This window comes from Rattus norvegicus, chromosome 3 (genome assembly GCF_036323735.1).
Source record: "Rattus norvegicus strain BN/NHsdMcwi chromosome 3, GRCr8, whole genome shotgun sequence".
In the NCBI taxonomy this organism is placed as follows: domain Eukaryota; kingdom Metazoa; phylum Chordata; class Mammalia; order Rodentia; family Muridae; genus Rattus; species Rattus norvegicus.
The window spans coordinates 146,540,215-146,684,393 of record NC_086021.1 but is presented as its reverse complement, the minus strand read 5'-3'; the positions used below and the strand labels follow the sequence as shown (position 1 = coordinate 146,684,393).

The following is a 144,179-nucleotide window of genomic DNA, read 5'->3' as shown; positions in this document are numbered from 1 at the left end:
AGCCTCAGGACCACAGGTAAGACCAATTTTTCTGCTCCAAGTGACCTGCCTGGTGAACTCAGGACACAGGCCCACAAGAACAGCTGAAGCCTGTAGACAAGAAAAACTACACGCCCGAGAGCAGAACACTCTGTTCCCATAACTGGCTGAAAGAAAACAGGAAAACAGGTCTACTGCACTCTTGACACACAGGCTTATAGGACAGTCTAGCAACTGATGGCGAGAGGCAAGCACAGGAACCCAAGCAACAAAAACCAAGACTACATGGCATCATTGGAGCACAATTCTCCCACCAAAGCAAACACTGAATATCCAAACACACCAGAAAAGCAAGATCTAGATTTAAAATCATATTTGATTCTGATGCTGGAGGACTTCAAGAAAGACATGAAGAACTCCCTTAGAGAAAAACAGGAAAACATAAATAAACCAGTAGAAGCCTATAGAAAGGAATCACAAAAATCCCTGAAAGAATTCCAGGAAAACACAATCAAACAGGTGAAGGAATTAAAAATGGAAGTAGAAGCAATCAAGAAAGAACACAGGGAAATAACCCTGGATATAGAAAACCAAAGGAAGAGACAAGGAGCCATAGATATAAGCATCACCAAGAGAATACAAGAGATAGAAGAGAGAATTTCAGAAGCAGAAGATTCCAAAGAAATCATCGATACAAAGGTCAAAGATAATGTAAAACGGAAAAAGCTACTGGTCCAAAACATACAGGAAATCCAGGACTCAATGAGAAGATCAAACCTAAGGATAATAGGTATAGAAGAGAGTGAAGACTCCCAGCTCAAAGGACCAGTAAATATCTTCAAAAAAATCATAGAAGAAAACTTCCCTAACCTAAAGAAAGAGATGCCCATAAGCATACAAGAAGCCTAGAGAACTCCAAATAGATTGGACCAGAAAAGAAACTCCTCCCATCACATAATAGTCAAAACACCAAATGGATAAAATAAAGAAAGAATATTAAAAGCAGTAAGGGAAAAAGGTCAAGTAACATATAAAGGCAGACCTATCAGAATCACACCAGACTTCTCACCAGAGACTATAAAAGCCAGAAGATCCTGGACTGATGTCATACAGACCCTAAGAGAACACAAATGCCAGCCAAGGTTACTGTATCCTGCAAAACTCTCAATTAACATAAAAGGAAGAAACCAAAATATTCCATGACAAAACCAAATTTACAGAATATCTTTCTACAAATCCAGTGCTACAAAGGATAATAAATGGTAAAGCCAAACGTAAGGAGGAAAGCTACAACCTAGAAAAAGCAAGAAACTAATCGTCTTGGCAACAAAACAAAGAGAAGAAAAGCACACAAACATAACCTCACATCCAAATATGAATGTAACAGGAAGCAATAATCACTACTATTCCTTAATATCTCTCAACATCAATGGTCTCAACTCTCCAATAAAAAGACATAGATTAACAAACTGCATACGCAATGAGGACCCTGCATTCTGCTGCCTACAGGAAACACACCTCAGAGACAAAGACAGACACTGCCCCAGAGTGAAAGGCTGGAAAACAACTTTCCAAGCATATGGTTGGAAGAAGCAAGCTGGAGTAGCCATTCTAATATCAAATAAAATCAATTTTAAACTAAAAGTCATCAAAAAAGACAAGGAAGGACACTTCATATTCATCAAAGGAAAAATCCACCAAGATGAACTCTCAATCCTAAATATCTATGCCACAAATACAAGGGCACCTACATACATAAAAGAAACCTTACTAAAGCTCAAAGCACACATTGCACCGCACACAATAATAGTAGGAGATTTCAACACCCCACTCTCATCAATGGACAGATCATGGAAACAGAAATTAAACAGAGACGTAGACAGACTAAGAGAAGTCATGAACCAAGTGGACTTAACAGATATTTATAGAACATTCTATCCTAAAGCAAAAGGATATACATTCTTCTCAGCTCCTCATGGTACTTTCTCCAAAATTGACTATATAATTGGTCAAAAAACAGGCCTCAACAGATACAGAAAGATAGAAATAATCCCATGCGTGGTATCAGACCACCACGGCCTAAAACTGGTCTTCAATAACAATAAGGGAAGAATGCCCACATATACGTGGAAGTTGAACAATGCTCTATTCAACAATAGCCTGGTCAAGGAAGAAATAAAGAAGGAAATTAAAGACTTCTTAGAATTTAATGAAAATGAAGGTACAACATACCCAAACTTATGGGACACAATGAAAGCTGTGCTAAGAGGAAAACTCATAGCTCTGAGTGCCTGCCGAAAGAAAGAGGAGAGAGCATATGTCACCAGCTTGATAGCACACCTGAAAGCTCTAGAAAAAAAAGAAGCAAATACACCTAGGAGGAGTAGAAGGTAGGAAAGAATCAAACTCAGAGTTGAAATCAAAGAAGTAAAAACAAAAAGGACCATAGAAAGAATCAACAGAACCAAAAGTTGGTTCTTTGAGAAAATCAACAAGGTAGATAAACCCTTAGCCAGACTAACAAAAGGACACAGAGAGTGTGTTCAAATTAACAAAATCAGAAATGAAAAGGGAGACATAACTACAGAATCTGAGGAAATTCAAAAAAATCATCAGATCCTGCTAAAAAAGCCTATATTCAACAAAACCAGTCACTAACATTAAACTAAATGGAGAGAAACTTGAAGCAATCCCACTAAAATCAGGGACTAGACAAGGCTGCCCACTCTCTACCTACTTATTCAATATAGTTATTAAAGTTCTAGCCAGAGCAATCAGACAACAAGAGGAGATCAAGGGGATACAGATTGGAAAAAAAAGAAGTCAAAATATCACTATTTGCAGATGATATGATAGTATATTTAAGTGATCCCAAAAGTTCCACCAGAGAACTACTAAAGCTGATAAAGAACTTCAGCAAAGTGACTGTTGAGTTCACTATCCCTGAACTCAAACAGTATTACAGAGCAATAGTGATAAAAACTGCATGGTATTGGTACAGAGACAGACAGATAGACCAATGGAATAGAATTGAAGACCGAGAAATGAACCCACACACTTATGGTCACTTGATTTTTGACAAAGGAGCCAAAACCATCCAATGGAAAAAAGATAGCATTTTCAGCAAATGGTGCTGGTTCAACTGGAGGTCAATATAGAAGAATGCAGATAGATCTATGCTTATCACCCTGTACAAAGCTTAAGTCCAAGTGGATCAAGGACCTCCACATCAAACCAGATATACACTCAAACTATTAGAAGAAAAAGTGGGGAAACATCTCGAACACATGGGCACTGGAGAAAATTTCCTGAACAAAACACCAATGGCTTATGCTCTAAGATCAAGAATCGACAAATGGGATCTCATAAAACTACAAAGCTCCTGTAAGGCAAAGGACACTGTGGTTGGGACAAAATGGCAACCAACACATTTGGAAAAGATTTTTACCAATCCTACAACAGATAGAGGGCTTATATCCAAAATATACAAAGAACTTAAGAAGTTAGACTGCAGGGAGACAAATAACCCTATTAAAAATGGGGTTCAGAACTAAACAAAGAATTCACAGCTGAGGAATGCCGAATGGCTGAGAAACACCTAAAGAAATGTTCAACATCTTTAGTCATAAGGGAAAGGCAAATCAAAACAACCCTGAGATTTCACCTCACACCAGTGAGAATGGCTAAGATCAAAAACTGATGTGACAGCAAATGCTGGTGAGGATGTGGAGAAAGAGAAACACTCTTCCATTGTTGGTGGGATTGCAGACTGGTACAACCATTCTGGAAATCAGTCTGGAGGTTCCTCAGAAAATTGGACATTGAGCTACCTGAGGACCTAGCTATACCTCTCTTGGGCATGTACCCAAAAGATGCCCCAACATATAAAAAAGACACGTGCTCCACTATGTTCATAGCAGCCTTATCTATAATAGCCAGAAGCTGGAAAGAACCCAGATGCCCTTCAACAGAGGAATGGATACAGAAAATGTGGTACATCTACACAATGGAATATTACTCAGCTATCAAAAACAATGACTTTATGAAATTCATAGGCAAATGGATGGAACTGGAAAATATCATCCTGAGTGATGTAACCCAATCACAGAAAAAAACACATGGTATGTACTCATTGATAAGTGGCTATTAGCCCAAATGCTTGAATTACCCTAGATACACAGAACACATGAAACTCAAGACGGATAATCAAAATGTGAATGCTTCACTCCTTTAAAAGGGGAACAAGAATACCCTTGGCAGGGAATAGGGAGGCAAAGATTAAAACAGAGGCGAAGGAACACCCATTCAGAGCCTGCCCCACAAGTGGCCCATACATATAGAGCCACCCAATTCGACAAGATGGATGAAGCAAAGAAGTGCAGGCCAACAGGAACCGGATGTAGATCTCTCCTGAGAGAAACAACCAGAATACAGCAAATACATCGGTAAATGCCAGCAGCAAACCACTGAACTGAGAACGGGACCCCCGTTGATCGAATCAGAGTAAGGACTGGAAGAGTTTGAAGCGGCTCGAGACCCCATATGAACAACAATGCCAACCATCCAGAGCTTCCAGGGACTAAGCCACTACCCAAAGACTATACATGGACTGTCCCTGGGCTCTAACCTCATAGATAGCAATGAATAACCTAGTAAGAGCACCAGTGGAAGGAGAAGCCCTTGATCCTGCTAAGACTGAACCCCCAGTGAACGTGTTTGTTGGGGGGAGGGCGGTAATGGGGGGAGGATGGGCAGGGGAACACCCATATAGAAGGTGAGGGGGAGGTGTTAGGGGGATGTTGGCCCGGAAACTGGGAAAAGGACTAACATTTGAAATGTAAATAAGAAATACTCAAGTTAATTAAAAAGAAAGAAAGAAACCTACAGAACTCCAAATAGATTGGACAAGAAAAGAAATTCTTCTTGTCACATAATAGTCAAAACAACAAATGCACAAAATAAAGAAAGAATATTGAAAGCAGTAAGGGAAAATGACCTAGAAACATATAAAGGCAGACCTATCAGAATTATACCAGATTTCTCACCAGAGATTACGAAAGTCAGAAGGTCCTGGGGAGATATCATACAGACCCTAAGAGAATACAAATGTCAGCCCGAGCTACTATATCCAGCAAAACTCTGAATTAACATAGATGTAGATACAAGATATTCAATGAAAAAAAACAAATTTACACAATATCTTCCCACAAATCCAGCCCTACTAAGGATAATAGATGGAAAACTCCAAAACAAGGAGGGAAACTACACCCTAGAAAAAGCAAGAAAGTAATCTCCTTGCAACAAACCCAATAGAAGAGAGCTACACAAACATAATTCAACCTCTAAGAACAAAAATAACAGGAAACAACAATCACTATTTCTTAATATCTCTTAATGTCAATGGACTTAATATCCCAATAAAAAGACATAACAGACTGGATATGTAAAGAGGACCAAGCATTTTGCTACATACAGGAAACACACCTCCGTGACAAAGACTGACACACTGCCTCAGAGTAAAAGGTTGGAAAACAATTTTTCAAGCAAATGGCCCCAAGAAACAAGCTGGAGTAGACATTCTAACATCGAATAAAACCAACATTTAACCAGAAGATATTAAAAACAATAAGGGAGGACACTTCATATTCATCAAAGAAAAAATCCACCAAGATGAACCATAATCCTGAATATCTATGTTCCAAATGCCAGTGTACTCACATTCATAAAAAAAAAGCCTTACTAAAGCTCAAAGCAGACATTGTACTTCACACAATAATAGTGGGAAATTTCAATACCCCACTCTCATCATTGGACAGATCATGGAAACAGAAACTAGACAGAGACATAGAGAAACTAACAGAAGTTATTAACCAAATGTATTTAACAGATATTTATAAAACTTTTCATCCTCAAGCAAAAGATTATACTTCTTCTTAGGACCTCATGGTACCTTTTTCAAAATTGACCATATAAGTGGTCACAAAACAGGCCTCAACAGATACAAGAAGATTGAAATAATCCCATGCATCCTATCAGATCACCACAGAATAACTATATTCTTCAATAACAACAAAACCAATGTAAAGCCCACATACATATGGAACAATGGTCTATTCAATGAAAACTTGGTCAAGGAAGAAATAAAGAAATTAAAGACTTTTTAGAAGTTAATGACAATGAAGGCACAACATACCCAAACTTATGGGACACAATGAAAGTTGTGCTAAGAGGAAAATTCATATCTCTGAGTGCCTCCAAAAAGTAACAGGAGAAAGCATACATCAGTAGCTTGTCAGCACACCTAAAAGCTCTAGAACAAAAAGAAGCAAGTATACCCAAGAGGAGTAGAAAGCAGGAAATAATCAAACTCAGGGCTGAAATCAACCAAGTAGAAACGAAAAGAACTACATAATCAATAAAACCAGGAGCTGGTTCTTTGAAAAAAATAAACAAGATACATAAACTCTTAGCCAGACTAACCAGAGGGTACAGAGAGTGTATCAAAATTAACAAAATCAGAAATGAAAGGGAGACATAACAACAGAATCTGAGGAAATTAAAAAAAAATCATCAAATCCTACTACAAAAACCTGTATTCAATAAAACTGGAAAATTGGATGAAATGGATAATAGAAGCAGTCATTAAATTTCTCACAACAAAAAAAAGAAAGAAAAAGAAAAAAAGAAAACCCAGGACCAGATGGGTTTAGTGCAGAATTCTACCAGACCTTCATAGAAAACCTAATGCCAATACTGTCCAAACGATTCCACAAAATACGAAAAGAAGGAACACTACCCAATTCCTTCTCTGAAGCCATAATTAGGCTTATACCTAAACCACTTAAATACTGAAGAAAGAAAAAGAACTTCAAACCAATTTCTCTTCGGAATATCGAAACAAAATACTGAACAAAGTTCTCACAAACTAAATTCAAGAACACATCAAAATGAACATCCATCGTGATCAAGTAGGCTTCATCTCAGGGATGCAGGGATGGTTCAATATACAGAAATCTATCAATGTAATCCACTAGGAAAATAAACTCAAGGAAAAAACTACATGATCATTTCATTAGACACTGAGAAAGCATTTGACAGCATTCAACACCTCTTCATGATAAAAGTCTTGGAAAGATCAAGAATCCAAATTCCGTACCTAAACATTTTAAAAGCAATACACAGCAAACCAGTAGTTAACATTAAACTAAATGGAGAGGAACTTGAAGCAATCCCACCAAAATCAAGCACTAGACAAGGCTGCCCACTCTCTCCCTACTTATTCAATATAGTTCTCAAAGTCCTAGCCAGAGCAGTAAGAGAGTGAAAGGAGACAAAGGGATACAGATTGGAAAGGAAGAAGTCAAAAATATCACTATTTGCAGATGATACGATAGTATACATAAGTGACACCAAAAGTTCCACCAAAGAGCTACTAAACCTCATAAACAACTTCAGCAAAATGGCTGGGTATAAAATTAACTCAAACAAATCAGTAGCCTTCCTCTACACAAAGGATAAACAGATTGAGAAAGAAATTAGGGAAATGACAACCTTCACAATAGTCACAAATAACAAAATACCTTGGTGTGACTCTAACTGAGCAAGTGAAAGATCTGTATGAGAAGAATTTCAAGTCTTTGAAGAAAGAAATTGAAGAATATCTCAGAAGATGGAAAGATCTCCCATGCTCATAGATTGGCCGGACTAATATAGTAAAAATGACTATTTGCCAAAACCAACCTACAGATTCAATGCAATCCTCATCAAAATTCCAAATAAATTCTTCATAGTAAGATAGATAGAGCAATTTGCAAATTCACCTGGAATAACAAAAAACCCAGCATAGCAAAAATTATCCTCAACAATCACAGAACTTCAGGGGGAAAATCACCATCCCTTTCCTCAAGCTGTATTACAGAGCAATAGTGATAAAAACTGTAGCGTATTGGTACAGAGACAGGCAGGGAGATCAATGGAATAGAACTGAAGACCCAGAAATGAAGCCACACCTACAATCATATGATCTTTGACAAAGGAGCTAAATCATCCAGTGGAGAAAAGATAACATTTTTAACAAATGGTGCCAGTTCAACTGGAGGTCAGCATGTAGAAGAATGGAAATTGACCCATTCTTTAAAATGTTTAAGTCCAAGTGGATCAAGGACCTGCACATATAACCAGATACACTCAAACTAATAGAAGAAAAAGTGGGGAAGAGTCTTGAGCACATGGGCACTGGAAAAATTTTCCTAAATAGAATACCAATGGCTTATTCTCTAGGATGAAGAATTAACAAATGGGACCTCATAAAACTGCAAAGTTCTGTAACGCAAAGGACACTGCCATTAGGACAAAATGGCAACCAACAGATCTGGAGAAGTTCTTTACCAATTCTATATCTGAAAGATGGCTGGCTAATATTCAATATATACAAAGAACTTAAGAAGTTAGACTCCAGAGAATCAAATAACCCTATTAAAAATGGGGTACAGAGCTAAACAAAGAATTTTTAGTTTAGGAATATCGAATGACTTAGAAGTACCTAAAGAAATGTTCAGCATCCTTAGTCATCAGGGAAATGTAAATCAAAACAACCATGAGACTCACACAAGTCAGAATGGCTAAGATCAGAAACTCAGATGACCATAGATTCTGGTGAGGATATGGAGAAAGAGGAACACTCCTCCATTGTTGGTGGGATTACAAGCTGGTACAACCAATCTGAAAATCTATCTGGAGATTTTTCAGAAAATTGGGTATAGTACTACCTGAGGACCCAAATATACCACTCCTGGGCACCCAAATGATGCTCCAACCTATAACAAGGACACATGCTCCACTATGTTCATAGCAACCTGATTTATAATAGCCAGTACCTATAAAGAATCCAGATTTTTCTCAACATAGGAATGGATACAGAAAATATGGTATATCTATTCAATGGCATACTGTTCAGCTATCAAAAAGAATGACTTCATGAAATACATAGGGAAATGGAAGGAACTAGGAAATATCATCCTGAGTGAGGTAATCTCAATCACAAAAAGATATGCATCGTATATACTCACTAATAAGTGGACATTAGCCCAAAAGCTTAAATTACCCAAGATACAAGCCACAGACCACTTGAATCTCAAGAAGGATGATCAAAGTGCAGATGCTTCAGTCCTTCTTAAAAGAGGTAATAAAAATGTTCATTGGAGGAGATCTGGAGACCAAGTTTGGATCAGAGGTTGTAGGAATGACCATTCAGAGTCTGCCCTATTTGGGGATCCAGCCCATATATATACATACATACACACACACACACACACACACATATATATATATATATATATACACACAACCCCCAAACCTAAGCAATATTGATGAAGCCAAGAAGGGCATGCTGACAAGAGCCTGATATAGCTGTCTCATGAGATGCTCAGCCAGAGTATGACAAATACAGAGGCAGATGCAAACAGCAAACCATTGAACTGAGAACTTGGCCCCCTTTGGAGGAGTTAGATAAAAGTTTGAAGGAGCTGAAGGGCCTTATAACCCTATAAGAGCAACAAAACCAACCAACCAGAATTCCCAGGGACTAAACCACTACCCAAAGAGTACACATGGACAGACTCAAGGCTGTAACTGCATATGTAGCAGAGGATTGCTTTGTTTGGCACCAATTGGAGGAAAAGCCTTTGGTCCTGCCAAGCCTGTACCCCCTCCCATTGTAGGGGAATGTCAGGGCTATGATTTGGGAACGTTAGGGAGGAGGAACACCTTCATAGAAGAAGAGGGAGGGGATTTTATAGGGGGCTTATGGACAGGAAATCTGGAAAGGGAATAACCTATGAAATATAAATTTAAAAACCCAATAAAGAAAGAAGAAAAAAAAAGAAAAGCTCCAGAGAGAATTTGGCTTTGATTGTATTTTGATTAACAATCTGTCAATGCTGATTAATTATTTGCAAGAAATGTATAACACCAATTACAGGAGTGAGCAAGAAAAGGTGGGTGACAGATATGAAAATTTCAAATATTTTCTTAAATCTCTAACTGTTCCAGCAATATTCACTGTAAACATTCCAATCTTTTATTTATTTTTGTGATGATCGTAGACTGAAGACAAACATATATAGGTATGAATTCAAAGAAGGCTCTTTTCTGAGACAGCTGATCAATCTTCTGACTTAAAAATACTTTGCATATTTCTATAAACTTTTGGCCATTAGGTGAGACAGGATGGCACAAACTATGTATAGCAATATGTCTTTTTACTTGTCTTTTATCTAGAAGAAAATGTGAAGGGTTGGTAACAACATACCTTTGTAATTCCTCACTATGTGGTCCTCCCTTTCAAGGTAGAGATGAACTTCAACTCACCTTGGAACACTGCTATCTGGCTCACTTAGAGAGCCTGTCTATTAATGCTGACATTTTCCTTTGAAACTCCATTTTCATGCTTCAGGCAATAGGCTACTGAAAAAAAAAAGTCAAAAAAGGCAGCTTGAAATTTATGACCTTATTGTACTTATGAAATTACAAAAAGGAGCCAGCCTTGTCTGAGCTAGCCACAGACGAGTGTAGCTATAACTAAAATTTACAGGTTGCATAAAAAGAATCACATCAGCCGAGTGCTGTAAATTCTGGCTGTCCAGTCACCCTAGAAAATTCCTAATGGTTCATCATGCCCTGAAGTTTAAATGGTTGTTCTTAAGAAGCAAAGGTAAGTGACAGGTTAGATACATAAGGCAACAGTGATACCATTTCATTTCTTGAATTAAAAATGGATGGATGGGAGGAATAACCCACTTAGGAGAATTGAGTCGATGTCTGTGGGGAACGTTATTCTAGCTTCTAGCTCAAGCTAATCTAAGTGCAAGGCCATAAGAATGCTGAGATGGTAAAGCCCAGCTGCACCGTCAGAGACATGGCTTTTACAGGTGACCACAATCTGATCACAGGTAGCAACATCCTGCAGTGAACCTACCAAGGGATAGAATCCCTGTGCTGAGTGATCCAAATGAATGTCTTGAAAGGGTTTATTTTTAAACCAAGAAAATTGAAGGCTACAGAAGAGCTGTAAATGGTTCTATTTTTAAACTTAATATTATTATGGCTATAGTGTGAAACAAGACTGTTACAGTTACCTGGGTGAGAGATAGATAAAATCCAAGTAGGATAGACATCACAAAGATGGGAAAGAAAGATTGTCATTCTATTATTTAGTCCCCAATGAGAGAGAAGAGTGAAAAATCTGTCAGTTCACTGGCTGCGGTAAGATGATAACGTTTGTAAGGGCTATTGCTGGTTGTTCACTTGACTAGATTTGGAATGAACTACAATCCAGAATTGGAGGGCTCACCTGTGATCCAGATCTTGAGGCTGAAAGGCACAACTTTCTGACCTATATCTTAGCATGGCGATCTTGAGGCACAGTGTCCAAGAAAAGCTTAAACCCAGAAAAGGTAGTATATGCCTTTGATCCTAGTTGACTGAGACAAGGAGATCTCTGAGTTCAAGATCAACTTGGAACAAAGCAAGTCCCAGTTCCAGACATGATGGTACACACCTTTAATCTGGGTCACACCTTCTGCTGGAGACCTACATACGGAAATGGGAAGAAGGATGATTCACTCTTCTTTCCTGCTTGCTTTTACTTGCCAGCACATCTGTTGTAATCTACTTCTACAGAAGACCATCTGAAACAAGTAGTCTCATGGGACTTGAGCAACTACTAGATTCCTTGACTTCCCATTCACAGCTGACCATTGCTCAGTTATTTGGACTACAGACTATAAGTCATCATAATAAACTCCCTCAATATAGAAAGACATTCCATAAATTCTGTGACTCTAGAGAACTCTGACTAGAACAATGTTGATGCCTTCACTTGGTCAGAGATGAAAGAGAAGCAGGATCCTAAGTTAAGATGCCTAGAAATGGGCTCCCTGACATGGAGTCCATATAGGACGAATGTATTGAAGTGCACTCAGGAAAATAATGAAGGAGCTACTGTGTTCAGAGAAGGTTGGACTCAGTTGTGGTTGAAAGTGAGGTCCCTGCTAGCATGAGTACAGAAGGGCTAGAAGGAGCATATAAGAATGATCTGAAGTTGGGACAAAGATGTAGAATCTCTCTGTCCCCTCATGAGTCTATAGCACTGTGTTAAGGATGCTGCCTGAAGAAAGGCAAGCCTCCAAATAAGCTAGTTCACTGTAGTCCGGGACAGTTCCCAGTGAGTTACACCTCTGCATATGTCCCTAGCAGTGTGGCATCTAGCTTGGCCAGGAGAGTGAAACTGAAAGGATACTAAAGCATCTACTACAGAGTTATTTTTTGGGTATCATTAAGAGTTACAGGATTCATTCCTTTGTGTCAGTAGAAAAGATTCTTAACTCATGAATATTTGCAACATGAAACTACCTATGTCATTTCTAAACCCACTCCAGTTGAAATAGATGTCTAACTCCTATTAGTGCTAGTTGTCCTCTTGAGGGTATGAGCACAACCGACACAAGTCTCCATGACATCCAAGTATAGAAAAGTGTGAGCAAGAAATTGTTCCTGCAGGTACTGCTGGCACTTGGAGAAGAGATGTTTAGCAAAAAACCAAAGTCGTTGATGTAGTCACTATTCATAAGCCATGAACATACATTTTCTGGTAGACTTTAGAAAGTAAAGATGAGAATAAGGTCTAGGGATCACACAAACCACCATTAGTCACAACTGACTATTTCATTTAAACTTGATTTGTCAGTCTATTGCTAATGTTATTGTTTTATAGGTTTATATTTTATTTTTCAGTAGTACAGATATTTTTTTCAAATGATAAAAAAGGATCAACGTTGAAAAGAAGATTTAAGACTAAAATAGGGATAGCAAGAAAATGATCATTATTCAATGAAGAATGGTTGAAATATCTGCAGGTGCCTAATCTCAACATGTTCTGTGTAATTAATGGCGACACCTTAGTTATCTGCAAACTCCCAGATCACCCAGTTACTAACGACCATCTAAGGGTAAAATAAAACCACATAAAACTTTGACATTGGCCTTGCCACCATATTAGGCAACAGAAAACTTTTTTTCCTCAGGATAGAAACAGTGAACACAGTTTATGCTGATACAAGAACCGTTGGGAGAAGAATAAGCAAGAAAAGGAAGATCACCAGTTCAGCCAGGTTCAAACTGCATAGAAGGATGTGAGGAGAACCGTTGGAGCCCAAGAGCATCAGAGAGAAAATACAAGGCTAGAAAGGAAGGGGAGAGAGACATTGCTCATTTAAGACTATGACTAAAACAGACTTAGATCCAATAGGGAGGGCATATTAAAGCAAAGCATTTATCATGGATGAATAAATAATGAATTAGGTAAGCATGTGTGTGTGTGTGTGTGTGTGTGTGAGTGTGTGTGTGTGTGTGTGTGTGTGTGTGTGTATACTTAAATGAGTGGGTGCTGGCTTGCTTTCTGAAAACACAGTGTAAGATTTGACAGTAGCTACTTTATTTAGGAAGTGATACATGAAGCAATAAACAGGACAAGAAAACTGAAAACCAGAAGAAACCAAGAATTTTGTGCATATTAGCAAGATTTAATTAAGCAAAGAATTCTCAAAGGCTCAGGGAATATCTTTCAGAGAGTATCCACCAGGACCTTCAACATTGCAAACTGGTAGACACATGTTCTCTGAAAGCATCCATCTCTACCACTCTGACTTGACACTACTGAGTTCGGAGTTGGTCCTGGAAGGAAGACAAGAAGATATTCTCATTTCCATACTAAAAAGTTGCTATTACCTATTTAGGGAGTGTTAAACAGAGTTCTAAAGGTCCAACCTTCCCTTACGTACCTATTGCAGAGATGATTAATGGTTGAAAGCAGAGGGTTGATTGAGTCAACAGGCCTTGGGAACAGGATACAGTTAAAGGTCCAGGGTCTCCACATTTGTCTTCAGAGTCCTGCCATGAGGACCTATGGACTGGATGTAGAGGTAGCTGCACCCACCTAGAAACCATATCTATCATAGTTATACCTGAAATGAGAGAGGAAATAAGATATCTAATAGGAAATACTAAAGGAGTGCCACAGATGTAAGGTCTAGAGTCTTAGGGCTTTTGATTTTGAGATCATGACTTCCCATTTCCCAGACCAGAGTGCTACTGCAAAGTAGCACTTAGCTGGTCACAGGGTGAGAACTGAGCAGTCTAGAGGCTCTGTTCCCCCTGTTATCTTCATGCAAATAGAAGCTTCTTTGTAAATACTTTCCTGGCAATTCTGTTCTTCCTAATTAACTGGCCAAGCTCAACCTTTGTAAGCAGCAGCACAAAAGGTAAACTCCGGCTTGTTTCCTGCCAAAATCATCACAAATCCCGAATTAGTCGGATGTGAATTAATGAGCTTTTAGCGGGGCTTGGGTTTTGTCAGACATATTGATCCTGGAGTGCAACAGCCCATTAAAGGCTATAATTAAGATGCAGTTTCTGTTTGAAGATGAAGTGCCTGGGCAGGGACAAATTGTGAGATGCTCCTGCCTGTGAGGCTGACAGGCAATCAGAGGATGAACTTGTATGCAGAGTTTCTCTTGTTTTCCTCCTGACAGGAAATGACAGCCAAAATTCAAATGAAACAAATGGTGGTTACACAATTATTTGGACCCTAAAAGCAAGAAGAGCTTTGCATCACAAATTACTGGTAGAAACTGAGTTTTCTTATCAAACCAAAAAAAAAAAAAAAAAGAGGCATTCTGTATTAAACACGTGCTCTTTCCACTTGCATGCATTCTCCAGATACTGAGAATTTAAAGGGGTTGCTTAAAACAGACCCCCTCTACTTAAAGAATGCCTTTGTTAAAGCGCACAAGTGCACACACACACACACACACACACACACACACACATGCAAAACCCCAAAGCATTAACAAGTGTATAACATAGGCTATGCAGTGACTTTTAGTGTGATGGACTGCACAAACTTTTTAGGAGAGGGCTGTGCAGGATGCATTGTCTGTAGCAAACTGCCAGGGGGAAAAGGAAAACAGAATAGACACCATAGGACATTGATTTGGATGATTCAAGAAGAGCTTTTCTTGCCTCTGCCAGGTGAATTCAATTGTGATTTTTTGAGGGACATAAATGGTTCTGAGGACCTAATGAGTTGAACCTGAAAGGAAGCCAGACTCCAAACCACACCACGACAGCCTGACCCAAGAATCTAATACAAGTAAAAATTGGGAACTTGAATTTGAATATTAAAAGAAAATTTAAAAACTCATATCTGTATTAAGGAGAAAGAAATGAAGCAGTTCTAGAAAGTGTCAGGTTAGACTACATTCCTTTTTTTTTCTCTTTTACTGTGTTGAGACCCAATGAAAGCCCTTAGAGATGTTGTCCCTTTCTCTTGAGATATTCTAATTGGGATCCTTAGGATAACAGTCTTTATTGACCAAGTCTTATATGGCATCTGAATGTAAGTGATCTCTGATTCACAAGATCAGTATGGTTCATGAGATTACTTTAAAGCAAGTCAAGAAAAGACAACATTTAAGAACTTCACTTAGCAGAACTGGATGTTGATAATTCAGTTTGCTGGTAGTTGAAATTACTTTGAAGAGTAACAAGGTCATTCATTCTAAACTTAGATTCAATATTTATAATGCTGGAATATTAAGAAAAGATCATATTTAATATGGATAGTGTTTCTGTAAGATTTTAGGTGGCTTTTAAGGATCACAGCCAATTGTACTTGAAAAATCTGTGATTACATGATTTGTTTCCTTCTGCACTAACCTTTCTGCCCTTGTGAACCTTTACTTCTCAAACTTGATGGCCTTTGTCCTCCACCCAAATAGTCTCACTTTCCTCTTTTTTATCCTGTGTATTTTATTTTTCAATCTCTATATCTCCCTCCTTTCCTCCTCTTCTTCTTTAATTTCTCCTTCTTCTGGCCCTTATTCTACTTTGCATGTATGTGTGTGCGCACAACCACACTTTATATGAGGAAAAATTGTATCTAGCTCATTTTGCTTAACATAATGATCACTCTCTATTTTCATCCATCCTCCTGTAAATGTTCCTGTATTTCATCCATACTCCTGTAAGTGTCCTGTAAATCATTTTCTTTATTGCTGAATGAAATTCAATGTGCCGCATTTTATTTACTTATTCAGCAGTAGACGGCATCTAGGTTCGTTCCCACCTGAGACGTTGTGAACATTTATTGACAATCACAAATGAAGTATCTTTATTGTATATTGACTTAGAATCCTTCAGATATATACCCTATAATAGTATTGCTGGGTTATGGTATGGTTCAATTTTAGTTTTTTTTTCTACTTTTCTTAAGGAAGTTCCATTTTGATTTCCATAGTAGCTCCAAAAGTTTTCATTCCTGCCAACACTGAACAAGAGCTTCCTCTTTCCTCAACTCTTAATCAGTATTTGCTATGATTTTTTTCTTGACATTCTCTCTTCTGATTGAGGTCAGGTGATATTTAGCAATTTCAATTGGCATTTCATTGATAACTATGAATGTTATTTTAGTATTTTTTTTCAAGTATTCATTGACCATTTTTATTTGCTACTTCGAGGAGTGTCTACTTAGTTCATTAACTTATTGATTCAAGGGCTTGGATTTCAGTGTTTAGTTTTTGCAGTTCTTTACATATATTGAATATCATTTTCTTCCCTGATATGTAGTTGCCAAGGAACCTATCCCATTTGACAGGTTCTTCTTCACACTGGTGATTTTTTTCCTTCAAAGTCAAAAGACTTTTAAGGTTCTGAAATCCAATTACAAAATTCTCGCCATTTTTTTTCTCTTGTGCTACTGAAGTCCTTTTCAGAAAATGCTTGCCTACATCCACATCTTAGTACAGTTGGTGCCTTTCTCTTCACAGTTGGTAATATGTTCTCTGTTAAGAGGTTCCAAATGTTAGGCCTTACATTAAGGCTTTTCATTCATTTTACTATAGTTTTCTGCCAGATGAGGGATATGGATCATGTTTTATTTTTTTCACACATGGAAATTCAGCTTTCTGGAACCATTTTTGAGAAGATGCCTTTTCCTTGTGCACGTTTTAAGTGCATTCTTCAAAATGGGCAGACTCCTTTTCCTGAAATTTTATTCTATTCCATTTGTGTATGTGTTTTTATGATGGAATAATAATGAAAGACTAGATAGTATGATACTTCCAACATTTCTCTTTCTGTTTAGGGTTTCTTTTTATTACTATGGGTCCAGGCTTCTATAGGAACTTTTAAGTGGTTTTTCTAGTTTTAAAAAGGATGTCATTGAGATTTTGATGGGGCTGATTAAATCTATGCATTTCTTTTGTCAACATAACTACTTTCAGAATAGTAATTATAACATATAAACATGGGAATCTTTCTGTCCTTCTGTGTGTTATTCAATATATTTTTTTCAGTATTCTAAACTTTTTGTTTTAGAGGCTTTTTATTCTCTTGGTTAGGTATATTTCTAAGAATTTTTTTTCCTTCAAAGCTATTTTGAATGGCATTGTTTCTTTCTGCTTTTTTTCTGGGCAAAGTCATTATTGGTACATATAGTATTGCTATTGTTTTTTGTACATTTATTTTGTTTCTTGATATTTTGAGAAAAGTTTCAGGTTTCTCTGTTTTCTTTTAGGTTATCTAGAATCCCTTATATAGGACAATGCCTTCTGGAAACAGAGCTGCTTCAGTTTCTCCCTTTTCTGTGTTAGAAATTTTATTTCTTTCTCTTATCCTATTATTTCAGATAAATCTTCAAATACTCTATTAAGTATTTAGAGTAAATATCCGTCTCTAGGAAGGATATTTCTCTTGATTTCATAGCTGATGACTTTTGATTTCTCTGATTTAGTAAAGTACTGGCTGTAAGTTTGCCATGTATAGCCTTTATTATTATCATATGTGCTTCTTGTATTTTGTGCTTCTTGTGTTTCATATTTTTCAGTAAATTTTAACAAAAAGTATTGCTGAAATTGGTCAAATGCCCTTCTTTTTTTGATTGGATATTTTATTTATTTACATTGCAAATGTTATCCCTTTTCCTGATTATCCTCTGGACACCGGCTGTCTAATCCCCCTCCCCCTGTTTCTATGAGGGCTCTCCCCTACCCACCCTCCTATTCCTGCCTCCCCACCCTGCCATTACACTACACTGTAGCATCTAGCCTTCACAGGACCGAGAAACTCTTTCCCTGTCCATGTGTGACAAGGCCATTCTCTGCAATATATGCAGCTGGAGCCATGAGTCACTCCATGTGAACTCTTCGGTTGGTGATTTAGTCCCTGAAAGATCTGGGGGCTCTGGTTGGCAGATACTGTTCTTCTTATGGGGTTGCAAACCCTTTCATCTCTTTGAGTTCTTTCTCTAATTCCTTCATTGGGGAACCCATGCTCAGTCTAATGACGGCTACAAGCATCCACATCTGTCTTTGTCAAGCACTGGCAGTCCCTCTCAGGAAACAGTTCTATCAGGCTTCTGTCAGAAAGCACTGCTTGGCATCAACAATAGTGACTGGATTGGTGTGTGTATATGGAATAGAACTCCCACTGGGGGATGGCAGTCTCTGGATGGTCTTTCCTTCAGTATCTGCTCCACACTTCGTCTCTGTATTGCCTCCTATGAGTATTTTGTTCCCCCTTCCAATAAGGACTGAAGCATCAAAACGTTGGATTTTCTTCTTCTTGAGCTTCATGGGGTCTGTGAATAGTATCTTGAGTATTCCTGACTTTGGGGCTGATACCCACTTTCAGTGAGTGTATACCATATGTGACCTTTATGACTAGGTTACCTCACTCAGGATAATATCTTCTAGTTCCATCCATTTGCCTAAGAATTTAACAAAGTCATTGTTTTTAATAGATGATTAGTATTCTATTGTGTAAATGTACCACATTTTCTTTATGCATTCCTCTGTTTAAGAACATCTTGGTTCTTTTCAGCTTCTGGCTATTACAAATAAGGCTGCTATGAACACAGTAGAACATGTATCCTGTTATATGTTGGAGCATCTTTTCGGTATATGCTTACAATTGGTATAGATCCTCAGGTCCTCAGGTAGTACTATGTCCAATTCTCTGGGGAACTGCCAGATTGATTTCCAGAGTGGTTGTACCAGTTTTCAATCCCACCAACAATGGAGGAGTGTTCCTCTCTCTCCACATAATTGTCAACATTTGCTGTCATCTGAGTTTTTGAACTTAGCCATTCTGACTGGTATGAGGTGGAATCTCAGGGTTGTTTTGATTTGCATTTTGCTGATGACTAAGGATGCTGAACATTTCTTTAGGTACTTCTCAGTCACTCGATATTCTTCAGCTGAGAGTCCTTTGTTTAGCTCTGTACCCCATTTTTAATAGGGTTATTTGGCTCTCTGGAGTCTAACTTCTTGGGTTCTTTGTATAATTTGGATATTAGCCCTCTATCAGAGGTAGGATTGGTAAAGATCTTTTCCCCATCTGTTGGTTGCTGTTTTGTCCAAATGACAGTGTCCTTTACCTTATAGAAGCTTTTCAAGTTTATAAGGTCCCATTTGTCAATTCTTGATCTTAGAGCATAAGCCATTGTTGTTTTGTTCAGGAAATTTTCCTCAGTGCCCATGTGATCGAGACTCTTCTATACTTTTTCTTCTATTATTTTGAGTGTATCTGGTTTGATGTGGAGGTCCTTGATCCACTTGAACTTAATCTTAGTACAGAGCAATAAGAATGGAACAATTTGCATTTTTCTACATGCTGGCCTCCAGCTGAACCAGCACCATTTGTTGAAAATGCTATCTTCTCCTTCACTGGGTGGTTTCATCTCCTCTGTCAAAGATCAAGTGACCATAGGTGAGTGGGTTCTTTTCTGGGTCTTTAATTTTATTCCATTGATTTATGTGCCTGTCTCTGTACCAATACCATTCAGTTTTTATCACTATTGCTCTGCAATACTGCTTGAAGTCAGGGATGGTGATTCCCCCAGAAGTTCTTTTATTGTTGAATGTAGTTTTCGCTATCCTGGACTTTTTGTTATTCCAAATGAATTTTCAAATTGCTTTCTAGCTCTATTAAGAATTGAGTAGGAATTTTGATGAGGACTGCATTGAATATGTAGATTGCTTTTGGCAAAATGGCCATTTTTAATATATAAATCCTGCCAATCCATGAACATGGGAGGTCTTTCCATCTTCTGAGATCTTCAATTTCTTTCTTCAAAGACTGGAAGTTCTTCTCATATGGATCTTTCATTTGCTTGGTTAGAGTCACACAGAGGTATTCTATGTTATTTGTCACTATTGTGAAGGGTGTCATTTCCATAATTTCTTTTTCAGCCTGTTTATCCTTTGAGTAGAGGAAGGTTACTGATTTCTTTGAATTAATTTTTTACCTAACCACTTTGCTGAAGTTGTTTATCAGGCTTAGTAATTCTCTGGTGAAACTTTTGGGGTCACCTAAATAAGCTATCATATCATCTGCAAATACTGATATTTTGACTTCTTCCTTTCCAATTTGTATCCCTTTATCTCCTTTTATTGTGTGATTGCTGTGGCTACAACTTTGAGTGCTATATTGAACAGGTAGAGAGAGAGTGGGCAGCCTTGTCTAGTCCCTGATTTTAGTGGGATTGCCTCAAGTTTTTCTACATTTAGTTTAATGTTAGCTACTGGTTTGCTGTATGTTGCTTTTCCTATGATTAATTATGGAACTAGAATTCCTGATCTTTCCAGGATTTTTATCATGAAGGGGTGTTGAATGTTGTCAAATGCTTTCTCAGCATCTAATGAAATGATCATGTGGTTTTGTTCTTTCAGTTTGTTTATATAATGGATCACGTTGATGGTTTTCCGTATATTAAACCATCCCTGCATGCCTGGGATGAAGCCTACTTGATCATGATGTTTTTGATGTGTTCTTAGATTCAGTTTGGGAGAATTTTATTGAGTATTTTTACAGTGATATTCAAAAGGGAAATTGGTCTGAAATATTCTTTTTTGTTGGCTCTTTGTGTAGTTCAAGTATAAGCCTAATTGTAGCTTCATAGAAAGAATTGGGTAGTGCTCCCTGTGTTTCTATTATGTAAAATAGTTTGGATAGTATTGGTATGAGGTCTTCTATGAAGGTCTGATAGAATTCTGCACTAAACTTATCTGGTCCTGGGCTCTTTTTGGTTTGGAGACTTTTAATACTGCTTCTATTTCTTGAGGAGTTATGGGGTTGTTTAGATGGTTTAATCTGTTCCTGATTTAACTTTGGTACCAGGTATTTGTCTAGAAAGTTATTCATTTCCTCCAGATTTTCCAGTTTTGTTGAATGTAAGCTTTTGTAGTAGGATCTGATAATTTTTTTAATTTCCTCAGATTCTGTTTTATGTCTCCCTTTTCATTTCTGATTTTGTTAATTTGGACATACTCTCTGTGCCCTCTGGTTTATTTGGCTAAAAAGTTATCTAGTTAATTTTCTCAAAGAAACAGCTCCTGGTTTTGTTCATTCTTTGTTCATTCTTTTTGTTTCTATTTGGTTGATTTCAGCCCTGAGTTTGATTATGTCCTGTTTCTACTCCTCCTTGGTGTATTTGCTTCTTTCTGTTTTAGAGCTTTAAGGTGTGCTGTCAAGCTGCTGATGTATGCTCTCTCCTGTTTCTTTTTTGCAGGCACTCAGAGCTATGAGTTTTTATATTAGCATTGTTTTCTTTGTGTACCATAAGTTTGGGTATGCTCTGCCTTCATTTTCATTAAATTCTAAAAAGTCTTTAATTTCTTTATTTTTTTCCTTGAACAAATTATCATTGAGTAGATTGTTGTTCAATTTCCATGTATATGTGTGCTTTATGTTGTTTCTGTTGTCATTGAAGACCAGCATTAGTCCATGGTGGTGTGATAAGATGCATGGGATTATTTCTATCTTCCTGTATCTGTTGAAGCCAGTTTTGTGACAGATTATATTGTTAATATTGGAGATGGTACCATGAAGTGATTAGAAGAAAGTATATCCTTTTGTTTTAAGATGAAATGTTCTTTGAATATCTTTTAAGCCATTTGGTTCATAACTTCGTTTTGTTTCTTTATGTCTCTGTTTAATTTCTGTTTCCATGATCTGTCCATTGATGAGAATGGGGTGTTGAAATCTCCCACTATTATTGTGTGAGGTGCAATGTATGATTTGAGCTTTAATAAGGTTTCTTTTATGTATGTAGGTGCCCATGCATTTGGAGCATAGATATTCAGGATTGAGAGTTCATCTTGGTGGGTTTTTTCTTTGATGAATATGAAGTGTCCTTCCTTATCTTTTTTGATGACTTTTGGTTGAAAGTCAAATTTATTTGGTATTAGAATGGCTACTCCAGCTGGTTTCTTTGGACCAATTGCTTGGAAAGTTGTTTTCCAGCCTTTTACTCTGAGGTAGTGAGTGTCTTTGTCTCTGAGGTGTGATTCCTGAGGCAGCAGAATGCTGGGTCCTCTTTCCTAATCCAGTCTGTCAGTCTCTGTCTTTTTATTGGGGAATTGAGTCCATTGATGTTGAGAGATATTAAGGAAGAGTGATTGCTGCTTCTTGCTATTTTCATATTTGGAGATGGGATTATGTTTGTGTGCTTCTCTTCTTTTGGTTTTGTTGCAAGGAAACTACTTTCTTGCTTTTTCTAAGGTGTAGTTTCCCTCAATGTGTTGGGCCTTGCCATTTATTGTCCTTTGTAGGGCTGGGTTTGTAGAAAGATATTGTGTAAATTTGGTTTTGTCATGACATATCTTGGTTTCTCCCTATATATTAATTGATAGTTCTGCTGGATATAGTAGCCTGGGCTGGCATTTGTGTTCTCTTAGGGTCTGTATGACATCTGTCCAGAATTTTCTGGTTTTCATTGTCTCTGGTGAGAAGTCTGATGTAATTCTGATAGGTCTGACCTTTTTCACTTACCGTTTTTAATATTCTTTCTTTGTTTTGTGTATTTGGTGTTTTGACTATTATGTGACAGGAAAAATTTCTTTTCTGGTCCAATCTATTTGGAGTTCTATATGGGTCCTGCATGTTTATGAGCATCTCTTTCTTTAGGTTAGGGAAGTTTTCTTCTATAATTTTGTTGAAGATATTTACTGGTCTTTTAATTTGGGAGTCTTCACTCTCTTCTATACTTATTGTCCTTCAGTTTGATCTTCTCATTGTGTGCTATTTTTCCTGGATGTTTTGGGCTAGGACCTTTTTGTATTTTACATTATCTTTAACTGTTGTGTTGATGTTTTCTATGGTATCTTCTGCCCTGAGATTTTCTCTTCTATCTTTGGTGATGCTTGCATCTATGACTCCTGATTTCTTTCCTAGGTTTTCTATTTCTAGGGGTGTCTCCCTTTGTGCTTTCTTTATTGTTTCTATTTCCATTTTTAAATTCTAGATGGTTTTTTTTTCAATTCCTTCATCTGTTTTGTTGTTTTCCTGTAATTCTTTAAGGGATTTTTGTGTTTCCTCTTTAAGGTCTTCTACTTATTTTCTTGTGTTTTCTGTATTTCTTTAAGGGAGTTATTTATGTCCTTCTTAAAGTCCTCCATCAGCATCATAAAACATGATTTTATATCTAAATCTTGCTTTTCCGATGTGTATGGATATCCAGTATTTGCTATGGTGGGAGAACTGGGCTCTGATGATGCCAAGTAGTCTTGGTTTCTGTTGCTTAGGTTCCTGTGCTTGCCTCTCACCATCAGGTTATCTCTGGTGTTAGCTTGCCTTCCTGTCTCTTACAGTGACTTATCCCTTCTGTAGGCCTGTGTGTCAGCACGCCTGTAGACCTGTTTTCTTTCAGCTGGATCTGGGAACATAGAGCTCTGCTCTCAGGTGTGTAGGCACTCCTAGCGACTGGCATTCAGCTCTTTGCACAGGAAAAACCTGAAGGGTCCTGCCCCTGACTACTCCTTGGTCTCTGTACCCATGAGGGCACAGATGGAAACAGTCAATTTCCTCTTGGGTCAGGAATGTGGGCAAAGAGTAGTCTTCTCTGAGTTCTCAGGAGTATCTGCACTTCTGGGTGTTCAGCTCAGGATTTGGTGCAGGGGGCTGTTGGATCATTTCAGTTCAGTTCCTGGCACAGTCAGAAACTGGAAGTTCCCTGTCCCAGAGGACTTCTGCCTTTTTGTGTCCTAAGTCTACCCGGCAGGTCACTTGAAGCAGAAAAGTTGGTCTTACCTTTGCTCTCAGGTGTGTAGGCACTCTTGGCAACTGACTTTCAGCTCCTTTTCCAGGCAGAAACCCGAAGGGTCCTGCCTCTGACTGCTCCTATGTCCCTGAACCCAGAGGTACAGATGGCACCAGGTGATTTCCTCTTGGGTTGGGAATGTGGGCAGAGATTAGTCTCCTCTGAGTTCTCAGGAGTGTCCGCACTTCTGAAGGTCCAGCTCCCTCCCCCATTGGATTTGGACTACTATGTGACAAATGTAATTTCTTTTCTGGTCCAAATATTTTGTTGTGTAGGCTTCTTGTATGTTCATGGGCATCCCTTTCTTTAGGTTAGGGAAGTTTTCTTCTATAATTTTGTTGAAGACATTTACTGGCCCTTGAAGTTAGAAATCTTCTCTCTCTTCTATACATATAATCCTTAGGTTTGGTCGTCTCATTGTGTCCTAGATGGAAACCTGAAAGATCCTGCTCCAGTGTACTCAGTGGTTCCTGAGCCCTGTGGTCTCCTGGCAAGTCCTTCTTTGGCCAGTTATTGGAGGAAAAGTGTTGTTCTCATCGGTAAACTTAGTAGGGACAGTACTCCTGGGAGACCAGCTCTCTGAGGATGGGATTTGGGTAAGTGTAGCTGTGCTACAGGTTTAACTCTGGGTCTCAAATGGAGACCAGAGGCCATATGCTTTTTCTTAATCTATTCAGACAATAATGGGATTTCTATTCTTGCATTTATATTCTGTCTTAAATTTATTTACTTACCTACAATTAAATATTTTTATCTTTGGGATGTAACTATCTTAGTCATATTAAATTTTCTTTGTTTCATTTTTTCTTTTTTGATTGGATATTTTATTTATTTATATTTCAAACTTATCCCCTTTCCTGTACTTCCCTCCAGATACCTGCTATCCCATCCCCACTCTCCCTGCTTCTATGAGGGTACTCCCCTACCTACCCACCCACTCCCCCCAACCTGGCACTCCCCTACACTGAGGCATCAAGCCTTCACACAACCAAGGGCCTCTCCTCCTATTGATGCCAGATAAGGCCATTCTGTGCATATGCTGCTGGAGCCATGGTCCTTTCCTGTGTCCTGTTTAGTTGGTGGTTTAGTCCTTGGGAGCTCTGGGTTGTCTGTTGGTTGATATTGTTGTTCTTTCTATGGAGTTGCCAACTCTTTCACCTCCTTAAATCCTTTCCCTAACTCCTCTATTGGGGTCCCGGTGCTCAGTCCAAATCATTGGTTGCAGGCATCCACATCTGTATTTGTCAGGTTCTAGTTGAACTTCTCTGGAGACATATCAAGAGAGCTATATTGGGCTACTGTCAGCAAGCACTTCTTGGCCTCAGCTATAGTGCCTGGATTTGGTGTTTGTAAATGTGATGGATCCTCAGGTAGGGAAACTTCTAAATAGCCTTTCCTTCAGTCTCTGCTCCACACTATATCCCAGCATTTCCTTTAGACAGGAGCAATTCTGGGTCAAAAATTTGAAGATGAGTTTATGGCCTCATTCCTCAATTGGGGGCCTTGTCTAACCTCTGGATATGGTCTCTACAGGTTCTCCCTCCCCTTTGTTGGGCATTTCAGCTAATCTCATCCCCTTTGGGTCCTGGGAGCCTCTTGCTTTCCTATTATCTGTGATTTTCTGGTGGCTACCCCAGTTCTACATCCCCCATTGCTACACATCTTTTTCCCCCTTTCCCCCACACTGCTATGCACCTTTATTCAGTTTCTTGATCCTCTGTCATTCGTGTCTCTTCCCATATCTGATCCTTCCCCTCTTTTCTCTCCTCTCCCACATCTTCCTCCCAAGTTCCTCCCACCCTCTACCTCCCATATTGTGTTACCCCTTCTAAGAAGGAATGAAGTCCCCACACTTTGGTCTTCCTTCTTTTTGAACTTCATGTGATCTGTGGATTGTATAATGGGTTTTCTGAGCTTTTTGTCTAATATCCATTTAGTAGTGAGTATATACCATGTGTGTTTTTTGTGACTGGGTTACCTCACTCAGGGTGATATTTTCTAGTTCCATTTATTTGCCTAAGACTATCATGAAGTCATTGTTTTAATAGCTGAGTAGAACTCCACTGTGTAAATGTACCACATTTTCTGTATCAATTTCTCTATTGAAGGACATCTGGGTTCTTTCCAGCTTCTGGCTACTATAAATAAGGCTGCTATGAACACAGTAGAACCTGTTATATTTTGGAGCATCTTTTGGGTATATCCCGGGTGGTATAGCTGGGCCCCCAGGTAATACAATGTCTAATTTTCTGAGGAACTGCCAGACTGATTTCCAAAGTGGTTGTATCAGCTTACAATCCCACCAAGAATGGAGGAGTGTTCCTCTTTCTCCACCTCCTGGCCAACATCTGCTGTCACCTGAGTTTTTGATCTTAGCCTTTCTGACTGGTGTGCGATAGAATCTTGGGGTCGTTTCAATTTTCATTTCCCTGATGACTAAGGATGTTGTCTAATTCTTTAAAATTTTACAAAAGTTTTATTTTGAAATTTTTATATAACGTGTATTGTTTATACATAGTTCTTCTGCATTCCTTCAATTCCTCCCTTATCCCTCAAATACATGACCATTTATTCTTTACTTTTTTAACTTGTATTTTATTTTATTAATTATTTTATTTATTTACACTCCAAATGTTACCCTCACTTCCTGGTCCCCATCCACAAGTTCTTCACCCCAACTTCTCCCCCTTTGCTTCTGAGAGGGTGATTCTTCATCCACCCATCCATTCTCACCTTACCTTGATAGCAACACCTAGGGCATCAAGTTTCTACAGGATTAAGCTCATCCTTTTCCCTTGAGGTCAAATAAGACAGTTCTCTTTTACATATGCATGAGGGTCCACAGATCAGCCCCTGTATGCTTGTTTGGTTGGCGGATAAGCCTCTGGGAGCTCTTAGGGATCTGGGTTAGTTGATACTGTTGTTCTTCCTATGGGATTGCAATCCCCTGCAGCTATATCAGTTCTTTCCCTTATTCTCCCATAGGAGTTCCCAACCTCAGTCCAGAGTTTGGCTATAATGTCTCAGCTGCTGGTAGTAAGCACAACATTGCATTAGTAATAGTGTCGGGGTTTGGTGCCTGCCCATGGGATGGATCCCAAGTTGCGCTGGTCTCTGGATGGCCTTTCCTTCAGTCTCTCTACTCCATTTTATCCCTTCATGTATTTAAGACAGGAACAATTCTTGGTCAAGAATTTTGAAGATGGGTATGTGGTCCCATGTCTTAAATGGGCCCATATCTATCTACTGAAGGTGGTCTCAATTCTTCACAGACATGGAAAAAGCAATTCACAAATTCATATGGAATAACAAAAAACCTAGGATAGCCAAAACAATCCTCAACAATAAAAGGATATCTGGAGGAATCACCATCCCTGACTTCAAGCTGTACTAAAGAGCAATAGTGATTAAAAAAAAGCATGATATTGGTACAAAGAGAGACAAGTTGATCAATGGGATAGAATTGAAGTCACAGTAATAACCCATACACCTATGGATAGTTTGTCTTTGACAAAGAAGTCAAAACCATGCAGTGGAAAAAAGAAAGCATCTTCAACAAATGGCACTATCTAGCTGGTGGTCTGCTTGTACAAGAATGCAAATTGATCCATATTTATCACCTTGTAAAAAAGCTCAAGTCCAAGTAGATCAAGGACCTCCACATAAAACCAGATACACTGGGTCTAATAGAAGAGAAAGTAGGAAGCAGCCTCAACCAGACTGGCACAGAGGAAAATTTCCTAAACCGATTACCAAAGGCTCAGACTGTAAGGTCAACAAATGGGACCTCATGAAACTAAAAAAGCTTCTGTGAGACAAAGGACATTGTCAATAAGTCAAAACAAGAAACTACAAATTTCAAAAAGATCTTCATTAACCCTACATCCAATAGAGGGCTAATATACAAAATATACAAAGATTTCAAAAGGTTAAATCCTCACTATTGCTGCATATTACATTTTATTATTGGTATCCAGACATTCCTGTGGTGGGAACATTTTCAAGTTTGTATTCAACATCCAACTCAATTGAGCCATTTTTATTGCACAAAATTCTTTAATCTTAGGTTAGAAAACTTCTCTTCCTTATTGTCTACTTATCCCTCAATCATTAATACATTTCCTAATCAACTGTACATCAAAAACTTATTTTTCTGATTTCCTGTTCTTGATTCCTATACAATATCCTCCCAGAAGTATATTCAAACCTCTGGGAGGATATTGCAATCATGTTTCCCATGTTTCAATTTCTGAGAGCTTCATTTCTTGATATCACTTGTAATTTCCAGATTGTTAAATAAAAATTCTTGCCCAACATGACATGTGACCACTCTTTCATCCACAATAATCAATATATATTACATAATGTACATGTATGAATAGATTTTTTTTATCCTGGCTTCCACTTCTCAGCTCCTCTCCTAGCTCTTCCTTTCCTTCATATGCTATATAAAATGGTGCCTCAGATTTCAAGCCCTCGTCCTTTTTACTCTTCTGTTTTCAATTCTTCGTTGATTCACAAGACTTCATCTTCTGAAAACATATGTCCTATATAGTTTTTAATCTTAATGTCCTCTTAATTTAGATGTCAATGTCTACATTTCTAATCAGCATGTTCCCCTTGATGTCTAGCAGAAACTTCAAATATAACATTTTAAAATGTTTTTTTTTATCTTTCTTTCCAAGCCTACTAAATGTTTTACTGCTTCCCAGCATTATTCTGTTTGTTCAAGAAAAAGCTCTTGTAGTCAACTAGACCCTTCCATTTGCTTTGAAGCTCACAACAATTCATCAAGTCACAAGTAACATACTGCAACAAGTAGACTCTGATTCCTTCCTGTCCTATCTGCTCTCACCTGCTCATATCATCCTTGCATCTAGTTTGGGTTCGTAGGTGTTAGCAGAGTCACCCAGACATTATCGATCCTACCAATTCAGTTAACATGTAAGGCCTCCCACACAACACCTCTAATGTGACCCATCTGAAGGCTTTTCACCTTGTTCATATCAAATATGGAAAAGCTAGTATTGTTATTGTTATATCAAAAGTTCATATGTATCTTATCACAAAGTTGTTTAATAGGACTTTCGACGGAGCACTTAGAAATGAATATTCAAAGGAATAGAACAGTTCATGTATTTTTATGTTGGATTTGAGGGATAGTAGGCAGTCAGAGAGAAACTGGTCTAGAGGGTCTAAAGGTAACAAATGTGGGAAAGAAGATTTCAGCAATGTTTTTTTGTTCATATCCTTTTTGTCACTGTGTGTCTTCAGAAATAACAATGTTCCTTTCCTAGGGACATGGAGAAGTCTCCTCTTAGTGTAATGTCTTATGATCTCCTTATGGAGAAAAGGTGGGTGTGAGGGAGTAAGACATACTTATTTCTTCTATGCTTAAGATTTATCAATTTTTATTGTTACTTTAAATATCACAAATGTTCCTACTTGTGATGTTTTGAATTATAATGCACCCCTATGAGCTCATGTATTTGAAAACTTGGTCACCTATTGGTAAAAATGTTTGAGAAGATTTATGATGTCTTTCACTGTGGGTGGACTTTGTTATTTTATAGTCAATGCCATTCGCAGTTAGCTCCCTTTGCCTCCTTATAACACTCAAAATATGTGATCTTAACCAATGATCCAATGCTATGCCTGCCATCCTCCCCAAGTCATGGACTCTAATTCTCTGAAGCTGTAAACCCTAAATAAAATTTATTTTTAAACTTGCCTTGGCCATGACATCTTTTCACAGATGTATTGTTACTCCATAGCATAGCTCTGGTTTTTCAGCCTTCACCCATAATGTTTTAGAAAGTCACCCTCTGGGTAAGGGTTTGTGTATACATCCTGGGTACTTGCTTTATTAACTATTTACAATGTCTTCAACACAAGTGAATAATAGTAACTCTGAGGTAATTATAAAAACCAAATCTCTACATAGCAAAAGAAGCAATGATGATGGTAAAAGAATAAACTACACCATAAATAAATAAACAAACAAGCAAACAAATAAGTAAATAAATAATGAAAACCATTTATCTTTAAGATGCTAAGTACAAAACATGACATTATGTAACTCACAGCAATACAAATAAATAACATGAACACAGAGGACAAACAACCTGATTTAGCAGTAAAAGAAGCATGCATCTCTTTGGCAAAAAAGATACACAAATGACCACCCGGCATATAAAAAGTGTTAGAATTACCAATTATCAAGGCAAGACAAATGCAAATGAGGAGAGTCCATACTACATGTAGGTTATTTCATTATAACAGATATTTCACATAGGACCCAGTGAATAAATGTACTTGAGATGGTTGGATGCCAGGCCATAGTGTGATAGGCATGGCCTGGGCCTTATACAAATTATAAGATGTTGATCTGGGTGTGGGAAGAGGGTGTTTAGATTACCACAGTAACATTTCAAAAGGGTCAGCATTGGTTTTAGACTATATTTTCTGTCTCCAAAAGTTTATATGTATCTTAAGGATTCTGAAGTTCTAGTTTAAATACTTTTCTCTTGTGTCATAAAGCATTTGCTTCAACAAGTAGATTTGGGAAACTAAAATAGAATTTATCTGATTTTTTTCCTGACAATTATGCAACTAATGATTCTGTCTGCTCATTAAAGCTTCAATGTTGCTTTTCTTTAGTAATTGGATGCTATTGTCAAATTTTTGACACAAGTAGAAGTCTTAATAATTATTCTGAATTTATGAGTCTATATGGAACATGAATTTTAGTAGGTTTTTAAGTATTTATAATGTTGAATATAAATGAAACACATTTACATAAATAATTTTAAACAGAATAGTAATTATTACGTACTAATTCAAAGTAACACAATTATTCACAGACTTTTACCAAAGTTTAAAGCTTAGCTTACTGATAGAAAACCAACATCATGCTGAGATACTTAGTACTAAATTCATTATGTAGTGAATACTTAGAAAAGTAAATATAAAGGTTCAGAGAGTGAAGAACAATGAATCACACCAGAATGTTCAAGTTCGAGTAATTTTCTAAAATAAATAGACATAGCTAGATGAGGAAAATGGGTTTTGTCTTACATCAAATATATAAAGACATAGAAAAAGATATCACCTCAGTATTGATTGGTGTGTGTAAAATAAGGGTCTTTTTTTAAAGGAAATGAAGCATGTGTTCTTACATGCTTTTGATCACAAAAGTATAGTATAACTTGAACTTACATGGAAGACAGAAGCATTGGTATTTTATTGATTTCCCAGAAAGAACATAGCTGAGGAAAGCATGCTTATTTAGCATCTCCAAATGATTCCACATGGTAACTTCATGGTTCTAGGGTATGGATGAGAATGGGGAACATAATGTTTAAATGTTAACTAAAAACTAAGACATTTCCCCCAGAGACTGTGTTTTCCTCCCAGAGATCTTAGGGACCCTTATGGCAATGTATTTTAAAATGACTTTTGAAGTTTCAGAATATGCTGTCTTCATCACTGACGCCCTCTGTCTTCATCATTGACCTTCTCTGAACTCTAAGTAGACTTAGGAGGCTCCTGATTTAGCTTCCCACCTTCTCCCTCCTGACCTCATTCTAAATGGTGACAATGCCACCATTTTAATCGGTCTTTTACTTTGTATCTGGTAGACTGTCTTCCTCTGCAATCGTGGAAACAGAATATAATTCATTTTTATAATAGCGAAACATAAGTTCCTATAACATGCACGTACATGTCCTCAGTTGACCTCAGCACAATCATATGTAATGCTGCCTGTCATTTCTCAACCTTCCCATTTACTACTCCTCAGAATTCACTGTTGCACTGTTGTCAACATTTCCTTGCAGCCACTAAAGTTTATTATTTAAAGAACATAAGAAGTTAGCCTGTCCCATCATTCAAAATACTCCATGGCAGAAGAGGAATAGCTGTTGCAAAACAAATTGACTACCATGAAGGACTTAGAGAATCAGGAGCACCCAGATATATCACTTTGCAGGATGTTGGCCATGGAGCTGGGTAGGTTTGTTTTATCATTTGCCATAGGCCAGTGGCCCAGCTTACTCTAAGTGGTAGGTCCTGGGTACTGGATGCTTTCTTGTTGATATTGAGGGACCTGCTGAGAATACAGAACAGTTAACCATTTCTACTGAAAGATTTTATATATATATATGTATATATATAAACATATATATGTATATATATAAGATTTTATATATATTATATATAAATATATATATATATATATATATATATATAGTGTGTGTGTGTGTGTGTGTGTGTGTGTGTAGTTTGTCCCAGGCTTACATAGGCAGCAAAATAGATACAGAATATAATTCTCATATTTTCTTAGCAAGAACTGGAATATCCTTTGTAAAGACCAGGCAATAGCAATTCTCAGAATGGTGAAGTAATTTGCAAAAAAAAAAAAAAATAAAGGCACTATAATAAAGAGAAGAAACAAATTTGAACCATCACTTTTGATATCAAGTCTAAGGCTTTTTCTGCTAAAACAAATTTGCATAAGAAAATATAAACATCCTAACAGGAAACATGTATTATTTTTAAAGACAGAATATTCCCACCTATTGCCTGTGACAGACTGTGCTCAACAGCTATTATTTACTTTCTTTCTTAATATGGTGGACATTCGTTGAACACCCAAAAGCATATTTTTAAAGATGAATTCTTTATGAAGAAGCAATAGTTCCCGTGCTACTAGAAGCTTTATAATGCAATGTTTTCCATGATAACAAGGGTAGTTCACGTTTTCCTTCATCAAAATATCCTCCATGGTTAAAGGGATGTTTCTCATATATTACTTTGCTAAGTTTTTAAATAAATGAAGAGCTAGAATAAATCATGATTTCTCAGGCCAATAAGGCAAACAGTGGGCAAACCCACCTGCTTCCAATCAGAAGAACTAAATTCACCTCCCAGAATCTACAAGAGAGAGAAAGAAAAACTATAAACCATCTTCTGATTTCCACAGGAACACACAACTCACACACGCACACACACACACACACACACACACACACACACACACACACACACGCACACACACACTGGAGGGATAAATGCATGTAACAAATAAAATGAAATGAATCAGGTTTTGTTGGTAACTTGATGGTAAGAGGGCATGATAAGAAAGACCTCCTATTATCCGCATTGTCGGTGGTACAGAAAGCCATCTATGCAGAGACGATGAAGGAAAATATTACTACATATTCCGATGCAGGAAACAACAAAGAGAAGGAGTAATGGGAAGTTCAGGATTAACATTAGATTTGTCAAGCTGAGATCTATAAGTAGCAGAATAAGAGGAAAGCCAGAGTATGGGAAAAGAGGATAAGATTCAACTTCTTAGCAGAAATCTCAAAGAGCAGAAAATCAATTAAAGAAACCGGTGGCAGCAGTCATGGGCATGAGTTCTTGCGGCCCTGAGATCAAAGCAAAATCAAGCAAGCACTATGTTTGCTTTTGGGAGTTACACTTTAGGAAAGACACTCAATGCAGATTGGATGAAGTCAAGAATGTATAGGGTTTTTGCACTATAACTATATTTGATATAACCAAACTAAAAGTCCATGAAAGCATGCCCCAGACAGCAAAACATGGTTCAGTAAGTGCTCCCTCCCCTGGTCATGTACTTCTTTGAGAATAGAACCTTGGGTCACTTTACCACCTCATGTTTTCAAAGAAGACAGAGGGCAGTGAATATTATAAAAGATTAAAATAATTATGAAAGAACATGAAATGAAAGGCCAGAGACTCCTCTCTACAAGTTCATACCTCTAATAGAATTTCATTGTTATCTGCTTCCAGTCTGCTTTTATAAATATAGAATGGGAAAATGACTAAAACCCCACACTTGGTATATTCCTCAGATAAAGATATGGCACTTTGAAACAAAATGTTATGCAAGAGAAAAATCATAAAGTATTATTATATCTTTAATGCTATAGAAGAAATGTTTAAAAATTCAGCCTGTGTCTTCCAGGGCCATCAGTCACACTAAGGACAACTGAGAGGTTATCTTTAATATTTTTACACCATAGTCTAAAAAGGTATAGATTGTCATGCAAGACACGGGCAACCTAGCTGGAGATGAATATGGCCCAGACTATATTAAAATCCTTCACTGCAGTTCTACTGTTCAGTAGAGAATATAAGGATGGGTAGTCACACTGGTTAGCAGAACTCATTACAGACATACTAAATTATGCATTGAAGAGCTACTTTAGAATGCAGAGGGACATTAAGTTGCTTGATGAAACCTGAATTTTGCCTGAGCTTATGCCATTATTAAGGGTACTCCTCTGCTTGGCACTGCAGAAGTATAATAAATGAATCGGTCAAAGGTCAAAGTGCTTACCTAATTAATGGCTTCCTTCTCTTCCTCCTCCCTTCCTTCTCATTAATATTATAAAAGCAATATATGCATATTATAAAAGATTAAAATAGTATTAGAGAATACAAAATGAAAGGCCGGAGATCCCTCTCTACCAATTCGTAATTCCAATAGAATTTTACCACTATCAGCTTCTTGTCTACATTTATAATTAGAAAATGGAAAAAATGTCTAAGAATCTCTCATCTGGCATATTTCTCAGACAGATAAAAATATGGCACTTAGGAACAAAATGCTACATAAGAAAAAGCATAATGCATTAGAGACTCCTTACAAATTAAAAATAAATTATATTATAATTTTTAAAACTTTACTTAAAGAGTAGAGGAGAAAGTCCAGTCTGCAGTCCACAATAATGACCACCTCAGCAAGATATTCCCAATGGTACAGTACTGGCCTCTATGTCTTAAGGATACCCAACAGCGGTCTTACTAGATTGAAGGGCTTATTAATAGAAAAAAAAATTTGTGCTTGATACTGTCTATCTTATCAGGGTTAGAGAGGCCATATACCCAAAATATGAAACATTTACACAATGGAGTTCTACTAGATATTCAAAACAATGACTTTATGAAATTCTTAGGCAAATGGATGGAACTAGAAAGTATCCTGAGTGAGGTAACCCAGTCACAAAGAACACACATGGTATTTATTCACTGATAAGCATATATTAGTCAAAAACACCCTCAGAATACCAACAATACAACTCACAGACCATGTGAAACCTAAGAAGAAGGAAGACCAAAGTGTGGACAGTTCAGTCCTACTCAGAAGGGAGAAGAAAATAATCACGGGAGGTAGACAGAGGTAGGGGTCTGGAGGGAGGCAGGAGAAGGAAAGAAAAAGGGGGACAGGATCAAATGTGGAAGAGATAGCAATGTATAGAGGGTCAGGGATTTGAATGGAGATAGTAGTGGGGGATGGGGAATTGAAGGACTAGAAAGTCTCAGATGTCAGAATCCAAGAGGTTCCTAGAACCCAACAGGAATTACATTAGTACCCAACAAAGGGGAGACAGAACCTTTAGAGACCGTATCCAATGAATAGTCACAGTTCCCGGTTGAGGGACGGGGCCACCCACCCATTTTAAAAATATTAATCCAGAATTGCTCATGCCAAAAGAAAATGTATAGACAAAGAGTGGAACAGAGACTGAAGGAAAGGCCATCCAGAGCCTGCCCCTCCTGGGGACCCATCCCATATACATGTAGCCACCAAACCCAGGCACTATTGCTGATGCCAAGAAGTACTTGGTGACAGGAGCCTGATGAGGCTCAGGGGAGACTATGTCAGAGCCTTACCAATACAGATGAGTATGCTTACAGCCAATCATCCAACTGAGCATAGGGACCCAATGGAGGAGTTAGAGAAAGGACTGAAGGAGCTGAAGGGGTTTGCAACCCCATAGGAAGAACAATAATATTAACCAAGCAGACTCCCCAGAGATCCCATGGACTAAACCAACCAAAGAGTACACATGGAGAGACCCATGTCTCCAGCTGCATACAGCTGAGAATTGCCTTATCTGCCATCAATGGGAGGGGAGGCCCTTGTTCCTGTGGAGACTTGAGAACCCAGCATAGGAGAATGCTAGGGTGGTGAGGTAGCAGTGGGTTGGTGGATCAGGGAGCACCCTCATAGAAGCAGGGGGGATGGGATGGGGGTTTGTGGAGGGGAAACTGGGAAGGGAGACAATATTTGAAATGTAAAAAAGTAAAATAACCAATAAAGAATATAAAAAAACACTTCGTATGTTTGATTTCTCAAAATCAAAGCAATCTTTGAATTTACATTTATTTTTTATATCTATGGGGAATGAGGTTTACTACCTTTCCCTAGCCACACTTTTTACTCTGCTACAGATTGCAAATTTTTTTATAATTTCAATTCCTTATATAAGATGTTATTTATGTGTGACCTAACAACTCTCTCCCACATAGAGTAAATAATCATTGCAGTACTTAAAATAGCAAAATAGAGGGAAAAACTGTACATAACACTGCTATACTATTTTGTTTTGGAAATAAGAGAATCTCTATGTTTTCAGTATCAATATACTTTCCAAATGTTTTAAACCTGGGGTTGATTCAATCATCAGACATAAAAAGCACAAATACTAAAGACCATCAGCATTGTTAGTTTTGATTGTTTTCCTTCATTAATTTTTCTGCTACTGATGATTGAACCCAGACCCTCTCACATATTGAGGAAGCATTTTTATCACTGAGCTATACCTCCAATATTTTTCCAATGTATTTCTTGAAGAAGTTCACATAATGTGTTTGTTATTACATTTAGCCCCTTGCCTCACCCTTCTCAGGTCTACCTCTCTCATTACCAACACAATGTTGCCTTTCCCCTTTTGTCAACCTATGTACTTTGGTACTAACAATATACTCTTGGATATGTGGCCACGCATCAGGGGCCATACCTTAAAGAAAACGGACTCTTTGTTTGTTATCCCTATCTATTGCCAATAGCGGCTTTGCTGGGTCTGGAATTTAGCCTACCGCCTAACACTTATTAACTGCTGGTGGGGATGAAAACTGGTGCAACCACTTTGGAAATCTGTGTGGATATCCCTCTAAGAGCTAGGAATAGATATAAAACACCATCTAGTTATACTCCTCTTGGGCATGTACCTGCTGTAATACCTGCTCATCCATGTTCCTTGATGCTCTATTTACAATAGTCAGGATAGTGAAACAGTGTCCGCGCCAGCACCGACACGGTACCGAGAATTGGGCGAAAGCCTGCGGGATGAAAGAAGCACACACACACAGGTTATTCCTGTCAAGCCAGAAGAGGAAGAGAGCTTCTGGTTTCTTTATTGACCAAACTATATATCCAAAGAACACCACTTAGCAGGTATCTGTCAAGCACAGTGGGGAACCCTGGCTGAGACTTCAAAACAAAGGACCGACTATGTGGCCTGAATAAATTAGGGAAATAACCAGGAAGGCCAGCCTAATTCTGACTCAGGTGAGAAGTACCTGGCCAAACTGTTCCCAGTTGGGGACAAAAGGCTTCCACATGCAAGGGCAGGGCTCAGCAGGGGTCAAACCTTGCTGGAGACCCAGAAGGGTCTTGTTCAGGCTGACAACATTTTGTGAATGTAAACTTCTTGTGCCGAAAATATCAGGGAGAGGCTTTTGATCCTACAATATAAGACTAAGGCCAGACAGTGACAAAGCAACCAGGCCCAAATCCAATACGGCTCCCACAAAACAGCCTAGATGTCGATCAGATGATAAATAGAACATGAAAGGGCTGTACATTTACAAAACGGCACAGTACTTATCTGCTAAGAAAAAAAATGAAATTTGACATTTTCATGTAAATAGGTGGAATTACAAACAATCTTTATGGATGAGGTAACCCAGACCCAGAATGACAAATAACCAATGTTTTTTTCTCCTTTGTGAGTATTAGCTTTGAATCTTCAGATATGTGTACTCCATTTGGAAATTTTATAAAATCAGAAAATTAGTAAAGGACTCTATGTAAAAGAAATGAAAGTAGATAAAAGGTTCAAGGAGAGTACTGTAACAGAATAAATTAAATGGAGATGGTTATGGGAGGGCAGGATTTAAGATAGACTGTATGGACAGATACATAATATTGAACACTAAGAAAAATGTATATGGAAATTTGCTACTGTAGAAATTTTACACACATACATACACAAATATTCATACATATACACATGTACAAACATATACATCACATACATAAAATAGAATTTAAATGGAATTATCCATAATGGTCATCAATGCTTCTCCCAAACACACAAGGCTAACAAATACTAAATTTAGTGCCAGAATTGGGTTACCTATCTTAGAGCTGTTGTCCAGTGAATTCCCATAGAACCTCCAACATTAAAGGCCATTGTATTTGTTCATGGTTGCCCTCTAAAACAGTGGTTCTCAATCTTTCTAATGCTATGAACCTTTAATACAATTTCTCATGTTTGCTGACCATGAAGCACAAAATAATTTTCATTACTACTTCATAACTGTACTTTTGCTTCTGTGATCAATTATAATGCAAATATCTATGTTTTCTGGTGGTCTTATTTGATCCCCGTGAAAGGATAGTTCGATCTCCAAAAGGTCGTGGCCTATAGATTGAGAACCACTGCTCTAGAACTTAAGAGCACTCATTCCTGAAAATATCACATAAATGTATCATAGAACATGAAGAAATCAAGGTGATACAGACTCAGAAGCCTCAGATCTAATGAGTAATTTTGATAGATTTGTTTGTGATATGCATGCTACTAGGGGAGAAAAATCACCAATTTTACCCAACTGTGAACTCTACAAGCTACAATGACTTGTCTGGCAAGATATGTTCAGTCATTTGCATATTTTAAACCTGCTGAAACATGCCCAGGCTAACTTACCCAGGTAGACTGTGTAGTTCAGATACTCCTGCTCCATGTTTTGCAGAAGGTGGCATATGCGCCTGTATCACAAGGCTCAATTGCGTTTCTAACTTTGTGTGTTAGTTTCTGTGCTTGTTTTCCTTTCATTCTTATTTCCCTTATTATTCTATAGTGTTATATGATGGTTAATATCCTAGACTTTGACCCTGGAAGCCGAGGGTGTTATTTACTTATTTTTCTTTACAACTATTATTCATGTTTCTTTTCAGATGTAGAACTAAACATTTCCCTTACTGTTCTCTGCTATCTAAACTAACTCATTTGATGTGTATTCCCATGTCTGCCTTTTGCTCTTAAGCTTTCTCCTTTCTTTTTCAATGTATTCATGTGTTGTAGCTGTGGTAGAATTTTATTTATAGGTGCCCTTTGGGAACTTTTCAGTTTAGGTGATGAAAAAGGCATTCGTTTCACCACAATTCTGAAAATATCTGAAAGAGAGGTGAGGAATCCAACAATATCACTCCTCACTCTTTCTCAGTCATATGTTTTAGATAAGAGATTCACAGGCTCATACCTTATCAGAATATTTGCAAGCTCATAACCCTTCATATGATAGGATTATATTGATACTTTCTCGGTAGCCTCTACTTCAGAACTAGAGAGATAATATGGCTTTCCTGTCTTCTTTATTCTGAATCTGGGCTGTTCTTGTTAGGGATTTGTTAGGGATATTGACAACTGGTGTGTTATACTCATATTGTCTTCATTATCTTAGGATTTGATTAATTTTACATGTATATTATTTCTTCTCATTTCTTTGACAAAGTTTTAAGTTTACTTACATTCCAGTCGTTGTCTCTACCACTCCACCCACCCCCACACCTGGTGCCCAATTCCCCTTTCCATAGTTCCTCATCTCATTTCTCCCTCCCCATTGCCTGGGGCCTCAAGCCTCTAGAGTATTAAGTGAATCTTCTCCCACTAAGGCCAGACCAGGCAAACCTGTGCTATATATGTGCCAGGGTCCTCAGCCGGGCTGTGTATGGCTCAGTCTCTCGGAGCTCCCTGGGGTTTGGACTAGTTGAGCCTATTGGTCTTTCTGTGGAGTTGCTCTCCCTTTCAGCTTCTTCTGCCCTTTCCCCTAATTTAAGCATAGAGGTGTCTGACTTCAGTTCAATGGTTGAGTGTATGTATTTGCCTCTGTCTTAGTCAGCTGCTGGTAGGGCCTCTCAGAGAACAGCCAGGCTTGCATCTGTAAGCACATCATAGCATCAGTAATAGTGGCTAAGATCACCCCCAGTGAGTCAGTCCTGAGAGTCGCTCATCTGATGGGTCTCTGGTATTTTCTAGAGGGTCCCCCCATCTTCCACCACTGCCCCCAGACTGCTTATTTACATTCATTCTCTTGACTTTTTGAACTTCTCTCCTGTCTCCCCAGCCCATATATGATACTGCCCACCTTCCTTTCTCCCATCCAGGTGCCTCCCTCCTTCTGCCTCCCATGATTATTTCCTTCCCCCTTCTAAATGGGATTGAAGTCTCCTCACTTGGGCCTTTCTGCTTGTTATATTTCTTCCTTTATAAAGTGCATGTCTTTATAAACTGTTTAGCAGTTATTCACATCAAGACACAGGCTTTAAGAACAATGGATCCCATTTTACACAGTACTTGATTTCCAATCTTGAGAGAGAATTTTGCCTGAAGGATATTTTTCTTTCTTTTTTTGTAAACTTTTCTTTCCTGCCTCAATGCAGGTGTATTTCTCAACTCTCAGTCTGATAAAGAGATCCACATAGGGTATGGCAAAAAACTACCTCCTGTTGTATCTTTTGTTTGGTTACCAAGGTATAGGCCACTGCTTATATTTGTGCCAGATGACTCATCCAACGATGTCCCTTCTCCAAGCACCAAGTCTTGTTTTTTTCTTGATCCATCTGAAGAAGCCTTAAAGCATCTTTCCTCTCCTGGACAACTTTATCTAAGGCGTCCATGGAATCAACAGCCTTTTCTAACCGCTCTGGACTTGACATTTGCTATCTCTGTCATTTGGCCTCCTTCTCTAGAGTTAGAAGCATGTTTCTTTCCTTCAGAAGAACATGCAAAAGTTTATAGAAGTCTTCTTCATTTTTGTTACTGAGCTGCTGGCAAATCTATGAAGATCCAGATTTGATTTCTCTTCACCAATTCTTTGGGTCATCAAAATATTCTTCTAGTCCTTTCCTTGACAAAGTAGTATAAAGTAATTTACACTGGAGAAAAGATGTGGCATGTGATGTGTTCTTATGAAATGAATTGAAAGAAACCTGCAACTGGAGTGAGCAGGGGCCTTGGGACTTACTAGGGAACCAGAAGATTTCAGGGATGCTGAGGGTCTTGTGCAAACACTCACTAGGCTGGTGGTAGAGATGTTTCTAATGTAGACTGACTGTGTCACTTATATATTATTTCTATAGTTAAAAAATCTTGCAATATTATTGTGGATGTGCCTCTTTGTCCTTGTCCTCACCTTTGTCTCCATCCTCCTTGTCTTCCTATTACTCTTCTTCTCATTCTTCTGTTTCTCTCTCTCTCTCTCTCTCCCTCCCCCCCCTAAGTCTTCTGTTTTGTGGTTTAGGGATCATATTAGAGAGGCCAATAGAAAAATCTATACTTGCTTAAACTATCACTTACTGTAAGTACCAAAAATAGACCAAAAAAAACCCCAGAAAAACAAAAAAACAAAACAACAACAACAACAAAAAAAACAGAACAAGGCTGGAACTAGACTAGATCTAGATGATTACATTTAAGCGTATAAATACAGCTAATGCCATTGCTAAACAGTTAATAGTATTAAGCAGTTAATCCCTACACTAGAAAGAGATCTACAGGAAGAAGAACTAACCAGTAGTTTTGAATTACTCAAAGACATAACTAGTGGACACAGTGGACAAACATAAAAGATATGTAAAGTTACCTATATTATAATAAGATATTTAGGTGTAATGTATATTAGAATACATATGCACATGTGTGTTGCATATAATTGCATGTGTACAAAAGGAGACAATATCTATATAATCATAAAAGAAATAGTATATATGTAATGAAATGAATAAGCTCATTTTTAGTTAAAATAATTTGTAATAAAATAGCGAAATATAAAATATTAAATGCATTTAAATTCATGAGTTCATAAAAATATTTAAAATGTAAAAATCTTATTTTTGAAATATAAGGAAACTAAATTGTTCCTACAATTCATAATATTATTAATCTAAAGAAACAGAATTCATCATATGGTGTTTTTTCTGGACAAACTGTATTGCCTCATAAGAAATTGTTGATGAATTTATTTTATGTAGGATTATTCTGATACATAGAAAATAAATTAAAATCTAAATTGTACCACTTTATGATGTATAGCCAGTTAATAGTTCTAATATAGCCGATATAAAAACAATGACAATTGTTTGTTGTAGTCAACATAGAAGAAAAACATCATCTATGGACCATAGCTGCTCAAAATATTAGACAGGAAAATGATCCAGTTTCTAAATCTGACACTAATTACCAAAATGCTACAGGGAATAAAGATGTCTTAAAGTCAGCATGAGAACCCAATCAACAAACCCCTGCTGGGAAGAACTCTACAGGTCAGATTTACAGTGTCTTGAAGATGAATTTTTAAAGTAACACAAGAAAGGTGGGAGTGCCTACCCATTCAAAGTAACTGACACAAGGAGTAATTGTAGATCTTTGTTTGATAAAACTCAGATTTTAAAAATTAAACAGTCAAGAAACCTCTATCTGGATACCAATTACAATTAAGAAATAATTGCTGTTTTTTAGATCTCTCAACAGTGTGATAATTATGTTTAAAAGTCATTATCTAAACTGTATTTTGAAATGCTTCAATAACATTCTTTTAATAATAGTTAAGAAGGGAAAGGCAGTGGATAGGCATATATATGAAAATAATAGGGATCAGGCAAAATTTAAAATTTAAAATATCATTATTATTTTATGCATATGGTATTTTGATTATGTATATGTCTGCATAGATGCCTAGTATCCAAGAAGACCAGAAAAGGACACTGAAACACTGAAACAGGATTTATAAATGGCTGTGAGCAACAGTTTTAGTATTGGGAATAAAATGTAGGTTCTCTGGAAAAGCAGCTCTTAACTCCTGAGCTATCTCTTCTGTCCTAATTGAGTAATTGGACAATAATTAAATCGCCCAAGCCTCTTTTCTGGTACATGATTGTCCATAATATTTAAGGAGGAAGAGAGCAAAAAGGAATTCAGTCCTATGAAGATTTTCTTTCCTTTTTCCCTTCCTTCCTTCCTTCCTTCCTTCCTTCCTTCCTTCCTTCCCTTCCTCCTCCCCCCTCTCTTCCTCTCTTTTTCTCTCTTTCTCTATCTCCCCCTCCCTCAATCTCCCCCTCCTCCCTCTTCCCTTTCCCTCCCTCCTTTCCTTCCCTTCTTTCTAACATAGCTTCTCTCTGTATCCCAGTAATATGTGTTCTTACTCCTCTTGCCTTTGATTCTCAGGAGCTGGGAATGCAAGCATGTGTCACCATCCCTAGTTTTGAACATTGTGTTTTATTACCATAACCTCAAATTTATTTTGGATTTAAAAAAATAGCCATTACATTTAATCTGCCCTTTTATTTTGCACCAATATAAATTGCTGCATGCTTGGCAATAGTTAACGAATTTGAAGAGATCAATAAAAGTAAGAAGTAGAATTTTAAAAAAAAAGATGCAAAATAATCTCCTAAAATTTAGTATCATGGATTCAAGTTGGAAGCTGAGAAAACTCACTTCAGCTATGGAAGCTTAAAAATGGAAGGAGTGGGTGGGAAGGGGAGTGAGGGGGCGGTGTGAAGATCAGGTGTGAGAAGGACAGGAGAAATGACTAGGTAGTCATGAAAATGAATGGAAATCTGCAACTGATGGAGTGAGGAGGTAGGGCCCATCTCCAGGATGCAACATAGACTTGGGATAAGGGAGGCATCCAAGAATCAATGAGGGTGACCTTAGCTGTGACCAACTCCATTGGTAATATGGAACCTGAAGAAGTCACATCCTCTAGCCAGGCAGGAACCCCAGTGGAGCTATAGAGACCCCAACCCACCCACAAAACTTTCAACCCAAAATTTATCCTGTCTTCAAGAAACGCAGGTACAGGGGAGGGAGCAGAGACTGAAGGAATGGCCAACCAATAACCTGCTAAACTTGAGACACATCCCATGGGCAAGCACCAATCCCTAAAACTATTAACGATACTCTGCTATGTTTGTAGACAGTAGCACGTGACCACCACCTGCAGGTGAATCAGACAAATACAGACACCCACACCCAGAGACTTGAAGTGCCAGGGTGGGGGGATACTTAGGGGCATGCCTACCAGCTCGGAGGAGAAGGGGCTGGGAGATGGAGGAAGGATGTGGGAGGGGATAACTGGAAGGGGGACAATAAGGGATGTAAAGTGAATAAGTAAAAAACAATGAATTATATCAAAAAATGAAAGTTTTATTTTCTGAGTGCTTAGAGGGGCAACCAGTTCAGGATCTTAATTGTGTCCTCAAAGGAAGATTATACAACATTTTTAAAGGGTAGGAACACAAAGCAAGAAGGGAAATGAGGGGAGCTCCACTGTTATACAACTGTACTTTGACATTATGTGTTAAGCAAGGGAGCACCCATTGGAGACTGGGCTGTATATAGGGCACCTGGCTTCAAAGTCTTTAATTTACTCTCCTAGTAATAGTCAGAGTGACTATGTGCCTTGGTTTAAATAATAGCAATTTCTATATTCTTTACCAGTTAAGAAATCATTTGGAGAAGTAGGATAGGTGTTCATTCCTAGGCCTTGGAACATGTGCCCTGGATTAATTGCCACCTATCCCTACTTGCCATTGGGGGTTGGAGGTGAGGTGGTGGGGAATCAAGGCACAGATTGGGATTGGGCTCTACAACTTTGAATTTTGATTGGTTGTGGCTTTCTGCAGTGGTCTTTGTTGCAAAGAGAAGTCTCTTTGAGGAGAACTGAGGTGTACCCTGGGGATTAGCTTCCACCGTTCTAGAAGGCATCTTGCAAGCTTCCAAAGGTTGCAGGAGGCAACCAACAGACCTACCCAACCCTGATGACCATGAACTACAACAATGACTAGCATAGCAGCACAACCCCAAAAGTGCAGTAGTGGAAATCTTACCTTGGTAGAAACTAACATCTCTTTTAAGAGGACATATAATCCATTCAACAAGTAGGAAACCATGCATGGTTCTGGAAACAGAATCAACTACACAGAGGTAGTAGACTGATGAATATTGAAGAAGAGTCAATTATCACTATTTTACTAGACCAGTGTAATCTATAAAACAGTCTAAACATTGGTCTTTATATCTATAAAAAATGTGATCCATATTTTCTTATACTCATATAGGCTTCAGACACTGGCTTCTTTCAACCCATTCTGTCATAAAAATAAAGAAAAACAAAACAACTCTACCACCAACAACAAAAACAAATTTTGGTATCTTTAATTTTGACCTAGAATCCAGCCAAAGTCCTTGGCCTCACCTTATCTCTGGATCATTTGTGCTCCTAGCTAATGCTTTCATGAAGCTCTGAGTAAACTACCTTTTCTGCTTTGTCTGCATTCCATGTTTGTCACATGTACCTATGCTCCTCACACATAGTCCCATCCCCCTAACACACACACACACACACACATGTCTGTTTCTTATTGAGTCATATGCCACAGAGGACAAGTTACCAGGTATACACTTTGTACTGCTAGCAAAGCTGGAAGCCACATCTCTGAAACACAGAAGTCAACCTGTACACTTACGTTTATTTCTTGACAACCATACTTCTTAACCTCAGAACATAATTTTCAGAAAGACTTACTTACTGTGTTTTTATTAGTTTGTGACAATTGTATAATCTGCTGTTTCCATTGCCCCCATGCGTACCAGAAAGCTTAGAGTTAAATTAATGTTCAACCACAATTAACACACAAAACGGAATGCTGCTTCTGCTGCTTCTTTGTGAAATTCCTTTCTCCTTTTCAATTTCTAAATTTATTTTTAGGGTTATTATAAATCACTCATGATGAAGTTCAAAGTGTTCAAGCTATGATTACAAATTAAATTTTAAAAGGAGGACTGGGGAAGAGGATTTTTCATGCAAGATCTTTTCTGATGTATCAATTTAAGGCCGGTGATAAATACCATCCCCACTATGGGGAGTCAGAAACTGAACAATCTATTGACCCATCTAGCTTATCCGAAAGGTTCTTGGTTTTTATACTTTGCCTCTAAATCAGAAGTTTCCGACTTACAATGTCTGATAAGATTATCGACGCTCTCACAGAGACGCCCCCCCCTAAACAAATAATCTAATAGAAGCTGATAGAACCTTTGAGTGATGTTTGTAGAAACAGTGTGTCTGTTAATAAAACAGTAAGACATTTGAGCACTCATTACACGATGTACTTAAATTGCATTAGATTTTCAAACAGCCTTGTACCTGAGTTACACACTATGATGAAGTAAAGGGCCAAAACCCACAGCTACTAAGAAGCCAAAACATTGCATCCCTTGTATCTTTACAAGTATGTTATTTATTGTGTATTTTAATTATTAGACAGTTAACTGGGGCTTGTTGTGTAATTACATTTGAAACTTCTTAAGAAGTGTGTCTTTTCATATTATAACATTCTGTATCTTTCACCATAAGTATGTCTCTGACAAATGATGAGAAGGCCATTTATAGTTGCAAGTGGATGCATTTTTGAGGTGTCCTTTCACTTTGTTTTTTGATACCAGGTCTCACCTCATAGCACAGTCTGGCCTTAAGTTCATGACATTTCTCCTGCCTCAGCTGGGATTACAGCATCTGAGACCATGCTTGTCATCGAAAGTCTTTCTTATTGCTTTTCTCTGTATCGTGCTGGAGTAGTGAGTGAAATTAAGGTGTTGTACAATATAAATGTAGAACAAAACATAGCTTTTCAAAAGGAATTTGAAATAGTTTGTTTTGGATCCAGACATGAGTGACGCGAGCATAAGAAAAGAGATCTATGTTATCCAAATTCTAATGTTGCAACATCAAAGTTTCATAAAGTTTTATAATAGCAGAGCAAAGTTATAAATCATGGCATTTAAAAATGTATTGATAGGAACATTGGAGATGCAGAGTACAGTCAGAAAGATATGCCTTGGATATTATCTTAGTTCTTAGCCTATTGGTTGTTAGAGAATAGGGTTGTATTAAATTAATACATTCCAGAGGTTTTAATCTGTTTATCGGGATGTCTGACACAGAGATGGGTAAAGAATGAGTCTTTAGGGATAAAGACAGTTGAGAAAATTTATATTTGGGCTCTAGACATGCAATGTTTCAAAATCTAAAAGTCACTAAAGTTTAAATTTATCTGCTTTTGTAGATATATTTCCTTTTCAGAGATTCTTTTCCATATAAGCTTATGCTCTTTCATAACATCTATGAACCAAAATGTACCTCAGGGGATTTTTTTAAAAAAACTGGTATTGAAGTTGAGACTGGCTCTCTAGAATCTCTATTTCCTAGGTTGGCTCTCTTGAGAGAATACAATATTTACATGCATTCCTCCAGTATTCCCATGTAATTCTATTGGCTGCACGGCATAGTTCCACTAGCTTGAAGGAGGAATTTATTCCTATAAGAAGAGAGGATCAGGAGATAATAAAATTATGCATGGGTGCTGTTGTCCAATCAGTTTCTCAGGGTATCCTAGTTAGGTTTCATTGCTGTGAAAAGACACCATGACCAAGGCAACTCTCATAAGGGACAACATTTAATTGGGAATGGCTTACAGGTTCAGAGTTTCAGTTCATTATCAAGATGGGAAAATGGCAGCATTCAGGCAGACATGGAGCTGGAGGAAGAGCTATAAGTTCTACATCTTGATTCAAAGACAGACAGGAGAAGATTGGCTTGCATCTGGCTAGGAAGAGGGTCTCAAAGCCTACTCCTACAGTGACACACTTTCTCAAACAAGGTCACATCTCCTAACAGTGCCATTCCCTGGGCCAAGCATTTCAAACCATCACAAAGGGTATTGACTAAACATATCTTTTGTATGGTTGTCAGAAAACATACCAATGGAGGCTTTCCTGAAGGTGGTTTTCTTTTTGTTCTCTCTCAAGAGCCTAAATAACAGGCAGGACTCCATTCAATATCCCTAGAGGTGCCTGGTGAGTACTGTCATTTGCCTACTCTCATAAGCTGCAGTATTTTGGGGGGGTTCTTGATTTTTTATCAGGATTCTTCATGGCATTCTAAAGGATTCAGCCTTAAATGTGAATGTCGCTCTTCTGGGCATGACACTCAGACCACAGAGCAACATCAAATGGCATCTTGGGATTCTGTGTCTTGGTGTCATCACCTGGGCTTTGTTGGTTTTCTGAAAGCTTGCACACCTTCATGGATGCCTTTGTTTAGCATTTACATCTTAGCAACCTCATTTTGTTACAGGGAGTATTAGGGACCCTTTGTCTCTGGAAAATGTGAGCTGGATTAAAAGACAGCAAGCAGCCTTTCATCAGTCTTTGCAGAAATAAGAGAACTGCTCTCTGCAGTTGGCCTGCACACTGTTTTCTGACAGTGTAAGACATTTGACAAACTTCAGATAGAAGAGAGTTTAAAGGTGGCTTTCTTTTCAGTGGAAAGGAAACAGCTAATCCATATAGCATCTTTTCACTCATTAAACAGTCTGAGATGGATTAAGCATTGGGAGAGAAAATGAGTTTATGTACATAGGGCATTTCTGTGAGGCAAAAGATAAGACCACAGGAGAAAAACAGGTATAACCTGGCTTTGTTTACCATTCTGATTTACCATCAGCCTCTGGAAAACTATTTCTTCTCATTTAGCAGAGCTGCTCCTTCAAAACCAGGTTTGCCTCTTCCTTGATCGAAGAAAGAGAACTGACTCAATATGATGGATTTTAAAAACAGAGGTAGTTTTATAATAAATACTTAACACCCTTCTCAAAGAGACCTCATCAAACTCCACCAATTCAGAACTTTTGGTGTATATGATATATTCATTCAGTGTCTTGCAGACTGTTGTAACAGTGATTACAACCTACAATAACTTTATTAGTTTCACAGAGATGCTATAAACTTAGTGGCTTTAAATATCATAAATTTATTTTCACGGTTATGGAAGATTGGAAGTGTAAAATCAAATATTGGCAAAGATGTCAGGGGAAAGTTTGCTGCTCTTTTCTTCTGACATCTGGAAACTGTTGGGGTGCCTTAACGTGTAGCTGCATCATGGCAGCTTGTGTTAACAAAGTTCTGTTCTCTGGGTACTTCCTATGGAAACACTTTTTATAATTTTGAAACTCTTGTTAATAATATAATTTCTCATTCATTTTTGTAAAGTTAATATTAGTGCCAATACTTATTTTGTTTTTCTCCTTTTCCTTTGTCTCTCTCAGTGTTATGAGATGATTTCACTATGTATACCAGGATGGGCTAGAACTCACCCTTTAGCTCTGCCAGGTCTTCAACTCATAACTCACCTGTCTTAGTCTCCTACATACTCAAGTTTTAGGTACCAGCCACAATGCCCTGGAGCAATGCCTCTAGTTTTCTTGTTTTGTTTAGTTCACACTCTGGACTATAAGGACATGGAAACATGTTTATTGGAGAGGCCCTATTCATCTCCACAGAGTGGCTATAATGTTGGTAAGATCAGCTGGAGAGTAGCTTCCTGTGTTTCCATGACAATTTTCCCGATTTTTGCATTGAGAAAGAACCAAGTTCTAGGATCACAGTTGAAACTGCAATCAATGTCGATTATGAGAGCTGTAAAGTGTGAGGACAATTGGCTCGGAGATGAATCTGTGGGAAATGTCGCAGGGTCAAGTCTGCATAAAGGATAAGGAAAATCCTGCATGATTGTTTCCCATCAACGGGTCTAAGGAGAGTAAAAGCTGATATTAGTACATCAGTGACGTCAAAGTAGGAAGAATGCGGTATCATTCCACTTATGACACACAGAAAGGACCTTTGCTCATCCTCAGAAAAGAAAGCCATTTATGATCAGAAATAATGAACCCTTTCCCAATGTTCGCATTTTTTGAGGGAAATTATTTTCAGATTACTTTTAAGCTAGTCATAATGCAGTTGTGAAGTGTGAACCAACAGCACCCTCTCCAAGTACTTCCTACTTTAGCATTTCTGCAGCATATGCTTAGCTCCCAGGTGACAGAGAAGGTGTGGGAAGGCAGAATTCAGTGCCAAGAAGTTGTACACGCTTTTCCTAAGAGAAGAAGAACTGTACCTTGTCTTTCAGCACCCTGCAGTTATTCTCGATTTCTGCCTAGAGAACAAAAAATTTTCTCTGTAGGTCTGTTGCCCACTAAGGGATTGGATTCAACCTGAAACATTTAATGAGAGGGATTATATAAAGTGTCTGAACTTTGAAACATTATAATCTCCTTGGTATTCTCTTCTGGGGTGTTTTAGATCATACAGTGCACTTATCATACGTCTCTATCTCCATGAAGAGTAACTTAACTAAACTGTTTATAAAGATTGCCCTACTACCCAGACCAAGGTTTTGTGATCAAGTACATATTTAATAAAGTAATAATAACCATACAGTCCTTGAAGATTATATTTACAGCTATCTTTTAGACACAGATGCTTAAGATTAAAATTCAGTGTTAAAAGAATAAATTACGTTATGAATGCCATTTTGAAATAGACTATATATGCTCTGGGGAATTCCTTGCCTATCAGTATCCTTTATAGGAAAGAGAGGAAGAAGTGTAGATGAGTATGTCTTACTGTTTCGGTCCTAAATTTTCCTTTCTGTTCATGCTTCTGCTAGTTCTGAATATCACTGTGAGATAATCAGAGAACTATGCAATCTTTTAAGTTGCAGGAAAACCTGGAGAAAGAACTGGACACAAATCAGTAACGGGTCCACTTCGAATGGTGTTTCATAGTATTGTGCTTCTTCCATGATGGGAGAAAATAGACTCATTGAATAGGGATTTGATTCTGTTAAAATAAACATCAATTTCCCCATTCAATTATAACATTGGCATGAGCCCACATCCTACAACAAAGTCCATATTTAAATATTTTAGTCACCTCAATCATGCTTAATGGAATGGAAAAGCCCTCATACTTCTACAGAACCATATCTTTCTGCAGCAAGCAGATAACACATTTGCCAGCTCAGAGATTATTCTATATTAAGGTCCATAGCAGGCCAAAGATGCACAGATATCTTCTTCTACAGCTGACATTCCATTAAATCTTCTTTGTTATAGTTAACCAGTCCTGCCATTTACGCCATTCAAATTCTTTTCATATTCCACTCCAAATGTACCAAGCTAGACTGAGGTTAGTACATTCACTGTTTGAACACAAAGTGACTGTATTTTTCAAGAGTCCCTGGTTGGCACATAGCTCAAGTGGTTTCCTTGAAAATATAGGAGTGAAACACTTCTCCTTCAACATACTAGGGAGTACATGCCTAGTAGGGTATAGGGTCAAATTGCAGCAAAGACTTAAATGTGTGAGATATTAGTACAGAGAAATGGAAAACAGAAAAAAACTTCCCAAAGCCACATGGAATTATGAGGCCTCTAGTAAAGTCATACCATAGAAGGTGCAATGATTGCCTACTAGACACCACTGTTGAACCTGAAGAGCCACCAAATTCCTGTGACACACAGGTTCTAGAGCAGGAATTAACTTTGAATTTAAAAAAAAAATTACTGTGTGGCTAAGGATACAACTTAGCACTTAAGGGTACTTCCTACTCATCCAGAGGAATCAGTCCAGTTCTCAGCATGCACAACCAGCCATAGAGTTCCTTGTACTCTCTTCTACCTACCTTGGCAAACACAGGCATACACACACACAAACACACACACACACACACACATACACACACACACACACACACACACACACACACACACACACACGACACATATACAATGTCCAAATGATAAACATTTACAGGACACTCCTGGATCTCACATTATTTTTGAAAATGGAGGAATAATTGTTGTCACAATTTTAGTGAATAAATATGAACTTGCATAGCCTAACTGTGGAAGGTAATGTTATACATCTACAGTAATTGCTTCTAAAGTCACTTAATAAACCTCTTACAAGATTTCACCTAGCTTTAAATATGAACATCTTTGATACAAACTGAACTGGAAGAATATGTGCAAATAAAATAAATTGACCCGAAGAGTTGAAGCACGGATGTACGGCCCCAATAGCAGCAAAAGATCCCTTTTCCTTCCAAGCTCATGCACATTACTTGTCATTTGTTTCCCTGATAACATCCATCATGACTGGAGTGATATGGAATCTCTAAATAGTTTTCAATTTCATTTCCCTAATGGCAATGATGTTGAGCATTTTTAAATCTGTTTATAGTCCTTCTTTTAAGGAATCTTTATTCAGTTCCACATTCATTGTTTTACTTGGTTCTTCATCTCTGTCATTACTGGGTAGCCTCCATAGTACCAATAGGTATGATTCAGATTGTTGGGGAAGAAAACCCATCAACTCTCTTACTCAGTTGTAGGTCTTGTGTGCAATACTGACCTTCCAGACAGACTTGTTAATGATGCAGTAACAGTGTGACTGCCTTAGAGGATTTCTTATTGAATTCTAGCCCCACTCTACAAGAAGGAACTCAATCTGCTCAAAAGCACCCTACTCATGAATCTACTAATGCTTTGTTAATGGACATAAAACCTACTGCCTTCAAATTTTTCGAATTTATCCTGGAAACTAGTGCTTCCCTTAGCCTTGCACGGAGAAACAACTTTTCATAGTCACGATCAGGTAACTGTCAAAATGCTAAAAATAAATGACCAGTGAGTGTTCATCTCGAAAGCAGACATCTATACCATATCCATGAGGGGAAGGATCATTGTAAAAGAGGGACAAGAAAAGGCAGAAGACCAAGAGCATGGGGAGAGATGATATGAAACCCTGTCTTATGACAGTGACATTACAATCATGTTCATGTAGACACTGGATTTACCTTCACAAAGACCTGCACAAAATGGGAACAACTCATAGGAGATGGGGAGATGGTTCAAGAGACCCAAACATTTGCTGAGGAGTTTGGCAATGGATGGCTTCAGATGTGTGTCTATAGTGGTTTGTAGAGAAAATTTGTTTTTCTGTGGTAGCTACTGCTAAACTGCCCATGTTCTGGTAAATAACCCTCTACCTATCTTCATATAAGTAATTTAATCCAACTGACTGGATTAGAAAATAACAAGACAAAAGAGGAAACTGGGAGAACTAATTGACAAAATTCAGCAGCCATGGGAAAGACACCAAGAAAGACTAGTGAGGGATTCTGATCACAGTATTATGATTGTCAAATTTAAAATGAACTGAAGTGAAAAAAAAACAATTTAAAGCAATAGAATGTTTAGAAAAGCTCATAACATGTAAAATAAAATGGCAGAAAATAATAAATTCTGCTTTTCTTCAGCCTATGAACTTCTCTGTTTATCATTTTTATGTGAGCTCACTCCAAGAAAGAGATTTAATTAACTCAATTTTAACTCAATTACTGTTATTAAAATTAAGCTTCACAGCTTTTAAGCGCCAAGTAAAATTGTATAAATATATTAAGGTTGATACCATCCATCAATTTAGCTGCAAAGGAATCTTCACATAAATCACTGAAATGCTTATTTATGGGGAAAATCAAAAGCTTGGTGCTTTTAATGCCTTACCATGGACTTCCACAAAGTAAGTGTAAAGATGTGAACACCCAGAATTAAAGAACAATGCACCTCAATAAAGAAAGTCCTTGCTGTTCATGGAAATAAACAAAAAATATGTTGTACTGTATCTACAACTCCAGAAATTTACTATAAGCACTGGTTGGTATATTTTAATCAGGTAAATTTTATAGTGTGTGAATTATTCACCAATTAAAGTCATTAAATGAAGGAAAGAGGGAACCTAATTTAATTCTTGACAGTCTTATGAAACAGCTACAGGGCATCTGGTCATTATGAACAAATTCAGTCACTTTTAATTACTGAACTTTAAAAGGTTGAAAATAAAACTCGTATTAACGCATGTAAGTTTATCCAGCATCCGAATGGGGTCTGCAAAGGGGATTACTTTTACATTTGCCTGTTAATTCTAGCATGACATGTAGTATTTGAGTTTCAGCTCTAAAATATTCAATTGTATTAAATTTTTTGGAAGGATAAGAAAATCCCAAAAGATAACAATTATTTTGACAAGTAAACCATATGCACAAAGGTCATTTAGATTTTGGTCTGTCAAAGTAAGAATTTATTTTTTTCTTTTATTGAAAATAAGTATTTTCTCACATAATATACCCTGATTAAAGCCTCCCCTTCTACTCTTCCTAGTTTTTTCCCACTTCCTTCTCATCTAGATCCACCCCCATTTCTGTCTCTATTAGAAAACAAAACAAAATATTCTAAGGGATAGTAATGAAATAAAATAAGGCAAAGCAACAACTAAAACATCAGAATTGGGCAAAAGAAGGAAATGAAATAGGTCACAAGAGAAGGCACAAGAAATTGAGACCCGCTAATTCACACACTCAAGAATTCCACAGACATATTAAACTGAAAGCTAATGACATATGCACAAAGGATATGTAGTTTAAAAGGACAGAAGAGAATATATATATAATAAAAACAACAATTAGTTATTTTTGTGTATATTTGATCCTTGGCGTGCTATTATGAGACACGAAACTTCCAAAGATGCCATTGAGTTCATTTTCTTTTTTTTTCCAGTCCATCTTTTAATTTTTTTGAAAAATTCCTGACAATACAGAACTAAACTGAAATGTATTAATAATCCACTCTTACATTTCCATGACAAACAAAAATTCATGAGCCAAAACAAAACAAAACAAAACAAAACAAAAAACAGAAAACAAAAAAGCAGGGAGAAGCTTATAAAACTAAATATAGATATCTCAGCATAACTGCTGAACAGAGAAAAGAATTAAAACACTTTAATTAAAAAATCATGAGTGGATGATAAAGTGTGTAGAAACTGAAAATTTATAAACTATTTAAAACCTGGAATCGCTGACTGTTCAGAAGCTACACAGATGGATCATGGCTGGTGATGAACAGCAGAAAGGGATTATGGATGAATCTGTTCTGTTCTAGTTGCTCCCCATGCCGCCTGTCTCCGGGGAAAGGCTGACATTGATTAGATACTGAGGCAGCCTAATGCTGGCAGCAGATCCAGTGATGGTAACCTGCCGATCAGTAGATCCTTCCACTGGGTTTTTCAATTTTGATCTGCGCCCAGACATCTGACCGATCTCATTGATTTTGGCTCCCTAATGCCTAATTATGCAGGCAATCAAATCATTTGGAATGGTGAGTTCATGAGAAGTAGTTTGAGCAGATGCGTCCAAACCTTTCACCTCTGGAGAGCTGGATTCAATGCCACTGAATCTGGTGTTGCCATGGGTCATGGGAAAATGAGACTGTTGCATTGCTAACCGGTGCAGCTTGGTCAAATCTGGCTGTGGAACGGCATAACGTCCTTGAATGGTATAGGCCTGACCACCTGTAAAGATGACTGGAGAACTGGAGGCTTGGGCAGATACGGGATGGTCACGCCCTTGGGGGACTGGGAGAGAGTCTTCAACATGACCACGCAGATCTGTTTGACACACTCAATGATGGATTGCGGAATGCCAGCAATAGTGATTGCCCGCTCAGTTGAGTTGGGGAGCATATCCCCTGCCACCTGGACCTGAACCCCCGTACTCTCTCTTATTTCCTTGATCTTGCAACCACCTTTTCCAATAAGAGAGCCACACTGGCTAGCAGGAACCACCAGCCATACGGTAACCCGGGGTCTACTGGCAGCTGTGCTATTGGTCATAGAGCTGCTTATGTCCTCTTCCAGTTTGTCAATGATCATAGCAAAGGATTTGAATTAGAAGAAGGCATTAGTCGGTCCAGCCAAAGTGATAATTCTCTCAGGACAATTCCCTTCTGAGATGCTGATACGTGCACCACTCTCCTTGCGCATCTTCTTAACAGATTCTCCATCCTTTCCGATGATACTGCCAACTTCCTTTCCGTGCATAAGTAGCCTGATGGTGAGAGTGACATTTTATTCACCTTCAATCACACCAGTGTCCGTGTCTAGCAGTTACAGGGAGGTGGACTTTGAGTGGTCTAGTCTTTGGTTGCTGGTGAGAATGAAAACTAAAAACTGGAGGTGCGAGCCAACTGAGGGGAAAAGGGGAATGGGCGGGCAGGGGAAGGGCGGGAGGCCAGGGGAGGAACAATAGGGGCGGGGCGGGAAGGAGAGCCCCCCCCACCCCACCCCCCCCCACCCCCCCGCTAGCGGGCGGAGGAGCGGGTGGAGGAGTAGGAAGTGGGGAAGAGACCCCGGGCGGGTGGAGGGCAGGCAGGCAGACAGGAGAGGGCAAAGGCTGCAGCTTGGGCTGCTGCCTCTGCTGGTCTGGGCGAGTTCACTTTCAATTAGCCATCTATTGCTGGAAACACAGCCTGCCTTTAAGAGCAGTTTGCTTCCCCAAGTGACAAACTCCTCCTCAATGAGTTTTCTTCTACCGGTGATTTATTCTATAGTGTTATTAAAACAATTTGTATTGGGTGTCAGTAGACTAATTTAAAGGATGTCAAAGAAATTTTCTTGGTACAACACAGGTATGGATGTCTTTGCACGTATTCACCTTCATGACAAGTATGACTCTTACTGATTTGGAACATACACTAAGCATAGCTCTACAAGTTACAAGTATTCTGGGGATGAGTGTTCCCATGCTACATAATGACGACTTGTACTTTATGCTGCTCCCCCATGATAGATACTCTGTACTTGGGCAGTCGTTCTTGTGAATCCCAACATACCTTGGCTAAAATTCTGGTCTCTGGCCTTGGGTCCATGTTTCCTTTCAAGAGCTCCATGAGATCCTCCCTACTTCGACTACAGATTTTTATAAAGCTGGGATTATATACTTAATTAAGAATCCTAAATATAAAATGTAAAAATAAAAAAGTCTAAAAATTCCAAACAAAATTAATGCTAGTTCACTTGAAAGAATGCAGCTTTTTTTAAATCTTAAGTGAGGAGTTAAAAAGATTTTTAAATTTGTTAAATAATATCATTTATCTTTCTAATTTTTAAATATCTAAGAAGCAAATGTTATTTTAAAAATTAAAAAATAAATAAATGTTATTAATATTAATATATAATTGCTATATTATATTTGAAAAATAACATATACCAATAATGGTTGTATACCTTTGCTTTAACTTATACTAGCTTCAGTATCAAAAATTATATATCAAGCAGAGAAAAATACCTTCAGTTTCTCCATAACTTTTTCAGTGTGAAAGAGGTACTTGGATGGATGAATGAATGAATGAGTGGATGGAGGGTTAGATGAGAGATAGATAGATAGATACCTGATAGATACCTGCTTTATATGACTACTTTTCCAATGAATGCATGACCAGTTCCATTTTTTAGGTATCCAACTGTGATGGTTTGTATATGTTCAGCCCAGGGAGTAGAAGGGTGTGTCCCTGTTGTAGCAGACACGGTACTGTGAGTGTAGGCTTTAAGACCCTCATTTAAGACCCTGTCTGGAAACAAGTATTCTGCTAGCAGCCTTCAGATGAAGATGGAGAACTCTCAGCTTCTCCTGTCCATGCCTACTTGGAATGTTGCCATGCTACTGCCTTGATGATAACAAACTGAACCTCTGAACCTGTAAGCCAGTGCCAGTTAAATGTTGTCCTTAAAGAGTTGCCTTGTTAATGGTGCTTGTTCACAGCAGTAAAACCCTAACTAAGATAGAAGTTGATACAAGGGATTAGGGTATTGCAGTGATTGGTCTAACCATGCTTTTGTTTGGAAGAATGTGGATTTGGGGACTTTGTATTTAGAAAGCAGTGGAATGCTTTAAATGGGGCTTAGTGAGCCATTCTAGTAAGAATATGGAAGACTTTGTTGCTGTGAGTGATTTGAACTGTGCAGACTTGGATCAAGAGGTTTCCATGGAGAAGATCTTCAGTATGTGGCCTAGAGGCTGTTTTAGTGGTATTTTGGTAAAGAATATGTCTGCTTTTTGCCCTTGTCTGAAGAGTCTGCCTAAGGCTAAGGAGAAGAGATTGAGACAAAAAGTCTCAGACATGCCCATCACAGACTGTGTTCTCTGGCTAAGTCTCATGAAAAGATTTTGAATAACCACAGCAAGCTTAAAAAGGAAAAATATAAAATATATTATTCAAGTATTAAAGGGGCACCAGGAAGTGAAACGGAGCAGAATCCTGTGAAGGATATTACATTGAATTAAGAGAATGGTGACACTGGGGCAAGATCCTACCCAGCTATATTTGGATCCAGGCACAGTACACGCCTTTAATCCCAGGAGAAAAAGCCAAGCATATCTCTGAGTTCAAGGCCAGCCTGAGAAAGAGCAAGTTCTAGATGAAGAAAAGCTTAAATTCAGGTATGGCAGGAAGCACCTTTAATTCCAAATCTTTGAGTTCAAGGTCAATCTACAGAGCAAGATCCAGGACAGCCAAATTTAGGCAGTGAAGGAATTGGAAAAGAGGAAGCTAGGATTATACAATAGAACAAGGGGGTCATATTCCAGCTCCTGAAAGCAGCAGAGCTTGGCAGCATCAGCCATGTTGCTCTGGCTATACAGTGAAAAATAGAAGGGACTACTGGGATAATTGATGCTGGTTGGCTGAAGCTAAGAAATTAGCTGTGATTAAGAAGAGACCAGCATCACTGAGATAAAATCTTCTGGAAAGTATTTTCTCAGAGCACAAAGAAGCTATGTTTCAGAGATGGATTAAGGTTGTGTCTTCTTCTGCAGCTGTATTTGATAATGATTAAGAGTCACCCATGTGGTACTGGTTTTGAAGGCATGAAGGAGTCATGAAGAGCAGCTGAGACTTGGCACTGTGACAGGCCATGGAAGGTAAGGTGCATCCTCAGTTACAGGGTCATCCAAAGGATTTGAGACTTGGCACTGTGAAGAAAGCCTATAAAAGTCTCTTGGTAAAGCCTAGTTGCAGCAGAAGTCCCCAGTGTATCGAAGATGCCAGGAACATGGAATGGTCACCAAGAACAGCAACAGTAACCTGAGCTTAGAGTGCTCCAGAGGGCAGAGCTAAAAAAGTGACCTCAGCCCTTTGGAGGAGCCCAGAATATCATGTGTGTGTCCCAAACATTGAAACAAGAAGCGGTAACATTGAAGTTGTCGTGGAGAACCCAAGATGTTCAAAATGCCAGAGTCAGTCTATCTGCTGAGGAAAACTGCTGACAGGGAATGGAACCAGCACGGGAGAAAGAAGTTTCTTATAGTCAACAAAGGTGCAAAAGGAGTTGGAGATCTGAGGACAGCTTTGATATCAGACAAGGAGATGAAGAGTTTGGAGTGTGTCCAGCTGGCTTCCTGTCTTGCTTTGGGGATTACGGTTAAGTGATTGGATGAATCTCAGAAGATACTTTGAACTTCAGACTTAAAATATTGCTGAGGCTGCTATAGACTATGGGGATTTTGAAGTTGGACTAAATGTATTTTGCATTTTGCTCTGTTTAGGTATGGCCCCCATAGACCCATATGTTTGAACAAGCCTATGGGGGCCACAGTGGAATGTGATGGTTTGTATTTGATCATTCCAGAGAGTGGCACTATTAGAAGGTATGGTCCTGTTGGAGTAGGTGTGGCCCTTTAGGAGTAGGCATGGCACTGAGGATGTGGGCTTTAAGACCCTCATCCTAGCTGCCTGGAAGCAAATATTCTGCTAGCAGCCTTCAGATGAAGATGTAGATCTCTCAGCTCCTCCTGCACTATGCCTGCTTGGATGCTGCCATGTTTCTGCCTTGATGATAATAAACTGAACCTCTGAACCTGTAAGCCAGCCCCAATCAAATGTCCTTATTAGAGTTGCCTTGGTCATGGTGTCTGTTCACAGTAGTAAAACCCTAACACACCAACAATTCACAATATTAAGTAGTAGAGTTGCCTAGTGTTCACAAACATATATATTTCTCTCTAATATCTAGTGTCATTAACATTATTTGCAAATATTGTTTTCTTCCAAAGGACACATATGCCTTCTAGGTTCTCTTTAGACAGCAAGCTGTTTGCTAAAGTAGGGGAGAACAGCAACAATGGTCTTTTGTAGATGAAGAAAAAAATTATATTCACAAAAATTGTATATATATACAATTTATATATGCATATATAATTACATATATATGACTTAAAAATGGCCAATATAAACTAACAATTCTGAATCACAATACTGTTTAATAAATTGAGGAATGATCATAAGCCTCAACAAAGATAGTGATATCAGTGAAGAAAACAGGATAAACTCGAAAATAAGTGCATGTATCAATCAGAAGCAAGATCTATATAATATACCCAATAGGGTAGAGCATAGTCATTTCACTATTTGCTAGAAGCAGAGCCCACATTGTAGGAGACTGATACCTATTTAAGTCACTATTTCTAAAGGAATTCAAGCTTTGAGAAGAAATGGAGAAGTAGTAAAATAAGCATATCTATCCATCTCCATGAGGACTCCGTAAAGATTAGTAAGGTGGGAAACCCTCCAGCTTACCCATCACCCTACTTAATAGCAACAAATGATGCTTATGTTACTAGAGTGTACTTACTCCTTCAGCTCTAATGAGATATTAGCAAATCATTTAGGCCTCATCCTCTTTTCCATTTCACAGACAAATACCTATTTAAATAAAACACATCGAGCTATAGGCCACCAAATCCACTTTGCTACAGAAAGAGAACATACTGGAACTTCCATAACTTCCATAGTAGGGCATTGTGGAATAACTCCATCTGAAGTGTTTCTTAGTGTGATGCTTTAAATAGGTTTGCCCACGCACACCCAGATTATATATTTAAACGCTTGGCCATAGGAAGTGGCACTGTGAGGAGATGTGGCCTTATTGGTGAAGGTTTGGCCTTGTGGGAGGAAGTGTATCATTGTGCAGGTTGAGTTTTGAGGCCTCCTCTCCTATGCTCAGAATTTACCCAGTACAGAAGAGTTTCTTCCTGGCTGCCTTCGTATCAAGATATAGAACTCTCTGCTTCACCAACATCATGTCTGCCTGCATTCTGACATGCTTACTGTCAGGATAAAATGGAATGAACCTCTGAAACTGAAAGCCATCCCCAGTGAAATATTCTCCCAATATAAGAGTTGCTTGGTCTTGGTGTCTCTTTAGAAGAATGAAACTGCAACTAACACATTTAGTGTTCTAATTAATTTCTGAAGCATTTTGCAAGATCTTAACTAAGCAGACACCCTTCCCCATCCTTTCTCATTTGGAAAGGATTCTTAATTTAAAGCATTCTCTCTTTTCAAGAAGTAAGAAGTCTATAGTTTATAAAAATAATATCTCCTTTGGGTGGACTTTGGAAAATTGTCTAGATAGATACAAGCTATAATCGAAAAGGGTAGAGATCTTAATCATTACAGTTTGATGACATTTATTATGAAAATGAATTTATATATTTATGCTCAAAAGATATTTTAGGAGCTCACACCACACATAGCCTGGTTGAAGCTCTTTGTGTCAAGGTCATCACTATGAACCTTTGTCAATGTGGAAATGAGCTCTAGGAGTGGGCAAAAGCAATTAGTAAGTTACAATTAAGTGATACATTCTTTTCTTACAATAATCACCAACAGGGGTCCCAAGAGAACTTTGTGCTAAGCCTGACTTCCATTCTATTGTATGGCTCCTCTCCATTAATTAGGGAAACTCATGAAGCATATATTTATCTGCTCCTGACAGGTCAACATCTGGATTCTCTAACTCACAACTTTACAACTGACAGTACATTTTGTAAAGTAACTCTGAGCTTCTCTCAAGAATAATCCCCATACATGTTCTAAAAATGAAAAGAGACTGCAAAAGTTTGTTTCAATAGGGAGAGAAGCAGTTGCTTTTATTGAGCAAGGGAAGTAACCCCGACCTTTCAGTGGTTTGGTGAAAAACAAAGTCATTGCTCATCTATCGTACATCTGTCATGAGCCAGGGTTCTTTCTTGGTTGTACCAATGCTTTGCTTCTATGATCACTGATGCAAGAAACAAGGAAAACATCCAGAACCATCAATAGCTACAACCTAGAAGTCATGAAGAGCACATATTCTGGCACTTTTCAGTGGCCAAACAACTGATATGAGATCATCTTATATTCCCAGACAGAGACGGGAAGTTAAAACAGGGAGAAAAGTGGGACAACATGCTAATTATGGCAACATATAAATTAACTGCAGGAAGATGCAGCTTGTGTTAAAATACATAGGAAAAGAAATTGCTAGAACAAATGTGTCAAAAAAAAAAAGGACAGTGTAATAATTATCTACTTGAACCAAATTTAAGCACTGTTTAATCAAACAATTTTTATGCTAATGTTATAAATAACTCCCATATATGAATCAGTCTAAAGGTTTGTTTAGATTACCAATTCCCTTAATATCTCATTTCTACAAGATTTTCCCCAGAGGTAACAGAGACCCAAGTGTCTGTGGCTAGCAACTGTTCATAAGTCTTAGTCACAGGCACTTTACTCATTTCAAAAAATATATAAAAATAAATCACACTGATAAATATACTCCAGTGTTCTGACTTTCTAAAGTCTTTTCTCCGATGACATCCTATGTTCTTTGCAGCTAAACATACCTATTTAGTAAGAGTAATGGTTATTTCTTTGTCCCATTAAAGCAAAATTCTGTACAATACCATTTTTGGAACATTGTGCAATTTTTTACTCTCCTAATTCTTTCTCAGAGTGATACCTGAACATCCCATATTATCTTAGTTCAAGGACAAGTAGCTAATAGGCATCCGATGATTCAATTTATTTAAATTGAGCTGTGTGAGTGACCTGAATGGGCTGTCTTATTTAATGAAGGAAAGTCTTACTGCATTTTCCTGCTCAAGGAGTTTCATAGAGAGTTGTTGTCAGCAGGTGGGAGACAGAAGGGAAGGAGGGAGGAATTGCATTAATGCCAAAGTCATAGATTCCACAAAAGCCTCCTAGTAAGAATCTGATAACATGGGATGCAAGGAGTGAAAGGATTTCTGTCATCTGCATAAGGGGCAGTAAAAACAGGTCAAGCCAAAGCAATCAGTAGAATTTATTCAAACATCTGTAGTTTCTTGTGGCATTTAATGAAAATGTCCTTATTAGCTCTTGCTTTTCTCCAGAGTACAAATAATTTTCTACTCAATTTACCCTTGACAATTTACAGACACGAAGATCTTTTTTTCAAATAGGCTTTCCATAATGTAGAAAGAAGGATGATTTATGATGTTCTTTGTAAGGTTAGAGAGAAAGGTTCAGAAAGGGAATAACTTTAATACAAAGAAATTCAAACAAAAGACTAGAGAGATGGCTGGGTATGGAAAGTGCATGCTGCATGAACATGGAGGCTTAAGTTTGGATCCTATGTAAAAATCAGACAAGTCTGAGATACCAGTGATGAGGGTGGAGATAGCAGTCCCAGAAGACTTATGACCAAGAGTCTTATTTATTTGACAAGTGCCAGGTTCAGGAAGAAATGCTGCCTCAGAAAATAAGGTGAGGAAGGTCAAAAGATTAAGTGGTAATTAAAGTGGAGCAATAGAACAAGCAAGAGGTACTTGGTGAGTTTATCCAACACAGGGATCCTTATAAAACACCACTAATTAGTAAGATCATTTCAAAATAGAACTTTAAAGATAAAATGAAAGAGTTCAAGCATATTTACTCTGCATGGGTGGACAATCTTCTTCCCAGAAGATATTGATTTTTAAATGAAAATTATAATATAAAGCAGGGAATACCTTCTTATGACTCACTGGCCAGAATTGCCCCAGAGGTCTGTAAATTGATACATATAATGTCCCTTTATTACCCAACTTAAGTAAATGGAAAGACCCTATTCTACAGACAGAACACACTTTATCTTCAGGACATAGAGAAATGAATCTTAAGCCCAACAGGAAGCTTCCTCCTGGCTAGATTTCACAGTGATGGAAGGCACTGTGCAAGCTATGCAGGGAGAAAGACATGAGTGGTCTTAGCCATTGCTGGACCCTGCATGCTGCCATAACCACCCGTCACACAACTTTTGCCTCCTGGTAAAATAGTAGCATGACCATTACAGGATAACAATTGCTTTCTAATTGGATTTGAGCTTGCTCCAGAGGAAGGAATTTCGTGCTCAGTACTGTTACACTGAACAAAAGCCCTGGTCATAGGCTCTATGGTAGACTCTACTACTGTTATTTTACTAAATTATTAGGCTGTCAAATTGCCTTCTAAATATCTAGTCTCAGACTCACAGACTGAGATGCTCCTAACGTTGAATGGAGAAGCTTCGTTTTGTAGGGACATCATTCAAAAGAGAAATGGAAAAGTGATCAAATGGTTGATAATGAGAGACTGCATGCTCAGCCCTGAACAGGATTTGTATATTAACTACCTTCATCCACCTATTGCTTATAGGAATATTACAGAAGACAAGACACAGAGAATAGTTCCTGTAAGACAGGGCAGAGGTCTGTGAAATACCGTCTTCAGGACATGGCATGGCTATTACAGTCATGAACTCACAGCAGCTATGGCTACCTCCACAAGAGCTATATAAAATCAAGCCAGAATTTTCACATAGATGGGGTAGAGAATCACTGGGCCCCACCTGTTACTGATACAATAGGCAGTGAAAGGTTACATGGTCAGGGGCAGGAGAAGTTATTAATTGTTTTGAGGACATGATCACTGGTATGTTCTCCATGGCTCAGTGGATGACCCTATACACATGCACATATGAGCAAAATTAATTGTATTTAGTAAGACATGCACACACACACACACACACACAAATCATAAAGTTGGGAGGAGCTTTAGGGAAAAATATGTGTGGTAAATAGAATCACATTTCATTGTATAAGTCTATGAAATTCCAATGGGAAAAAAGGGAAGATAAAAATAACTAATAGAACAAAGAGTGATAGACAAAGATACTCAAATCATCCTCTGCCCCCTACATGCATTCAGAGATACATGGCACACGTACCATTAGAAACTCAAACTGGATTCCTTTGCATATTTATCATACTTTTTTATTTTTCATGAATTTTTAATACTCATCAAAAATGCATTAACAGTTCTGTTTCACTTCAGCCTGGGGATCATTTACAAGTGATACTCACATCAACACAGCGGAAAGTCTACCTCAGCTGCAAAGTTTCAGCGTGTTTAGAACAGAGACTCATTAGCTCACTTAAGTCACTTACTTAAGTAAAGTCTGGATTTACCTTTGGAAACTTTCCTTACCAAAATGAATTCTGAAGAAATTCAAGAATTATCTTGGGAACAGGAATCATGGTCATGAGTCACACTGATGGAAAGTGAGGTCTTTATTCCTGAAGATATACATTTTCAGCAATATATGTTTGTTTTTTTTTTGTTGTTGTTGTTTTGTTTTGGATTTTTTATTTACATTTCAGATGTTATTCCTTATCCCAGTTTCCCAGACATAAGCTCCCTATCCCATCCCTATAAGGGTGTTCCCCTACCCAACCATCCCCCTTCCCGCCCCCCCGAAATTCCCCTACACTGGGGGTTCCAGCCTAGGCAGGACCAAGGGCTTCTCCTTCCATTGGTGCCCAACAAGGCCATCCTCTGCTACATATGCAGCTGTAGCCATGGGTCAGTCCATCTAAATCCTTTGGGTAGTTGTTTAGTCCCTGGGAGCTCTGGTTGTTTTGCATGGTTTTTCTTATGGAGTTGCAAGCCCCTTCAGCTCTTTCACTCCTTTCTCTAATTCTTCCAATGCTGATCCTGTTCTCAGTTCAATCGTTTGCTGCTAGCACTCGCCTCTGTATTTGACATGCTCTGACTGTGACTCTCTGGAGACAGCTATATCTGGCTCCTGTCAGCATGTACTTTTTAGCTTCATCAATCTTATCTAGTTTTGGTGAAAAGTACCTAAAGAAATGTTCAACATTCTTAGTAATCAGGGAAATGCAAATCAAAACAACCCTGAGATTCCACTTCACACTTGTAAGAATGACTAAGATCAAAAACTCAGGTTTTTGACAGATTCTGGCGAGGATGTAGAGAAAGAGGAATACTTCTCCATTGTTGGTAGGATTGCAAACTGGTACAACCACTCTGGAAATAAGTCTGGAGGCTCCTCAGAAATTTGGACATTCTACTACCTGAGGACCCAGCTATACCTCTCCTGGGCATATACCCAAAAGATGCTCCAACATACACAAAGACACATGCTCTACTATGTTCATAACAGTCTTATTTATAATAGCCAGAAGCTAGAAAGGACCCAGATGGCCTTCAACAGAGGAATGGATACAGAAAATGTGGTACATCTACACAGTGGAGTACTACTCAGCTACCAAAAACAATGACTTCATGAAATTCTTAGGCAAATGGATGGAACTGGAAAATATCATCCTGAGGCAGTTAACCCAATCACAGATAAACACACATGATATGCACTCACTGGCAAGTGGATATTAGCCCAAAGCTCGATTACCCAAGATACAGTCCATAGACCACATGAAGCTCAAAAAGGCAGACGACCAAAGTGATGATGCTTCACTCCTTCCTAAAAGGGGGAACAAAAGTATTCAGCAATATATATTTTTAAAATCAAGATATTTGATAGTGTTAAGAAACCTCTGCAACAAGAGCAGAAAATTGTCATTTGCACTCAAAGAAAAAATAGTTATATCCTATTATTTACGATTTCTGCACACAGAGCTTCATCTAAGATATTTATGTAGAAAGAGTCTACATTCTCAGTCTTTTATCCGCTGCACTCCTTCTTCCTGGGTTGGGAAGTGTGAGACAGAGGTAAAATGTCTGTGACAATTGTCATTCCTATCATAAGTCGGTCTCCTTTTTGTGTCTCTATTTAATAATTTTTTGACATATCATAAGCCTACACTAGAGTTCTACACACATAAATTATGACTTAATGAGTTTGGTGAGGGTCTTTGAACTCAGTGACAGAAAAAATGTATTTCTTTCATTCAAGACCAATAAGATACAAGTAAAATCCCAGAGATATAAAAAATATCCTCCTATACATAATGTATAATGTATAGTAATGAAAAGTTAAGCATGGACTTTATCAATGGCATGCATAATATGATGGTTGATGCTCACTTTAAAGTAACCCAGGAGATCATCAAATTAGAACTCTTTCCATAACTGAGAAATATCCTGATGGTCAAAATTAGGTAAAGACTCTGCTAATTCCAAAATTTTAGAATTATTCTTCAGTAATAGTCAAAAAGTATTCATTTGCTTCAAAATATGAGAGTGAATAATGGCGTGTTTGACAATATGAGAGTAAATCCATATCTGAAAAAAAAATGAAATAGGAAAGAGAAAAGGTAAAGCAGACAAATGCAGTTAATGTAATTGAGGCACAGTAAAAAAATAAATAAAAAGACTTGCATTAGAGATACAGCTATAAAACAAGCATCCATGGGAAAATGGGAAATGTGGATGCAGTGTGTAATGTCCTTAACTTTCAAAGTGATATGTTAACAGACACCATGGGAAGCTAATAAATCAAGTAACAGTAGTTGTGCTATGTGAAGTTAGGGAGGTTACCAACCTATAGGAAAAAATAGAAACAGAGATGAGTCCAAAGAGGAAAAAGATACATGATAAGCTTTAAATTCTTTGTAAATTCTAAAGGAATTTTTTTTGCAGATGGAACATAGAAATAAATGAATAACTGATTGAGAAACACATTACATTGATTTACAGCTCAGCACAGAACAGAGAACATCCATTTATAACTCTGATGATGAATAGAGATGTGGGTAGAAAACAAGGCTTTTCACAAGTATAAATTTTTAGCCATCTCCGAGATACAGAATAGTGAAGGGATCTGGGTTCAACAGGTTTAGGTAGAGGTGGACCCGAGCTTGGAATCCTGTCTTTGCTACTAATATTAGAGATATTGGCCTCCCTGAGGCACTGTTGCACAGCGAAACAGAAAGACTTGGACAGATACACCCCAACTTATCCTGGAGCAGCTGTGTTATGTTCGGGTTAATTCTAATAATCAAGACGACATGAATCACATATGCAAATCAAGTAATTTGTGTAATTAAAGGAAAATGAACTGGGAATAAACAAGAGCATGGGCCCTTTCAAGGGTGTGTACAAGAGTCCAATGTCAGTGACTTCACTTAACAGAGCCCACTGGGGATTCCTTGGAAGAGTGAAGCCACTGGAAAATATGGAGCTAGGAGAAAGCTTATCACCTTCTTAACTGGGTTATCAAAAATGAGCAAAGTATTTCCATAAGTATGTAAAGTATGTATACTTTTTTAAAATAGATCCATCAAATTAACACTCTCTCTCTCTCTCTCTCTCTCTCTCTCTCTCTCTCTCTCTCTCTCTCGAACAGAGGAGTGCAGAGATAGTGGTCTGAGTGTAAAATCACAGCAATTACCCTTTGTAGTAAAGGTGGCATTACAAGGGCATCATACACTTTGTCTCAGACTGTTTTCTAGGCAGGTTCTGTTAAGCTCAAAAAATATAATAAAGGTAAGAGAATGCCAGGGAGTAGTTATACTAGTATGACAAACAAAAGTATCTTCATTTTCACTGACCTGAATCAGAAGCCTAACATTTTCTTCAATTATAAATGAAAGCAAGTGATCATAAATATTCTGGTTTTCTTTGACTTCTATACCCATAGAAAACTGCAGGTGACTTGGAACCACACTCTTCTTGTTATTGTTTTAGAATGTGGTTTGCAGTTAGTGTTCCTTCAATAAATACCAAAGTAGTTTTTAAACTGACAACTATCTAATTATTTAAAGTGCTCACAAATAAACACTTTTTTCAGAGTTAAACCCATTAATTTGTATAATTAATGTGTGTTAATAAACAAGAAAAAACTATATTGGCTAGTGATGAACAATGTAGCTCAGTGACAGTGTTTGTCCCAAGACTGAAAGGAGAAAAATAAAAACTAGGTGAGCCGGGGTTACCATCTGGAACTTGGGGTCTCCTATGTATCTTCAGGTTGTGAGTACAAGGTAATTGGTTGTGACTGCTGTAGGGCCAAGACTCTCAGTTCTCCCAAGCTATGCATCCTTCTCTGTGTGGTGATATTTTCTACACATGGAAGATTTTCTTCCACCTGGGACAGAGGATGTGAATTCTCTATAATTTATTCTTAGATTATAAACACTCCTTTATTTTTAAGTTGATTATTATTTATTATTATTATATTTATTAATTATTATTATTATTATTTGGTTATTTTATTTATTTACACTTCAAATGCTGTCCCCATTCCAGGTCTCCCCTCTGCAAACTCCCCATCTCATACCCTCTTCACTTTGCCTCTAAGAGGTGCTCCCTGACCCACCTACCCACTCCCACCTTAGCCCTTTAGCATCCCCCTACGCTAGGGCAACAAGTCTTTACAGAACTAAGGGCCTTCCCTACCACTGATGCCAGATAAGGCCATCCTCTACTACGTATGTAGATGGAGCCATGGATCCATCCATGTATACTCTTTGGTTGGTGGTTTAGTCCTTGGGAGCTCTGAGGGGTCTGATTAGTTGATATTGCTGTTCTTCCTATGGGGTTGCCATCCTCTTCAGTTCCTTCAGTCCTTCCCCTAACTCTTCCATTGTAGTCCCGAGGCTCTGTCCAATGGTTGACTGTGAGTATCTGCATCTGTCCTAGTCAGAGGCTGGCAGAGCCTCTCAGAGGACAGTAATACTAGGCTCCTGTCTGCAAGCACATCTTGGCATCAGCAATAGTGTTGGGGTTTGGTATCTGCAGATGGATGGAATGTTCCCAAGGTGGGGCAGTACAGACCTCTTCTTTCAGTCTCTGCTCCATTGTCCCTGCGTTTCCTTTAGACAGGAACAGTTCTGGGTTTAAAAATTTTGAGATGGCTGTATGGCCCCATCCCTTAACTGGGGGGGCCATGTCTATCTGCTGGGGGTGATCATAAACACTCCTCTAAAAGAAAAACTTATTAAGGAAGGGTTCACCATAAAATATTTTCCCTTTCAATTAGTATGAAGTCAACTTATTGGTAATCTTTTAGCATCTTCAAAATCTCCTAACCATTTCTGTATCACATGGCTCAGTCATGGGATAACCACACATCCCTAATGGTGGCATTCTGCAAGATCTTCCTACCAAGGAGTAGATATGCTGGGAGATGCCACTAATTCTTCCTTGTACACTGCCCCTCAATGAGAGGTGAGAACAGGGATTTTGAAGCAAGAACAGAGCTTGAAGCCAGTTTCTTTTCATTTCAACTGCAGTTCTAGTTCAAAAGCAGCTTCAATATATTGGTATTTTTCATGTCGCCAGATGATGGATGGCATATTTTACCTAAATGCCCCAGGATCTGGCATTCAACCTCTGGCAATGTCTTCATGTTGGTAAATCACTCGTTTAACAGGTAATAATTGAGCTTCCTGGAGGAAAGAATGGTTAGGCTACAAAGTGAAGCAAATGTTGTAGCTATGTGAGGATGGAGGAAAGGCACAGGAGCCACACATACCCGAGGCAGAAGTGAGCAAAATCAGCAAGTGAGACCCAGTGGTTGATGCAGAGAGAGGCAGGGAAGAGCTGGTTGGAATGGTGCTACAGTCCTAATATCCTAAGAGAATGCAAGCATCTCTGTAGGATGGACTCTGACCTTCATTTTGAAAAGAACATTCAAGCTACATGATGAAAGGGAGATGGAGAGGGGGTGGGCAGGTGACACATAGCCTGGTGGGAGCTTCGAAGAGGCCTTTTGTCATTCTGCTCTTGTAGTGTACAGCAACATAATCAGAGATGAAGGGAATGCTCTCTATCTGCCCTGGCTGACGAAATAGAGTGTAACCACATGTGACCACTGAGCACTTAAAATCTGGCTAATAGTAAGAAGTGAATTTTAAGTTGTACTGAACTATAATTTACTTAAGCGCATGTTGCAAAACTGGGTGTGGCATCTCAGCCCCGTAATCCTGGAAGCCAAGCATTCATTCAATACAAATCCAGTCTTGTCTGCATAGTGAGTTCATGACCAGCCTGAATTATATAAGACAACGTTATCTCAGCTCTACTCCAAAATAGTAATAATGATGATAATGATAATAATAATAATAATAATAATAATAATAATAATAAATTTTGAAGTACTAGGGTTATACTTTAGCAGTGGAGTTCTTGTCTAGTTTGTACAAAGTTTGGGGTTGTAGACCCACAAAAATAAAAGTAATGGGTTGGGGATTTAGCTCAGCGGTAGAGCACTTGCCTAGCAAGCGCAAGGCCCTGGGTTCGGTCTCCAACTCCGAAAAAAAGAAAAAAAAATAAAAGTAATAATTCATATGGAGTTCATAGCACCCATCATAACCGACATAGACCCTTAGGAAAGAAATGGTGTACTGTGTTAGTTGAGAGATGGTATGAAGGAAACAGTGTGGTCCTGATGAAAATTTATAGAGTTATGTAGGCAAGCTTGGGTGTGACTGAGGCTAGGTAGATGGAAAAAGAACTAGCAAGTGTTGTGCTGGAGTTTCATGGTTAATCACTGGGCACTGATTCCTATTTAATCCTTGGAAATATTTCTGTCTTGTCAGCAAACATCAGCTTACAGATATCCCTAATAAGGAGCCCCTTGCTCTGCTACCTCGGGGTAAGTGCAACAGCTTTTAGGGAGAATTACAAAAGAAAGCTTAAGACAGAAAGGAGCTGAAGGGTCTAAGTCCTAGAAAAGCAAAAATGGGTTTGGGAGAAGTAGATTCTCCTACTTAATGGTTATGCCTAAGGCTTGTACTCAGCTACGGTCTGCCTCTCAAATTCTGCTGAGTAAATCTTTAAGAGCCCAGAGGCTGATTTGTATTAGTTTGACAACTCTGCACTGGCATGACTCATCAGCTGAGATAGGGGGTTGAGGTGTCACAGAGATACTCGGACCAGACCTGACAGCTCGTGGGTGTGAGGGGTGACAGCATTCCCATGTCATGGCGATGGAAACCATCCTCATCACAGAGAACTGCTTAGGTATCCACGAGAAGAGCCTTCGTTTGCCTCCTCAGAAAATCTGATTTACACCAAAATGTCAGATCCAGAGCTGCAGCATTAAAGCTAAATTCAGATTGAAAATGCTAAAAATACAATTACATTTTAAAAAAAACCCAGAAATGAATTGAATGATTCCATACCCTTGCTTGAGAAATGTCATTCAATGTAGGGCATGTGCCATCCAAACTCTGTCATGTGCCTCATGTGTTTGCCTCAGCTTTGCCTACCAAGAAGCAAAAGCAGTAAATTTGCAATGATTCCACTTCATCAGGAGATGGAAAGCCATTGAAACTGGTCCTGATGGAGGGGGGAATTTTCTGTATTCAAAGCCTGTACTGAAGATTTGGGTTTAGAGGAGAACAAAGAAAACGCTGTTCATTGTGGAGGCTGAACAATGATCAGACCTTGGATTATACAAACTTTTAAAATACCACCCTAATTCTAAAGTGTAGTATTTTTTCTTCAGAGATGTGAGCCGTGGCTATGTAAATGCCTGCCTTATCATAATTAGTTTTCTGATTCTCAAGTATTGTGGGATACAAACGGAAATGGGGGTTGTTAAACAGATGCCTAGAATTCCTAGTTGGGTCCTAATTAGGAGAAAATGATAAAAAAAGACTTGTGTGATTCAACTAGACAAGAGGGGGAAAAGAGAAGGTGGGGGGGAGGGAGAAGAAAGGGGCGGAAAAGTGTAAGGTAAAAAGTTGTCAGCCTCTGCACTTTGGATGCTGCTTCTGTTGTGATGAGCAGCTGGCCAACTTCCTCACGTTCACATTCCCAAACACAAAAAGTGACTTGCTTAGGGGTGAAAAGCAAAACTGGATTTTAGTGAAATCTAGAAATCTAAACATTAAAATGTACACATTTGTTACATAGTGATGCTTATATGGCTTAGGATGTAGATGCTGTGTTTGTGTTCTGAATGTACATATATACAGGTCACATACACAGGTAAATAACTCAAATACCGGTAAAGTTCCACTGAAATAACAATAAAACTGTGGGGTTTCCCGCCACTTGTTCATGGGACTTCCTCTCAGCTGCTCCATTTAGGTATGTGAAGGAATCAGAGAAAGAACTGGAAGAGCTTGAAGGGGCTCGAGACCCCATATGTACAACAATGCCAAACAACCAGAGCTTCCAGGGACTAAGCCACTACCTAAAGACTATACATGGACTGACGCTGGACTCTGACCCCATAGGTAGCAATGAATATCCTAGTAAGATCACCAGTGGAAGGGGAAGCCCTTGGTCCTGCTAAGACTGAACCCCCAGTGAACGTGATTGTTGGGGGGAGGGCGGCAATGGGGGGAGGATGGGGAGGGGAACACCCATAAAGAAGGGGAGGGGGAGGGATTAGGGGGATGTTTGCCCGGAAACCGGGAAAGGGAATAACACTCGAAATGTAAATAAGAAATACTCAAGTTAATAAATAAAAAAAATGTAAAAAAAAAGAATTGATTAAAAAAATAAAGTTGGAAGAGAAGAAAGATTTGTTGAAAAGCCAGGCAAGAGGAGTTCAAGGCACTGCACAATGGGTCCTAGAACAGTCTGGGGACATATAGGGTAAAACCTTGTCTCTAAAATACTCTGAAAATAACCTATACACTAAATAATTCATGTTGCAATAGTCCATTGTCATCTTCATTGACTTTATTAAAAATTGTTAAAGCTTTACCCTTCTTTGCACTTTTGAATAATTTGAGAGCAAGAAAGTTTAGTTTTCTATGAAATTTTAAAATCATAGAAGCCTAGTAAATGTGTAAAGTACCCCTTTTAATTTTAATATTTCCTCTGTGGACTCAAGAACACCCATGATATGCAAATATATGCAAGTAGTTTGGTATTAACATACTGACCCAGAAGCATTGTCCTGGAAACAAAATAAAAATAAAAATCAGAGAGCGTTGTTTTAAGCACCAGGAAGAATGAGAATGCTGGCTGGCTGCCTAGTACTCAACATTCACTTCCTTCCCATATTTTTTTCTATGACACAGGGACATGTTTGTTGTCCTACCCCACTGCTGTTTGCAAGGCAAAGTCCTTTTCTGAAGAGAAATTCAGTGCTAGACCAACTATGGAAAAGTTCCAAATTGCACTTTTCTCTGAATGGTTTCATAAAACTATGTTTAAGAAAAATCTGAAAAATGCATTAAGATTTTTTGAAGTTAAGGTATAATTACACCATTTTATTCTTTGATCTTTTTGATCCCTCTAACCTTGCTCTGTCTCTCAAATCCAGGACTTTTTTCCTTTAATTATTGTAACACACAAACACAAATGCACACACACAAACACATACACACAACTATATCTATGTATTATATGTATATATATGATATAAATGTATATGATATGCATGTGTATGTTTATATATGTAAAGGAGTGGTCCTGATGCTTTGATTTAATTGGGAATCTGTGGTTACTGAGGCTGAAGTTCCTTGCCCCTAATTGGTTTTTGTTCTATCAATAAAGATGCCAGTAGCCAATGGCTAAGCCCAAGGCAGGACACAGAATTGAGAGGGTAGGACAGACACAGTGAGAATCAGGAAACTGAAAAAGACCGAGGGGAGACTCAGTAGTGGCAGGAGAAAAGGCCAACCAGCCATATGAGTTTTCCAGGTAAGTGGTCACTGGCCATTTCCCCATTGGGCCTGAGGTAGCAGGCAAAAATTTAGGAGTGCTCAGTCATTGAATTAGCCAAGGCATTTCAAAATTAACTGGCATGTGTTTCTGTTTTCTATTTTAGGATGCTGGGAACTTAAAGCAGTGTACATAAAACAACACACTACAAATGTATGTCTAATATATCTTGTACATATATGATTTCAGGGCTTTGAACTGTTTCTTATCATTTCCACTGAAGAAGATACCTTGTTGTATGAAGTAATTTAATAATGATTTAATCAAGTCAATGGCCTGCTACCTAGTACCAGGGTTCTGCTACGGAGTAAAGATGTATGCACAGCTGTGAAATATACTTCCTGCTGGAGGGGTTCAGTGTTTGGTGGGAATTCCTTGAAGTTAGAGATTATCCAAGCTTTCTCTTTTGCTTTGAGACAGGGTTTCTTTATGTACACCATGCTGTCTGGGAACTCTCCTTGATAGATCAAGGTTGTCCTCATGTCACTCAGAGAAATCCACCTTCCTCTATTTCCTGAGCTCTGGGATTAAAGGTGATTGCCATTATAGGAAGCTCTTTAAGTGGAAGTGGAAAGGGTATGCTAATTGGAAAGGAAACGGAGAAGGTGGGTATTTAGAACCTGGTCAAGCATAAAGGTGTAAGTTTTTTGTGCTCCAAGATCCCAGAGAAGAGAGAGGCTACTTTCTCACATAGCAGTAGTGAGAGCAGACACATGGGACCCAACCCTTATTATCACCTACTGTGGCTGGGAGGAGAACAGAGCCACAAAGAAGTCCAAGAAAGAAAGGTGTACAACTGTGCAGCCAGGACGTTGCTGAACCTGGATTGCATTTCTCTTAAGTGTTAGAGAAAGGATCACATTGTGTAGCCAGACAAGGAAATAACAGGGTCATCTGCATTCCCGGACACAGGATGGGAGCTACAGAGCTTATACGGACTCCCTCGCAGCTAAGGACTTCATTTCCTGGAATTTCTGTAGGACAGGGAGATTCAATGAATAATGGGGAAGATCAACATATAAGCCCTTTTCGGGGACACTGCTCTTATGTAACATGCAATGTATCTTGGTGAAAATTCTAACCATGTGGGGCTAGAGAGAGACTTCTAACAAAAGTCAGCAAGCTGTGAAAGGCTGAAAGTGGCCCACAAACGTGTGTCTTACATCTTTGTACTATGAGGGTGTTTGGCTCATTATGTTCTAGCTACCAGCCACTTTCTTCTCAGTTACATGAGTCACCATCCTCCCAAGTTCCCTCCCCAGTGAAATGGCTTGGCTGGCAACATTCCTGGGGGACAATCTGCCTGTGGATTTTTCACTTACAGCAATCTGGAGTGGAAGAGGCTCACTCCATGAGTGGCTATAGTCTTAGGTCTCTAGAACCTAAGGGAACATTGTAGTGTTTGCGAAATGGTGCTTATGCATTTAAAATTACAGTCAGGAAACTCTTTGGCAACTGAAAGACCTGGATAAATTTAAAAGATATAGTCTTAGGTCTCTAGAACCTAAGGGAACATTGTAGTGTTTGCGAAATGGTGCTTATGCATTTAAAATTACAGTCAGGAAACTCTTTGGCAACTGAAAGACCTGGATAAATTTAAAAGATGATGTGTTCTGGGGACTGAGGTTGGAGGGAAATAGGAAGCCTGATAATATTCCAAATTGTTTCATAGTGCCCTGAGATCCAAGTGAAAGTAAGTTCCCTAAATTTTTGCATTGTGTCAAGATATACATATACTTGATTCACCTACATGTGCAAGACGTACACGTGTTCATGCACATGAGTGCACGTACACACTGTCATTTCTGACTTTTTTGTACAACATAAGGAGATTTCAGTGAGACAGAGAAAACCGCAAACTTCGTACAGAAGAAAATGATGGAGTATGTTATGTGCTGCCTTGCAAAGAAGAAAAATCTATTTTTAGACTTCGAATTAGCATTAACAGAAGGCAGAAGTGGGGGATACGCAAGAGCAGGAGAAGCAGCAGAAAAGCAGTGGGGGTTCACGAAAGCCTCTGTGCATCCCCCACACTTCCAATCCTTTCCTTGGAGCAGGAAATAAGCCTGCACAGGAGGACGAAGAGCAACAGGAGAGGGATGGGTGGCGGCAATATTTGCCTTGTTTCAACACCAACATTAATGTAGATTTTATATTTCATCCTGCCCACATCCACACCTCCTGGAAGTGAACATTCAGTCCAGAAGTCTTGACTCAGAGGATATTCTGGAGCATGGGCTATGTACCTGTAAGGAAATGAGGGAGGGGGTAGTGGGCAGAGTTAAAACACTGTCCAACTTCCCAGCCAACTCCAGCTGGGCAGTTATAGTGCAAAGCTCAGGTAATATCTGCTCCAGACTAGAATTGCCTTGACACTTCTAATGGTGAGACAGAAAGGTCAGGCACTGTGGATGAATCAAGCATCCCCTTAGACATCCCCTACTGGAAGCAAAGCCTCATAGTCTCCTGAGGCCAAAAGCTATTTAACTTTTAGGTCACGCCCCTGTGGTAAGCCATCACCAGCTCAAGATCCCGTGCATAGCCTAGAAAAACTTCAGACCTTTGCAGATACCTAGTATTTCATTTGAAACCGTATTGAGGTAGGTCGTCTCTCCCCTGTAGAAAATAAGTAGAAAAGGGAAGGCAGAAAGAACTTCAAGTCAGGATGAGAACTTTTACCTTTTTACAGTCCATGGGTATTCTGAGGGGTAAGGAGAGAGGAATTCAAATTTGGCTCATAAAACTTATTAGTCCTATACCCCTCCCAACACACAATTTGTTTTTTCCTATACTGTAGCTCTATGACTTATCTACCACCAGGTTAGTATTTAACACATTTATTAATATATAGTTTTGATTGTCTCTGAGTCAACAAAAGCTAATGCCCTTGTCTATCTGAAGCAACTGCTTTTTTTTTAAATTCCAGGACTACTCTAATAGTTACTATGACCCCATCATTTTACTCTTAAGAAGCCTTTGCCTATTCAGTATGGTGATACGGGATATGGGAAAATAATTTTCTGCACATATGCTTCTACTCATGTCAACTTCCTAGCTCTGCTTCCTCACTGGCCTTTTAGTATTTATATAGTTAAGGTCTCTCCTACACTCATACTTGAACAAGTAGGTCTCGTCCCTGTTGCATAAATATATTAGATCTGTTTAATGCAATATTAGTGAAGCCAATGTCTTCCCTTCTAGATCATTATTGGAAGCCTTGCCAGTTTTCCCAAGTAAAGAGCATTATGAAAAACAAAAGAAAGGGGGACTCACAGATAGAAGGAGGATGAGGCTTTGAACAACTGCTTGGTACCTAGGAAGCTACAATGAAATAAAGTAAATAAGAATTCTATTTATCAGTTGAAGGTACTAACATTTGGAGTTGGTTTCTGTAGCAAATAATGATTTTTAAAAGGGTGGGATATGTATATATCAGGTGGAACAAAGATATATTTTCTACCAGTCTAGACTAGGTTCAATCTGTCAGGGCTCTCTCCTTGAGCTGTGGGACTATTAGTAGTCTGTCTTCATATAGATTACTCAGTGGTTATCAAGTGCTTCATTTGAGATTGTGAGGAGTGGATGAAATAAGAATTTCTAAGTAATGACAGTAATTATTTTGTTGGCGTTACTGTGAGAGAGGAGAGTCATAAGGCCCTAATACCCACATATGGATGCAGTGTCTGGAGTTAGGTCTGTTAGCACAGTGATGGATTTCTGAATAAAACTACCTTGGCTTCTCGCTCGTATGTATTGAAACACTATTGAGACCCAATATCATCATGATCACAACAAAAATTATAATATTCATGGGTAAATTCAGCCAAATAAGTGAAAAATGTTCTACAATGAAAACTTAAAAGCATCGGCAATGAAAAGTGATAGAACACACACACACACACACACACACACACACACACACACACACACACGGCTTCTAATATTCAGTGTTGGAAGAATTAATATTATTACAATGCTCATCATATTACTCTATGAAGTTTGCAGAATCAATGCAATCCTTATCAAAATACAAATTACCTTCTTTACAGAACTAAGAAAAATAATCATTAACTTCATGGGAAACATATTGACTCTCTATACCCAATACAATCTTAAACACAGAGAAGCGCATTGTGTGTATCTCAATACTGACTTAAAAATGCACTGCAGATGCATATCAAATACATGCTGGGTAGGAGCACATAGACACAGTGACCAATTAATGGAACAGAAATAAATCCACACATCCATAGACATGTGATTCTCATCAAAGGTACCAAAGCTACACAGAATAAAGCACAGATAGCTTCACTAAATGGTGTCAGAAAAACTAAATTTCAAACACAGAAGATTGGAACTCGGCTTCTATATTTTACCTTGTACAAAAGTCAACTCAAAGTGGAATAGAGACCTAAAGGGACACACACACACACACACACCACACACAAACAAGTATATATATATATATATATATATATATATATATATATATATATATATTTGCAATTAATTTATAACTCCAAACATACAGGAAATAAAAGAAAAAAGATAATGGGAACACAACAAGCTACAAGGATTCTATGCAGCAAATAAAACGAAAACAAAAAGCAGAGTGAACTACACAGCAGGATAAAATAATTGCCAACTATTTATCTGACCATAGATTAACATGCTATATATAAAGAATTCAAGGAAAATGCTCAATATAATTAGGCACTATGACAATGTTCATCAAAACTACAATGTCATAAAATTTCATTGCAGTTAAAATGTTTAATCTAAATACAAATTAAAAAATTGCTAGTGGCAGTAAGGATATGGAGAAAAGTTAGTTTTTTTATATATGATGAAGAGTAAATCTGTATGCCCATTTTGACAAACAGTATGAAATTTTTCTCAAAAACTAAATACATACATTCTTCCATTTCTGTGAATCTATCCCAAAGAACTGAAAGGAGAGATACCTACCTAGATATGTTTATTGTGGTGCTCTATATGTAGTCTAGTGAGATTTAAGGGAACCAGTGCCACATCAATCATCAGCGTAGGACTCTTAATTATAAGCAATGACAAATGATTACCTTAGCAGAAAAAGTATTTATTAGCTAAGGGGAATCATGGTGTTTGAATATGGGTTATTTCTTCCATAACTCATTGACATTTGATTCCCACTGTGGCAGTCAGTGTTGGGACATGAGGCATATAAGGGTTTATCATGTCAGTAAGGATTAATGTCCTCTTCTCAAGTTTGGTTTAATTCTTGTGACAATGGATGAAAACAAGGCATGACTCTGCTTTGTTCCCTCTGTGCACTTCTATGTGTAAGACAGTTAGTTTACTTGTATGATTCAGCAAGTGTCTCTCAGCCAAACAACTACTGGATCTTTGACTTCCACTGTCCACTCTATGAGCTGAAGATAGTTCCTTAAGAATTACCTGGTTTGTGCTATTTTGTTACAACAGAAAACAGACTAGGAATAGACAATTATCAATTGCATGGATTCTATTCTCAATTAATTCTAAAAATTGCTTGGGAGCCTGGGAAATCTGGCCTATAAATATGGCAATAATCAAGAAAATACAGACATAAAACAGAAGACATAGCCAGAATATAATAACTAGCATTGTTAACACTGAACATCCTGTACTGTGTAATCTTCATCTTTATCCTTTATTGAATGAAAGTAGAAAATGCTTTGTATGAATTTTTTAGCTGCATGAGGGAGTTGCATTCTTAAGGGGGAAAATGGGAAGAAGAGGTATCTCCAGGCTAAGTAAGGTTCTCTGTTCGGATGAATAGGTAATTCTGTCTATCCTTTTACCATCATGGATTTGTGTATTGAAAGCTTCAAACATCCATAGATTTCTCTAAAAATTGAAATGCTGTTTAACACATTTAACTTAAAACATTAGTCAGTTATTGCTACAATCATAACTAATTGCTCAACCTGGCAGAAGACAGAATAGTGAAAACATGGGTCCTCATATATACAGAAGAAAAAGTGTGGGTGGAAGACTATACACACTCAATCTTTTATAGTATTATATTAATCATTTTTATTAATTCTCTCATACAAGATATTCATGTTATACTTCTACTACTGCCACCCCTGCCAGTATACATCCACCGCATCTCTCCCCCATATCTACTCCTCTTTCCCTTGAGAAAAGAGCAGACCACCTAGGGATGCTTATTGAACACGCCATTTCAAGCTACCATAAGACTAGGCACAAAGCCTCATCTCAAGGCTGGATGAGTTAACACAAAATAATTACTTTTCTCTGTCTTAGACTATCACCTCCATGCTTGCTCATCTCTTCTCTCTTTGACGAAATAGACAACTGTATTTATCCTGCATAATTGGACCTCCCTTGTTGACTTTAACAAGAAGTTGAAATTGACTTTGGTTTCCTAAGAATTAGAAATTCAACTAATAAGCATGTAGTTTTTAAAAAGTAACTGAGTAGATTATGATTTATAAGTTACCAAAATGACCTCTCTTCATCCATGCCCTTTGTAATATTATTTTCTTTTTTTTTCTTTATTATCTAGGGTATTTCTTATTTACACTTCGATTGTTATTCCCTTTCCCCTAACCCCTCCCTCTCCCCTTCTATATGGGTGTTCCCCTCCCCATCCTCCCCCCATTACCGCCCTTCCCCCAAAAATCATGTTCACTCGGGGTTCAGTCTTGGCAGGACCAAGGGCTTCCCCTTCCACTGGTGCTCTTACTAGACTATTCATTGCTACCTGTGCAGTTGGAGCCCAGGGTCAGTCCATGTACAGTCTTTGGGTAGTGGCTTAGTCCCCAGAAGCTCTGGTTGCTTGGCATTGTTGTTCATATGGGGTCTCAAGCCCCTTCAGCTCTTTCAGTCCTTTCTAAGATTCCTTCAACGGGGGTTCCGTTCTCAGTTCAGTGGTTTAATGCTGGCATTCGCCTATGTATTTGCTGTATTCTGACTGTGTCTCTCAGGAGAGATCTACATCCGGTTCCTGTCGGCCTGCACTTCTTTGCTTCACCCATCTTATCTAGTTTGGTGGCTGTATATGTATGGGTCACATGTGGGGCAGGCTCTGAATGGGCGTTCCTTCTGCCTCTGTTCTAAACTTTGCCTTCCTATTCCCTGCCAAGGTATTCTTGTTCCCTTTTTAAAGAAGGAGTGAAGCATCCGCATTTTGGTCATCTTTCTTGAGTTTCATATGTTCTGTGCATCTAGGGTAATTTGAGCATTTGGGCTAATATCCACTTATCAATGAGTGCATACCATGTGTGTTTTTCTGTGATTGGGTTACCTCACTCAGGATGTGTTCCTCCCATAAAGATGTGAACTCTAGTTCCTCTTCCCTATATCCCATCTGAGTCGTACAATTTCTGAGAGCTTATTTGATTTATGGAATCTTACAGACTTGACAACATGCCAGTTGGCCTTAAACAGATTTGCATGCTTCTGCTACTTCTTAGAACTCTTCCCCCACACAATTTGCAATGAGCAGAAATAAGTGGAGAAGAAATGAGCTGCTCCAGTGAAGGTCATGTGAAAAATACAGCAGTCAACTTGGCTGCTGACCACACACAGAGAAGTAGTTATAGCCAAGTCCACAAGAATCACCCACCTGAGCCAAGTCTAGATTGCCAACTCACCTACAGAATCATGAGCTAAGTGATTGTTGTTTTAAGCCACTTAAGCAAAGAAGTGCTTTGTTAAACCACAGAATCTAACTGGGGCAGACAGCAAATAATATCCTACCAGATAGGCAAAGGCAGAAAATGTAGACATTGCCTTTGGTGTGTTTGTCCATCGACTAGATTCCCTGCTTATTACTATACACAAAGCCAGCAGACAGGCAAGCCGGCTTTCCTCACTTATTATTTAACACCACCATTTCTAAGAGAACTTTCTAACACTTGACCATTTATGTCCAACTCCAAAAGTACCAAGAAGAAAAGGACAAGAGAAGAAAGGCATTGTCATTCACTGAGTGTGTAATTAAAATAAAAATCTGTCATCTACAGTCAGGAACGAGGCAGGTAAAATTAAACACAAATTGTCCTGGAAATAATTAAAAGCTAGACTTTTAAATTGAAGGTTGTCTTTTTATAATTAGTTAACATTTGCTATTGTTTTAAATAGAATTATTGTTAGCCTCTGACACTTTGCTCATATGGTTCTTTCTTAACCAAATTTTAATTATGCCTAGGAGGAAGTGAAAGAGTTATCCATTCATTAATTTATGAGGAGCTCAGTTTCTATCAAGTGAGCCTTCAATGGATGCCAAACTAAATAGGAAGGGCCCCACTTTCGGTGATGTGATACCGCAGAAGAAAAGATAAATGCATCAAAATATCACTTCATCGTTGATTTTTAATTAATTGGCATAAGATAAAAGCTGTCTCAAAGAGCTGGATATGAGCTGTTTGAAGATGAAAGAATCTAATATCAGATCAGGGTGAGGTGGGACACCGTGACTAAGACCACTCAGAGCTGCAAGCAAAGCACGGCATCGGGAATCTTCAGTTCTGAAGTAGAAAGTGACAATAGTGTCAGCTTGTGAAGTAACCCATATCTGCCTCATCTGATCAGTTTCTTCAAGCATAGAGACTTCTATCAGCCACCATCAGCATCTCTCTCATGTTCCTGCCTTCCTGATTATGTGAATAAAAGGTCCAGGCTCCCAAATAAATTACCCTACTTTTAGCACTAACCTTGTTCTTGTTACCACCTCTGGCTATCTGTCCATCAGCGTCTCTCTCTTTGTGTATCATTATATTTTCTTGCTCTAATAGGCTGTAGGATGAAGATTTTCTCACTTATATACAACAGGTTCTCCTTTATTCACCATAAATCATTAGAAAAATATGCAAAAAACAATTAAGTGTCTTTTGCAGACACCTTGAATGATCTTTTACCATCATCAATTTCTATGGTGCCATTTGTGATTCAACTCACTCTGACAAAAGTTTGCTCCATCTCTAAATAATAGGACAAGAGTATCGATGATGTCTATATTGTTCATCTTCATAATTGTTCATCTTTACCTTATTTGACTCCATCAATAACAAAGTTGAAAGCTCATTTAATATGTATCTATATCTATATCTATATCTATATCTATATCTATATCTATATCTATATCTATATCTATATCTATATCTATCTATCTATCTATCTATCTATCTATCTATCTATCTATCTATCTATCTTCACTTGATTTCCAACACATTTTCTCCTCATCGTTGTTTCCTGTGCTCTAGCATTTATTCTAAGTCTGTGTTACTCATTCATTGTTATCTTATATATGGAAATCACAAGGGCTCTAGAGGTCAAGATTTGGATTTTGTTACTATTTTACCCATATCATTTCTTTAGTAGTCACAGTCTATCTTCTGCCCTTGCATAGCTTCAGACAGGCATGAAGGCATCCACAAAATGGCAGGGCTTTCAATTTCTTTCTTTCTTTCTTTCTTTCTTTCTTTCTTTCTTTCTTTCTTTCTTTCTTTCTTGCTTCCTTCCTTCCTTCCTTCCTTCCTTCCTTCCTTCCTTCCTTCCTTTCTTTCTTTCTTTCTTTCTGGCTTTCAATTTCAAATATCCAATCAGGACCTTTCCCCTACTTATCTCACCTATTTGACAGTATGCTTGGCCTTTAATTTTGTAGGGTTCAAGTTGAATTCTGGATTTGCCTTTATCTTACCTATTCCTCAGAGTCCTTCACATCTTAGAAATTTAAACTTTCTTCTATTTTATCATTATAATTTCATATTATTCACCGTCTTCCCATTTTCCCCTCCCACTGGAGGCCTGATCTGTTAGTGAATGTGAGTGAATCAACTTCAAACTATTTCCAAACCCACTCAACCCAAGGCTTCTGCGTAAGACATTATTATCTCCCACTCTAATGATGTGATGTTGTCTTATTGTACCTCCTTTATCCATCTCCCTAATGGTCTAGGGACCACACCCAGTGGTCTAGCTATTATGTCCAGTAAAGTGCATTTCAATTACATCCTACATTACCTATAAAACCACCAATGGGCATTTACCTCATCAAAATTAAAAGACACAATATTTTCGTTGTCCCAAATAACCTGATCTCAACATTTTGGTCCACTTCTCTCCATATTTAGGTAACTCAGTCACATGGATTTTTCTGCTCTTCAACAAAAGCCAAGTAGTCCTTGACTACCAACTTCTACAGTTTCTTATCCTTCTGACTTTCTTTTACTATCTTCGTAGGTTTACTTCTCTTGAGAAATGTACTCTAATAACTTAGTTTTAATTTATTTCCTGGAAGTTCTTTAAAAATTTCAACCAATATTCTCACTATTGTTTTTAACATTTTACTTTCTTCTCTTTGCCAGTAGTAACCATCTAAAGTTTTACATATTTCACTTAATGCTTTCCTATAGAATTAAAATGATACAAAGTAAGGTCTAAGTCTGAATACTCAGTGTATTCCTTTGAGTTTCTATATCTTATCATGCGTATCACAGTTTTTCCTGAGAGATATTCATTTATTTGGGTTTTTTTTAAATTAACCTTATCCATTAGATGTACTTTGCTGGTCAGCATGTAGTCCATGGAACAATTTAGAAGTTCCAAGCTTAGACTCTAAGAGGCACTGGAGGCTTCCATTCAGCCATTTTATGAAGCAAACACTTCAGAAGAATCACACACATTGTTCAGTGATGGGCTGCAGAAGGGATGGGTGACTGTGTGTTACAGATCCATCCCATCTATGCATCTTATGGCCTGGATTCTTAATCAGTTGAGCCCAAGCTAGATCACCCAGACCCAGCTACTAGACACATTCTTAATAGAAATGTATTCATCTTATTGTATGTCACAGGAATTCTTCAAATAGCAATTACTAAAGAAATAGGTGATGGATAAATGAGGGGATCAATACTAAAACCCATTAGACCACTGGAGGTTTAGTGCATGGCATGGCACATATTCTGTCTTTGCCCTTTCCAGCAGAAATGACCAAGCAGTATGACTTCTAATAGACCCTTGTCACTCTCCTCAAAGTACCTAGCTGTAAGACATTCGGGAGATGTAGATTCCCCTCTGATATGATAAGAGAGTTGTCTGTAATAGGCAATACTCATGAGCAGACTCCCCTCTTGAACTGCATCAGATAAATGCCATGTATAAGAAACAACATCAGGAACCACACAGCTCTTTGCATCTTCTATCCTTGAGGCCACTGTATTTGCCAGTTGTTTGCTTGAGCACTATTTAAATGCTGGCAACACCACTCCATAAAGCATGCATTCCATAAGGACAAGTTCTAGCTTATGTGTTCAGTAGAAGAAAACAATGTCAGATTCAGTAAAAGCTCAATAAAAGCTGGTAGATAGATGAATAGATGGATGGATGGAAAGACAGATAGATGGATGGATGGATGGATGGATGGATGGATGGAAGGATGGATAGTTGGATGTCTTCTCATTTCTGTGTCAATTAAATAGGTCAATACATAATGATGTTAGACTGAACACTGTATGTTGAACCTCAATTCCAAAAATGGAAAATAATCCAAACAAAAGTATTTCAAATATAACCCAAAATTTCTTAACTATTCTTCCTATATAAAGGTAAAGCTGTTTAAGTCAGATGAAAGACTAGCTAATTTTAGACATAATGAAAAAAAAAGGGAAAGAAAGATGTTTAACAGAAAAAGTACAAGCAAGTACCTTTTGAAACATTTATTTTCTTTTTTATTGGATTTTATTTTATTTACTATTTATTTATATTTTATTATTGTTTACATTTCAAATGTTATCCCCTTTCCTGGTTTCCCCTCTGGAAATTCCATATCCTGCCCTTCCCCTAACCCCCTGCTTTTCTGAGAGTGCCTTTCTCCTTCCTCCCTGCCCTGGCATTCCCCTACACTGGATCATGGAGCCTTCCGAGGACCAAGTGCCTCTCCTGATGTCCCACAAGGTCATCCTTTGCTACATATGCGACTGGAGCTGGTCCATGTGTGCTCTTTGGTTGGTAGTTTAGTTCCTGGGAGCTCTGGGGAGGGGGGGTCATTTACACATACATCATCATGCTTCTTTTCAATTGTTTTATCTGTGTAATTCATTACTTGATAATTCAACTAAGAAAAAGCAATGAGAGAGGTAAAGGAGTAGTTGAAAAAAAGCTGCATATTCTTTTTTTTCTCAAACCAGTAATATTTTGATTCATTCTATGCTCTTTAAAAGTGAGTAATGGGGTGGTTGGTGGGGAGGACTAGGATGTGTAGAGGGAGGAAAAAATCAGGGTAAGAGAAATATATGTATGGAAGAATAAATTTTAAAAAAATCTAGTGGGTAACTAATTGAATGGTGTGTGTGCTAGCAATTATAATAAATACCTTTTAAAATGTAAATCCTGGAATGCATGGAAAAATAACTTAAATGGTCCAGAAAAGACCTGTTAATGTGCTGTGATGCAGCCAAACCCTTGGTTGTACTTTTCAGGCCAGTTTATTTAGAGGTACTTCACCATGATGTTACACACCAGAATAACACATGCAAGAACAAAATGTAAAACATTATGTGCTTGGATAGCAGACCAGAATCACAGAGCTTAAGATGTAATTCCTCCTGATAAATGCCAGCGCTGTTCAGAGGAAGAGAGTATCAAGTCTGTGAAGATTTCAGCTTTCTATCTGAGTGTTGAGTTGCTGAACCAAATCATAGAAATACTTCATCTTGATGGAAAACCAACATGCTTAGCACTGTCGGTGGCTCTAAATCTGCATGTTTCCTATTTTACTCATATCATCTGCTCAATTTGCCTTAAATTTACTATATAAGTAGTATGACCTCATTTCACAGAGTTGAAGAAAACCTCAGAGTCATTCAAAAACAATAATTAGGGGTTGCTGGATAACATGAAATCCTGTTCAAAGAAAAATCGTTATTTGAGTGTTTGATGCTGGTGTTGCCTTTACCCGGGTTTGACACACTTACCAGATTTAGTGTTGCTTCAAAGAGGAAACAAAACTTTCATATAAATATTGACAATGTCGAGACATTTGGGTTTCACAGAAGTCATGTGAAGGCTGCTGTAAGTTTTGCTATTTTATAATCTCGTGATTGTGACCTGCAAATATCACTAAACAGTTATGACAATATCTACATTTAGATGTACAACGACCCCTGAGGATGGTGTTGTTATCATCACTCGTACCTGCCAGGTGAGAAAAGGTCCTGCCCAGGGCCATTCAATTAGACCTGGACTAAGAAAAGCCATTGGATATTAAGCCCAAATTGAAGGATATATATACATATCCATCTAAATTGCTCTATTGTTTTCTCTCACTCTAGTCTCTTATCTCTTGAAATCTATCCATGCTGAATTTTAGCTCCATCTTGGTTTATCCACATCTTTCTCTACTTACTCTTTCTGTCCATATGAGCTTTTTTTTCTGATTGTCCATTCATCTCTTGCTTTCACTCTTGTCCCTTGCCTCCTGCAATCTATTCATGTACTGAAGTCTTTCTCCTTCTTGGTGCATCTGTACCTTTCTCTACTTACTCTTTCTATCCTTGAGTTTCTACTTGATCCTGTCATTGCATCTCTCCTTGGTTCAATTCTTCACTCGTATGATGATCATATGCTTACCACCCATTTTTATTCCCGCCTGTGTCTAGAGTTCTGTTTCCCAGTCACATACCCTTCAAATCACCCATCTAGTCTTCCCCTACATCCATATTCTTTCCTCAAATTGTTATATATTTCTTTTTCTATAGGTCTTGGTAATTATTTCAAGATACTGATCTTTTTCTCTTTGTCTTTATTATTCTGTCAACCTCTCTCTTTCTTCAATCTGTGCCCCTCAATGTCCCAGTCTTTCTCTCATCTCTGCATCCCAACTTAATTTAATTGATAGTATCTGCTAATCTGGGAGCAAGGGGTAGTGCAGCTAGGTGCTTTTATCTGCTGTACTAAACATCTATGCACAGATAAATCAATGTTAACCTTGTCATTATCTGAAGGAAGAGAGAACATTGAAGGAAAATTATTCCAGAGAGTCATACAGTTTTACATTAGCTGCCCCTTATTACAACTCTCTTTTCAAGGGTATCTGTAAACACAGTGCCTCTGACTGCAGCCAATTTGCTTCCATATTCGGAGGACAGCATCCCTTTCTGAATTAAAGAGCAGGTACCCTTACTATCCAGAATAATAAAGGTGACATGTCTCTATCTGAGCAAAGAAAGGACTAGCCAGTTCTGTGTAATCACCCATAATTTTGACCCGAACACTCTCTCCCTATAATTCTGCTGTGTGTATGAGCATCTGCTGGTACTGTGAGGCTCCAATTGGACCCAAGAGTAAGAAAAATTGACACAACCATGCAGACAGCTACACTGCTCACTGTGCCCACAGTAATGTCAGAGACAAAGGACTGTCACTTACCATATTGCTGCCCATGGATCTCATTAGCTTTCTGTGGAATGAAACCTCAGCTTGTCACAGTTGCTGGCCCAGAGGTGTTTTTTCCTTTGCCCTTTCTCATGAAGCATGATGCTGGTCATCAAAAATCCTTTCTATTGTAAAGTGGAGAATGGTTTGATCAAATCACTTCAGCATGCTACTGTGCCTGTTTCCAATTTCAAAAGCAAAATTAGCTATCCCTTCCTTGGCTCACCTGCTGTTTTCAATGAGGAAGAAAAATTTTCCCTTTCATGCACTGCACAACTCCTGTTCTACTTAAACTCAGAGTGGTGAGGTGGTTTGTCAATTGGGCATAACAGACTCTACAAGTTTCATTGCCATTCCAAAGCTAGTGCAACAGAAGGCTTTGAACATTAGTGTTGTTATCCGCACTGTGATGGTTCTTGTGGCTGCAGTGGAAGTAGGTACCTGTGCCTCAGTGCCCATCCCTTATTTCCCCATAATTTTTTTCACATTACATCACAATTCCAGCACCTCCCTCCTCTACTCCCAGTCTTGCCCTTGCAAGTCCCTCTCCCTATTACTCCCTCCCTTTCTCTTCAGATAAAGGGAAGCCCACTTTGGGCACCAGCTCATCCTGGGATACCTAGTCCTGGCAGGACTAAGTACCTCTTCTCCCACTGAGGCTCAACCAGATAGTCCAGGTTGAGGAAGGGGATCTAATAGCAGGCAACAGAGTCAGAGACAACCTCCATTCCAACTGATAGGCGACCTGCATGAAGACCAAGCTGCATACATGCTACAAATGTATAGAGGGATCTAGGTCCAAGGCCTTCATGCTTCAGTCTTTTTTGAGCTCTCATGGGTCCAGATACTCTGTCGGTATCATTGTAGTATCCTTGACCCTTCCAGCCCACTCAATTCTATCCCTCAATCTTCAACAAGACTCCCCAAGTTCTGCCAGATGTTTGGCTACAGGTCCCTTCATCCATTTCCATTTCTGCTGGGATAAGGCCTCTTAGTAGACACTTATGATAGTTTCCTGTCTTAGTTAACCTTAGACTCCAGCAGTAGATCCATAGCATGTATTCACAGACTCAGGTTCCTGCCATTCCACGCATCACTTCCTTTCCACTCTGGTCCTCTCTAAAGCCTCCTAAAACAAGTAGGAGTCTATCCACATAGCAGTTCCTAAAGTGCAGAATCTTCAAGACTATAGACATGGATAAATCATTTCTCTCTATTTATTCAGTTGTATGAGCCTACAAGCTATTGACAGAACTCTAGAATCTAGATCAAGGCCAAGGCCTCAAAGTGTCATAGAGAGCACAGCACACACTCATGTTGGGTTTTCTTTCTTTCCTCACTCTCTCCACCTTGCCTTACATCCTCTGAGGATCATGGCACAAACGAAGCACACACACACACACACACACACACACACACACACACACACACACACACAAACAAGTAAGGGCCAGCCATTCTGAAGGTGAACAGACTGATTAAGGTCTCTGGAATCAAGAGAGATCGGGATCTCTGAGCAGCTCTCCCTTAGAGATTTTGAACAAATCACTTAAGCTCTTTGAGATTTTGCTTCTTTATTTAAGACAAGAAAGGCAATTTCTTGCAGTTTAGTGGGGATGACATTGATTGTGGATACAAAGCTTTCAGTCCTCAGAACAGGGTCATTCATAACACCAGTACTCAACAAACAGCAGCAATTACTGTCATTACAAGCTCAGAAGATCTCAGGGGCACCCTAGAAACTAGAACTATAGAAATAGGGTTGCTCTGAATTCACTGGTTGTCCAGAGACTGTTAAGCTACAGAATTAACCACTATGTGAACACAAAACTGTATAAATTATTTATAAATTGCTGTTTAGAGAAATAGTTGCATCATAAATTGCTTCTGGGTTCTCTAAATGTCTTCATGCATATGTAGAGAGGGAACACATTCAACCCACCAAAGCATTTATTTAAACTGATTCTTTCTACCCTTGGGATTTTTCTCTGTCTAATCAGCTGGTGATTGTATATTTGAGGCCTTTGGGAAGAGATGATAAAGCAAAAATGTAACAGTAGAACTTGTTTGTTGTTGTGTTTTGTTTTAGAAAAAAAAGAGTTGAACTTTGTTAGGTTTTTCCTTAGGAAAAATTGCTTTTCTTAATAAAAGTTGGGGGGGGGGAGTGAGGTTTGGGAAGGACTGTGTAATGAAATCATATGCAAAAAGGGGAGGCAAGATTCAGAGATGGGTGTGCATATCTATACTCATGCATCTCTGAGGGCTATTTGGGAACTGAGTCACACTCCAATACCTGCTATATTACAGTTTTCTTCATCTGAGCACATTGTACTTCCTAGTATCATCTTTTGGAAACTTTTCTTCCATATCAATTGGAGATCTACATGAGCTCCTGAAATTGCTCTATCAATATCCAATTACTCTACATGGAAACTTCTTTTTAAAGCATTCCAAGACTTCTAGAAGGCACTTTCTGAAAGGTAAGCCTTGCTGTAGAAGTGGGGGAAGATGGCATCTTGGGAATGACTGACTACCGGCTAGACGTCTATTCTCAGGCAAGCAAAATGGTGCGTCAAAATCCATGAGACAACCATTGGAGATCAAAATCTGAACCATGTACCAATGGTTATGCTGCTCACATTCTGTGACCTCTGTTAATTCAGAAGAATAAAGGTGTCAGCCCCACGTGAGCTTTTCTTTGTGACATGTAAACTGTGAATGAATCTTCAAACGTAATCTCCAACAAACTCTGATGTGGAATCCTTAGCATCCTTACATTAAGCACTAGTGACTTGGATAAAGTTGTGGCTTTCTCATTGGTGTTGATTGTACTTGGAAACCTAAAACTAATCCTAACAGATTAAGTTTGAAGAAATAAACACATCTTGAATGGTTTATGATCAGAGTTCTGCTTCGTTAAATGTGCCTGACTCAAAATCTTTCACTAGATGTAGTCTTATTACAGGCCGGACTCTGTTGCCCCATGTAACTCCCCAAGGCTGTCCCACGACATGTCATCTTGCTTTCTCAGGAGTGTTTAATGAAATAAGAAAATAACTGGATAGAAGCCACAGTCTTCTTGATGTGTGTTTGTGTGTTTTGTCTACATATATGTATGTGTGGTATGCATGTGCCAGGTGCTTGCAGAGTTCAGTAGAAGGCATCAGATTTCCTAGAACTGGAGTTAGAGATGGTTATTCAGGAGACTAGAATGTGTGTAATATGAGCTGGAAAGCACTTTTTGTTTGTTTGGTGGTGGTTTTTTGTTTTCCTTTGTTGTTGTTGTTGTTGTTGTTGTTTGGTCTCCTTTTCTGTCTATGAACCATGAGAATGCTTTCTTCTTGATTTTACCAGGGTAAAGCATTTTGGCAAGGCCTTGGTATCTCCAGAATCTTGTGAGATTGGAGTCAATTGACAGTCTGTAGTATGTGCCTTAAACTTTCAAATGCCCTTATAAACTGCAACTTTATTCGCAAGTATCAAGTTTAAGCCTCCATTATAAAAAAAAAACAAAAAACAAACAAACAAAAAGCAAATCTTAGAGTCTTACAGCTCCATGTTTTTATGGCATGCCATCCTCTTGTTCCCTTTCTGCTGCTTCATAATGACTCATGGAGTCTTAATGCAAAGGCTACAGTGTCAACTCCTTCAGGGACCTCCTTCATGATATGATGTCTTTTTAGTTCTCTAAGGGGGACAATAAACAGGCAAGTCACCATTCATTTGTCTTTACTGCTCAACCGCATTTACCTGTCTAATATTTACTCCTGCTTCTCAAAGTGATTCGATTGTGTGAGTTGTGTTATTATACATTCTAGTTGCTTTTCTACATTTCCCATTAGGATTTGTGTCTCCCACTTCTAAAGCTGGGTGTTTATGTTTGTTCTAGAGCTACCAAAACAAAGCACAAGAAGCTGGTGGCTAAAAAGTACAAAACATGTATTTCTATCCTCATTGTATTGTAGAAGTTTCTTCTTTGCCTTCAGTTTGGTTGGATCCCAAACTCAAGAAATGGTGTAACCCACAGTTAGAGGGGGTCTTTCTTTCTCAGTTAATATTCTTTGTAGTGATTCTCACAGATACATTCAGAGGTGTACTTCACTAATTTTCTAGAAGACTATAAATCCAATAAAGTTGATGGTGAAGATTCACTGCTACAAGACCTATGCCTTAAAGAACCAGAACCAAAATAAAGCAACTATGTAGAAAAGACAGCAGCCATTGCAAATGAGTTATATCCATCATGCCCCAAACCACTATTTTCACTCACTTCAGCTCTTATAACAGAATTCAATTTAATTTTCTAGTTTTACTCTATCTCAATTTCTCATGGTATCAGATAAGTAGCTTTGCTTATATTATTGTTTTGAGACTTTGTCTCATTTTGTATGGTCAGGTTGATCTGGAATCTGTAATCCTCTTGCCTGAATCTTTTGAGTGATGTGGTAAGAGGCATGTGCCACGATGCCAAGCTAAAAGTAAAAGCCTACAGATAGAAATCATAGCATCCTATTTCACAAAACCAGGGTGGGAAGTCAAGCACTTTTCATGGCTGCTTCCTGTGAACCCAAATCATTTGTGCTTCTGGATTCTTGAAGCTCCACCAAACATCCTTTCCAATGCAAGGTCTCTCTCTACACAAAATTTGTTCTTTTTCTCAATCAAGCTCTATGTTGTTATTTCAGCCATTCAACCATGATGGGGAACCCCATACTCATCTATACTTTGTGTGTGTGTGTGTGTGTGTGTGTGTGTGTGTGTGTGTGTGTGTGTGTGTGTGTGTGTGTGAGATACATTGAATGGTGAACAGAAGAATTTGATGATTCATATACTTTGAGATCTTCTTCCTTACTCTAGATACCATCCTAGCTCAGGGATACATTATATCCAAAGTAAAAAAGGGAAGTTGCCTCTGAATTGGTTAGCATTCCTTTTTATAGCATTCTATATTCCTAAATCTGCTATACACAAGGACTCAGAGAAATGTTTATAAGTAAGCTCAATGAACATCTCATACCTTAGTGAAGACCCTGAGCTTCAATGGCATTTCTGAATCTCTTCAAGTCTCATCAAAGCCATACATAGCAGGTTATGATAATAATTATCCCTTAGGTTATGGCCTCACCTAAGAGAATATTGAGAGTACCAGAGAGTTAACAACAGAGAAAGGACCTAACAGATACAGGTAAGAGTTGATGGATAAACATCGGAATCTTCTGACTTCCCATTACAACAATCAAAAGGGACCCCAGGAGATTAAGTGCATGAAAGGGTAAAGTCAAGCTGTTTTGTACTCTGAAGCAACATGAAACATGTATACATCTATGTATTTATTTTTATGTAATTTTGAATGGTAAATAGTTTTAAAGAAAATATTCCTGAATGTGTTTCTATAAAAACCAATAAAGTAAAACTATAATTCAATATTATTTTTGATATAAATAGCTATATGGCTTGTAACATGTATACTTTCAATTTTATGGTATTTTTAGTTCCTTTAATATTGTAGAAAACAATCACCTAAAGATATTTATGAATATATTTTTTTAGTTACTTCACGCTTTGGTATGATCCAGAACAGTACTGTCAGACTCTAGATCCTCCTCTCTATTTAAACTCTTAATAATTTATTTTTTATGGAAGTTTTGTGAAGATTTTGATGCTCTGAATTTTTCATTTAAATGTTGTTTATCATAACTACTTAATATTTTATGCCTCCTTAAATTCTGCTTTATAAGTAAGAATCAAACCAACCTCTTTTGCCCGTGAAGATAGAAACCCACTTACTCCCCTCACTGACCTGTCTTCCTCTATTTTCTCATCAGTTCTCAGCCTATTTGCTGGACTCATTACTCTTGTAGACTAATGAAGACCTGTGTGTTTTGATCTTCTCTTGAATAATTCAAATTAAGACAAGATTTTTGATATAGGAACAATTATCTCTCCCAGAATAATTGTTCCTCTTTACCACTGTCCCATACCCAAATTCTTAGCAACTTCAGGGTATTTTTTTACTTCTACATCAATTAGGTATAGCAGCACATTATGAAAAGAAAATGCCTTTGTAATTATAAATATAACATAATAGAAATGTATTTAATATTTGTGCTCAGTACTTGTCACAAAGCTACTAAATTCTTTAGAGTTTCCCTAAAGCTAGAACTGTCTACTATTCCTAAGATGTAATTTCAAGTCATCGCTAACTTTATGTTAATGGGATGTCTTAAGATGGAGCCAGTGATAACTTGTTACTCTGGCTTGAATTTCAAGGACTACATTTGAGAAAGTTAGGCTGATTTCATGACAGGTTTCAAATTAGCAGTTCAGGAGTCTATGCCTAAGAACTGGAAAAGTCCAGGCAAACCCATGTATGTCAGTTACTAGAAAAACAAATAAAAACAAAAAACCAAAACCAACAAAAACAAACTACATCAAACAAAATCAAGCAAACAAACAAAGAAACAAACAAAAAACAGGTTTCAGGCAGCTAGTCAGAAACTGCACAACAGGCAGAAGCTGCCAGGCAACCTGGCCTGAGGCAAGGACAATGGGTCAGCAGTAGTTTTCAGACTTCCTCAGCAACAGTTTCCAGACCACATGCCCCAGTTTTGGTTCTGGAATGTCTCTAGAGATAAACTCAACAGATTAAGATAGAGGTCACCTACTCTAGAATTTTTTTAATGTCCTTTAAGTCAGGCCTGCAAGCTTACTTTGGGTTCTCTCTGTCTTCGTAATAGGAGATCCCAGCATGTATTCTTTGACATACCACGGACCCTTACACATTGAATGGGTATGGAAAGAGTGGACAACCTTGTCTTGTCCCTGATTTTAGTAGAATTTCTTTAACTTTTTCTCCATTTACTTTTATGTTGGGTATCAAGTTGCTCTGTATTTCCTTTATTGTGCTTAAGTATGTGCCTTGTACCACTGATCTCTCTAAGACTTTTATCATGAAGGAATGTGAGATTTTGTCAGACTTTTTCACTATCTAATGTGATGATCATTGGGTTTTTTTTTTCTTTCAGTTGGTTTATATGATGGATTGCATTCATATTCATATGCTGAACCATCCTTCATCTCTGGGATGAAGCCTACTCAATCATGGTCAATGATGTTTTTGATGGTTCTTGGATTTGGGTTTTGAGCATTTTATTGAGAATTTTTACATCAAAGTTCATTAGGAAAATTGTGTTGAAATTCTCTTACTTTGTTGCGTTTTTGTGTTGTTTAGGAATCAGAGTGATGTGGCTTCATAAAACAAATTTGGCAATGATCTTTCTGTTTCTATTTTGTGCAATAATTTGAGGAGTATCAATATTAGTACTTCTTTGAGCATCTAGTAGAATACTGTGCTAAAATCATCTGGCCCTGGGCTTTTCTTTTCTTTTCTTCATTTTCTTTCTTTACTTTTTCTTCTTTCTTTCTTTTTTTGTGGGGAGACTTTAAATGACTACCTTTATTTCCTTAGGAGTTATTGGTCTATTTAGATTGTTGAAATTCTCCAGGAACCTCTGCAGCTGACAAATACCTTAAGTGAAATGGCCAGCCATGTCATTGGATACACTAGACAGAAAATTAACTACAAGAATGATCTATATACAAATGATGAAATTAGGGAAACATTACCTATCACAAAAGTCATGAAGAATATAAAATATCTTGGAGTAACCTTATCCAAGCAAGTGAAAAGCCTGGTTGACAGGAATTTCAAGTCTTTGAAAAAAGAAACCAAAGAACATATCAGAAAATGGAAAGATCTCCCATGCTTATGGATTAAATTAGTAGAATTAACATAGTAAAAATGGTCATTGTACTGAAACAATTAAGATTCAATGCAATTCCCATCAAAATTCCAACAAAATTCTCTACAGACCTTGAAAGAAAAATACTCAACCTCATATGGAGAAACAAAATAACCAAGATAGCTTTAACAATGCTGCATAAGAAAAGAACTTCTAGAGACATCACCATCTCTGATTTAAAGCCGTAATATTGAGCAATAGTAACAAAAAGTACATGGTATTGACATAAAGGAATACAGGTTGATCAAGGGAATTGAAACAGGCACCCAGAAGTAAACACACACACCTATGGACATTTTGTTTTTTTGACAAAGAAGCCAAAAGTGTACAATGGGAAAACAAAAGCTTCTTCAACAAATGGCGCTGTTCTAACTGGATGTCTGAATGTAGAAAATGCAAATAGATCCATACTCATCACCCCATAGAAAACTCAAATTCAAGTGGATCAAAGACCTCAACATAAAGCTGGAAAAACTACATCTAATGAAAGAAAAAATGGAGAGAACCCTTTAACACATTGGCACAGGTGACAGCTTTCTGTACAGAACACCACAGCTTAGGCACTAAGATCAACAATTAATAAATGGGACTTCCTGAAACTAAAAGGCTCCTGTAAGGCAAAGGATACCATCAATAGGACAAGCCAGCAGCCTGCAGAGTAAGAAAAGATTTTCATCAACCCTACATTCAGAAGAAGAGAAATATCCAAAATATATGAAGAACTCAAAAAATTAAAATACTAACAAACCAAATGAGTCAATTTTAAAAATGGGGGAACAGAGCTAAATAAAGAAGTCTTAACAGAGAAATCTCCAATGGCTGAGAAGCACTTAAAAATTGGTCAACATCCTTAGCCATTAGGAAAAAACAAATCAAAATGAATGGAAGTCCATCTTATACACCTCAGAATAGCTAAGATCAAAAAACTCAAATGACAGTACATGCTGGTGAGGATGTAGAGCAAGGAGAACACTCCTTCATTCTGAAAACTTGTAGAACCACTTTGGAAATCAATTTGGCAGTTTCTCAGAAAATTTGGGATAGTTTTACCTCAAGATCCAGCTATACCACACAAAGCTCTTCTATACCACAAGGACATGTGCTGCACTATGTTCACAGAAATTTTGTATAATAGCTAGAGATTGGAAACAACCTGGGTGTTGCACAACTGAAGAATGCATAAAGAAAATGTATGTTTACATAATGGGATATTATTCAGCTATTAAAAAACAATGATGTGATGAAATTGTAGGCAAACTGGTGGAACTAGAAAATTTCATCCTGATTGAGGTAATACAAACCCCAAAACACAAACATGATATGTACTCACTTATAAATGGATATTAGCTATAAAATACTGAATAACCATGCGACAATCTCCAGACCCAATAATAAGGAGGGCCCAAAGGAGAATGCTTGAATATCCCTCAGTAAGGGAAACAGAATGGATATTGAGGGTAGAGATAGGGGGCTGGGTGTGGGAGGGGTGGGAAGGAAAAACAAGAAGGTTCAAGTTGGTGGGGGACATGTAAAGAGTACTGGGAAAGAGAACTGGAAGTAGTTAGAGGTATCTCTGAGATGAGCTAGAAATATGAGATGATGGAAACTCCCAGGAATTATGAGGGTGACCCTATTAAGACTCCTAGCGTTGGGAATTATAAATCTTAACCAACCATCTCTAGTAACCAGAAAAGACTTCCAGTGGAGGGATTGGGACACTTACCCAACCACAAAACTTTTGACTGATAATTTTTCTTGCCTATAAGACGAGCAGGGGTAAAAGATGAAATAAAAATTGAGAGAATAGTCAACCAGTGACTGGCCCAGCTTGAGACCTACAGCATGCGAGTCCACCATAGACGCTATTAACGATATTATGCTATATTTGTAGACAGGTGCCTAGTATAGCTATCATCTGAAAGGCTTCACCCTGCAACTAATGAAAGCAGATGTTAGACCCACAGTCAAACAGTAGGCAGAGCTTGGGAAATTCTGTGGAAAGAGGCTGGGAAAGGATTGAAGGAAACAGAGAGGTCAAGAACACTACAAGGAAACCTACAGAATCAACTAACCTTGGCCTGTAGGGCCAACAGAAACTGAACTAACAGAGAGATCATGTATCTGCTGGTCCCAGGCCCTCTGCACATGTGTAACAGTTGTGCAGGTCAGTCATCATGTGGGACTCCTCATAGCAGGAGCAGGAGCAGGAGCAGGAGCTGTCTCTCACTCTGTTGTCTGCCTTTCCATTCATTCCTAACATAGGTGAAGCTGTACCCAGTCCTACTGCAACTTGATATGCTAAGGTTGACTTGTATCCATGGGAGGGCTCCCCTTTTCTGAAGAGAAAGGGAAGATGGAATAATGGAGGAAGCGAAGGTGAGGAGGAGGAACTGGGATGAGAGGAAGAGAGGGTAAACATCAATTGAAATGTAAGTAAATTAAATAATTAATTAATTAGTCAAGAAAAATCTTTATCCATGGTTCTGACTTAAGATAGCATTGCTTTTATATTTAATCGATCTCCTTTCTGAAACCTTTTATCTTAGCTACAATTCATTCGAGAGCCTCCATCCCATGCTCCTTTAAACATGGGCATTTTAATATCTGTTTTCTGTCAAATCTTCAGTCTTATAAGATTAACACACTTTTTTTCCTAAGGAGATGCAGTAGTTTATTTTACGGTGAGCAAATTGTATATGGAATGTCTCCTATATCAGATTAAATAAGGAATTTAATAAAGGGGGGGGGGAGAAAGACCTAAATGCATTCGGTAGCAGACCTTCACTTGGGTGAACAGAGCAGGTGGAGAGATACACTAACACATTCAAAGCAGAGCTACCCAGGAACACACTGTACCAGATTAGTTGGCCTGATTTGCTGCCTGGGTGGCAGGTTCAGAAACAAGCCCGCCCAGCAATCTGGAGGTAAATTTGGCCAAGAAAGCTGTCCAGAAGCTCTTGGCCTCTCTTACAGCACTCTACTTTGCTGTTACCAAACTCTCTCTGATTTTGTTGTTTGACTCTATGCATCAGGTGACAGCGTTTCTAACAGGTGTCCTCGTGCTGATATAGAACTAGGGAATGATGGAAAAATAGCAGGCATTTGTTCTGATTCTGATGATAGGGCTGATTTAAGCCCTGGCAGGCTTTTTTGAGAACCACCTGGCAGTGCATTTCAACACACCCACACACAACATTCAGTTAGCATTTAAAGGACTTCCATAAATCACCAGGTTCTCTCAACTGCTACAGAGACAACTGAATTTTTCTTGGCCTTGATGGAACTGTTCATGCCATCCTCTCCCCAACCTTGTCAACAATGCAGGGAGAGTGGCTCCAAACAAAGTACCAGTTTGTGGTTCTATTCTTAACCATTTCTCTGCCATTTGGGAGCATATAAAGGTGTTTGCCACAGTGGTTTAATCATGGTAGAGATTTAGAAGAAATCTCCCATTTAGCAGACATGTCAAGCTAGAAATCATTTCTCAGGATTGTCTGTAGACACGCATAATAATACGTTACCAGTCATATCACCAATGATAATTTGTTTTGTGTAAATAGGAATTCTAAATTTACTCAAAGATGTTATGAGACTGTAAATGATTATAGGAAATAATTGTACAGGTTTTTTACATCTAAATAATATTTGTAAAATGGGAAGAAAAGTTTAAAAGAAGGGCATTTGGAAAGAGAGGTTCAAGTTCTACACTTTGCTTTGACAAAAAGAAACATTTAGAAACTTGAAATGTGTGTGGGGTGTAGACTGTGTGCCATACCAGCTGAGATGCCCACAAAAACTGGCTCCAGTATTATCATGGCTTGAACCATTAGTTGGTTTTGTGGTATAAATATTTCTGTTGCAGCCAATTCTAAGTCCTTGAAATATTGTCCCCGAGTATGATGTGGATAGAGATATAAAACTGACATTGAAGACTCTAAGAGTTGATTCAACCCCAATCTATTATTGGATTTAATTTACCCATTCATTACCTCCTGGAGATAGTAATTGGCTACCCAGAAGTGGTTCAGAAGGAACAGTTTTCAATAGTCCTCTTCAGTAAGCTAAGACAAAGTCACTAAGAGGTAGTAGAAATATGTGCAGTGCCTTATCTAACTGGTTCATGTTCTCTGTGTCCTCTCCCTGACTCCCATCTCTTATATGAACTTGGTCCTAAGGCCTACACCATTGCCAGACTTTTGCAAAAAAGAAAAAAGGTCAAGTAATGAAAAATACCAAATATGAAAAAAGTAGAGGTGAAGAACACTTACTGTAAGTTGTGCTTTCCAAGTAATTATGAGAAACCCATGGAAAATTAGAGAGAGCCATTTTATAGAAAAGAAACCATGGCCCTGAGAATTGATGTGAATGGATTAGAATCAGAATTCAATTTTAAAGTACAACTCTAGAGTAAGTAAGAATTCTAAATGGGTTGTTTTGCTCTTGATTCAGTATTGTATGAAAGTTCACATGACTCAAATCTTTAAAATATATTTATATTTTATGTATATGATTGTTTTGCCCACATGTATGTCTGTGCAGTAAACTCATATGTATTGCCTCTATAGACTGGAAGAGGCCATTGCTTCTCCGGATCTGGAGTTTACAGACAGCTTTGTGCTATTAGGAGGGTGCTGGATAATGAATTAGGAACCTCTGCAAAAACCAGCAATGTTCTTACCATTCAACCATTTTTGTAGTCTCTGAACTTAAGTTCTGAAGGATTGCTATAATATTTTATTTCATATCAAGATGCTCTCATAGAATTAATATTTTTCTTAGTAAGATGTGAAAGGCATTTTAATGTATTTTCAATAAGTTTATATTATAAGCAGAAAGTTTTGGCACCTAAAAGGAAGGTATTGATATTTATTGTAAACAAAATTCTCTCCCACTCTTTTTTATTCCTGATAAAATATGAAGCTAGGCTGCCTTGTTCACCTCCTTTCCTATTATCAAAGCAAAAAATGTCCTCGTTTGAGTGTGTGTGTGTGTGTGTGTGTGTGTGTCAGGGGGGTGAATGTGTGTGTTATTTCTGTGCCTACTGATACTACTCTTTGGAGAATGAAACATGGAACTGACTTTCAGAGAAGGAAAGCAGACATCTTGTAGCTATTTCTACCATGTTATAAGTAACAACATTTCTGAGTGAAAATCTTCATGCTTTAAAACCTGATAAAACCATCTACTTATAAGTGAAACATTAGAAGGCCACATTCATATTTATAGCTCCAACATCATCTCTGTTAATTTAATAAGTGTACACGGACATCAGACACATAACAATGGTTATTTGTTATGTCCATTTAGCTCAGGTTAGGAATCAATCTGAGAGTTTCTCATTAGCAGCTCTGAAAAATGCATCATAAAGTTCCTTTTCACTTGCTAGAATATAAATGTGTGTTGGGATGGACTACAAGTAGTTTAACAGAGAATGTGATACTTTCGGGGAACTGAACAAGAGGTTTCAAAGTTATTGTCAGTTTACCACACTGTTAGAGAACCCTTTTTGTTTTGGTCCAATTAGAAAGAAGACAAGATGGGTGGCCCCTGAAATAACCTGCATTTTTACAAAGACTATAAAAAATAAAACAACATTTCAAACAATGCCAAAGAACAAACCAACTGTAGGAGAAAGTGTCAACCTGATAACTTTCTGTAATGGGGACATTCATAGCTGCTGTGAATGACTTGCAAACAGATTATGGGAGTTTGAGGTTAAACACACTTCTAGTCTCTCAAATCATATCAGGGAAATCCAAAAGAATGAAGAGAAGAGGCAGCCCAGGAAGTATAATGTTCAGAGTCAAATTCAGTGTTTCACTTGAAAGTTTGATACACACACTACAGACTGTCATTTGAGTCAAATCTCATAAGATTCTGGAGATACCAAGGTTCTACCAAAATGCTTTACCCTGGAAAGTCAAGAAGAAAGCATTCTCATTGTTCATAGACAGAAAAGGAGACAAAAAGAAAAAAAACAAAAAACAAAAAACAAAAAAATCACCACCACCACCACCATCACCACCACCACCACCAACAACAACAACAGCCAAACAAACAAAATGCACTTTCCAGCTCATATTACACATATTCTAGTCTCCAGAATAACAAGGACCTTGTTTTGATTTTCTAAGGCTCTGATTTGGCCTAATAGCCATATTTTCTACCTAAAATTCAAGTTGGAATTTCCAATTATAAATAACAAAAAACATGAGTTTATTTTCAGGAATCTACTGTTTCCAATTTGAAATATCATGCTATCATGATGATTTGAGATCTGGGTCAACTGTGGAATTGTCTAGAGAAATCTGTTTATATCAGGTGGCAAAGAACAGTACAGTTAGTAGTACTGGACAGGGGTCCTTGGAATCTTTGCGGCCTAATTAAAATCTCAGTAGCATGTGTGGCTTTTGATAATGTTCCTACTTCTCTTTCCTCACTTTAGGGTATAAGAATTTGGCCTTAAAGCTACAGGCAGCTGTGGGATGCAATGCTCCATTGGAGCATTTTAAATGGCACATTTGGCCCTTCAGAAGCAACTAAATAGGTTTCATTTCCACAGATTTATAGAACCTGCTATTTTGCCTAAATTCTTTCTTGTCCCGCTGATTCACTCCCAGCACTTCTGAATTGAGTTCTTCATTACTCACCCTCCTAACAGTACATAAAGTAACTTGGGTTTGACTTCACACAAGGCTGGCAATGCTTATTTCCTTACAGATGCCAGAATTTTATATATCTTTTATCCTGCCAGAGACACATAATAAAAAGTACATATTGCAGTTAGTCTAGGCTGACAACCTAGAAATGAAGTTATGGTCTAAAAAACAGGTATTGAAGCTTAGCTGTATATTGACCTATAAGAGGCCTTCACACAATCTCAGCAAGGTGTTACCTTTTTTCATTTTTATCAGAACAGACTGGTAAGACCCTGTCATGGGTAGTCATTAAGCAAGCCCTCCTTATTAAGCCAAGATTCGGGCAATGTTAGGCTGAGACCAAGAAGCAGTGGGTTGAAGAAGTTCTCAGAGCGTAGGGAGCATCCATTTCTCTGTGAAGCTTGCTAAAACACAACAGACTTTTGGACAGTCTGAGGAGTCTCAGAGCTTTTCAAACTGTGGTCCTCAGCAATAAAATGGCATTACTCAGGAGCTGCTGAGAAATGCAAATCCAGAGACACCAACTCCAGACCCCAATCTAGGGTGGAGCTCCTGATGTTTCCAGGTTGTCATCTCTCCAAGAGTTATTAAGGTTTGAGCACCAGTGGTTTTACAAAGCTAGCAAGGACTTTACAACAGTGATAGCAACTCAAAAGTAGTAGTGGGATTATTCTAGTTGCTCACTGGGTGATCAGACTGTCATTTAATGACACAAAACACTGTAAAATGCCTGATTAAAATGATTTGTGGGCTGGTTCTTCATTCCGTTTTGTCTATACTGAGTGAACCTAGCATTCTCTCAGAGATGCTGCTGTTCAGTGCTGAAGTCACTTCAAAAGGCAAGACCCTTAAATGCCAGGAAAAATCTTCATGAAATTTCATGGCATCATGGCTAAATACCCACATTCTCACTTTTGATGACTGTTGGGGGATGGTTTTGTGTACTGTGTATTTCAATGCTGATTTCTATGCCAGACATCTGTTTGCAGTTGGATGTTAGCATGGTCAAACATCTCCCTTTTCAACGTTATGTAAAATTTGTTTTCCATCATCTCTGATTGGCTAGTAAAGAGTTGATTGAGCTGATAGCTGGGAGGAAGAGAATACTGCATGACTTCCAATGCCATTCAGGGAGACCCAAGGAGACCAGAGAGAGAGGAAAAAAGGGAGAGAAGAGGATAAGAAAGTATGGAAAGACCATGTGGACAGACCAGGAGGATTCAGCATGAGGTCACAATAAGAGGGCAGCCATGAAGATGCTCATGGACCAGAGAGAGCCAGGGTAAGACTCAGAGTGAAAGTAAGGATAAGTGGCTAAGAATTGGGCAGCCCACCATGATTAGAATAGCTCAGACCCTGCCCAGCATATCACCAGGAGCTTTTGAATAAAAACACCAAGACTGTGTCATTTACCCAGGAGCTAAAATTGATTAGCTAGAGTGTATGCAGAAATGCCTTGCAGCTATTCAGGAGCAAAGGGGTTAAGAACCCCCGTACCCCAAATTGCTAATACAGATGGTGGCTTGCTTGATAGTGAGTGCTTAATCAGAAGGCATAGAGACTTAATATTTTCATGGGAATATGTATCCAGTAGAGAAATATATGGGCAGTTTGCCGTGATTAGTTATGCTTCTGAGAGGCATGATGCTCACCCTTAAGCCTTTGTCCCACATCACAGGATCCAGACGGACCCTGTAAATAAAGCATGCAGAAGAGTTTCTCCTAAAACACAAAGATAATCTCATTCTTCAGTCTTTTCTTCTCTGGTAAACTTCCCTACATCATCCTGTTCACTTCTCTTGACCTGTATATCCCATGAATATTCAACTAAGGTCACCATCCATCTGCATCTGTTTGTTTTTGTTGTTCCGGTTTAGTCACTGTCTTCCTTGGAGCTCAATTTTCTAAGAGAAGAAACAGGATATGCATGTCATTAACAATTTAAGTTATTATTGGTGAGTAGTACACTAAAGTTGCTCCAAACCAGCTTCTCTTACTGTAGTACAACCACTTTAAGCTTAACCCCACCTAGTCTACAAATAAAGGAGACCTGGCTATGGTTATCTTCTTTAGCTTTGACAATTTCTGGGTGAATAACCCCGAATCTACTCTTTTAACTGCTGGCCTGGCTACTTTCCTAGCAGCATGTCCCAGATGTTTCTTTTGGCCTGGTGCTCATGGTCCATCTCCCCTTAGTGTGGCTTCCTCCCCTCCTCTAATTCTCCCAGGTCACTCTAAACCCACCTACCTCTAATCCCACCAGTAATAGGCTGTAGCCAATTATATTTAACCAACAATTTTAAATCAAGGAACAAGGTTGTAAGCTTGATAAGTCAGTCTAGGCCTAGACTTTCAGGTGCAGAATTTAGCAATAAAATGCACAGCAACAGATCAAATGTCAGCACATTCATGAATGGAATTCTCAGAAAGGCCTGAGGTGATCTGATCATTGGAACAGATGTTAGAACATCCACAACCCTTCTTTGGAGCTCTGTCACAGAAGCTTTGATCATCAGTTTTGAACACAAGTCAATTTCTTTTCTCTTCCCTAATTAAAATGCTACAGTACTCTTTAGTAAGTGGTAAAAATATAGTGTTCCAGACACTTGATTGATGTCAGGGTAATACACTTGCAAAATTAAACCAAATATTTTTACTTTGAGAAGTTGAGTGACAGCACCAGTGCTTTGCTTTATTTTGTAGTAGAAGAAAGATAACTCTTTGCAAGGCTGACCTACGTTGAGACGCCCCCCTGTAGAGAAAAGCCAGCTTCCTATGCTGAGCATAGGTTGGACATAATATTTCCTCATTTCCTACATTCCCTCGCTTAAAAGTGCAATAAGAAGAGAATGTCAGAATTTTTTTAAAAAGAATGCACAGGTTAAATATCTGTAAAGGAGCCTTTGACAATAGCTGGTCTCCAGCCTGGATTGTCCTCTTCATTATAAGTTTTAATATAATAGAACTCTCCCCCCTGAGAATATTATTTACAAATTGAGTTCTGTGTGAATATTGATGTACCTTTCCTTGAGAAGGTGTGCTCTAACCAGGAAGCTGAATGCTAATGCAGGGGTTGCCATGGTAAGCAATCTTTTCTATAAAGCAGGAAAATAAATAGTTACATGAATTCCTAAATCAATAATACAAGACACAGTGTGGGTAAGAGCCAGATATTTTACCGCATAAGTATAGGTTTGGAGCTAGAGGATAATGTCTTCTTTGTAAAATTCTAATATAATTATAGATGCTTTGGGAAATTTTGTATTCACCTTTTGAAGATGATTGTTGATAATTTTTCAAAGATTTTGCATAACCCTGTAACATTTGTTTTTTCTTTAAAAAAAAAAATCTTTCACTTAGATAAAGACAGCCAAAGGGGGGAAAAAACCTCCTGGTTTTCATAGCTAATAAAAGGGGTTTGCAGATTTAGATCCTAATTAATGAATGCTTAATGAGCCAGAAGTGTTTAATGAACATTAAATACTAACAGCAAAGCAGAAAGTCGCTATTCACTTTTTAAAAAGTTATCTGAAACAAGAGCTTCTCTTCTTTCCTTTTTGTTTTTACTCTTTTTATTGGATATTTTTATTTGAAAAAGCTTATTTTCTTCAGAAACATAACTGTATACCTGATGCCCTCTACCTATGTTTTATGTAGGAAATGAAAGAGAGTTCTTTTCAAATATTATACTAACAGACTCCTTGCTTCCTGCCTTCTACTTGGGGTCATCTAATAGCAGATATAAATTGCAGAAAGGAGGGAGAGGAGAAGTGAGTTTGGGACCCTCAAGCCAGGCTGAGTATTGGTTGAGATTATTACCCACAGTCACAGACCTTGGGTGCTATGCGTTGCTTCCTCACTGAACACCTGCTAGGGTTGTGAAGAATCTCTGACCCAAGGCCTGTACTTCAGGTGGTTCCCTTTAATCCTGTCAAGTTTGTAAATATTCCTTTAATAACTTTCTTCAATTTTCCCAGTGGAGTATGAGTTTGCCTGCTTATGTGACCCTACTTTGGACACCTAGGAAGTCCATTTTTCTATTATAGTTACTAGCTACCAATATTAGAAAGCATCCCTAAATATTTAAGCACATCTTAAGTGTACATTTCATTATATAGTTGTGCCACTGGGTATTTCAATGCTAAATTTATCTCTCTATGTTGATTTAATTTGTATAATTAAAACATTCACTTTCTTACATTCTTGTGAGTCCCTTTACATTTTAGTCTGTACTTGCATTCATATCATATTTCCTGAGTATTTGCCACATTTCTCCACAAACTGGAAACCCTGTAAAAAGTTTTCCAGCACCACCACCATCATCACCAACATTATTGTCACCATCAATATCACCCATTATTTTACTCATATGGTAAGGTGTGGATTCAGAATTGTTCTTGTTTCCTTTCTGTTACTATGATAAACACTGTAGCTAAAAGCTAATTAGGGGAAGAAAAATTTATTTTACTTTACAGGTTATACTCTATTATTGATGGAAGTCAGGGCACGAATTTGAAAGAGAAACTTTGAAGGGATGATGCTTGCTAGCATACAGAATCATACTCAAGTTAGCTTTCTTATACATTCCAGGACTGTATACCCAAATATTGCTGCCACTCACTATTGCTGGGTCCTTCTATGTCAATTAAAAATCAAAATGATATTCTACAGAAAATGAGCACAAGCCAATCTAATCTATATAATCCCTCGGCTAAGTCTCCTTTCTTAGATAACTCTAGGTTTTGTTAAATTGACAGTAAAAGGTAACCAGGACAGAGGTAGAAGCAGCCAGATCTCTCTATCATCTATCTATCTGTCTGTCTATCTATCTATCTATCTATCTATCTATCTATCTATCTATCTATCATCTGTCTGTCTATCTATCTATCTATCTATCTATCTATCTATCTATTATCTATCTACCTATCTGTCTGCTGTCTATTCACCTGTTTCTGTCTCTCCTTTACTCCTGCTCCCATTCTACAACATCCCTTTTCTCCCTTAAATCATAAATAATGTTCTACTTCCTACATGCAAGACAGAAAAAGAACACAATGCCATCTCTTATCCAGAAACAGCATAGATCTCCTATATTAGTCTTAGAACAATGCATCTCTTTTCTCAGCAGAACCACTGGGACTCTAAAAGAATAGCAATGTCCCAGATTCATTATCTATTTATATGAGAATATTGATCAGTGAGGTGCTAGGATACTTTTCCTATGCATGTCAGTGTTCGAGACAAGGATTCTGTCTTTTACCAGAGTGTAAGTAATACTCTGAATAGTACCCTGGGGTAATTGGGAGCTAGTGCAGTTTTTAAAACTGCCTAATTCCAACCAAAATTATTTGAGCCTAGAAATAAATAGGATTATTAGTCTTTAAGTAGAGTATCACAAGGTTTTAAGTAAAAAGTAGAAGCACATTCCTATAAGTATCACTCTCTGATCAAATTTAATATTCACCTTTCAAATTAGTAACTTAGAGAATCAAGTTAAACATATAACATCCTGTGGCTCAGCACATCTTCACAGTTATATACTCATAAGGAATGTGTGCATAAATCTTTGATGAGTAGCGAGAGCTCCACTTATCTGTGGCTACAAGGATATGTAGAGCTACAGGCAATTAACAACTGCTAAGAGAGGGAAAATTAATTTTCCCCAGGCATAAGATCTCTAATTGGTTATTCAATACAAAGTGGTCAGCCTAAAAATATATAGATACAAGCAAGATTAAATGTATTTAACAAGATATATGTATATATATGTATATATATATATATACACCTTGGTAGTGTACATATATGTATATATTGTGAAGGTATATCTTTATATATGTATATATATATATGGTGAGGGTTTATGTAACAATTATTTTAATCATGATCACAAATTTGACGTGGAGCCATGAAAGGGATTACAGGAAGGTGGTGTAGAAAGGAAGGTAGAAAGTGATATAAATACAGTATGCATATGTGAAAGAAAAGCATACATTTATCTTTAAAAAACGAGCGCATGAATTAAGCAAAAAGCACATTGTAAGATGAACCTATAAGAATTATTTCAAGTAGTTAAATGTTGAAATGCCCTACGTTTTCACATGCATGTGAAGTACATAAACAAGCAAGTGGGTAAGTAGTAATCTTGTGATATGCACACACATGGGTGGATTCCACACATACAGTGGTAAATGAGAGAAGAAATGTGAGAATAATGACTCTATTTACCTGAGCAATGGACCCAGGGATAACCCATTAAACATAGCTAGAACAGTGTCCACCACTTGATGCACAGTGAAGAGCCTGGGCGTAGGCACCGTCATACCATAAAAGTACATTTCTACTTCATACAGAGCGATTCTAATCCAGCTTCCCAAAGTTAGCATTCCTCATCGAAAGAAAGGGGAGCCGAAAATCCAGTGGCGTTAGTGCAAAATCATTTACATATTGACCAACCACCTCAATCTTCTCTTATAATAGTAGTTAATGTAAAGGCTGTCAGGTAATTATCTGAAGCACCTTTTTTATCTGGTCCACCAAGGCGTGGCTGGTAGGTAGGGACTACTATACTTTCCAGAATCGATCCAGAAAAAGAATTGTTTCAAAGGTGACACATTAAAGCTCAGTTATATTCTGTAAGAAACAGTAACTGCTGGTCCGTAAAGACCATTATAGTTACTTAAATGAAATAGGCACAATTCTTTAATAATCCCTATACTATTTGGTAAGCTGCTTAGCAACTATGCAGTCACTCAGTTTAGCTCTATAGACAGTCTCCAGACATGTGGCCTGCTTTGGCTGATGGAATGTTAACATTAGATAGATAGATAGATAGATAGATAGATAGATAGATAGATAGATAGATAGATAGATAGATAGAATAAAGGGTGAAAAGGCAATAAATATATTAAACAGTTATCATCATCTTGGCTTCGTAGGTTGAGAATGCAGATTCTTCACTTTTAACAAGCTCCCAGGTGACGCTGATGATGCCAATTGATCTAACGCTGGTTGAATAAAATAACATCTATTCACAAGGTTGGCTGTTTTTGCCTAAGGCATTTACTACTCTACACAATAAATGTCATTTTTCTTCTTACACCATGCTCTATCCCAAGCCACAAGAACTGAGAGAAGCTGTGTGTGTGTGCACGTGTGTATGTAAAAAGTTTTATTAAGAGTCTCATACATGCATGTGACTTTTTTTAATCCAATCCACCTCCATTCTCCCCTTTCAACATCTCTCCATCATCAGACCTTTGTTCCCTTGCAATTAATTCTTTGTGCTGTGCATATGTGTTTGATTGTAAGGCCACCTACAGGAGCTAGGGTAACCTCTCAATGAGCATATCCCTGAATATGTCTCTATCTCATACAGAAGTTATCTGTCACTAATATCTCCCCACCTAAGGAAGGGGATCCATGAGTCCCTCCCTATACATGCTGAATCCTAGTACGCTGTGATTCTAACTGCCTTGATCTTATATAGGTCTTCTTTATGCTACTCCACGTTCATGAGTGCAGCAGTTCTGCGTTTTCCAGCAATGACTGTTTCAGTGGAAACGTTCACTACTTCTGGTTTTCATATTCTTTCTGCTTACCTTCCTCAGGGACTCCTGAGCCTTGGGAGGAGAGGGTATTATAAAGTTGCTGTGCTATTTGTGGATGAATGCTAGATAGACTCCCTTTTTATTTTAAAATACTTGTTTTTTAATATGTATATTGGCATTCCACCTGTATTTATCTATCTATTCATCGGTGCCACATGTGTGTGCAGTGCCTGTGGAAAACAGAAGGGGACCACTAAAAGGACATAGAAGAAAAGCCAGTAAGGAGCACTCACACATGGCTTGGGCATCATTTCCTGCCTCAGGTTTTCTGTCCTGAATGAATTCCTGTCTGGCTTCTCTCAGTGATAAACTATTACCTGGAAGTATAAGGAGAAGCAAGCCCTTTCCTCCTCAAGTTGCTTTTGTTCGTCATATTTTATCATATCAGTAAAAACTGTAAGACCAGATTTGTCCCTCATTAATGTACCAAGAGGGGTTTTATATTTCTTTATCCACTAGGTTTGGGACTTGGGCTGTCCCTAATTAAGAATGTTACATTGGCCACTGTGAAGTAGAGCATCAGAGCCTGAGTCTAGTAATGTTTCCTGAGTTGTGAGCCTCAGTCACTGCCCATAGCTCTGCCACTCACTACCCATAACCACTACCATAGCACAAAGGTTGGAGAGGCATAGGGTGTCAGTACAGCCCACACTATCAGCGCTAGATACAAAAATGAACAAAAGGTTTATCCTTAAGTGGTTTAAATTACTTCACAGTATGAAAAGACTACCTAAAATAGTCAAAGCAACCTGTATCGTGTCTTACAAAGTGATAAATGACAAATAACACTGCACATGATAAATTGTGAGGAAGAAGAATGAAATGTCAGAGTGAGGTGAAGAGGAGGGGTTCAAAGGGGAGAGGGTGGCCTTCACTGAGCAGATACGTTTGAACATTAGCTTGAAGGAAGTAAAACCTGGCCCCAGAGAGTAAAACCCTTCAGTCTGAGGGAACAGCTATCACAGTGACCAAGAGGTGCGAACAAACTAGATCTGTCCCCAGATTTCTATTCTCAAGACCTTCAGCTGAATTTGCAAGTAAGGTCTACTCAAAAGGGAGGCATGGTGGTCTGCAGATTTCAGACGACAAAAGCAAGGGAATGGGTAGGGGAAGGAACCTTTAATGAACCTTAAATTCAATCAGAGAGGCATTGGTTATCCCCGTGGCCAGCAAGCCCCTATTACATTGATGGGCAAACTTGACCGAGTGAGTTAACTTAGCTCACAGGGGTTACAGCTGAGTAAGGCTTGGTACCTTTTCACTCCTGGCAGCCTGCCCAGAGCCATTCAAATCTATGACATCTGGCCATCAGAGAGGAAGACAAACCAAACTCTTTAGTAGGAATCTGGAGTTAAATGTGGGCAAGTTCTTTAATTACCTTTGAAAAGGAAACCTCATGAGTTTGCCTGATATACACGCATTGTGTAGGTGCTTAGATGTTTATTGTGGAGGAGAAGCAGGAGGAGAAGAAAAATTTAATACTCTGCATCCTTTAGAGAACCACCATCACCTTGCATTTAGAAAAGATCCTATATTCCTCATATACCTGTGCTGGACAACATACTTGCTACAAGCTGGTTCCACTCTTCGACTGTTTTCTAGGCAAGATGTAATGAGTTCTCACTGAACCAACTGTGTGAGGGGCATTAATCTGCAGCAGAACAAAGCTTGGGTTTAACACTCAGACATTTTTTTTTTAATTTTCACTTCTTTGCCACTATCACTTTTGAGGCAGCCTGAACAGGACAAAAGATTTCTCACCTCTGAGTTTATGCAAGGTCATCTGTTATGTCTATCCCATAGGAACATGGGGAAATGCAAAAGGCTTACTGATGTGTGTACTGTGCGGTCTTCATGGAGCATTACAAGCAGCAGGAGCTGAATGAAGAATTCATGTTCCAAGAATTTATTAGATAGCGATTTCAAGAGAGACCTATAAGAGTATGAGAAGCACACGTACGCGAAGCTCCTTAGTGCAGATTGGTGAAGGTGCTTTGTTTTAAGCACTGCATCGCTTATGACACAGTGCATCCTTTTGCCCAAACAGCTTTCCAGGCAAATGTTCATTGCACTGAGTCATTGCTCTGGTTCCAGGCTTCTCCCTGGCTTCTGCCTCACCATCCACACTGGATCCTCCCCAGGATCCCTCTCAGATACCCTGTGGTTGCCCTGTGTCATGGACATCCTGCTGCTTTGGTTCTGCAGGACCGACCGTTTCACCATGCGCTCCAGCAGTTCGAAGATGGGGTGGATGTTGGGATGGTCCAACTTGAGGTCCTGGATCTGGATTAGGGTGTTAGCTAAGTTAATCAGCCGGCCAGTTCTCCTGTGCCCTTGACATAAGGGCCCTGTCTCCTGCTTTGTGGGTGAGGAGTAGGGCCCGCTCTCCTGCCTGTAGCATCTGGCTGGGTTTCCCAAGCTCATGCAATCAGGCTCAGCTCTCCCACACCTAGGCCGCCAGGACCAACTCTCATGCACCGTGCAAGTACAGGACCTGCTTTCTGGGTGCTACAACCAATGAGGATCAAGGCTCTCGCTCCTTCTCTCAGTGCCGGCTATCCCATGCTGTCTAGGTGAGGGATGGGGACATCTCTGAAAAGCCCTAGAACTTCAGCATGGCCCCACACAGAAGCACAGACCAGGCAAACCTGCATCACCTTTGATGGCAACATGGATTATGGGCATTACCACAGACCCTCGCTGCTGCATGGCCACGTACCCAGACTTGGCCCTTGGCAGCTGTATTGGCTAAGACCTCACCATGGCCTCATTTGTCAGCACAAGCTACTCACTTCAGGCTGTTCCTTGTTCTCCAGCTCTGCCTCTCTTCGTAATGCACAACCATTCTGCTACTCTGTGTGTTTCATCTCCCCATCACATACTTGGTCATTGTGGTGGCACTGCCCACCCGCCTACTCCCATGTCCATGCTAGGTGGCAGTGGACAAAGCCTCTGAGTATCTTCCTCCATGGGCAGAGGCCTTTAGTATTATTACTTATTTTAACGAACAGTTAACCTAAGCATGTTTAGATGGATCACTTATAAATATTATTTTTGAGACATGTCTACTCAAAACCTTTGTTCATTTTTTAATTGGGTATAAATAGATATCTCCTAGTTTTCATTTTTAACTGCATTGCTCATTTTTTAAGTAAGGGGCAAGGATTCTTTATTCTGATCATATAAAACATTACTTTTCTCAGTGTTTCTTTTTTCTTTACAATGTATTTAATACATATACATTTTACTTTTTATGAAATCTAATTTTCCTTTGTCTTTTCTTGTTGTTACAAGTTTACATGTATACCTGATTTCCTCCATTTCACTAAGTGTCTAACTGATCCTGGTGGTTTGAGTAAGAATATCCATCATGGACTCAAATGATTGATTGGTCCCCTGTTTATGGTGCTGTTTGGGTAGATTTAGGAAGGACTGGCCTTGCTGGAGGAAATCCATCACTAGATCTGGCTTTATTTTAGATTTCAAAGCCTCATGCCATCTCCAGTTTGCTCTCTGCTTTCTGCTTGTAATTCAGCATGAAATCTCTCAGCTGCCCCTGCCACCTTCTGCCATGGTGCTATGGTAGCCTTGGTCATGGTGTTTTATCACAGCCACAAATTAGGAACAAATAACAAGCTCACTGACTATTTCAGTAGAAAAATTAAAGCTCAAACTTTCCTAATTGCTGCACCATTTTTTGTAATCTTATTTAGTATGTTGTATATTTGATAAACCAAAGCTTTTATATTTTTTCTTGTCTTTTATTTTTCTAATCATATTTGAATACTTTTCTCAGTTAAACATTAAAATAGATGCTATTAATTACTACAAGGAAAAATTAAGACATTAGTTTTTTATATTACTTGGATGTCTTTGCTAAATTTCTAAAAATTGACATTTCCATTAGATTGCCATCAAGCCACAAAAAGTATAATTCCTCATTGACCCACATCTTTTTCTGGATCTCTATGTAGTTTGCATTTTTTTATACTGAGCTTGTCAAATTATTGTTATAGTGGGTTTTTATTATTTATTTGTGAAATATTAATATGTGTAATTATTGTGAATGCAATCATTTTCTCTATTATAGTTTCTAAAGTATTATTATACAAGAAAAGTACATTTGATTATCTTTTGATTGGCTGCACAAATGAAATCTTTTAGTAGCTCCAATTCTTGCTATGCTTAAGATTTCCAGACGATATAATCATGCAATTTGTAAATAATAATTTCCCTCATATTTCCACTTTCATATCTTAGAACAATTATAAATAATTATGATGATGGCAATTGTCCTTCTTTTATTCTCAGTTTAAATGAAAAAACTGATTTGTGTTTTAATGGGATTCATGATTTTGGCAATGGTATCTTTGTGATAAATAACCTCCAAATATACACAGACCTACAGGGATCGTGTGTCCCATATTACATGCATATGAAAACTAAGCTTAATGTACCGAATAGCTGTACTACAACTATCTTGTTTAATGTTTAAATATATTTTTAAATGTACCATGAACTTTCTTGTAATCATTGAAACACTTGTAACTATCTAGGTTCCTTTTTTTCTTTTGATCTAGCACCAAAAATAAATTTGCTCCTTGTCTTAAATTTGACCTTTTACATTTTTAGCATTAATCCCATAATCTATTACTTCTAATATTTTTACCTTCAAGTTACATTTTAACATACATTAAATCGATCATTCTTTCCCTTCTGTTTTATTGCCATGGTTTGGTATTAATAACAGCATTTTTCAGTTTTTCGAAAACTATGACTCTACTTATTATGAAACTGTATAAAGTGCAGGTTACTTTTCCATCAACCTTTCCTTCGATTCTTCCACTTCCATTTATTTTGTTGTTTTTTTTCCTTGTCATTTCATCTTTGATCACTTATTCCATAGCAATAGTACTAACGGTAATACTTTCTCTGGCTTCTTGGAAGAAAGTCCTGTCACGATTTATTCTTTGTCTTATTTGTGGTCTCCATTATGTTCTTGCTTTGGTAAGAGCATTTGTGTTGGAAAGGGTAAGGGCATAAATTCCCTTTTACTTTTCTCTTGGTGTTCGTGCTATTGCTTATTTCTGAGAGCTTGCTTACCAGTGGTGATCTTGAAGGGTTCTCTATTTACTTTCAAATTAAGAAGTCCATTTTTAAAACTTCTCTAACTTTAAAAAGGCTCAAGGTGCTGCTAATTTGTTTTTGTTTCCATTTATTTAGTTATTTAGTGCATATATGTGTATCTGTGTGTACATAAATGTGTGTGTGCACATGTGTGTGAGCAAACATGTCATTTCATACATGTGGAGGTCGAAGAAAAACCTCCTGGGGATCAGGAGATAAAACCCAGGTTATCAGTGGCAAGTGTTTTTCCACTTTGTCAGTCCCCCCCTTCTTTTCTTCAAAGCCAAATTCTCTTACAATGTGGAAGACTGAATCCAGCATCTCACTGTAGAATCTTACATATTCTAAATAAATATTAACTCACTACACCACATAAAGTTCAAGTGCTGATAGTTGTATGGTGAAGATTTTAGCCTTCTTGATGGGTGAATGGTTTGGGTTTATAGAAGACAGCTTTGGTGGAGCAAATTTTTACTTTTGCTAGTATGCATTCTAGATTCATTAAAAAATTCTACATTGGAACATATGGGTATGAAAGTGACATCATTTGGATTTTATATTTCCAAGCAAGCACTGAGTGTCAATTTGCTCTTGAGAACTTAATTTCATGACTCTCTACATTTTTCTATTCACCAAAATCTTTCTCCATTATCTGTGTAAGTAATGATTTCTCTACAAAATATTCCTATCTTCCTCTTATATTCAGAATAGATAAAAATAACGATGAAACTTACCTTTTTTTACTGTTGTTTTCACTTGATATTCAAATCTTTGACTGCACAAGTACTATGTATATCTGTATTTTTCTGGCATCAAATTGTCTCATTCAGAACAGAGTAAGATAAAAGGCAGGTTGGGAAATTGCTAACCATTGGAGTATATCAAAGATTCTTATTATTCTTTCGTACAATGACAGTATTTTCTTTACCAGGGGAGCAGCATTCATTTTCAATAAAAAACCAGGACTTATTTTCCCAATTGCTTCATCATTGTAGGAGTATACACTTATGAACTTTGTGTTTAGAATTCTACATCTTTCTAACACAACAGGACTCACGGTAAGCTTGACCATGTGACTCATTTTGGCCTTGGAACACGATCACATGTGATGGAAATGGAACATTTGCATGATCTGGTTTGTTCTTTGCCATTTTCTCAACCTTCAAGATACTGATGCCCCTTCTTTGTGGACAGGATCTTAAATGACAGATACATGGAGTTAACATAAATTCATGCCTAGCCATGGTGCCTGAAATCTTATGAGTGAAAAATAAATCCTTGGTTTTGTGAGTAATTGGCACCTCAAAATTTGATATTATATGAAGACTTACTTTTACAACATATTTGAGAAAACCGTCTTCTTTGGAAACCATTTGACTATTTCTATCTTCTTCATAACCTGTAAAGACTTTTACAGCACAAAAGAGAGACCCTAGGAGTCTGACCACTGAGGTATACAATCCAGCAATGAATTTATGCTATGGCTATACCTCCCACTGGCTACTGTCAGCCAATGATTAGCCACATTGTAAATTATAGAAAAGTAGGTCCCATCTGAGAAGCTTAAACTTTCTAATTATGGGATTTATATCCCCAAATCTTTCAGAAACTTTCAGAAACATGACCTAGGATACTTTTACCCTCTCTCCCTTTCTTTCTGATTTTTATATAAGTGAGATGTGTTCCAGAGTCTATTAGCTCTGAAGCTTTTCACATGTTGTTCTCAATATTTTTATATGTCCCTCAGAATACCACAGCCACTATCTTTATGTTTCTTCCTGGCTTGGCATTTATTTCTCTCAGGACATGGACAAGCTCACTCTCTTTTCTCTCCACTCTCTCCACTATTCCAGTGTCCACAGCAGTCTTCTTTGGGTAGCATTTGAAATTACACACACATATATATATATATACAGATATATATATATAATATATATTGTTTATACTTTCAGATTTATAGTTTCATGACATGAAGAAATTTAGAGACATCCTTCTTATGTTTTCCCTGGACTTAATTTTTTTCCATCTGTGGAACTTTATCCTGGGATTTCATTTTAAGAAGGCCTATCATATTTTTACATGCAAACTGGCAACAGAAAAAAGCTACACACAGCAAAATCAAAATCTTTTCAGAAAATTGTAGGGTATCCACAATCTTCTGGTATCATTTTTAAAAAGGCAGACAAAATATACTGATTTTTTATAAGTAATTATGAATTTTAAACACACTGAGGCTTTGTGGGCCCTTGGCTCCTGACCTAGCTAATAAATGACTGGGATAGTAGGACACAGTTGGATCTCTGTAATTATATAGCAATTACTTTGCTTTATTTCCCTAAGGTATAAAGAATTTACATACTAGAAATATATTGGCTATAGAGAAAGTGAGCTATAATCATGTGTGTCCATGTATGTATGTATGTATGTATGTATGTATGTATGTATGTATGTATGTAAACTGGGCCAGTTATATAACCTTAATTCTCAGAATATCCTGTACAATGTTTAGTTTACTCAATACCTTGAATGTGTTTAATTGTGAACATTATACTACAACACAAACTTACAAGGGAATTGCGCCATAAATTCCTTAAAGCTGTCAAATGCTATGGAAAATGGTTGACCTGCTGAAGTCAATTTTCAGTTGGGGAAGAGTTTTGCCTCCTCAATTAGAGCTAAGATACTTTTTAGAATCTTAACCAATCACATCATGATGAAGATAGGATAGACAGGGCATAAGACCTCTAAACAAATACATTTTCTTCCAAGCCAATTGAATTTTATGTGTCAAATGAATTGGTCTTTCTGTGTGTTGGCATTCACTGTTAAAGTCTGTCTTGCAAAGAAGCCACAGAATGGTGATAGTTGTTCCCATTGTTATAAAGAATCCACTGTAAGGGTTTTTAATCAACCCTGGATAAAAGGATAAATGCTATAAAGAAAATGCTCTTTGAAAAATTGTTAAATTGTACTTCCTGTATAAAAATAACCTTACTTGAAAAAGTAGAAGTCATCTTATAAAGCTGGGTTTTTGACTGCTGGTGATTTGCAAAAAGCAAAGGGGTATTCAAATGAGTCTGTGCATCAGCACCAAAGCCTTGCAATCTCTGCTTCTCTTAAGAAGGGGAGTGCCCCTTGATTGCCCTTTAGTCAGAATTCAATTTTGCATTCCATTGCTTTACAGGTGGAGAGAATTCCAATTGCCATTTATTTCATAATGCTTGGCATGTGAACCTCTAGCCGGCTCAAGAAGTTATGATGAAATGTGGGACAATCACACCTTGAAAGGCGGTGACAGTATATCCACTTGAAAAGTAATTGCTCCTGGCTTCAAACACAGCAACTTCAAGATGGAAAATACATTCTGAATAGAAATGCCAAGAATTCTAATCCGACTTGAAATGTCGCCTATCACTTTATGGAAGTGAGTAAGGCCAAAGTGTTATTTATCACAGCAAAACGTATTGCTTAAGTGTTCATTAATCTGTCTCCATCCATGCTTTTTCTACTTCTCCTCTTCCTCTTTCCCCCATTACTCTTTACTTTCCTTAATCTTAAAACATGCCATAATTAATTTTTGTCTTATTTTATCATTTTTAAAATTTTTTTGTTAATTACTTTGTTGTGTTTACTTAATCCTCGACACTATGTCACCTAGTTTTGAGTTTATTGAAATGGTATCATGGTGTACATAGTTTATGAGGCAACATTAAACTCAGTAATATTCTTATTTTTAATTAATTTACTCATTGTGAAGCTGGACACAATTATTAGTACTTTCTGATGTTTTATAGTGCGGGTATATTCCAATTCATTGCACTGCTTTTTCATAAGGATATAACAGTTACAAATGTTTCTTCTAATTTGTAATGAGTGCTCATTTTCTTTGTAGAATAATAGCGAAGGCCCTAGGAATTAGAATTCCCATGGGATATAAGTTGGGGAGCAAAATGGTCCAACTCAAAAATCTTTGCCCCTGATCCCTAAGAAAAAGGTCTAAGTCCTGGTAACTTGGCCCTCACCCAAGTACACATGTACATTTTCTCCAATTTGTTTTCTTTTCTCCCAAAGTTACACTTCTATGGCAAGGAGGACACAGATACTGTTCTTTCATGTTTTAGGTAAAGCTATAACTCGCCCAGATAATGGTATGTGTCTGCAATCCCATCATTCAAGAGGTAGAAACACAACAATTACTAACACAAGACCAGCCTCAACTAAATTAAGATCATGGTGGAAAAGAAAGCTAAAGCCCTATAACACACATACACATACACACACACACACACACACACACACACAACACACACATACACACACAACACACACACATACACACACACACAACACACACATACACACACAACACACACACATACACACACATATACACACACAACACACACATACACACACACACACACACACAACACACACACATACACACACAACACACACACATACACACACATATACACACACAACACACACAACACACACTTACACACAGCACACACACGAACACACACACACGAGTGCTCAAAACAATACTAAATCTTGAACTCAAATAACATTTTTCGATATCCAGAAGTTCTTAATTTTTATTTAGTCAGATGTGTCTAAATCTTGACCTCATTGTAACTTACTTAAAAGTCTTCCTCTCCAAAACTATGTAATATTTCCAAATATTTTAGTTTATCTTTCTACATTTTACTTATTATTTTAAATCCACATTTCCATAAACACTATATCCTTAGGTATGTACACCTTAAAGTTTTTCTTTTTAAAACTTATTATTATTCTTATTATTACTGTGTAATGACTCTTTTGGTGTGTGTTCTGGTTGTTTTGTTTCAGTTTGCTTTGTTTTTGTCTTGTGAATTAGACAAAACCTAGAATTATCTAATAAGAGGACCTCAAGTGAGAAAATGCCTCTAGCAGATTGCCTATTGACGAATCTGTGCGGCACTTTTTTGATTACTGTTTGATAAGGAAGGACTGAGACCGAGGTGTGGAGAACAGACCCAACAATGAGCTGGTGGACCTGGACTGTCCAAGCTGAAAAACAGAAAGAAAAACAGGGAACAGATTTTTCTCATGGCTTCTCCTTCAGTTTTTGCCTTCAGGTTTGAGATCCTCCCCTTGCTTCCGTGGATGATGATAAACAGTGCTGTAAAGTGTAAACCAAATGAACCCTTCCTTCCCTCCCAAGTTGCTCTTAGTCATACTATTTTATTATAACGACAGAATCCTAAGTAAAACAGCATGTCTCTTTGAAAGGTATGCAGATTTTCTGGTTTTATTAAGTCTAGAATTTGACTGTTAGAGTAAATGTACTTGTTTTAATAGTTCTAGAATTTGATGTGTTAGGGTATGCCTCGATGGTAGAGAGTGTACTTTACACATGAATTCCTTGGCTCAATTTCTAGCATTTCCCCCAAAAGTGGAAAGCACTGAGTCTTCAACTCAAACACTTTAGCTTCAGGGGTACAGGGGGTGTTCTCATATACATCACAGATTGTATTCTGTCATATAATTGATTATTATCATAAAGGCGGATCAGCAACTTTAAAAGAAGTTCCTTTATCTTTACCTTTTAGACTCCTTTATAAAATTATCTGCCAAAATAGTTCTAAAAATATATTTTCTTGAATCATCTCATTTCTCAAGGGAAAAAAAAAACCTGCAGAATAACTAAAAAGTCTATCCAATTGTATAAAGCATTTAACATTTAGGAATACTGGGGATGTAAAGTGATTGCCTAATTATTGTACTGATTTTTTTTTATTGAACTCAGTCTTTTGAAGAAAAATGCCCAAATGTAACTAGAGAGACCCTGGGGCTACTGCTGAACACACAGGGAAATGCAGGCTCCCATTGGGAAGATTAAACCACTCTCATTAGGGTTCTGAAGATTTATGTCTGTAGAAGAAAGTAAGGATATCCAAAAATAAAGTAGAGGCAGCACGAGAAATGGCCTTGTTTGGACTTTTCTCTGAGTGGGTATCACTGGCCCCTGGCTCGCTTAGGATGTTCTCTGCTGAGCTTACTGGGTTTGAGTCTGTCTTGTGTCATTTTAGCAGGTTTACCCAACCCTCTTTTACATCCAGTCCTTGCCATAATTTCAGAGCAAAAACAGGAAAAAAAAAAACCCAATATTCACTCTTTTTAACTCTCTGCACTCTACTTAATATCATCCCAGAGGGCGAAATAAGTCACACCATTGGGCTTAAAATCAGAAGAGGTGGGCACTAGTATGCTTCACGGCAGAGGGTGAAGATCCTGGTAGGGGTGATGTATTGGAGCCATTAATTCAATCAATTTACCACAGAGACCAATTTCCTTCCTGGCTGAGGACTGCTGGAAATGAGTACAATAAGCCAGTTGGAGAGGCTGTCAGGGAGCTATGGTCCCCCGGGAAAGGCAGGTTTCACTAAGACAGGGCCTCTTACCTTTTAGCCAGGGCCCTTCACCAGTCTTTGTATATTTTTTTTAGAACTGATGCTTCAAATTGCCTAGGATCGATTTTAACAAGGAGACTGAAGCAACCCAGAAGACTGGAGTAAGACTGGAGTTCTTTGTCTCAAGTTGCCCTTACAACAGGAAGCAATATGAGAGAGTGACATTATCCCCCAAAAGAATGCTGTCTTTGTTTTGAGGGATAGAAAAAATTTTGAGAGTAAGACAAGTCCTGGTAACTGCTCATAGGTATTTTTTTGTTTCAATTTGCATAAACCATGGGTATCTCCTTTAAATTATAAAATAACTTGTACAATTGGAAGTTCCTGAAAGAGAGACTCGGGCAGCCATGTTCTGATGCACAGTAACAAATGCTAACAAGACATTCTGGGAATAATGAAATGGATTCATGCCTTCTATCATCTCTTTTACTATGTTACTGTGTGTATTTGTGTGAGGTGACATCACAAACTTGATACAGTTTCAGTTTGTTTAGGTTGTTTCCACAACATAGGTTGATGAATATTTTTATAGCCACTGTTGAAAACAAGGCAATATATCTTAGAAGATTCAAAACATCTGTGTTGCCATGGCAAAACGAAAAGCCAGACTTGCTGTACATATTTTGACCTGCCTCCTTCCTTAATGCATTGTGTCATATCCTTAGTGGATTTGCCCATGGAAGATGGGCTTTCAGTGTGCAATTCAGCTTGGAGGAAATCGTGTTCCCATGTATTAACTGCTGACTCCTTTAATCCTGTTAGAATTTAATTTCCCTTGATTGAATACGGTGCTATCACCAGTGCTGAGTGACCCTTTCCCATCAGTACATATAAATCCTGTTAATCTTCGCCAGTCTGTGGATGCTCCAAAATCTTCTGAGGTCACAGTACTCTGAAGAAGCGTGTGATGCCTGCCTTATCTGACAGAGGGACAGTGAGACTTTCACACACAGATGCCTTGTTTGTGTCTGTGTCTGAGACTTGGGTGTTGCAGTGGAGATCTTAGGCAAATATCACCATCTGCCAGGGGCTTCTACATTAACTAACAAGCACAAATGCTTTAAAAAAGAAACCTTAAAGTGAGAAGGTTTTCAATAATTGGTAAGGTGCTACCCCTTACCAATCAGTAGGATATTCCATTATTTCAATTTTGTCACATAAACATGTCCTTTAAGCGATGTAACCTGCATTTTCATTCAAACTTGTCTCCTAAAACCCCTTCTAGCAATTATCAGAGCCATAACAAATATCTGGCTCCCAGTGAGGTCTTTTGCACTCTGGGCTTCCTCTTTCCATTCTTCCCCTATCGAGCAATTTGTGCTAATTATTTTTCTATACCTAACGAGAGGAAGCCAGTTATTAGGACTGTCAGTGTTACTCCCTGTGAGCACCTCTAATTATTTGTATTTCAAATGCTCGAGAAGAAACTACTGCAGGAGTTGATATGTTTGTGACATCAGGTATTAATTATAACAAATATACTTTATTAGTAACCATCAAGAAGCATCTCTAAAAACTGACAGCTTTTTAAAGCATCCACTGAACTAGTTCCCTCATCTCAATTTGGTTGCTAAATGTGGTCCAGGCAATCTTCAACATGCTGAGATGTGATGATCACTGAGACACATTGCCACAAAAGCAATGGGAGTTTACTGTCAGGATTTTTTTCAAGTTCCTTAAATATAGAAGCATCCAGGTCAGAAGTATATATAAAAATAAATGGGCCCAGTGGCAACATGCAGTGCAGATCCCAGCCCCTATCTGGAAGGTGTATGTGTGGGGCAGGAAAACCTCATTAAAACTCGCCATTGTTTTCTCCATGCTGAGATGCGGAACGGCTGCTCTCAAGATTCCTGAAAGTTTAGGGAGTTATAGTTGGGATTTTTTTCATATTACCTGGAAGTATTGACACACATTAAATTAAGACATTTGGAGTTCTCAACTGGGTTTGACTCCTCATATCTCTCATATCTCTGGCTGCAGCTCTGATAGCCAGGTCCTGGTTGGACTGTGTCCTATCTGCCAAAGGTGTCTGTCATTTATTAACCATAAATCTAATATTTAACTCCTTGTTTAAATGAGTTAATCTAGGTTCCCAAAAAGAATCAAAAGAGAATATAAGAAACCCAGTGTCAGCTGATGGAACATGGTCATGGGGGGTTGACAGTTATTCTGTCCCAAATCTATTTCTTTGTCATACTTAGAATTCGATATTCAGAGAAACTACAGATGTTGCAGGTATAAGGACCGCTTTGGAAATGCCCTGATGGTAAAGAAATGTGGATGTTAAAGTAAATCCACAGTGCGGAAGCAAAGGGTCAATGGATATGGACAGGTTCCTCTGTCACATATCCTTTTCTGCTCAGAAAAGATCTCACAGGCAGAAGTGATTGGGACCCCACCATGTAGCCCAGACATAGTACTCTAGATAACTCTCACCTAGGAATGTGATCGACCCAGGAGAAATTCCCCGCTGGAATCTACCTCTTATCCTTACTAACTCAGCCTGCTACACATCTTCCTGGCCCATTGAAACCCAAACTCCATTGTGCTTGCTCAACTCTTGATAAGATTCAGCCACCTCGGCCTACATTTTATAGTCAGTCTGAATGCAGATTTTGTGTTTCTAAAAATTAATTTGTTTATTTTTCAGTTTGTTTCATAGACCAAAATGATTCAACTTATGGAAGGAAAATAATGAGTTTAATTATCAAAGAGTCACTGCAAAGCCCTGCCAGTTACTTCTTTAGGGGAGAAACAGAATTTTTTATCTACCCTCTTAATCTCTTAGATGGAAGAGACCCTTTGCTGTAGAAAAATAACAAGAAACAAATCAAAAAGAAATTTACAATATTTCACACGTTCATAGCACATAGAAGTAAGTATAGGGAATAGCCATTTCTCAAAGACTTGACTTAAAATTTCAGGAAGATTAATAAATTACAGAGTGACCACAAGGTATACTTGATAAGCATAGGGAAATAAAAGAAAAGGCAGAGCGAACAGTGAGTAAACAGCTATTCAGCTCTAGCCCTCACTGGCAACTGTGTATAATGCTTTCCTGATTTTCCTGCCCTCATCTAGGATACCTCACAGTTGCTCTAAGAATTCACAGTAAGGAAACAAGAGCAGCTAAAACTGTTTGGAACAAATGTGTCCTAACCATCACAATGCTAAGGAACTTTGTTTCCTTGGAGTGGCATCTCCCCCGTACAAGCCTTGCAGTGGCTGCCCTTGTCATGCCTCTGATGCTGTGGTCATATGAAGTACAGAATGATGAAATATGTATTCCTATCCTTTCATGGAACTCTCTGACTTTACTCCACCATAATTTAGGAAAAATCTGCCAGTCTATTGAAGTTTTTCTACTCAATAAACTAACTAAAGCATTAGTCATTGCAACCTATTTGCAGGAGCTGCTTCTCCTCTGCAGGGGCCCCCAAAGGGTCTTTTAATTTTACTTTAAAATAAAGTCTTAGCTTTTCGCTCTTGATTCTTTGTCTTGTCTTTGATTTCCTTCTTTTCTGTGACAATGTTGTGAAACACTGCCCTCTGGACATAAAATAGCCATTGTCATCTTAATCATAACCACAGCAGTAACACCCATAGAAGACCCTGAGCAGTATCTACCCTCTGGCATTCGCTCTAGATAGAGAAATAAGAAGGGCCATTACACCTTCACCCGAGAGCCTGGGTACTCTGTCCTCCTGTGCAAACCTTTCAATAGCATGTAATTCTGTGCTGTGAGCACATGGGTTCAGTGAAAGCTGAATTCTAGGAGATGGAAGTTTGATGGAGAGAATTCCATTTATGTAGTTGCTGGAAGATCAGCACCCATCTTGATGCTTTTGCTCTGTATTTTTTGTGCTCCTATAAACAATCCCTTATACATTATCTCATAAAGTAGGATCCACAAACTCTTCATCAATAACCTGGACTTGGATGGGATCACATTCTGGGCTCTCTGTGTCTTTCCTGGGGTGAGGAAATGGGCAATCATATCTACCCTGGAACCACTAATACAACAGTTACGTCCTTGGGAACACTAGGTGGATGACTCCATTTCTGTATTCTTGGCATGTCTCCATCCCTCACTGATGGCAACAAGATAAGGATAAATTATGATGACTCTCTAGATGGGGCAGTTTGTAGAAATAGTAATGTATGATATGCATAGATCAGATGGTTTGATTATATTAATTTATTTGATGCCTTCTCAAGTCTTACATGAAAATATGGAATGATGACCTCTAGGCATGGATTGGCAGTAGTGGTGTGGGGCAATAAAAGATTGGACCTATTTATATTTGTCATTAAATAAGAGGAAAGAGAATACTCTAGAGAAAATGTAAGAAATTAAATGTAGTTGTGGACTAGGTACTTTTCTTCAAGGTTCAATTGCACATAAGGCACTCATGATGCTACAGGTAACCCTCAGCTGTACTCCTATACATAGCCTCAGTTATCAATTGACCAAGCACAGTATGTGGAATGTTCCATTTATCTACTATTAATATCTTTCTGTGGTGAGTAGAAGTTGTTTTTTTTTCCTAGAATTTTTCATGAAACAGAGATTGAAAAGTTGCTTTAAGGGGTCAATCTTTGTTATTCTAAAGTTTACTCATTCCTCTGGTCTTTGGGCCTAACTCTAAGTTCAAATGCTTTCCTACCTTAAGAGAAAATGATAATAGTTAGACAGACAGAGCTAGAACTATATATAGGAAACGAACTTACTTTTAGTCTTAGCCAGAGCTAGGGTAATAGAAATTCTGCCTTGAAAACTGCCCTATTTATAGCAATGTTACAACTAATACAATGGATAAAACAAAAGCAAGTAAATATGTATGCGTAGATGTATCTGTGGGTCTATTATTTGTACTGGGAAATAAGACCTCTCCTTTGCGACGAGCCTTTGTACTGGTGCTAGGAGCCTTTACTCTTGGATTGGAGCATTTTCATTCTCAGTATGACATTTCCTATTGGGATTTTCAACTATAAAAAGCATATAAAAGGTACATAAAAACTGCTTCTGCTAAAAGTCTCTCCTCATCAGCCTCACAAGGTAGCTACAAACAAGATAAAGGTCTAGCATTTCTACTTTTATTTTTCACACTTTATTTTTGGGGGATTAGACTCCTGCTTAACTATGCGCATAAGCACACTTGAAGTGGAAATTTTTGGTTTCTTTGACTACTCTGTTGTGTGGTGATTTTTTTCTCGAAACCATCCTATCAGAGGATGTTTATCTGAAGCAGACATATGGGAGGATGTTTTGCTGACACATGAAAATTTTCTGGAAGCAGCCTGGAAAAGGGGCATGAGATGTTTTGCTAGAGAGAACATGTGATGTTTGGAAAGGATATAAATATATCCCAATGAAGAGTGGGCAACATTGTATGGTATTTGTTTGCCTTGTCACTCTCTGCTGTTAATTGTTTGGTGAGTTCATAGAGAGACACAAGAAACCTCTGGTGGTATTCTGGTGGCTTCTTGCTGCTTCTGTGGACTCAGGCCAATTGGCAGAGCCTCAAAATTTCTTCTAGAACTGTCCCTGCTGATTCATGAACGCTGTTTGCTCGTGGATTGAGCTACCTCTGCTGATTTGTGTGGACGAAACTGATGATATCCTGACAACGCAGACTGGATTCTCTCCAAAGAACTATTTCAAAGTAGGTCCACATCTTCCTTTGCAATATTAACCTTTCTTTCCCACTAACTCTAGTGGGAGGTACTTATTTAAAAAGGTTTTGAAAAATATAAACTTTTACAAACTAAAATTTTGAAAAATCGTTTTATATATTTTATATATTTTTATTTTATGTATGAGTGTTTTGCTTGCATGTATGTCTAGGCACCATCTGTATGCATTGCCCAAGGAGACCAGAAGAAGATATGCATCTATCTGCAACTGGAGTTACAGACAGTTGTTAGCTGCCATGTGGGTGCTAAGAGTCTCCTTTAGCAAGAGCAAGTAGTACTCTTAGCCACTGAGCCTTCTCTCAAAGCCCATATAAGCATATCAGCTTTACAAGGAGTGTCTAAACTATGCTTCCTATGTTCAAGGCTGAAGAAACAAAGGTAAGACTAACTCACTTATTTTGCTGTCAACATTTAGTATCATATTCCTAACCCCTGAAAAGTCACCAGAAAGTCTCTAGTCATTGTTCTCAACCTTTAGTCACCTTATATTTGGGAAAGTGAATGGCAAATAAACAAATCTGCTCAATATAAGCCCACGGGCAAACAGGAAGGATTGTTTCAAGAGAATCAGATTGTTACGTCCAGTGATAGGCACTTCTCAGGGGACCGACCTTGAGAAACAAATCTAAAGTTATGATCAACCAAATTCAAGTTACAGACTGCTCAAGTGCATGTTCCTCTCACCCACTGTTTCCCTCACTCACTGCTCTCTCGCCCTCTGTTTTTCTCACTCTCAGTTCTCTCAATTCTTCCTGTTTTAGCTTAAGGCCCATGACCCTGTTCACAACGAACTGAAATGCTGTATCTCCATCTTCCCTAAATGCTGACTTGGAACAGAACTGTTTCGTGCCTTTTGCCTATACTTTCCTTTGCTTTCTTTGGCATATTTGCCTGGCTTGACATCTAGTAAACTCAGAGTGAGATCTCTTATCTAGCTAGGACTCTGTTTATAAGGGAAAATCATATATCTTTTAACTTCAGAAATGTATATATTGGCAAAGAGCAAACATAGGCTGGACCTAAGCTCTCCCAACATATGTTGCTTGGTCTTCATGATGGTCCCCAAACACCTGAAGCTGAAGCTTAATCCTGACTCTGTTGTTTACTTGTGAATTCTGTTCTGTTAATTGGGCTTCCATGTCTGATCTCAATGGGAAAGATTGTGTCTAGTTCTACAGTGATTTGAGGTGCCAGGGTGGGTTAGTACCCAAGGGAAACCTCCCTCTTCATGGAGGAGAACAGGAAGGGGAGGGACTATATAAAGGAGAGACTGGAAGGAGGAGGGAAGCTGCAATTGGGAGGCAAAGTGGATAGATAGATAGATAGATAGATAGATAGATAGATGATAGATAGATAGATAGATGATAGATAGATAGAAAGATAGATAGATAGATAGATAGATAGATAGATAGATAGATAGATAGGATTCTGGCTTATTTTAGGCAATCATGAAGCTGAAAGCTTCCCTAAATCTGTTCTCATTTCCATTAGCTCAGGATTTTCCATGGCCCTAAGATGTTTGTGAATGCCCTGCTCAGGTCTTCCATAATATGACTGGCATAAGGAAATTAAAAGAGAAAATTATGGAGAAGGTATGGAAAACAAAGCAGAGATGAGCAAATATGAGCCATGGTGGAGAGACAACAGCTTCCTCAGAGACAGACCTCAATCGATTTCTCAGAGAGAGGCCTCAATAGAGTCCTCCCTACGTGTTGAACTAATTTCCTCTAAAGCTGATGAATGTTTGTTCCATTCAGGTCTCATTCTTTTCCCATGCACTTTTCATTATTTAATTTTATTTCCAATAATATGCTCCTTAAAAAACACGGTGAAAAATGTGAGAAAATATGGGAGAAGATGACACAAATCTTAACCAAATGATGCCTGGTACTGTAATGAATTTAAAAGACTTCTTAAAAAAGTTAAACACGAGACCCGGTGAGAGAGAGACCCAACCGCCTGGTCAGGTGGGCACTCCTGAGGCTGCAGAGCGGAAGAGACCACCAACTCTGCTCACCCCTGCCCACATCCCTGGCCCAAGAGGAAACTGTATAAGGCCTCTGGGCTCCCGTGGGGGAGGGCCCAGGAGCGGCAGGACCTCTGTGCCTGAGACACCGCCGGAACCTGAAAGAAACAGACCGGATAAACAGTTCTCTGCACCCAAATCCCGTGGGAGGGAGAGCTAAACCTTCAGAGAGGCAGACAAGCCTGGGAAACCAGAAGTGACTGCTCCCTGCACACACATTTCGGACGCCAGAGGAAAAAGCCAAAGACCATCTGGAACCCTGGTGCACTGAAGCTCCCGGAAGGGGCGGCACAGGTCTTCCTGGTTGCTGCCGCTGCAGAGAGCCCGTGGGGAGCACCCCACGAGCGAACCTGAGCCTCGGGACCACAGGTAAGACCAAATTTTCTGCTGCAAGAAAGCTGCCTGGTGAGCTTGGGACACAGGAAAGCAGAATTTCTCTAGGACCGGGCACGTTCTGTGTTTACCGGAAGTCCCACACCCGCGGATCCCGGCCCGCAGCAGCTCTCTGCTCCCAGACCCGGTGAGAGAGAGACCCAACCGCCTGGTCAGGTGGGCACTCCTGAGGCTGCAGAGCGGAAGAGACCACCAACTCTGCTCACCCCTGCCCACATCCCTGGCCCAAGAGGAAACTGTGTAGGGCCTCTGGGCTCCCGTGGGGAAGGGCCCAGGAGCGGCAGGACCCCTGTGCCTGAGACACCGCCGGAACCTGAAAGAAACAGACCGGATAAACAGTTCTCTGCACCCAAATCCCGTGGGAGGGAGAGCTAAACCTTCAGAGAGGCAGACAAGCCTGGGAAACCAGAAGTGACTGCTCCCTGCACACACATCTCGGACGCCAGAGGAAAAAGCCAAAGACCATCTGGAACCCTGGTGCACTGAAGTTCCCGGAAAGGGCGGCACAGGTCTTCCTGGTTGCTGCCGCTGCAGAGAGCCCGTGGGCAGCACCCCACGAGCGAACCTGAGCCTCGGGACCACAGGTAAGACCAAATTTTCTGCTGCAAGAAAGCTGCCTGGTGAACTCAAGACACAGGCCCACAGGAACAGCTGAAGACCTGTAGAGAGGAAAAACTACACTCCAGAAAGCAGAACACTCTGTCCCCATAACTGACTGAAAGAGAGGAAAACAGGTCTACAGCACTCCTGTCACACAGGCTTATAGGACAGTCTAGCCACTGTCAGAAATAGCAGAACAAAGTAACACTAGAGATAATCTGATGGCGAGAGGCAAGCGCAGGAACCCAAGCAACAGAAACCAAGACTACATGCCATCATCGGAGCCCAATTCTCCCACCAAAACAAACATGGAATATCCAAACACACCAGAAAAGCAAGATCTAGTTACAAAATCATATTTGATCATGATGCTGGAGGACTTCAAGAAAGACATGAACACACTTAGGGAAGCACAGGAAAACATTAATAAACAAGTAAAAGCCTACAGAGAGGAATCGCAAAAATCCCTGAAAGAATTCCAGGAAAACACAATCAAACAGTTGAAGGAATTAAAAATGGAAATAGAAGCAATCAAGAAAGAACACATGGAAACAACCCTGGATATAGAAAACCAAAAGAAGAGACAAGGAGCTGTAGATACAAGCCTCACCAACAGAATTCAAGAGATGGAAGAGAGAATCTCAGGAGCAGAAGATTCCATAGAAATCATTGACTCAACTGTCAAAGATAATGTAAAGCGGAAAAAGATACTGGTCCAAAACATACAGGAAATCCAGGACTCAATGAGAAGATCAAACCTAAGGATAATAGGTATAGAAGAGAGTGAAGACTCCCAGCTCAAAGGACCAGTAAATATCTTCAACAAAATCATAGAAGAAAACTTCCCTAACCTAAAAAAAGAGATACCCATAGACATACAAGAAGCCTACAGAACTCCAAATAGATTGGACCAGAAAAGAAACACCTTCCGTCACATAATTGTCAAAACACCAAACGCACAAAATAAAGAAAGAATATTAAAAGCAGTAAGGGAAAAAGGTCAAGTAACATATAAAGGGAGACCTATCAGAATCACACCAGACTTCTCGCCAGAAACTATGAAGGCCAGAAGATCCTGGACTGATGTCATACAGACCCTAAGAGAACACAAATGCCAGCCCAGGTTACTGTATCCAGCAAAACTCTCAATTAACATTGATGGAGAAACCAAGATATTCCATGACAAAACCAAATTTACACAATATCTTTCTACAAATCCAGCACTACAAAGGATAATAAATGGTAAAGCCCAACATAAGGAGGCAAGCTATACCCTAGAAGAAGCAAGAAACTAATCGTCTTGGCAACAAAACAAAGAGAATGAAAGCACACAAACATAACCTCACATCCAAATATGAATATAAAGGGAAGCAATAATCACTATTCCTTAATATCTCTCAATATCAATGGCCTCAACTCCCCAATAAAAAGACATAGATTAACAAACTGGATACGCAATGAGGACCCTGCATTCTGCTGCCTACAGGAAACACACCTCAGAGACAAAGACAGACACTACCTCAGAGTGAAAGGCTGGAAAACAACTTTCCAAGCAAATGGTCAGAAGAAGCAAGCTGTAGTAGCCATTCTAATATCAAATAAAATCAATTTCCAACTAAAAGTCATCAAAAAAGATAAGGAAGGACACTTCATATTCATCAAAGGAAAAATCCACCAAGATGAACTCTCAATCCTAAATATCTATGCCCCAAATACAAGGGCACCTACATACGTAAAAGAAACCTTACTAAAGCTCAAAACACACATTGCACCTCACACAATAATAGTGGGAGACTTCAACACCCCACTCTCATCAATGGACAGATCATGGAAACAGAAATTAAACAGTGATGTCGACAGACTAAGAGAAGTCATGAGCCAAATGGACTTAACGGATATTTATAGAACATTCTATCCTAAAGCAAAAGGATATACCTTCTTCTCAGCTCCTCATGGTACTTTCTCCAAAATTGACCATATAATTGGTCAAAAAACGGGCCTCAACAGGTACAGAAAGATAGAGATAATCCCATGCATGCTATCGGACCACCACGGCCTAAAACTGGTCTTCAATAACAATAAGGGAAGAATGCCCACATATACGTGGAAATTGAACAATGCTCTACTCAGTGATAACCTGGTCAAGGAAGAAATAAAGAAAGAAATTAAAAACTTTTTAGAATTTAATGAAAATGAAGATACAACATACCCAAACTTATGGGACACAAGGAAAGCTGTGCTAAGAGGAAAACTCATAGCGCTGAGTGCCTGCAGAAAGAAACAGGAAAGAGCATATGTCAGCAGCTTGACAGCACACCTAAAAGCTCTAGAACAAAAAGAAGCAAATACACCCAGGAGGAGTAGAAGGCAGGAAATAATCAAACTCAGAGCTGAAATCAACCAAGTAGAAACAAAAAGGACCATAGAAAGAACCAACAGAACCAAAAGTTGGTTCTTTGAGAAAATCAACAAGATAGATAAACCCTTAGCCAGACTAACGAGAGGACACAGAGAGTGCGTCCAAATTAACAAAATTATAAATGAAAAGGGAGATATAACTACAGATTCAGAGGAAATTCAAAAAATCATCAGATCTTACTATAAAAACCTATATTCAACAAAATTTGAAAATCTTCAGGAAATGGACAATTTCCTAGACAGATACCAGGTATCGAAGTTAAATCAGGAACAGATAAACCAGTTAAACAACCCCATAACTCCTAAGGAAATAGAAGCAGTCATTAAAGGTCTTCCAACCAAAAAGAGCCCAGGTCCAGACGGGTTTAGTGCAGAATTCTATCAAACCTTCATAGAAGACCTCATACCAATATTATCCAAACTATTCCACAAAATTGAAACAGATGGAGCCCTACCGAATTCCTTCTACGAAGCCACAATTACTCTTATACCTAAACCACACAAAGACACAACAAAGAAAGAGAACTTCAGACCAATTTCCCTTATGAATATCGACGCAAAAATACTCAATAAAATTCTGGCAAACCGAATTCAAGAGCACATCAAAACAATCATCCACCATGATCAAGTAGGCTTCATCCCAGGCATGCAGGGATGGTTTAATATACGGAAAACCATCAACGTGATCCATCATATAAACAAACTGAAAGAACAAAACCACATGATCATTTCATTAGATGCTGAGAAAGCATTTGACAAAATTCAACACCCCTTCATGATAAAAGTCCTGGAAAGAATAGGAATTCAAGGCCCATACCTAAACATAGTAAAAGCCATATACAGCAAACCAGTTGCTAACATTAAACTAAATGGAGAGAAACTCGAAGCAATCCCACTAAAATCAGGGACTAGACAAGGCTGCCCACTCTCTCCCTACTTATTCAATATAGTTCTTGAAGTTCTAGCCAGAGCAATCAGACAACAAAAGGAGATCAAGGGGATACAGATCGGAAAAGAAGAAGTCAAAATATCACTATTTGCAGATGACATGATAGTATATTTAAGTGATCCCAAAAGTTCCACCAGACAACTACTAAAGCTGATAAACAACTTCAGCAAAGTGGCTGGGTATAAAATTAACTCAAATAAATCAGTTGCCTTCCTCTATACAAAAGAGAAACAAGCCGAGAAAGAAATTAGGGAAACGACACCCTTCATAATAGACCCAAATAATATAAAGTACCTCGGTGTGACTTTAACCAAGCAAGTAAAAGATCTGTACAATAAGAACTTCAAGACACTGAGGAAAGAAATTGAAGAAGACCTCAGAAGATGGAAAGATCTCCCATGCTCATGGATTGGCAGGATTAATATAGTAAAAATGGCCATTTTACCAAAAGCAATCTACAGATTCAATGCAATCCCCATCAAAATACCAATCCAATTCTTCAAAGAGTTAGACAGAACAATTTGCAAATTCATCTGGAATAACAAAAAACCCAGGATAGCTAAAGCTATCCTCAACAATAAAAGGACTTCAGGGGGAATCACTATCCCTGAACTCAAGCAGTATTACAGAGCAATAGTGATAAAAACTGCATGGTATTGGTACAGAGACAGACAGATAGACCAATGGAATAGAATTGAAGACCCAGAAATGAACCCACACACCTATGGTCACTTGATTTTTGACAAAGGAGCCAAAACCATCCAATGGAAAAAAGATAGCATTTTCAGCAAATGGTGCTGGTTCAACTGGAGGGCAACATGTAGAAGAATGCAGATCGATCCATGCTTATCACCCTGTACAAAGCTTAAGTCCAAGTGGATCAAGGACCTCCACATCAAACCAGACACAGTCAAACTAATAGAAGAAAAACTAGGGAAGCATCTGGAACACATGGGCACTGGAAAAAATTTCCTGAACAAAACACCAATGGCTTATGCTCTAAGATCAAGAATCGACAAATGGGATCTCATAAAACTGCAAAGCTTCTGTAAGGCAAAGGACACGGTGGTTAGGACAAAACGGCAACCAACAGATTGGGAAAAGATCTTTACCAATCCTACAACAGATAGAGGCCTTATATCCTAAATATACAAAGAACTCAAGAAGTTAGACCGCAGGGAAACAAATAACCCTATTAAAAAATGGGGTTCAGAGCTAAACAAAGAATTCACAGCTGAGGAATGCCGAATGGCTGAGAAACACCTAAAGAAATGTTCAACATCTTTAGTCATAAGGGAAATGCAAATCAAAACAACCCTGAGATTTCACCTCACACCAGTGAGAATGGCTAAGATCAAAAACTCAGGTGACAGCAGATGCTGGCGAGGATGTGGAGAAAGAGGAACACTCCTCCATTGTTGGTGGGATTGCAGACTGGTAAAACCATTCTGGAAATCAGTCTGGAGGTTCCTCAGAAAATTGGACATTGAACTGCCTGAGGATCCAGCTATACCTCTCTTGGGCATATACCCAAAAGATGCCTCAACATATAAAAGAGACACGTGCTCCACTATGTTCATCGCAGCCTTATTTATAATAGCCAGAAAATGGAAAGAACCGAGATGCCCTTCAACAGAGGAATGGATACAGAAAATGTGGTACATCTACACAATGGAATATTACTCAGCTATCAAAAACAACGAGTCTATGAAATTTGTAGGCAAATGGTTGGAACTGGAAAATATCATCCTGAGTGAGCTAACCCAATCACAGAAAGACATACATGGTATGCACTCATTGATAAGTGGCTATTAGCCCAAATGCTTGAATTACCCTAGATCCCTAGAACAAACGAAACTCAAGACGGATGATCAAAATGTGAATGCTTCACTCCTTCTTTAAATGAGGAAAAAGAATACCCTTGGCTGGGAAGGGAGAGGCAAAGATTAAAACAGAGACTGAAGGAACACCCATTCAGAGCCTGCCCCACAGGTGGCCCATACATATACAGTCACCCAATTGGACAAGATGGATGAAGCAAAGAAGTGCAGACCGACAGGAGCCGGATGTAGATCGCTCCTGAGAGACACAGCCAGAATACAGCAAATACAGAGGCGAATGCCAGCAGCAAACCACTGAGCTGAGAATAGGTCCCCCGTTGAAGGAATCAGAGAAAGAACTGGAAGAGCTTGAAGGGGCTCGAGACCCCAAAAGTACAACAATGTCAAGCAACCAGAGCTTCCAGGGACTAAGCCACTACCTAAAGACTATATATGGACTGACCCTGGACTCTGACCCCATAGGTAGCAATGAATATCCTAGTAAGAGCACCAGTGGAAGGGGAAGCCCTGGGTCCTGCTAAGACTGAACCCCCAGTGAACTAGACTATGGGGGGAGGGCGGCAATGGGGGGAGGGTTGGGAGGGGAACACCCATAAGGAAGGGGAGGGGGGAGGGGGATTTGCCCGGAAACCGGGAACGGGAATAACACTTGAAATGTATATAAGAAATACTCAAGTTAATAAAAAAAAAAAAGTTAAACACAGTATTAGAGTATATGAGTTAAACAAGTTCACGAGGTAAAATATATAAAATTGTGCATGCTAAATTGTGAGTTAAAATACTGATTAAAAATAGTCAGACCTCTGAGGATAATCGTGAATGACAAGTTCTTCAGATTGGAAGGGAGAATGGGAAGCTCAGGGTTCAGACAGGATGTATTGGTTTCTCCAAACAGCTTGAAAACATGATTAGAATGTAGAATAGTAGAGTTTTGAACATTCCTAGTTTTCTTCGCTTATGGATTATATCTTCTAGAACTATCATAGGTTTATAATACTCACATAACTTTCTACAGTGTGGGGTAGCTAGCATGTAGCTTCAAGATGTGAGAAGCACAGTGTAGAAGAACGAAAAGGGCAACAGACTTATCCCATGCATGGAGGGGGTTTCATTGCTGATTCTCGGAACAAGAATAGAGCAAAGGCAAATTACAAGTTACATTTGAGAGCTAATGTGGCTGCTGCTGAAACCCATTAATCATTATTTTCAAGCGTACAAAATATGTTGGTCAAAATGAATTATCTGTGTTTTCATAGGGTTAAAATCTCACATGATATAGAGTATCCTGTCAGGGTAGAAGTAAATATTAAAAATAAAACAACAGCTAAAAAGAATTTCTCATATGTGTAAAATTGAAAAGAATATAGTTTTAATTACTCATGAGTAAATAAAAAACAGATAGAAGTCTGAAATTAAAGTTTATAGACTATGTTCAATCTCCGAAGAATGCAGTTCAATGTATGATAAATGGAAGTTTGTACTTAAGAGGAAAAAACTTGAAAACAACTACTTCAGCTCCATCTGAAACAGTAAGGGCAGAGTAACAAATTAAATCTGATAAAGTACAAGGAAGCACGTAGCAAATGTTGGAGGAGAAATTAATTGAATTCCAAGTAAATGTAAAAAACTAGGGATCAATAAAGCCAATAGCTGCTGGGTTTTTTGTTGTTGCTTCATGTTATTTGTATAAAGAGTAATAAAATTAATTAACCTTTGGCTTGACAAACTAAACAGCAAAGGAAGAGTCACAGAGTACTAGGAGACAAAATGAGAACTGGAGCAGTATTGTAAATGAAAGGTAATTGGAGTATATTATGAAAACCTGTCTTTCAAAAGAAAACAGTGTATAGACTAGAAAAATCTTACCAAATATGACAGAAAGTAGAAAGCACAACAATTCTCATAGATATCAGAGGTTTAATACTGAAGAGTTTTCAATATTGAAAGTCCCAGACCCCTAGATTGCTTCAACTCTGATGCCTATCAAAAGTCTGGCGGGGAAAAATAAGATGAATCGAGCATACAGCGTCATAGATAATTGACAGAGTCAAAGCTTACTTGGTCTCCTTTTTTTTCTTTTCTTTTTTCTTTTTTGTTCTTCTTCAGAATATCCTTGGCATTAATACCTAATGAGGACAATAAAGAAAAGAAAAAGAAATTGTAAATCAATTTCATTCATGAACATTGATGCAAATATAAACTAATATTATTTCAAACTGATTGATGTGCAAAAAGAATAATGGTACATCATGATAGTGGGGGATAGCCCAAGAATTCACAGGAGCTGAAGCAATGTGTTTTTTCCCAAAGATAAAGAACAAGGACAAAGAGTTTAAAATGCTGAGAGAGCAATTGGCAAAATGAAGTCTTCAAACTAAACCCATAGATGGCTAGGAACAAAGGAAACATTTTAATCTAACGGTGCCTGGGCAATCTTCTCCTGTGATATTGGGTAGGACACCTGGTAGCATAACTTCTAAACGTCATTGCACTGGAAATCTGGCCAGTGCAGTAGCAGAAAATAAGTTTCTTTTTGGGGAAAGAAAATAACCAATTAAAATGTATGTGTCTTTAAGAGAAAGGAATTAGAAACAAGAAAACTGTCACTATTTGTAGATGCTATTTATTTTAAAAATACACAAATACTTATAAACTCTTTGTGTTAGTAAGTAGATATCATAAACCATTGAATGTTTTAGAAGATTATTTTTTCATTGGTCTCTTATTTAAATATTGATGATCCTAAATAATTATGCCCATATACATAACTATTTGTAAATAATTTTATCCTAAATAAATATAAAAATTTTAAATAATATTTATCATATACACACACATAAACAAATATTTTTCTTTTCGGAAAATGACAAGTTTTCCATGGATACAAATCAGCCAATGTTATATCAAGTTGCAGTAAGACTAGGTACCTTCTCTCCTATTAAGGCTAGACAAGGCAACCCAAAGGGTTCCAAAGGCAAGCAACAGAATCAGAGACAGCTAAGTTCAGACTCTATAACCCCCATTGCTGGGAGACTTAGCTACAATTAACCTCATAGGTTTCCATTTCACTAGTTTGATAGCTTGTCCTAGAGATGTCCCCTGATCCCAGTTGTCTTTTCCAGTACTTGTTCCCTCAGCCCTCCCTCAGTCGATGGATAGGGGAGGGGTACGGAGGTATGGGGATGAGAACAGGAGGGATTCGGTGAGGAGATCCTAAATAATTCTGAACACATATTACTTCTCATGGTGGACATCATTTTAATTGATTATTTTATTTATTTTTATTTCAAATGTAATACTCCTTCCCTGTATTCCCTCCCCCAAACCCCTATCCCATACCTCCTCCTTCCTTTTTCTATGAGGGTCCTCCCATCCACTCCTGCCTCAATGTCCTAGTATTTCCCTTTCTGGGGCATCGAGCCTCCACAGGACCAAGCACTTCCCTTCCCACTGATGCCAGATAGAGCAATCCTCTGCTGGCGCCATGGGTTATAGTAGACACCTTAATTGAAGTTTTCTCAATGTTATTTATGTGCCATTTATGCTTAAGATTTAACATACAAATATAAGTTTTATTATTCAAACACATACATACAGTTTTGCTATTCAAAAGTGTGGACTATTTTCTAACAGATTCTTTATAAACATTAACATTTGAGCACCTTTAAAGGGTGTTATTTATAATAGCTGGGTTAGCTAGGCACATGGGGCTCAGAACGTCTGGGCACAAGAGGCTTTTCTGTCCAGGAGTTCGTTACCACCTGGTCAATGTAATGAGACTGTTATGAAAAGAAAGAGATAAATAAGTAGATACTGGTTATGATATCATAGAAAGAAAACCCCTATTCAAACCTAGTGAAAGATTTCAAACATCTGTATTGTCTGAACAGAACTGCAATAGCTCCGGAAATAATAGCAACAGTTGTCAGGTGGAACTGGATGATGAAAAGCTTCCGCACAACCGGGGAAACAATCAGCAACCTACGGAACAGGAGGAAATCTTCATCAACTACGGATCTGACTGTAGATTAATAACTGGAATATATTTTTAAAAACTTCAAAATACTCCACAACCCCCCTATCATCTAGTCAATAAATGAGAAAACAAATTGGGCAGACAAAGCCCATCCATGATCACGTTAGCAGTTCTAATTATTAACTCAGTGAATCACGCATACACACATAAAGGAGGAGAGCTAGTTGGAAAGATTTCAATTGGAAAGGGAGGGGGACAGGAGAAAATAATGGAAGGTGCATAATATAAAAATACATTGCTATTTATGGGATTGTCATAAACAAACTTAAATGATATAAAAGAATGAATGACAGAAAAGTAGAAACATAAGTGCCTACTAAATATTTAAAAGACATTTGCAATATACTTAGCCATGAGATTATATAGGTTAATATCAGCCTGAAATCTCATTTTACCCCAGTCTGAATGGTCATCAAGAAAAAAAACAAGCCACCATAAGTACTAATGAGGGTATGAAGAGAAGAATGGTTATAGATTACTAAAAGGAATTGAAACTAGTGCAGCCTTTGTGAAAGCAATCAGCACTGAAGTTCCTAAAATATTCAGGTATATAAAGGACTCTAGGTCATCATACCCACATGTTTTGAGCCTTATTCATGATAGTCAAATATGAAAAGGTCTAGATGTCCACTAACAAATGAGTGGAGGTAAATATTTAAAATAAGCATTACTTAGCCATAACAAAGGATAAAATTGTACAATGTTTTTAAAAAGTAGGTGGAGCTAGAGATAATCATATGAAGCAAATCATCCCCTCAGAGAAATAAAAAGATTTTAGTGTTTTCTCTCTAATGTGTAATCTAGATTTAAATATTTCTATGAACTACAGAGAGAGAGAGAGAGAGAGAGAGAGAGAGAGAGAGAGATACAACACGTGAAAATAGAAAGAAGAAATTGTACATATAAGGAGGAGGGTCTCAAGGACGGTAGGAGTGAGGGGCAAGTACATAAGATATGAAAAAAGAATGTAAACTGTTTAGGGCGAGGAAAGGGACCCACAGAAGTGAGGAGAGACAAAGGAGCAGGGTGAGAGAGCCAAAAGTGTGGAAAGGCTCATGATCTGTGCACATAAGATTATCATAACAGAATCCATACCTCTAAGCTGAAATTATTTCTAAACTAAAAAAATTTCAAGTGATAAGATACAATTTTATTATATTGTTAGATTCAAGATATATTAGAAGATAATTATCTTGACATTAACCTCTATGTCCTACACAACCCACTTAAATGTGTAAGGGTTTTCTTTTGTGGAATTTATCAGGATGATAATACAATTATATGAGAATGGGAATGTGTTTAGAAGGCACAGCAGATCAGAGAATCAGACTTTACCTGGATATGCAGCATTGCACGTCTTGTTATCAAGAGAAACCATCAGGAAGTCAGAGTAGAATAACCCAAAGTACAGATAGGCAGTACACCAGACATTAGAATTCAGAGACAACTCTCAGTTGACTGATGACTAAGGTGACATTGTAGACCAGTTGGTAAAGTTTGTTTAGTTTGTATTGAGTCAATAAAAATACTGGTGGAAAAAATATATGTTCAGTATTGTATTGAGTCACTTAAATTTCCATACGGAAAGTAACAATTTCCTTTCTATCATCTACTAAAGTCACTTGCAAGCTGATCATGGTAATAGAACAACATATAAAGAACAGACCAATAAAGATTCTAGGAAACCATGTGAGAGGATATGTTCATATGTCTGGGTAGAAAATGAACTTAAACATGATGCACTAGCCAACAAGAAAATGTTCCTGAGGCAGATCTGGGAGAGGACTTATTTCCTACCAGCAAATACATACATACATACATGCATACATACATACATACATACATACATGCATACATACATACATACATACATAAACACACATGTATGCATGTATTTATTAAAATTAGAAGTGTCATCATCAGAATCCACACAAGGGAGTGAAAGTATAAAAGTCATACAAGGCTGAAATACACCTCAAGGGTAAGAGCATTAGAGTGGTTGCCTTGTATTTAAGACCCTTGGTCCAGTGAATTTACAAGTCAGCTTAACATTATGTCCAATTAACAGAATAAAAGAAGTAAGTTTTCACCTAAAGTCCATGACCCACCAAGGCACAGATTCTTGTCTTTGACAAGGATGTTAAGGATAGATTCTATCCAGTGAAAAATAGTATTGGGTTACTATTCAAAAATATTTATTTTTATTTTTTTGTATATGGATACTTTAAATGCACATGTGTCAAAGATTAGTACATCTCTCAACTCTCATCAAAGAACCTCTGTTTGCATAGATGGTGATTAACACAGACCCACAACTGGTCAAGTTACAGCGAAAACGCTGCAGAGAGCTCAGCGCTAAATAGGATATTTAGTTCACGCTTCTGACTCCCTGTCTCCAGGCTCAGGGACCACTGTGGAAGAAGGAGATGAAAGACTGCAAGAGTCACAGGAGGCAGAATATTACAAGGAGCCTGTATCTTATAGACCCAGAAAGGCAGTTGCACAGACAGACTCACAATGGTTGAGGCAGTTGCACATGATTGTACACATTTGTTGTTGTAAAAATATAAAAAATAAAAAAAGTAGGTTCTGGTGAAGTCACATGAGTTCTGAGTACATGACTAGGAAGCTGTCCATGGGGCAGTGGAATTAGAAAAATACAGATAACTTCAGGGCAAACCACAACACACATTCTCAAGCCAGACAGAACACCAGCATGGAAAGGACAAGAGGGCATAAAATCCCATTTCTAGCTAAGAATTCATTAGCAACTGTTAACTGCTGGAAGGTGGAGAAGAGTCAATCCTCTTTAAAGGTGTAACGCCTCATAGATCCATCACTCTCCAGTGGTTGGCTTCATACCTGAGAATATTCAGGCAAAAATAAAAAACAAAACAAACAAACAAACAAAAAACCTTAATAGGGTAAACAGAATTCTCAGCAGACGAATCCTGGATTGTTGAGAAACACTTGAAATGTTCAAAGTAATTAGTCGTCAGGGAAATGAAAATGAAATTAACTCTGAGAGCCCATCTTACACTGGTCAGAATGGCTAAAATCAGAAACTCAAGTGATGGCGCATGCTGGCAACAATGTAGAGTAAGAGGAGTACCTCTCCATTGCTGATGGGAGTGGAATCCAATGGGATGCAGATGGGGGTTGTTAAAGGAGCTTACAATAGCTTGCACTGTGTTTCTTACCTGCTCCTCGAGTCATTGATTTCCTAGGAAGTCTAGGGCATAGGCAACACACATACCATGCTGGTTCTTTGGAAATCAACTTGGCAGTTTCTCAGGAAACTAAGAATAGGAATACCTCAAGACCCAGCTTTACCACTCCTGGGCAAATACCTAAAAGATATCCTGCTATACCACAAGGACACTTGC

The 144,179-nt window shown here is 38.3% G+C and overlaps 2 pseudogenes; both read right to left on the bottom strand.

The window, feature by feature from the left end:
* Window positions 1–40,416: 40,416 nt before the first annotated feature.
* Window positions 40,417–41,443, bottom strand: Mrpl47-ps2 (mitochondrial ribosomal protein L47, pseudogene 2; annotated as a pseudogene).
* A 13,297-nt stretch (window positions 41,444–54,740) lies between these two features.
* On the bottom strand, window positions 54,741–113,666 carry Pcbp2-ps6 (poly(rC) binding protein 2, pseudogene 6; annotated as a pseudogene).
* Between the last annotated feature and the right edge of the window lie 30,513 nt (window positions 113,667–144,179).